This window comes from Hesperophylax consimilis, chromosome 1, assembly GCF_061612785.1.
Source record: "Hesperophylax consimilis isolate HC1 chromosome 1, BYU_Hcon_1.0, whole genome shotgun sequence".
Taxonomy (NCBI): domain Eukaryota; kingdom Metazoa; phylum Arthropoda; class Insecta; order Trichoptera; family Limnephilidae; genus Hesperophylax; species Hesperophylax consimilis.
The window spans coordinates 44,105,834-44,250,012 of NC_142836.1; the positions used below are offsets into that span (position 1 = coordinate 44,105,834).

Here is a 144,179-nt window from a genome sequence, read left to right on the forward strand (position 1 = left end):
TCGTAAACGAGACAAAATTCACAAACAAATTAAACAAACACCGTATGACATGGAACAACTTAATTACTATAAAAGATATAGAAACATATGCACGAAAATTATTAGAGTAGCTAAGGAGATGTACTACAAAGAAAAACTTAAAAAAGCAAACAATTACCCAAAGGAAATATGGAAAATATTAAAGGAAGTTACATACACACAAAAATACAAACAAAAAAATACTATCGAACATCTAAATATTAACTCGAAAAAAATAGATGCCAAAACAAATATAGGAATGATGGCAAACCACGCAAATAACTTTTTTGCAACTATAGGGAAAGTTTTAGCGAATCGTAAAAAACACAGCACAAACACACTAACACAAACAAACAGATCAAACATCGATACCCAACCAACACAACACAGATTTATATTAAAAACAAGTTCGGAAATGGAAATTAACAAAATAATAAATACATTAAAAAACCAGATTGCTCCTGGATTAGATGAGATAACAACGGATTGCATTAAAATAATAAAAAATGAAATATTAAAACCTATAACACACCTAATCAACCTTAGCATAACACACGCCTGCTTTCCTAATACTCTTAAAAAAGGACTGGTAATCCCTATGTATAAATCCGGAGATAAAATGGAAATAACTAACTATAGACCAATTACTTTGTTAAACTCTCTATCAAAGATTTTCGAAAGACTATTAAAAAACCAAATAATAAAATACCTGGAAGAAAACAAATTAATCTCGGACAAACAATATGGATTTAGAGAAAAAAGAAGCACAAAAGAAGCTTTAGCAAGTACAATAGATTATATACATAGCAACTTAGATCAAGGGTTTAAATGCATAGCGATATATTTAGATTTGGCTAAAGCCTTTGATTCAATATGCCACAAAACACTTTTTAAAAAATTAGAAAATATGGGTATCAAAGACAAAGAACTACAACTATTAAAAAGCTACATGAGCGACAGAACACAACAAGTCAAAATTAATAACTATACTAGCAAACCACTGCCGATTACACACGGAGTTCCACAAGGAAGCATACTAGGGCCCGTTCTTTTCATAATTTACATAAATGAACTTTGCAGCATGGAAATAGATGGAGAAATAATTAGTTACGCAGATGACACAGTTTTATTATTTAAATCTAAGGATTGGAATAAGGTTTATAACATAGCGAATCTAGGAATCACGCAAGTGAAAAAATGGTTGGACTCAAATACACTCACACTAAACATATCGAAAAAAAAATTCACAACGTACAGCATAACTAACACAGGACAGCCAAAAAACAATACAAACACCATAAAAATACACGAATGCATAAACACCAACATCTGCGATTGCCCCCCTCTAGAAAAAACAGAACAAATAAAGTATCTAGGAATCCTAATTGACCATAATCTTAGATGGACACATCACATCAAACAAATCACAAATAGACTCCTCAGAACAATACACATTTTCCTAAACATAAGAAACATATATAAAATAAAACAATTGAAAACAATATATTATGCACTATGCCAATCAATAATAGAATATGGAATAATTGCTTGGGGAGGAGCAACAAACGCAGCTATCGCTCAAATAGAAATCGCACAGAAAACGATATTAAAAGTAATACTCAAAAAACATAAACTAACCGACACAGACCAAATATTTAAAAGCTGTGACATACTTGATATACGCCAATTATATGTTAAAACACTACTAAACTACATTTTCGACCAAAAAAACAAACCCCAACAAACACAAAATATCACTAATAGACCGGTCAGACAAGCGTACAAAGAAAACATAAAAACTCCGACGGTAAACACTACCTTTGGACAAAGACACCATAAATACCACGCTATTAAAGCATTCAACAGTCTTCCACTTGAAACAAAAATTGAGGAAAACAAAAATAAATTCAAACACAAAATAAAAAAATGGATTAAAGAACAAAAAGACAATATTACCAAAATACTATAACATAAAAGAATAAAACATATACACGCAACACAAAAAAAAAATATATAAAACACGCAACACGCACATATATCATTATAAATGCCGATTTACATTCTCTTTTGATATTTTTCTTTTAGTGTTATAATTATATTTTAATTTTTAATCTTTATTTTTTATTTTAAATTTATCTTTATTTTAATGTTGTTTTTCTTTTATTTTTTTAAAATGTATAAATTCTTAAATTATAAAATGGGGGCCTCAGCACGGGTAAACAACCCAGTGAGGCCAACATTACTAAATTGAAATATGAAATATTGTAAAAAAAATGTATCAACAATAAAAAATAAAAAAAAAATAAAAATAAATATAGGTCATTTTAGTTGAAATATCGATGTATACAAAAGACCCCAAGATAAATACAAAAAAAAAAGACTTGCATTGCAATTTAATAATTATGTACATATAATTGGGACCTTTACAAAGAGATTGGTATATAATATTCATATAAAAACATCGGATAATTTCTTCTTTTCTGCCATTGAAATTAGGCGAGCGCAGAAGGTAAAAATACCCTTCCCGACGTTAAGCATCAATCGACCAAACGGGTAGAAATACCCTTCCCGATTAAAGTGTGTTAATTATAAAAAAAGCACTAGCTAAAAACCTACTTACCGGCATAAGAGGGCACCCAAACTTATTCCAGACATAGATTATAATACATAAACATTAAAATCATCACTAACTCAAAAAATGTAGTTACCAACTTTTGGTAGTAACCCCACGACTTCTGTTATTATCCAAGTATTGTAAAACAACTGGCCCATGATGAAATAATAATAGAAATTTAATTTTAACTGTGAAATTTGTTTTTTTTTCAAATTCCTTGAAACAACTTGTCCTTAGTGAGCCGACGCAAAATTTCCACCATCCGCCAGCTGCTTCTATTTTCGTAATAAGTTACTTGTTTTTTGCAAGTTTTTTTCAAAATTTGTGCACGTCTTTATCATTTTCATACTTTTCTCTTTTATTTAAGTTTCCATCAATACCTGATTATTAGAAGCCGGGATTTTATTTTTTCAGTGCAAAAATTCTGAGACTAACTACTTTAATACATACTCCTCATTGCCCAGAATACTAATAGAAGGTAATAATGTGGATTCTTCAGTGGACATCTTCAATTCAACACTTAATAAATACAAAAGATTGTTGCTGGAGCATATAAAAAAATAAAATAACAATGGTTTAATAGTACATAGTAACTATTCTTTTGTAAAAGCCCCTAAAAACGGTGTTAAAAAATAATAAATGTGGTCACGCAACTAAGGTATTCTTTACCAGGTGTGATTAAGTTGATTTGTTCAATTTGTGTAAAAATTCTATATTTTCAAAAAATATATTATGCATGCTACTTAATGCTGCGTATACATTTGTGAACCGAAACGCAAGCCGAACCACTAATTATAGAAAAGGAACAAAGTAATTGCAAGTGGAGTTTCGTGCCATTTGCGGTTGCTTAATTCCTTTCCCATAAGTCGTGGTTCATCTTGACAATTCAGCTCGAGTGGTATGCAACATACACCACAAAATTAATCTTATACAAATACCAAAAATTTAATACTAAATCAGACTTTATTTAATTGAATGTAGAAATGGGACATGATCAAAACACACTTCCTTTTAATCCAAATAATAAATTACAAATATAATATATGCATATTCGGCAGTTGTATTTAACTGACTAAATAAGGTAATAATATTCCAAGTTAAAAGAATATATTTATTTTTCGGAATAACTTTATTGAGTAAAACCTCAAATTGTAATATTTAAATATTGAAGACAATATTAGTGATTTCTAAACGAAAATCTGAAACAGAAAAATCAGAAAAGGAAACGGTCACATCTGGGACTCGAACCCAGGACCCTTGTCTTTCCGGGACAGTGCTCTACCAACTGAGCTAATGGGACCCTATTCCCCTCGGTCACTTTTTACTGTATCATACTTCAAATAAGAACTACTAACATTGTCTTCATTTTTTCACCGCACATTTTTATTGGCAACTATCTTTATGTATGATCGCAAGATTCAACCTGAACTAAGTGCAATCCAGACAGCGTCTTTTTAGATAAACATATCTTATTTTTTTATTTTTAATGTGCGACATCTGTTGACTTTTCTGCAAGTCTAGAATGAATATTTATTTTTCGGAATAACTTTATTGAGTAAAACCTCAAATTGTAATATTTAAATATTGAAGACAATACATATTAGTGATTTCTAGTTCGAGTCCCAGATGTGACCGTTTCCTTTTCTGATTTTTCTGTTTCAGATTTTCGTTTAGAAATCACTAATATTGTCTAAAATATTTAAAAGTATATAACTTTCCAATACGTAACTATGAAAAAATCAATGAAAATTGTGGGGCGTGACAAAAACACAATATACAAACTTTGGCAAAAATGCCATTTTGTAAATTGTACCGTCTTACCAGATAATGTGTTATAAAAATAGTACATAATCTACCAAATGTAGTTTCCCCAGAATAGCTGACAGAAATCATTTTTTGACTGTGCTTGCTTTTGGCAATGGTGGCACCCAAGAGGTAAAGCAGTAGCAATTCAGAAAAATCAAATACCTAAGAATGCTCCTCAGAAATCCAATTACAATGGAATTTGTGTAACCAACCGTTTGCGCTAATCCTTTTCATTTCGAATATTAACCAAACAAATATGGTTGGCACTGAATTATGAGCAAAAAGTTCATTATTTTAAGCAGCGTTGCCAGCGGTTATTTTCCTCGACTCACTGGAACGGCCGGTATAAGTTTATTTACCTTGACTCACTGGAACGGCCGGTATAAGTTTATTTACCTTGAATCACTGGAACGGCCGGTATAAGTTTTTGGTTCCTCACCCGAAGCATTGGAAAATATCCAGGGATTCAAATTATATAATAGTGGCTTGGAAATATTTACTAACAATAATGCTGTCGACTTAGGATTCCTTATGTTTGGAGTGCAATGCATATTTTGGAAAAAGTGTTAAAAGAGCAGACATATGTAAATATTACTTTATTTATTGGTGATTGTACAAAGTATTGAATACAGAGAAACTATTTAAAAAAAGAAAATAAAATTAATTCCTATCCTGCATAATACAAGTACCGCTATAACAAAATGAATTGCACTAAGTTGGAACTAAAAATAATAACATTGAAGACTGATTTATAAAATTGTTAGCATTATTTAGTTAAATAAATAATTTTTCATGCTTACTGCAAGCAGTTCTTTTGGAAGAAATAATATTTTCTTCCCCTCTTGTTGATTTCTTCAAATTGAATCATATATTCAAAATATATTACTCAAACCCTCAGTAAATTTTCACTTCTGTCTCTAAGTCCTCACCATCCGATTGTAACAATTGATAACATAAAAATACTGCTATTGATGTAAAAATATTTTAGGATCTATGTAAAACACATTCTAATAAACACATATAAATACAATACATATTATACAATAAATGAAATGGCAAGAATTTAATATAATAATATTTCAAATATGAAGTACATGTTCCCTCTAAGTCGGCGGTGTAAATGCGCACTCCACTTCCGAACTGTGACATGAAATGTCTCAGTGAGCTGATGTTGCTTATTTTAGGAACAACTTACACTATTTTCTCTCAAAAACAATCATACCGATTAGTATTTCTCGTTGGATGCCGGTAACAGTCTCCTGTGTGAGATTTTCATGGCCAACACGTCGAATACAAGAATTTTAAACATAATGTTTAATTTAATCTATGGTTTTCTCTTCACCCAACTGTACTCGTCTAAAAGTAATTCTTTCCTTGAATAATCTATTACCATTTGTTGTGTTTATTTACATACCGACAGACATTTGATAACAAATAGTTATTGTGAGGGAGACGGACGGAAGGACCCAAAGTGGCACCAGTCTAATTCTGATTAGGTAACATCAGGTACATTTCAATTGGCAATTTGAGCAGACTAAGCTTAGAGGGAATGATAAATACCAATTATTTGGCTGGTATCTTCCATTGAATTTAGAGACTATGCATTTAGACAAAATCTCCTCAGCACACTTTCATTCTTCATAGCATAGGCCAACAATTTACAATTTATCACGAGTTTAGCGCATTACACAAACATGCATATCAATAAATAAAAATTGTGCTTGAAATTCATTTTCATATGAATCCCTGCAATTTATTCATAATTTTAAACATGTTGATTGATATTTATTGCTTTTCCAATCACAATTTCCGGAAGAACTTAAATATGCAACTTCAACATCCAATACTGTTAGTACATAAATGATATGTGGAAAGAAATGAAGTGTTTGTTTGTCGGAGATGAAGTTTATTTGTTTAGGGAGTGGCTTGCGGCTTGGTGATGCGCTTGGCCCCGCGGTTGGGCGGACCTTTGGGTTTTGCAAAAGCAGGTCGATGCAGGTTTCTTTTAGGATGAATTTCTTCATGCAAAAACTCTTCAGTGAGTTCTTGAGCCTCGTCTATTTCAATCTGCGAATAGAAAATAAGAGAGAATTAGTTATCATGGAGCTGAATAAATAATAATGGATTTAACATAAATGTATCAAGATAATCATTAATTATGTTTAATTTGTCATTATTTTACCTTTTTAACAACATCTATTCCGAATCGTTGAATATTGTTCAAGAATGGACCTTTACAACTAGAATACAGCATCCTTTCTTTTATGGAGCATTTATATCCAGGCATGGAATATATAAAAACTGAAATCACACACATACATAAATTAATATTATGAATTAAGGATACCGGACCATTTAAATATGAATATATTACAATTATTAAATGTAAAACGAACCTATATTTTGTAGGTGATCACCTTCGTGTGTGTGCTTGAATAAGAATAGATGATAGCGGGCAGCGTCTGCTGGGACTTGCGAGGCCAAAGCCGAAACACCAATGTTATCAGTCTTAGATAGGTGAATTTTCTCTTCATCAATGTCTAAAATTAAATGGAAATAAAATAAAAGAAAGAACGAGTGTTTAAAAATAAATGTTACCCTTACTGAAAAAAAGATAATATTATAAAATTTAATTTAAAAAAAAACAAAAGAAAGAACGAGTGTTTAAAAATAAATGTTACCCTTACTGAAAAAAAGATAATATTATAAAATTTAATTAAAAAAAACAAAAAATTGAACAAAGGAAATAATGAATGCACCATTTGCATTATCATATGGATAATAAGCTTAATCGAGTAACTAATTACAGAATACTTATTATGACACCAGTAAGTTCTCAAAACAATCATTGTTTTCAATTTTAACCTCTTTGTTTTCTATCATTGTTGAATTTGTCATAAAATAATATTAGTGCAAAAGAAACAAAAATATTCAGATGTTACAAATTTATCAAAAATACTCATTTTGATTGTCTAAGGACGGGTTGTTTCGGAGTATTTGAATAATTCATCAAATTTCAACGTTCATTTCTGGGATCTGTGAAAGTCCAATTCAAGTTCTGTTATTATATCATTATAGGCTAGTTGCTTGACAAAACTGATATAAAAACAGAACTTTAAAAAATCTTTCACAGAACTTGAAAATGAACGTTGAAATTTGATGAATTGTTCAAATACTCCGAAACAACCCGTCCCAAGCGTCAGTCCTGAAATTTGTTTCAATGAAATGAAACTAACTATGTAATTAAGTATCATTTTCAAAATTGGAACTGATTGTGTGAAGTCAGACGAGCGATAAAATAGGTAACCTACATATTATATAATATTTTGAATAGAAAATTATATTTTTTTATTTTTTATTTTTATTAGGTACAATATTTTTTACAATTCAGGTTTTCCAGTAATGTAGGAAGAAATAACGAGTGTTTAAAAATAAATGTTAATTATCAATTGCCATTTTAAAATTGGAACTGATTTGTCGAGAATTAAGATATTCTGTGGTTTTTTACAGGTGCGTCAGTATATAAATAAATGTTGTATAAGTTGAAAGACAGAAAAAAACAAAAGATTAAAAAACAAAGATTACCGATTCTGAACTGTAGGTAGGTATGTTTTCCCCTAGCCATTTTTTCCAAGGCTTTGTGCGCTTCTTCTGTCATCGGGAAAGAGACTCCACTCATGGTTTGTTGCCTAGATTCCGTGCTGAAGTCAGAAGGGGTGTCCTGTATAGTCAGGGTTCGGAGAGCCTCTTCCCGGTCCGTCAGCGGAGCGGGCGCGCTCACAGCCTTCAGGTGGTTGTGGAAGCTGGCTAACGTCGCTTCTTTCTGTGGAACAAATATGTTTTTAATGAATGAGAATGCGGTTGTTCGCTGATGTTGACCAAAGAATTTAGACTTTAGAGAATGGAAAAATCTGTAGATCATATTATTTGCAACATCTACTTATGAGGTACACCAACAAACCTGTAGATCATATTATTTGCAACAGTTGCTTATGAGGCACACCAACAAAATCGCAAAAATGATTCATCAGGATAATTTTTTTTATCCTCTACACAGTGTCCAGAAACTCTTAGTACAAACAGGAAACTGGTGAAACTACGTCACATTTGAAGTCGATTTTGTGCAATAAATATTTTGATTTAAGCTTTCATTTTCGAGTAAATAATATAATAGTTCATTCATCTATTAGTATAAATTTGGTTCAAATAATTATTACAGCACAAAATCAAGGAATGTAATAATTACCATTACACTGCAATAGAACTCGTCTTTTAAATAGGAGGAGCCAAACTCCTGTTTCAGCGTTGCTTTAGTGGATGCAAACAACATCTTTTGGCGCACGGCAGCCGTGTCAGGGGACCAGCTTATAAAGAGCCATTCGTAGCCCAAGGAATTCTTTGTATCTAACCTGTGGGCATTCAAATGTAAGATTATTGAACAGCATTATCAAAAATACAAAGCAGGGTGTTAAGGGACGTACTTGACTTACTTTAACCAGTGATTCCTGACATTATTTCGAGTAAAAGATTTTTTTTTAAATTCCACATCGACCCTAGCTGTCCAATTCCTACTAATTTTCCTACTAATGTTTTAGCAGAAGAAGAAGAAAAAAAAAAAAAAAAACCATCAAGTCACCGGAGACCAAAATTTCATTTACATTTTTTACTCCAAATAATGTTAGGAATCACTGGTTAAAGTAAATCAAGTATGTGCCTTAACACCACGTATATAAGAATACATTTTAGCAAATCTTTCGTAGTGGTATTGTGTGTTTAATGCTGCTGTAACTTTTTAAATCGTTTATTTTAACTGCATGTCATACATGTTCTATTAAGGACTTTTTCACACAAATGGCCCCATATAAACTATACCATTATAGAATTTTATTATGATTTAAAGAGAGTAGATTATCAGATCAGATCAGGCGATATGAATAAAGTTCTTGGTAAGCATAGGAACAAGTAGTTTAAAATTCGAGTTTACCTGTACAGAATAAAACAAGGAAGGTCTTCCTCTATCAGTGAAGAAATCATCGGATCAAAATCCTTTTCCCACGTCGAATTGCATTTTAAATGTGTTTTTAAGGTTAGTTCTTCTGAAAATGGAAGCAATGGGTTATTTGGATTCAAATGCACTCTTCATGGGAACTTTCTTCAGTAATGGAGGTCTATGGAAGAATCTCCTAAAACCACTACTTTCTAAAAATATGAATGTGATTGGCACAAATACACGCTTGCAATGTTTCCTTCATATATCAGACGCTAGTCTGTAATATTTTAAGAATAAATTTTATATCGGACGCTAGTTTGTCGTATTTGAAGAATTAATTTTATATTGTTTTTGTGTATTATGTTAATCCGCGGATGTGACATTAATAAACTATTTGGGATTGTCCACATTCGCGGAACTATGCATTATGTACCTAGCTATAAGATTGACACATTCCTAAAAACAATCTGTAAACAATAAATAAATGGCCGGCAGGAGGTGGGTACAAAGTGGGACCGAGGCAAGGTCGTACGTTAGACGGTAAGGGAGATCCGACCAATGAGAATCCAGAAATGCCGCCGAACCTTGGCCGACCTTTTTTTATGTAGTGTGGTAGAGCGAAAATTTTAACAAAAAGGGGTTTCTTTTAATTTTAAACTCTCTCTTCCACTTGGTCTCCCGCACCTCACGCCCTCCAGCACCAGCTGGCGCCGCAGCCCCTTTTCGCTGAGTACTGAGAATTTTATTGGCTACCCTACCTGACCGACTGAACTGAATCGCCAGCGGGAACCACGAGGTTTGCAACGACCCTAACTAAACACATTTAACCGCCTTTTTAAAGGTGAGCTTTCATATTTTTGCATTTTGCACAAAAGTTGAAACTGTAACAAAAAAGTCAGGACGAAAGTCATTATTTTACATTTTACAAAGTCGTTTGTGGCGTGTAACTAACCCCTATTTTACAGTCTGTGTGCATGCAACATTTCCTAGGGTACACTTTAGTTTTGCAGAATTTTAAATCTTTCAGACATGGCTATGGACCATGACTAATCTGAAAGGTGCAAATGTGAGCTTAGTGCCTTAATCTAAATTCACATATTGGTTTATTTTTGGTGAGATTCAACTTCATTGAGCAAAGCCTGGTGTGTACCACGAGAAGACAGGGAAGGCATTAGCGTCAGCCATTGCTCCTCAAAACCAAGTAATTCAAGTTCATGACACACTTGGAGCGTTCAAATGTTATTACAAATATTTATACAATGTTTTCATATTTTAGTTTTGTTTAAATGTTTGTACAAATAATTGTTTAAATATTTGTACAATGTTTTCATAAAGATTTTGTTTGTTTATTTTTTTGTGACACCTCACAACAGCGCCTTTGTCTGTACAGTGTAAAGACAAGGGAACTACGTTGTCATTAGGTTGCACAGCATTGTGAGGCGGATTATATGAAGGAGGAAAAACAGATGCTGGTAGCTTGTTCCACATACGAGCCGTCTTGCACAAACTCATTCTCATGAAGCCAACATCAACTGTGTTCATGATGAAAGAGAAAGGGGCCTTTTTGGCCCGGAGCTCTGTAAGCCACTATATCAAAAAAACGGGTGTTCCACTCATGTCACCATGGTGTACCGGGGATCAATACTGCTAGTTCTTACATTTCAATCAAATATAATGGGGCTCCAGACCAGATTCAATTGTTGGGCGTACTTGAGATTTGTACAGGATTAGCAGCTGGTCACCGTTGAAGGATCTGCTGGCCCTGTACAAAACGCCCAGTTTCTTGGAAGCTAGATTTACTTAGGCTTCCATGGGGACCCGATACTTGATCCGGTCTGATATACTTACTCCAAGCATTTTATTGGGGAGGGTGCTTCCATCAAATTGCACCAGACACTCATTGATCTCCCTCTTTGCCTAAATCAGACATGCTTGGTTTTTTGAGATGTTGAAGCTGACCAGGTCGGCCTTGCCCCATACATTTACGCCATAAAAACATTATATATATAATAAGAAGTAACTTTTAGTTCAATTACCATAAAAATGGTTATCAATAAATCTCCCCCCAAGTTATCAATCAAGTACCTGGCGCTTATCAGATAACAAACTTACATTGATTGAGTTACAGATGTTATCTTCGTGGTGGGTTAACTTTTTTCTAATAACAATTACCAGGAAAAAAAATTACACTGTTAAAAGTTACTTATCTGTATAATTCAGCTTCCACAGATTTTTCAAATGAAAAGCAAAACAGAAATGGTTTATTTGGCTAGTTAGATATTACAAACACACCGTGTCAAAATAAAAACTATGTATAGAAATTAACTGTTCCTCGACTGAATGCATTTTATTCGCGAGTCTCTGGAGAGTCAAATAGCATTGTTTAATCAATATGTAAATATTATCCTATATTGAAATAAAACAGAAAAGTATGTCTTACCATTTTCAATTATAACTTTGATGGCTCTGGTTTTTCCATTGTGGCACTCTCCAAAGAATCGTTTTAAGGTGTCATTTCCTAAAAACATTCGAAAATATTTTTTATGTTATGGGCGGTGTAGAAAGTTATTGAATGAAATAGAAATATAAACATATTTATGTAAACCTCGGATTCCGGTTTGATGAGACATTTTAAAATTATTGATAGTTGCAAAATAACTAAATTAATAATATATAAATAACTTTCCAAAAATAAAATTTTAACATGCAACAGCGATCCTATCAGTCACCGTTAATTTTGACGTATCACCAAAACCATAAACAGTTTTCCTTTCACAGAGAGAAGATAACGAAACGCACCGAGTAACATTTACGTAGAGATTTGAGAAATGGCAAACCCGGGTTTCCAAGTGTCAATTCCTATTGTCTATTTCATATTTGACTGTCTTTCCGTGAGCGGCATATCTATGGTCTTCCTTCTTCTCTATGGAGAGCTGCTGTCAAAGTCAAATCGAAAGCGGCCAAACAACGTTGAGTTTGTTTGTGATTAGCAGTGATTAGTCTGTTATTGACTATTATTTGAATAGTAATTCAAAACTACATCCGAAATCATGGTGAGATACGCAATTTAGTTCAATTTTTATTTATTAAAAAATATAAAATGATTTTAAAACGATTATTGTGTTGTAACCTAAAAAAATGTTTTTCAGGCGAGAAATGCGGAAAAAGCTATGTAAGTTATACAATTTTGATTTATGGTGTTTGCATTAACATTTAGTTTTTTAAATGGTTTATTTATTTTACTTTTTAACTCTTCTTTGGCGATTTACCATGAAGTATGCTTAGCTTTACCGTGCCACTAATAAATTCATTCATGATTACAGGACCACGCTCGCGCGGTGGCGAGCAGCCCAGGTACAAGAAACTGGCGGAGCCATCAAACAAAGGAGACCATTCTTGGCATCAGAATGTAATGAATTACCTCAAGCCGAAAAATGGAGACTGCAAATTATCAGAGAAATAGCCAAAAAGGTTTCTCAAATACAGAATGGTCAGTTATTTTTAAACTACTCAACTTTAAATTATTGTTATGCAGTACGCTCTCAATAATTTGCCTCTCGATTATCCGACAACTACTGTTATTCGCCGTTATTTATATATAATCAAGTTCTATAATTCTCCAGTATTCATATATCAAATTCAGTAGTCTGCCGCATGTCTAGACTCGAGCACCATGTTTTGTACACCAACGGGTTGGGTTGTCTAACTCTTACATACTCAGTTATTATACCGCCATCTGGCTTCATCTCGCTGACCATTTTACCAGTCATTGTTGTTGTTTTAGGGCATTGCGGTTAGTCCTCTAATGTGTTCTGTCAACTGTTGCTTGTATTTCTGTTTGTTTCGTTTTGCCACGTTTTTTGGAATCTTCTCGCAATCCTAAAAATGACACCTTAATTAAAAAAATAGTAATTTTATGAAGGATCGATAGCGGTGTTTATTTGTTTCTATGAAATAACTTTATGTAGGCACTATAATTGGCCGCTTTCACTAATTAAATGCTTGCCAGTTTTTAGGGTGACAGATTAGTGAGACAATAGTGTATTATGTATGTAAATGTGCTGGTTAAAAGAGTAGACATAAATAAATCTTGTTTTGGCTTTGTTGTTGGTATTTTTACAAGCCTAGAAAAAATCAAGTATTAGTTCTGTAAAAATGGTGCAAAGTGTCGAATTTCCTGCGAAACATTTTCAGATCTGGTTTTATCATATAATATGGAAAATAAAGTTCTTTAGAGTATGAATAATTGTTTAGGAATATGTTGGAAATATTCTAAAATGGCATCCATAGAAGAGTTAACAATAATTAGAGTTTGCTTTCAGCCGGACTGGGGGAGTTCCGCATCAGAGACCTGAACGATGAGATCAACAAGCTGTTGCGAGAAAAACGCCACTGGGAAGACCAGATTCTCAGTCTCGGGGGGCCGGACTACGCACGTGTGGGCCCCCGCATGCTGGACCACGAAGGACGCGAGGTACCGGGCAACAGGGGGTACCGATACTTTGGAGCAGCCAAAGATCTACCCGGTACTTTTAAACATTTATCAATGATACAACTCATCCTGCCAGCTGCAATAGGATTAAATAGATTGAATTATGAAAATTTAATTTGTGTTAATAAAATTATTGATCTAGGCATTATGTTCGACAGTAAACTCACCTTTGTATGTCATATTAATAATATTATCAACAAGGCCCTAAAGACTCTTGGCTTTGTTTTGAGAGCTGCAAAAGATTTCAATAATTTAGGAACATTTATTATGTTATATAAAACCCTTGTCAGATGCCAACATGAGTATAACTCTACGTTATGGTCTCCATTTTTCAATATTCATTCAGATAACATTGAAAAGATTCAACGGAAGTTTCTAAGTTTTATAAATTATAAATTGCATATTCCTATACAAAACATAAATCACAATTACCTCTTGGATAAAATATCTCTATTGAAACTTTCAGAAAGAAGAATAAGCACAGATTTAATACTGTTACAAAGAATACTACATTTTAAAATTGATCATGCCGACATTTCTTATTATTATTTTTTTACTTCAATAACACCAGGACACTTACCAAAATTCTCCGATTCCGAGACTTCACAATCTCGGAAACGAATATTCTGATCTGGGTGATATATTTCATTTGAAAACTAATCAGTATAAATGTTGTATATTCTATCACTTTTATTCTTCTAGACACAAATAGACCTATGTACCCATATAACTTCTCCGCTTCTACTATTTTGTTTTGTTGAATCTTTTAAATTCAATTATATGCCTGAGGATTCATTTTTGCCATTATGTTTACATTCTTCTTTATTGTATTAATTTTTAAGTGTTTACTCTGATACAAAATGCTTGTATTTTTTTTAAAAGAAAAGCCCACTAGGGCGTGTAATAAATAAATAAATAAATAGAATACTAATTATATTGTTCTGGTGAGTAGGTGTACGAGAACTGTTTGATCAAGCCCCACCACCGCCCCCCCGGAAAACCAGATCAGAGCTGATGAGAGACATAGATGCAGACTACTACGGCTACAGAGATGATGATGATGGGTTGCTATTACCTCTGGAGCGGAAGGCCGAGAAAGAAGGTAGCTTTTGAAATACCAAAATGTGCCGATGATAAATTAGTGTACAAGCTCACCTGTAGATGGCACTAGATTAGGTTACCTATAGATGGCGTTAGCTATCAAGTATTGTAGAGACTGAGGGGATAAAAAATAAGGAGGGAACCTCAAGGTCGGGGTCCATATTACTCCAACCGCTAATAATCAAGATATCCTAGCCATGTAAATCCATCACATTCAAAGTCCAAGTGTTTTGTTGAAGCTGGAGTTTTATTTAATCATAGAATTCGTGAGAAACCCCGGAGACACAACAAGTAGTTTCCCTAGAGTGACTTAGAGAAATGATTTTTTTGATTGATCCATATGGATACGGCAGCACTATTTATTTACGTTAAGCAAACACTCATCTAGCCTTTATTTATGTTTAATGAAATGTTTTAATTTTAGCAAGAATAAAAGCTATAGCAGATTGGAAACAGAAGAAAGAGAATTCTCTGAGAGATGACGCAGTAGAAGAGGATCAAGAAGACATTTACGCTACGGTAACTTTCATTTATTGCTTCCTATTTCTCCAGCAAATTTGCAATACATACAAATGCTTGTAAATAATCAATCTACACTTTCAAAAATATGCATGAAGTATTGACTCAATTAATCACATTACTATAAGGAACCAAAAGCAAGCTAGAACTAAGCATGCAAAATGATACACATGTCATATTTAAATGTTGTCTTCATTAGAGCCAAAAATGTTCATGTGTGTGCTATGCTTTTTCAAATTTCAAGGGACGATTTGTTTGTGTTAGTGTCTAAAAAGGCCCTGCCTTTTGATAAAAATCACGAATGTAGCAATAATTCCCATCTGTTGGTACCTCTAATAATAATATCCCCCCATTACACACGTCAGTATTTTGCACCAGTATTTACTGATCAGTATACTGATAGCAGCCGTCAGTATTTATATGCCATTACACGTATCAATATACTGACATCAGTATTTTTGCGAGATTACTTCAAAATACGCTTTTAATTTTCAAAGAACTTAAAGTCAGAAAATTAAATACTCTTTTCCTGTATCACGCAACCTTACAAGTTTACAAAGATGATATCCTAAACAAAACCGTACCATTAAAAACACAGTAAATCTCAGGCAAAAATACATGTTACCAATTCCGATTTGTAAAAAAACTTTGTGTCAGCAAAACTACAAATACTTAGGAACAAATTTCTTCAATAAATTGCCAGAAAATATAAGATCACTAAATGATGGTTTCAAAGAATTCAAAACACAATTAAAAAAATATACTGAAAACCTTAACTAAATAAAAAAAAACTTAAATAAATAAAAAACAAAAAATTAAAAAAAAAAAAATCTAAGAAACTAAACAAATAATACCTCATCCCATACACACAAGCAATTGCTTATTATGGGAGAACATTGAAAAATAATAAATATTAATCATATCATAATATCTTTTATCTTATTACTAGTGAAATATATATAATATATATATCACACATTGTAGAAATAATTGTAATGGATCTGAAAAGAAAAGCCTGTGTTGCTATCATTTTGGCGCTCGGTACAAAGAAATAAGTGAAGCGTAAACAATGGGTGAGGGACTGGCTTCGCAAAAAAGAAAAATTCTCACATTTGAATTTAACGGATGAACGATGATCCATGCGAATATAAAAACTATTTTAGGATGAGCAACGAGTATTTCAACCAATTGCTGGATATGGTAACTCCATATATTTTTAAACAAAGTACAGTCATGAGAGCTTCGATCACGCCAAGAGAAAAATTAGCTGTAGCGTATAGCATTAGCATGATGGGAGTATTTTTATAATCCTTGTAGGTCATGTTTCACAGCATATCATGGGTTTCATAAGCCTCAATAAATGATGCTAGGACGTTTTCCTTGCGAGGCGGAGGGAGGTGCGACACCAGTGTCCGGTGTAACTGATGGCGTTGGGGCACTGCGCTGTGCTTACCCGGCGGCACCGTCTTCCTTGGCGCACTGATACTAAATACTGATGTTGCGGGGGCACACACAGCTGATAGGCTGATCCAAATATCTAGCGCTCAGCAATGTTGTCAGTATTGACCATTACACGTGTCAGTATTGGCATCAGTATTTTAATAGTGATCTGTGTAATTGGGGGTATAAGTACTACTTTACTAATGAAATAGAATGATTCGTGTAATGGGGGTATAAGTACTACTTTACTTATGAAATAATTATTATATTAGCTTTCTTTCATGAAATTTTTGCAATCAAAAAAATACACAAATTTTACATGCTTGAAATATGCATAAAATATAAAAGATATTTGGTGTGGTATAGATGATCCCAACCAACATCGATTAAAGCCAACAGCTTAGCAATTTTTAGCGAAAACTTACCAAGCCTATGGTAATTTTTTCAAATATCAGTTAATTCGGTGTTTTTCCTATTGCCGACTCTATTTTCGTAATGACTTAACCTGCACTGCACAAAAGATATTTTTTATGATATAAATTAATAATAAAATGTATTGCAATAATCATAGGAAGAGATCCCTGATGACGAGCAGACTGCGGAAGACGATGAAGATTCCGAAGCTCCTGCCGCCTCACAGCCCATCTATACATCGCACGTCCCAGTTCCCTCGCAGAAAGACGTTGAAGAGGCTTTGCTCAGAAAGAAGAAGCAAGAATTACTGGAGAAGTATGGATGCTTGGAAGTCAAGATGGAATCATGACCTCTATAATTCACTAGCGATGTTTCAACTATTTTAACAGCAAACTATATTGTATTTAAAAATTCACTTTTTTCTACCAAAATAACACTGATACATATTTGTTTAATCTCTTGTTTTCTTTGGTTGTCTCTGCATAAGCCATTCTAATGCATGATAAGGGGAAACGTATTGTGTTGGAGGGCACATCTGTTAATTAATCCAGGAGAAAATGAAAAAGAAAGACAGGAAACTTTGCATGTTATTATTGCCAGGCAATCATCTTTTATTCTAAGGCTCTAGTCACATACTAGATAATACATTGAGGACAAAGCCGTTAAATATTTATCACCAAACAGAGTATTCTCACATTTTTCCTGTTTCAAACAGTGTAATAACTTTAGGTTTATTTTGAATTTTCAAGGAATGTTACGTAAGGTTGCATGCAATGCCTTTAAGATTAATCAAAACAAAGTGTTCTCAGCATTACAATAGTTAAAATTTCAACAAGGTTTTATGTTTCTTAATACTACTTAAACAACTTGAATTATCTAAAAATGGGCTAAGATAAACATTTCTCAGCATGAACAAGGGATAAAAGCTGCAAATGTGCAAGTGGACAATTTATTTCATAATATATTTTATGTAATTCAACATACATAATATTATTACTAAATATATTGAAAGCATCATTTCCTCATCTGATATAATTGTCTTAAGAATATTTAACACTTTCCATAACTTTCATTTAGCTAAACTTCAAAGGCATACGCATACATACACACTTATAATAATGAAGCCGTTGATCCAAATTCGCCCTCTGGCAACAGAAGGGTTTTGAGGACCTCAATACTTAAGGTTTTATTTACATTTATTAAATATAATACATAATTATAATATATATGAACTTCGGGAGTTAAATGGGGGGCACCCAGATAATCTTATAACTAAAATATTTAAAAATGCATGCCTTTATAAACACCACGTCACTTTATTCAAGTATAATTCCAAATAACTTAGGACGAAATACAGGGCACCATAATAAATTACATTTGGATTGGGAAATAGAAAGTGTGTTTAAAAATTTATAACCATTTTGAATTTTTTTGTTATCCCATATTCTAATCAACATATCACTAGTTAAGTACCAACTATGTATACTTTTATATAGTTACAGTTTGACAACAAAATGTAGAAATTTGTAATTTTATTTTTTACTATGGCAACACCGATTTCGAAACAAATTATAGTACTTTCTGATGTGAAGCCAGGTTTGACAGGAAAAACAGCATAATTGGTTAGTGTGCGTTTCTTCCATACAGTTTTTATTTTATTTAATATCTAATAAATAATACCCGATTTGATGTACATTTCAAAAATACACAAAAAAACTTGTCTATCCAATTATCTCGCTTACAAAAACGCAAAAAAATACCAAGTTCAGATAATTTAATATTTGAACCATCTTGGTATTTTGTCGAGACTAGTATCAAGCACCAACTAATGAGATAATAAAACAATATGGCCGGTTGTGTCCAAATCTAGTTGGCCTTTAACAGAAATAAAGTGGTGCATACAAAGACATATTTTTACTTTATCATAAAGTCCCACCACAGTTACTAATTTTCAAAATCTTATAAGTGATTATTTAGTTCATTTTGTTTAACTGACCATAAATAATATATTTTAGCAAAAAAAGCTAGTCATACAATATAAAATAGTTATGTAACCATTTTTATACACTAATTCGGTATTTTAAATAATTTACAAGAACATTTCATAATTTTCTTTAAAGATTTGCAAATTATATTCCGTAATTTAAACAATGTAGACCAGACCAGCTTTCCTAAACTTCTCAAACTAAGTTAAAGTTCTTTTTCCTATTATATTTACAAACTTTAAACATGAATGACTTAGATTTCTTTTTATACTAATTATGCTCTTGTTATGAAATATCCTTATTTAAAGAATTGCAAAGACCCTTGCCATTTGTAGCATACTAGATGGCTAATCCAGAGAGTTATTGTGTTGTGTTCAATCTTAGGGAGCTTAAATTATTAACTCTAATCGAAACAGAATAGATTATACAACGGCCATTGCTGACACTTATAGTTTTTGTGTGATTTTTCTCATTGGAATTTATCAGTACTTTAATTGTATATTATTTTTATTTTCTTATTAAAAATTAAAATAATCTGAATAGACCATGCTAAATGTCTTTCGAAGGGTAGGTGCTTATAGAGATTCTTTCCATGGTTATCCTTATTTTTATCAATCTACTAGAATTATTTATGATTTTTGTTATCGATAAGAATTAATTCAAGATTAACGTAGCAAGAAAAATACAAGTGAACTATTACAAAGCAATATGAATATATTTATACTTTATTATGTACCTACTATGAGTATTTTCAAGTTAAAAAATAAAGTGTTATGGACTTGGGAGTTGTAAGGAAAACAGAGCCTGTATTATCCACTCTTCAAAATGATAGTAGTCTATTCAAATTAATATTACCATGTTTCTGTAGCAAGTACATAGATGAAGCTCACATGACTTAAAACTAGTTGAAATAATCACAGTACAAAGTGAAGAAACTTATTCTATAACATACTTTTAATCAGCAAAATATAAACATATAAAAAATGAGCAATAAAGTCGTTAGGTATGTTTTAAATAAAATATTAATTTACAAGTATTAAGGTAAAGCTACAGCTGTATGAAATGTGTAAATAGAAAGGTTATTTAGTAATACGCGAGAATGGAAGGACAGGTCAAAGACTAGGAATATTTAAAATAGGCTTCAGACTGGGGGACAATACTTTTAATGTCTTCAATTAGCAGATAAATCAATACCCTCTAGAATTATTTTTAAAATTTATTATGAACTAAAAACATGTTACCAAAATTTAGACATTATACCTGTCGCTGTAAATTAAATTTGGCTTTAAAATCTTTTACATTTTGTTTAAATTCATCTCCTTTTCTTTCAAAAGCTTATTGTCATAAATTTAAATGTAACATTTTGTAAAATTCCTACCGAATTGCGTGCAAATTCATTCAATTTCAATGGAATGACACTTTTAGTATTTCAGGCAAAGTAATGGTAACGTTTATCAGTGAATTCGTCTGAGAGAATGCAGTTTTTTTACATACAACATAATATTATACACAAATATTTGGACAGAGAGAAGTCTTGAACTTATGTATATGAACTACGTAAATAAAAACTTAAAAAGTAAAAAAAGTATAATAAACTAGGTATGTACAACTACACAGTCTGAGTTATTAACTAGATACATAATTATATGATTGAGGAAGTAGGTAGTCAGAAGTCGGGTACAAACATTCATCAATAAGATACATAATTATATGATTGAGTAAGTAAGTAGTCAGAAGTCGGGTACAAACATTCATCAATAAGATACATAATTATATGATTGATGAAGTAAGTAGTCAGAAGTCGAATACAAACATTCATCAATAAGATGTCAGATAAATTGTTACAATTTTAAAAGAAAAGATGAATTGGTACCTACTTACGACTGGAATAAATTTTGTTGTTTTTCGTCATTTTCAAACTCATTCCAAGCATTATTCAGCTCCATAAATATTAATTTTGCTATATTTTCGTTTTCAGTGCCCATTTGCTAAAAGAAATCAATAACAAATATTAAGTTAAATTCAGAAATAGATTACATATAAGTACTACACACTTCTTGCATTTGCATCTCGCAGAATTTTCTAGAATTAACTTATTCCTATTGAAGCTAAGATCCTAATATATTGAATGTTCATTCTAGACATTCTAAAAGAGAAGCAAACAATGTTCCATATAAATAAAATTTTATAGGTTTATCCAAGGCAAAATTATTAGAGTACAACTTTGCAATCACACCAAAAAGATGGCAGCCAAAAATATGGGAAATAATTTAAGAAAATGTTAGTAATTAAAAAATTATGAGATAGATAAAAATGACGGAATGTAATTAAATGGCAATAGCTCAATTGGTAGAGACCCCAGTCTTGGTAAGAATAGTGGATCTGGGTTTGAGGCCCCGTTGCGACCGCTACCTTTAAGTGGCAATAGCTCAAATGGTAGAGACCCCAGTCCCGGTAAGACTAGAGGTGCTGGGTTTGAGGCCCCGTTGCGACCGCTATCTTTAAGTGGCAATAGCTCAATTGGTAGAGACCCCAGTCCCGGTACGACTAGTGGATCTGGGTTTGAGGCCCCGTTGCGACCGCTACCTTTATTCTCTGTGTTTTTTTTCGTTCATATGTACATTCAGAGTTGTTGATTTTATCTTCTCACAATTGATGAGAGTAAGAAGGTTACCTTATCAGGATGTATAGCTAGACAAGCCTTCCTGTAGGCCTTCTTAACGTCCCCCGGGCCGATGAGGGCTCCCATATCACAGCGAGTCCAGCGACAGTTCTCCCAGACGATGGTGTGCAGGGAGCACAGCAGGGCGCGGATATTGCACTTCTTACCCTCCACCTGCAATTATCACAAAATGTATCCAACGTTCATCATGTTTTCTGGCAATAACTATAAATCATTCATTATTCATATGTATTATTTACCCATTCGAGAATGATGAGTTTTTCAGGATCCATTTCTTTGACATTGTCAGCCTTCCTCATTTGGTTGATGGTGCGAGATCCTTGATCCTTCCGGGCTGTGAACTCATACCCTTGACTGCCCAGCAAGTCCCCAAACACATCTCCCGGCATCTTTGGGGTTTTGTCGGAAGCTGCCTTTGGCGGATCAAAGTGGGATCGGCTGTTGTGAATATCGACAAATAAAAATTTCAATTGGTAACACATAATGTATGCATTATGAAATTATAATTTTTTTAAATTGTAGGCATGCATTGATTTTCAACCTTCAAATTTAGCATATGCTTGGTTATGGTATTTGCAAAGGATTACCTATAATCCGGTTGATGTGATGGGCTGGGAGTGGCGGCCGCCCGGTGCACGGGACTGGAGAGACGAGAAGCCGAAGCGGAGTTCTCTCCGCTGTTCCAGCCTGTCGTGGGCGGAGTGGGGATGCCCGGGGAGGTCTTAGAGCTGGTGGAGCTGGTGCCCCCCAGGTTGCCCAAGTCTGCAAAGGGGTCGCGCTTCCCCAAAGCCTCTGCTGGTAGTGGCTTACCTATAACATAGATATAGCAAATAACTCGCCAATTACTGATTTAGTTTGTCTTTTCTAAATAGCGAATGGCAGATTAGACACCATGTATTTAACGAACCTTATTACTTTGCGTGTACCCATGCGTAAGACAAGACAGACTGCTCTATATAATTTTTCAAAGTCTGCTAATAATTATTTCGTAAATTCGCTAATTCATAGGCTACACAGACTAGGTAATACGTATAGTTTAATCGATGTTTACCGCCAAAACACTCAGTACCTTAAGTACCTATCTTGTACTCTTATTATTATATATTATTTATTGAACAACTATTACTTGAATGTACAACAACTCTCAACGATAACTTGTATTGTACCTGCTTATATTGTCCGTACTCAACCTATTATGCTATGTAATATACACTCATTATTGTACTCTTGATCAGCTTACCTTAAACATTGTATACATGTAAAAGCCTTCATGACGTGAATAAATAAATAATTACATAATATACTAAAAATTACTATACTTAGACATTTCTCATGATCCTTTGCTAACATTCAATAATTATTCATTAAACTTATATCGATAGCATAGCATGAAATAATTCTTGATTTCAAAATTTCCCTCCCACACTTTTTCCTATTTTTTGTTATTTATTATGTCAACTATTATTATATCAGCTATGTCAACGGGCATCTTCAATTATCACTTAACAAATACAAAAGATTGTTACTGAGGCAGTTTAGTTATGTATAATTTTTACTATTCATGTGAAAAAGGCCCTAAAAAGGGCTATAATAAATAACCTCAAAAAATATTCACCATTTGTTCCAGCGAGATTCTTGGCACTGCCAGACATGACATTGGGCGTCAGTAGAGAACTATCTTCGGGTTTAGAAGGAGCCGCCAGGCCGAATGGGTCGAACCCAAAATCCGCTGTGGAGCTGCTTCCTCCGCCTCCACCAAATATATCGCTGAATCCTGCTGGCTTTGTCTGTTTCACCTGAGAGGTAGTAGATTCTCCAGAGCTGACTCCGCTGAGGAATTCTCCAAAAGTATCATCCTCGGGGAAGAGTAAATTGACATTAGATTCCTTGGCTTCCGCGGGCTGCGGTGTCGTCTTGCTTGGAGGGGGTGGGAAGTTGGCGAACAGATCAAAAGTGTCAGAAGTTACGTCAGAAGCTGGTTGATCAGCAACAACCACCGGTGCTACTTTGGGAATATTGAGGAGTTCCGATGTGACTTCCTCGTTATTGGTGTCAATGTTGGTGCTCTCCAATTTGGTAGCCAGTGTCTCAGGAGGGGGTGGGCGGCGTGGGGGGAGGGGTGACGGGGGTGCTGGGCGAACAGGACGAGGTCTGCTTCTCACCACAGATACTAAAACAATAAAATTACGTGGTGATTTCCAATACCAGAACAACAAAATACAGCATATTAATTTTGACAAAACTTTTCTTTATAATTATAGTAAGGTATGTTATCGTTGAGTTTGCCCTTGCCTTGCTTCTGTAAGACCTCTTGATTTCAAGTTCTCCAGTGATAAATGTTGAGTGATGACTCACCAAAGTTATCAACAGTCTCGTCTCTCTCCAGCGGGTTGGAGAATAGAACCAGGCTGTTGCGCGTGAGGAAGCTGTCGTCCTGGGTCCAGGGTTCGGGCTCCAGGGGTGCTCGGCCCGTGCCGCCCACCAGTACTCCCACACTGGCGCTCACCCCATTCGGGCTGGGGTAATGGTCATTGCCCTCAGCACACTCATCTAGCTCAGATCTGAGATACAACAAACAAAATGGTAGTAAGATCCCAAGTGATGCAGAACCTTTTTAACAGGTGGACCAATTAACCTACTTTCTAAACGTTAACATTCAAGGCCTATCCGCACACAACAGTGCCGGCACGTGACCGACAGTTCCGTACCGTGACGTGCTATTCGTACATGTCAGTACCGACACGGCACGACACGGCGACGCGCAGTGAATGGCGCAGTGATTAGTAGGTACTCTACGCAGCTTCAAGATCACAATTAGCAGTGATTGCTTTAATATTAGATGAAGACGAAGAAATTAATGTGAGAAGAAGGCATTGGGTTCACAATGCGTGGAGGAAAAGAGAAAAAGAAGGAGAGTTCGCCACCCTATATAAACATCTGATAGATGATGAATCAAAGTTTTTCGAGTATTTCAATATTGTTCCACATGTTTGATTTAAAATTAAGGTCCATGTATTTTCTATGTGAAAGCTCATAAATTGCAGAATGTACACGGACCAATTCAATCAACTGTTCGTCGTCCATCTTGAAATACTGCTCCCGTGTCAGTGAAAATATTGTCCGCTAGAAATTCACGTCCCGTCACGGCGAGCGTCGGCGCAGCACTGACATCACTGAACGTCACTGTCACTGACGAGTACGGATAGTGCCGTACCAAATGCATGCCACAATATCATTTTTCACTGACACTGATGGATACGTCACGTGTCGGCACGTGTCGGCACTGTGCCGGCACTGTTGTGTGCGGATAGGCCTTTAGATGCCATATTATAATCTTTTTTTGAAAAAAAACTCAGTGTTTCAAACAAAATTATCAAAATCGAAGCCACTGTCTTAAACCCTGAGGCCTCTGTCATATTGACCATTATATTTCTTAAAGATGTTGTGAGAAAGTCAGAGAATTTGTGTGTATTTCCGCTTTTCAATAAAATCCAAGTAAATGGGATATTTCTGAATGCATCTGACAACTAAAAACTGTTTTAGAAAGGTGATGAAATTAGCTTTTCATTTTTAATTGTTAGAAACTAACATAATTTTTGAAATATCAAAATCTTAAATACAAACATAAAAAGTTTACGTTTATTCCTCTAAACACTGAACTAAAATTACTGATAATGAAAAAAACCACACATTTTATTAGACAAATGTATTATAAACATTTTTGTCATCTGAGTTTTTCTTGGTTTCACACAAAAATAATTTATAAGAAATTCATAAATTTTTATCAAATTGCGGTCAGAACCTTCGGTTTAATAGAGGTGCAAATTTGAATTATTCTGTAGTTAATTTCTAGATTTTAATGTTTAGCATATTGTTTTCTCTTTCTAACACAGTTTAGACCATATTTTTCGCTGCAAAAGTAAAGGAAACAACGATTTCTATGAAACCATATGAGCTGTTCCCAAAAGCGAACAAATTGACTCTATGCGTAATACATATCTGTTTGTTAGCTAAACTGTACAAATTGACTCTATGCGTAATACATGTCTGTTTGTTAGCTAAACTGTACAAATTGACTCTATGCGTAATACATGTCTGTTTGTTAGCTAAACTGAACAAATTGAGTCTGAGGGGTCAAGGTAATTAATTAAAAATACTAATTTTTAATTGTGAGTGACTGTAATTCTGGTTCAATGAACTCGAATTTGTTTTTAATTCAAGTGTCATCTTTTTAAATTGTGTCAAGAAATCAGACAGAATAGATAACAGATCAAGTGTTAAAGTACCTATAATACAATATTTTTTAACCAGACAATTATTTTAATTCTACATTTGAAATGTGTTTTTCATTTGTTCACATTTCTTGGGGTTTACGAGTAAAATAAGATTTTGTGCTTTTTGAAGGGTCTGAGCTAACATGTAATAATTATTTTAGGATTTAGGCAATACTAAATTGCAAAAGGGGGGATGAGACGTACCTGTTGAACCTTAACACCAGTTGGTCCTGGGGTACGTATCCGGTGTGAAACTGAAGCTGGAACATCTTAATGCCCGTGGGGCGGCCCAGCTGGTGTCGTGCGTGGTACACCACCACCAGCACGTCTCCCGTCACAGTTGTGTTCAGTTGCAGTAGACACTACAACATACGAGCATATACATACATATAGACCACTTATTATTATTATTCAAATAAACCACGTATGTATATATAAGCATAGGCCTACAGCTGATGTGAAGCCTTTATGTAAACAAATAGCTTTTACCTTTCCTTCAGTTACATTGAAGACGTGGAGTTTATCATAGTCACCGAGCGTTGAGAGCACACAACGATCATTATTGTACACATCTACGTACGGTCTGCATCCGTCTCTGGAAACATTAAAATAATTGGCATTATTTCAAGTACTCTTTTCCTATACTGTTCTTCTATTCTAAGTTAAATGTTTAGTGCAGTAAATTACCTGACTTTGGTGAAGAGAGGTACGGGCGATATTGTAATGGACATTAACGTCACAGGCTTGTAGTGTGGAAGCATAGGTTCGGGTCTGAAAGCAATTAACAGTCAAATAACATGAGTAACTTGCCTTCTTAACTGCCAGAAATGGGCATTAATGAACATAATATGTTTTCTTCTTTGTCATATGGTTTGCGAGTTAACGGTGGCTATGTTAAAGGGACACTAAGATTGGTAAATATACAGAAAATAGACACATGCTTAGTACGCACATTTTATTTTAAAAACTCTTTGTATCAGTTAGATGTTAATGGGAAGTAAGTATTTCAGTTTACAGAAATGTAAAATAATGCATTTTAGTAACTATTTTGTTAAAAAAAAAAACAGATAATTTCATGTTTTTCATCGCTCTGTGTTTTGACGTAATAATATTAAAATAGTTTTTTTTTTTTATATATGTTTTAATTAAACAAAAACTAAGAAACTATTTTAGGATTATAGGTGCATAATATTTTGGATAAGAGAAGAAAAAAAACTAACCTTAAAACTTTTGCATCAATATGCAACAATGGCCGCCAAGTAGACAATCCATTTTAATTTTAATGAAATTATTAAAATGCATTATTTTCTACATCCGGAAACTGAAATACTTATTTCTCATTATTATCTAACTAATACATACAGAGGGGTTTTTTTAAGAGCGTATTAAGCATGTCCCTATTTTCTGTACCCTAAGATTCTTCAGTCATTTAAAACTTCCAGTGTCCTATTGTAGAGGATCGCCCCAGGGAATGATCTTCCTGTTTGAATCTCTTCATAATCACAAAATGTAGTACTCATTTTTGCATCACAAAAATGTAGCTACACCGTATGCGGTTTTATACAGAGCACACTTTCCGAGACAGAGAGAACCCTGACAACTTAATACTTAGTAGGATTCACAATTAGATACACATTTTCTATGCATTCATACCTCGTCACAAATTAAAATAGTCTAAGGAGAAGCAAAATAAGAGTAGGCTGTTTGTGTATGCGTCCAGTTTCACTTACTTAATAATGTTGGTGTAATAGTAAAGGTAGCGCAGTTGACTGGGCGGCATGTTGGGTGGACAGCGGCGGACAGCAAACATCTGCAGTGCATCTTCTGGTACCGTCACCAGACGGCAGTACAACATCACCGCACATGTCACCATACAACTAATGGACTTGCCATCCTGGAGGAAATTATTTTAATTAGAACTTTGAATTGGAGTTGTAAAAGATTGTGTATTTATTAGAAATCGCAATCAATTCTAATTATCTTAATATATAAAAATCACGTGTCACTGTGTTCGTAAACGCTAATCTCCCAAACCAGATTTCAATGAAATTTTGTTAATGTATATGCTTGGTTTCAGCTTGAAACATATAGTTGCGGACCCGATAGGTGGAGCTGTTGTCGAGATCTAAATTTTTTTAACAAATCTTGTTTTTTTTCAGCTTTATCATCAAAAAATACATGCAACCACAAATTTTTACTTTTCTACACATTTCATGATAAAGGAATTTAATTGTTTGCTAGGATTATATCGAAAAAAATAAAACAAATTAGTTAAAACAACCTAGGAGTTACCACATCACACGACTTGAACACCGGACTTGACGTTAAAAATATACAAAACACGTGTGCCCCCTTTCCTGGAATATACTTTCCAAATATGAAGTCCATAATTTGTATAAGATATAGATCTACTAGAGAGAGTACAGATGCGATTTACAAAAATACCAATAGCTTTGAATGACCGGCAATACAAAGATAGATTCAAGGAACTAAGATTACCAACATAAAAAGAAAGAATAGTAGAGCAGTGGATGCATGGAACAAACATCCAATCCACAACATGTCATAGATTCTACTAATGTAAACCAATTTAAAGCTCAAATGGATTCTTATTTGGAGAGACAAAAGGATTAACTGATTTTATGTTTAAAACAACTCAATTCAAACTTATTGTGAAATCAGATGTGAGCACATCAGAATGCTGCCTGCTCATTAAATAATAATATAGTTTGTCGTACTAACCGCACATGTGATCACGCATACATTCTTTTCATCTCTCTCAAGGTGGCGGTACACGTTCCTGAGCAGCGTGTAGAGCGGGCGCAGGGGCGGGGCACGGCACGGAGGAGGGGCAAACACGTCCAGCACTCGAGTGGGCGCGGGGAACATGCCGCTCGCCTGCTTGCCCGATGCATTCAACACCAGGCAACGCCCGGCCGGATGGCGGCTGTCTAAGAATGCCTGAGAATAGAATTAAATTTTAAGTTTTCCTACTCCACACTACCGACAATTTAGTCCCAGCGAGAGCTCATCCTCGTACGGATGTCATCGATGTTCGTCCTATTCCTTCTCACGCATCTTGTTTGAAAAAGAAAAAGACGAGATACTAAAACGATGCTGTCACATACAATCTCTCGCTGAGACTCTTAGGTCTTCTGAAACTCTTTTGATTAGATCAGAACTGATAGAACTAGCATTGTGGTTAGAAGTCAAATATACCCAGCACGACCAACAGAAAGTACTCTGTTTGAAAGACCACTGTCTGACTACAAAATCTTAAGTTATCAACCACCATGGATCGGTTGCCACATATTGCCACATTACATAATGTTTGCTAAATTCATATTCCGTCATTCTGATTTTTACCATGGACTGACTCAAGTATTTGATTCACTTGATCGTGCCATGTCTCTCGGGAACGCCCCTGATGTATTCTTCCAAAGTCAGAAACTATGATAATGATCTGTGAGTTTGTTGTTGTTTGTTAACTTTCATGGACAGTACAAAAATGGCTCTTCAGGTGTCTTAAAAATACACAGATAAATAAAATTAAAATGAAAGGATTGGAAGTGGGGTTTCACTGATGGGGAAGATAACAGTGAAAAGGTGCTCAAGTTGTGAAGGACCGTTGACTGAGGACCATCCTTACCTGGACATCATCAATGTGATTAGTCTTGTAAGCGCTCTCAATGCCTTCAGAAGGGAACGGCATCACAGCTATTCGGCTTGTTATGTAAACAATATCCAGATCACTGCGAGCAATGGTCCTGGAACAAACAATTTATTTCATGACACTGGGGAGATTCTACTCTCAATGTCAGTACTAAATTATTAGTTATTTTCGAATCATAAGTGTTGTCACTGAAAAAGATTAGGTCAAGTCTCCTTAACATTGATCATTTCCTGCTTATCATTCTATTCATATCACTTCCTTAATATAAGCACATATGGTTAAATATATAACTTGGTCAAAATGAACTTATGAGATGGAAAATTTCATCACCTCTCAATAAGAGTATGTAAGAGGAATGAGAGAAACAAAAGTATATAAGAGGTCTATTGAGAATAGGTAACTACGAAATTAGCTTCTTCGAGTTACACACAAAACCATATTTCGTAGGCTTACTCCCAGAAGTCATTAACCAGCAAAATATTGATTCAAAGAAAATAAAAATTCAAAGTTTCAGCTTCCTTTATCGGTTATATCCAAACAAATATTTATGAAGTCGATTTTATTTAAATGCACTTTCTATTACAACTGCTTTTATTTGGAACTTTTTGTTTTCTTCATTTTAATATGAAAAAATAAATAAAAACTGCACTTAGTGACTTAATGCAAACATTATGTAAAATGTTTTATTGATTTTTAGGTGTATTTTCACATATTACTCCACTTTCAAGTCAATAAAATATTTTAGTAATTTTGTATAAAAATTTTTAGCAGCAAGCTACTTACTACACTAATATGAGCGCAGTCTCGAACATTCGAGATTTCTGTAATGCAGTAACTCGGAAATTTAGGGTCTTTAGAAACATTGTTTACGAGAACGTCAAAGGAGATCTTTTCTCGGAGGAGAGTATTTTGTGCTGATTTGTGGAATTTGTAGGTGAGGGAAGTGATGATTGCACAGTTGATTGGTATAATATACTGGATTTGTGGGTGTGTCTAGTTTACTCTTAGCAAAGACATGATCTATACCAGGGCTTCCCAAACTTTTTTCAACAGTGACGCCCTTGCGAAGTTGCCATATTTTTGCGACGCCCCCCCCCCCCTCCGGTGACTAAAAATCTAAGCCCCCCGCCGCTCATTTGTACCAAGCGTAGTATTTTGAAGCCCCCCCCCCCTGAACGGGTCACGTAGTATGGGTACGTTACCTAATAACAATTTGTCAAAAAAACTCCAAATAGTATCTAAATTTTTTATTAGAAAATAAAGGACACAACATAAAAACAAAAATGGAAGCAAACAAAAAAAATAAAAAAGCAATTTTTTTCTTTGGTATTAATGAGAAGGATGTGCTTGCTTTTCTGAGCATAGTTTCTCAAAACGAGGTTGAAGTTTCGAAATCGCCACTATCGTCTCTGCCTCTAAATTTATTTTTGATCTGTACTTATTCTTAATTACTGCAACTGCAGAGAAACCTGTCTCACACAAGTATGATGTCGCAAACGGTAATAAAACCCTTAACGCTGCAGTGCTGATGGAACGATATTCTCGCTATAAAGATTGCCTCACGACGCCCCTGGGATGATCCCGCGGCGCCCCGGGGCGTCGCGACTCACAGTTAGGGAAGCCCTGATCTATACAACTACATACTAGTATTTGTTTCTGATTCTCTTGTAGGAGTGGTAAATATCCTAACAGAGTTAGTGAATTTAGATATTCGCTGGCATGAGGAAGCATTTTGACAATGATATTTATGTTAAGATCGCCAATTGTATGGTTGTTTTGACAATGGTCCATATGCTTGTTAGAATTTCATGTAGTGAATGTACAATATGGGGTGATATTGTGTATGTTCGGAGATCTATATATATAGTAAGGATTGTCATATGATTTTCAAGTTGAAGTTGCTTTTTTAGTTATGATGTGATTTATAATGCCATTTTTTTGAGTTTGGTTCTGTAGTGTGTTATAGAGATTGTAGTTTTTATCATTTTAGGGATAAAATTTTCTTGAATCCAGCATTCGCTCAAAACAATTACATTGAAATCTGAAGTAAGGTCAATGAGAAGAATTAAGAGATCATCAAATTTTTTGTTTATACTCCTGATATTCATAGAAAATTTCTTGAGGGTAGAATTAAGTAATAATAATTGACGTACTACATTGGAAGAATTAGTTGATGAACATGGGATTGGTGTTGTGTTGTATGTGCCAGAGGGTCAATTATATTATTATTGTGAAACATATTATGTTCTTCGTTAGCGGGTGGTTCAAAATCATAGTTTATTGCTGAAGCCATTTGTGTACATTAGAGTTACATAGACAAGAAAACAAAATTAAATTTAGCCTGTTAGATTATTATCTGTAAATCGCCGACATGTTTATGTGTATTATTTTAAAATAGTGGTCAGAATTTTTTTTTCGTAAGGATTTTATTATTTTTGAAACTTGATTTTGGTTTTCTTTAGCTTTTTGCTTAGTCTTCCATATCAGCTCCTTGTATTATGATAAATATATCCTTCTCTTTTTTAATCTTGTGGGATTTCAACTATCTGCTGCTTTGTACCTATAAGCGCCGCCCTCTTTTTTCTGAGTTCTATCTTGATAACGAATTACTCTTTTTATCTTCTGTGGTTCCACATTGACCAGCATCTCTTTCGTTACTCTATCGATGTTCTCTGTCTCTCAGTTATAACTAATGTTGGCCTGTTCTATTTCGGCCAGTCGAATTTCTAGATTATTAAGTCTGATTTCTTTATTTTTATTAGCTTCTTCTAAATATTGTACTTTTTTGTTAATTTGTAGTATATTATCTACTGTGTATGAAATATCATCATATTGACGGCTTATAAAATCTACACATTTTTTGATTTCATGTTCCAATTTTTTCTTCATATTTACTATCTCATATTCTATTTTTTTGTTGCTTAATTTCATTCCTCTTTTTATCTATGTTTTTCATAATGCTCTTCACCGGCAGTAGTTGGTGGTTGTGTCTCAGTCGGTTTGGATCTTGTTTGCACTTTACTTGTATTGTCCATTATGACTGGTTGAGGAAATAGCAAATGGAAAATAGTAAATAATTTTTTTTTTTGTTTCTGAGGATTGAACCTTCCTCCCAGGGACTGGCTAGAATAAGTGAAAACCGCTAACACTTAAGCCAAATCCTAATTGGATGGTGCCGAGATTTATTTAGTATATTAACTCCTGTGAACTTTTAAAATATCAAAGATTTTTTGTAATGTTATTGGTATTTTAGCTGTGTTTTAACACCGGTTTAGTTTGAAAAAATTCACATTTTATTTAGAATTCACTTTAAAAGTTAGGTTTCACTGTTAAAGTTTTATAAACTCAATGTAATTATTCGATCATATCTAATGATGAATAAGTATTGTCGTTTTTGCACTTTACAAAATATAAATGAAGGCACAACAGTCACTTTTTAAAGGATAAAATACGCTCAGATTACCCGTGATCGCTTAGTTTCTACACTTTTTACCGTTTAACTACAATAATAATGGCTTTAATTGTGTTTTATTTATATGATATGTGACAGATAAGATGTTATTTTTCTTCTTTCCTTCGCTATAAACAATGTGTTATTTGATTTAATTGACTTATTTACTGGATAAAGCACGACCAAATAGGTAATTTGTGACTTCCAACTCAGCTTTGACAAAAATGTTCTTTAGTGACTCCTGGCAGTAAACTGATGTTTTATGCGGTATTCACATAAAAAATAATACTTTAGTGATTTATTATTGGGGTATTAAAAATAATTGACTATAATACTTTTGGCTGTGAAAATCTCAAATCAAATAATAATACCTTTATTTCCTTGTGCGGTATTCACATGCATATGTATTTTTTTAAGTAGGTGAAGAAATAAAGGTATGGTTTCGTGTGTAACTTGTAAAAGTTGATTTCGGAGTTGTAGAAACTACTGAATGATGTGAAGGTCTACAAATTGGACTTTGGAATGCTACTCCGACTGTTATTTTGGTGGATCTTAGTAAAATGGCTTCACATCTGTCGTAAGAAATAGATGTTTAGACTCACTGTTGAACTGTCTGCATAACTTTTGAGGATGTGTCTTTGAGGTTCTTGAGGAAAGAGCCTGCACCCCCTCTGAGAGAAGAGAAGAGTCCCCCTCCAGCGGCAGCAGGGGGGGCCGAGTGTGGGGGGGGCACGGGGGCCCGCGGAGGCTCGGCTGGCGCGCTCTGCACTGGCGGGGGTCGCACAGGCTCCGCGGGGCGTGCAGGGGGCCCCCGGGAACTGTCACGTACTGGAACAGCTGTACGAAACAATTATAATGTCTCATTAAGTTTCACAAGATCAATGCAGTATATTTACGGCGTTTATGGTATTGCATTAGCTCGTGAAAGATTATTTCAGATTATCACATAATACAAGATGTTTCTTTAAATTCTATAATTTATTTAAAACTGACATCGTTAGATTCCCAAGCTGAGTTATAATAGAATGCCATCATCTATTATCAAATGGAATCCGTGAGAATATTATATAATGAATTATTATTCTAATAAATTTATAAGCTAGTGACATTTTTTTAAGAAACTCGATGCTTAATAATACTAGCCATAATATTGGTTCAATAATCTTATCATATAAAAATTCAGCCTGCATATGTTTGTGCTCGCAAAACTCGAAAAATAGTCGACCGATATCGCTGAAAATTTCAAAGTTTGTTCTTATTAGTGCCAGGAGTGATTAGAGAGTGGTTTGAATGGTAGAAGTCGGGGACGCCTGAGGAATACTTAACGCAATATCTCTACACTGGAATGAGATACAGAGTCGAATTAAAATCCATGTAATGTAGTTTTTTAACAGTAACATTGCGATATACAGTAGTGAATGGTGGAAGAAGTCGGAGACGCCTGAGAAAGACATTAGCAATAGCGAAGCATTGCGTGGTCCACTAGTACCTAATACAAATTATCTCAAAGAACAGAATTGGGTTCAAATACTAAAGTAAATGGTAGAGAAATAACAAGGACAAAGTTGTGATAAATAATGGAAAGTCTGAGTTCCATTACAAAAGAAAACTATCAATTGTAAGAAAAAAATTATAGAATGTGAAACACTTTTTCATTGGCAACATACCCATCAATTTAGTTAGCATTTTATGACTATGATAATATTATAAAAATTATATTTACATATGTTATTGATTGTGTTACATTTAAATAAGTATGTATTAAAAAAATATTCCAAATAGTTTAAGTTGTTTTGTAGGGACCAAATTCTGCTATCCAGTTGTACCTTATTTTCACAAAACTAAATTTACAGTTGCTTAGGTTAGCAGAATTAGTTAACTGTATATTAAATACATTATTAATCATATTTATGTGTATGTTAAGTGATACCTTACAAACTTATATTGTGCAACAAAATATTACTGGGGTACCAAATATGACAGCATTCTTAGACACTAAGTGGCCACGAGATGATCAATGGCAATTGTCAACACTTCGTACGGGCGCAACGAACAACCTAGACATGTATCAAGTAATAGTTGCACATCAATGAAAATGTCCGAAAATATTATTAATAGTCACAAATGATTTTGAACACTTTGTCCTTTTGGCTTAATTATTTATTTGCTAGCTGGGAATGTTTGCTTTGCATTGTTTGGACGGTCTGGATGAAATATTAATGACTAGCAGATAAAAACCCTAATATATGTATGTAGTATAACTTACGTTCATTTGAAATTCGGTGGACGAATGAAAACCAATTTCCACTAAGTAACTAACTTCTTTTAACTAAGAAATTTACTGCCAAACAGAACTCACGAAATTAAAGAACGCTGCCAAAATTGTGTATTTGATATAAAAGTAGATTTGATCGGAAAATTGGTCAGAAAATGGGTCGGGAAATTGTGTAAAAGTCTTCTTTTTGATAATATTCTTCGGGGATTTGTTGAATCGGCTGTTTGAAAATTTTAACGATTCGTTTTGAAAACAACAGAGGGCGCCACTTCCGTTTACAAGCATCCTAAACTGTACAGTCATTAAGATAATATTGATCGTCTCATGGGCACTTTACACAGATAAAATATTATATGTTTCCACTGCTGACTTACCGGTATTAATTTAATCTGCCAAATGTAGGATATTCATTCTTCACTTGTATTTTTAAAAGGGGGCCTAAATAATCACATTCCGCAGTTGCTTGTATTTGGAAATGATTAATTTACCGTACTTACGATAAATACAATTACATTTACTTAAATGCAATCTCACAGCAAACCAATTAGACTAAACTGTGGTTCTGTTTATCTGCACCAGGACTTGGTGGGATATTATAACTTGTCCCGTTTTGATAATATATTTGGAACATTCATTGCAGATGTAGGATAAATTGGGTATACCCGGTTTATCATGCACTCAAACCTCAAAATAACATTCTGCTATTTCACACTAAGCATAGTATGGTGTGACTTATATCTTTACTATAAGCAATAATTTTTTTTGTATAAAAATATCATTTCATTATAGAATGGCATGTTTAATGAAAAAAATGGTGGTTAACTTCAATCAAAAGATATTTATTTGAATATATTATATACAATTAAAATTAATTTACATTAAACACTATTCACAATAATTAATATTGTCAACAGTTGCAATGATTTGTTTTCATATATTATATTTGCAGAATATCAAATATTATATAGTATATTATCTTCCATACTTGAAAAGGAAAAAATAACTTATATTTCTACAAATGAACTAAGGACGGGTTGTTTCGGAGAATCTGAACAATTCATCAAATATCAACGTTCATTTTCAAGTTCTGTGAAAGATTTTTTCAAGTTCTGTTTTTATTTCAGTTTAGTCAAGCAACTAGCCTACAATGATATAATAACAGAACTTGAATAGGACTTTCACAGAACCCGAAAATTAACGTTGAAATTTGATGAATTGTTCAACTTCTCCGAAACAACCCGTCCTAACAAATTCACTATTTTCTTAAATAATTCAATGATACAATAATGACAATATAATTTTTTGTTAAAATACTTTAACTACGTTTACAAAATAAATACTGAATTGGAATACATAAAATAAGTTATACTGAAACACTGGTCCAAAAAAGTAGGTACTTACTTAAAGAGTATAAAAATACATGGAATAATCATTACAGGAATGCAATTTACATTTTATATCCTAATTAATAATGAGCACTCACAAAAATAAATAATACTCGTTTTCAAGGCATCGAATGTTATGTACGGATATTTGGCGTGTATTATATAAACCCCAATGTTTAACGATACATAAATATGTAGTATAAAAGATACCCAGAATTGTCTCTGGAAATGTGATGTATATTATATTATAAATACCAATATTAAACAATCCTTTATTTAAGTTTTCCGAAATGGTCTCCGAGAATGTGAAGTATGGATATTTGGCGTAGATTACATAATATAATCGCCAATAAACATACATAATCAATTATTAAAGTTATTCGGAATGGTTTTTGGGAATGAATCAATACATTTAATAATGAATTGGGTAATTTTAGTAATATAGTGTGAAGGTATCTTGTGAATAAGTTGTATTTTAGTAATATAATGTGAATGTATCTTGTGAATAAGTTGTATTTTAGTAATATAATGTGAAGGTATCTTGTGAATAAGTTGTATTTTAGTAATATAATGTGAAGGTATCTTGTGAATAAGTTGTATTTTTGGTAGTTGAGCTAAGTATTATATACGTAATAATAATATAATTTAATTAATATTTTAGGGAATACAAATAAATAAAGATAAACACGCGGAATAAAGATTTAAAATTGCATCAAGACTAGTGATAATTATAGAAGCACCCTGCTGTGAAGAGATTTAGCATTACATTCAATTTAACAAGACACAAATTCTGATATAGTATCATATAGCTTTAGCATTATTGTAATAAAAAACCTTAAATTAGGCACTAAGGGTGGCGGCGAGTACGTCGGCTCCTACGACGGCGAAAGAGTTATTTGTACGGAAAGAATACTGGACAGCCCAAAAAACTCATGAACCCACCTGCCAAATACAAACAAAAGATATGAAGAGGAAAGAAGCAGAATAGAATAAATATAAGTCTTGTTGCGTGATCAGCCCCCGAAGAGGCGAAACACTCTTCACTCCCAGTCCTATCTCAGTCTCAGTCTTGGGGAAGTGGCGAGGGGAGCGACACAGTGAGCTAGTAAGTTAGGTGATGCTAGGTAGGTGACGAGCCAACAGTCAACTAAGATACAGTATACATACAGAGTAGGTCAGATAAATATTATACTACCGTACATTAGAATGTGCAACTTCTCTTGCTTGCAAACAAACGGCCATCGGATGACTTTTACGATGATTTAACTTTACATTTAAATTACAATTAATTCAAGCGACATCAATGTGATTTACATTTGCATAAAAACAGAGATTTTATTGGAAATTTGAGTGTAAAAAGTTCAAAAATACCTTGACCATAATAAGCTCGGATACTAACAAAAGTTATGCATTAATAATGAATAGAGTTTGTGTAGAACTGTTTTGGTTGATTCTTCAAAGGTATATTCACAAAGGAATGTTGAGCACCGTCATTTTACGATATGGTAGTGTAATATTTACTTGACTTTTTATTACCTGGCGAGCTAGTGGCCACAGATTGTTCAACTTTTTTACGCTCAAATTTGAGTGGTTGTTTTAGGTTGACGTTAGTTGATTCGGCTATAGACGCCAGCCGCTCTAATACTCCGCTGATGTTCAACCGCTGCTCGGGGTTCACTACCAGACAACCACCTGAAACAATCAATACCAAGTGATTGTTATTGTCTTCTCCGCACAAACAAACAAACCAATAAACATGATATATATATTTCAGATGTGACAGACAAATAATACTCACGGATGATCTCGTGGAAGATCTTATAGTTCTGGTCATTTTGATTTAGATTATAATTTCCATTGAGAATGGCCAGTTTAGCAGAGTCCTCAAAAGGATGCTGCATGTAGCACAAGGTATAAAGGATGCAGCCCAGCGCCCAGATGTCCACTGAATGGTCAATAGGATGGTTACTCCATGTGTCCAACATCTCCGGTGCTCGGTACATCGGTGTTGTGAACATTGCCAGCTGAAATGAAACATTTGTGCTTAAATTATGTTATTTGATTCCTAACACTAATATTTCCCCTGCCTTGGGTAGGTTGGGCTAAAAGTGGCTCACCCAAAGTCAGGTGAGTCTGTACTGTCATTACTACTAACTACACCACAATTATTTAATAATGAATTACTTACATTTTCTTCCAACATAGTTCTTTGGTTGACATTCCAAGAAGTGTCAGGGGAATATACTTCTGTTGTCGCTGACCCAAAATCACACAACTTGATTACACCTGAAATAAATATTACAATAAATCAATAGTATGATTCACATAATAGCTTTCTTAATGACAAATTCTATGAATTTATTAGTGAATCAGAATTATATATTCTAGAAAAGATGTAAAAGGCAAAAATCACAATAAATGTCGAAAATATCCTGAGAAAAGTGTTTTTAGATGACCAAACTTGGGTAAACTTGTCGAATTCCGCTGCATATAAAGAGGCTCTCTAAAAAAGAACACTTGATTTCAACTTAAATATCTAATGGAGACAACTATTTAAGTTGGGGGTTTAAGTAAACATGCATAAAATAGGTTTTTGGGGTTTTAGTTTGGGTTTATTTTAATAAATTGAGCCTATTTCCTAACCTTCAAACATAACATTGTTTGAGAAAAGTGGAACTTTAACTCTTTGCACGCGGCCGTATCAACTGTTGTTACGGCAAAAAGTCTATACTCACACGCGGCTATATCAACAGTTGATACGGCAACTTTGACGGCCGATATTCCCGCTCTCTTTCGTCATAAATGTATTTCTTGCTCACTTGGACATTTGTAGAACTATCACGATGCTGACATCTACAAGAATTTCTCAAAAATAAAATTGTATTTCATAAAAAAAGATCGATAACCAAATGCGCCTCTTCGCGCCTTTTAGTCCTTTAGTTTACATTTTTGTCAACGGATGGCGTTAGTACTAGTTTGTCATTCACAACTTTTCATAACTAAGAATGATCATGGTGTCCCACTTGTGTCTATAAACACAGTGGCCTAAGTACACACACACCGAGAGTGGTTTATTTATGACGCCGAGTGAATGGCGGGACCACATTCAAAAGATACGGTGCGTCTTTGTATGAAATTTTATGTTTTTGTTTTTATAAACATCTAAGAGTGTTGACACACGAGGATTTGTTTTCATATTGTGGAGAATAATCTGTTCTGTCTATATAGTCCAATAAATCATGCCAGAATGCTATAATTTGACATTTAATTGCATGCATAGGTATTTGAAAATATGTACCGCGTACGGGTATAGATAAAACGGAGCAAATTAACGCGTTCAAAAGGTTAATTCATCTTTTACCATCTACTGTGACATAAATACGTAGTTATTTCTTGTAGTAATTAAGTCGAAACCAAGCGCTATTTATAATTCTTTTGCATATTTAGTCTGCAGCGGTATTCGACAAGTTTATTCAAACTTGTAGCAAAAATGCGAAAATCAAGAGTAGATCTATCCTATAAAAGATTAATAGTAATCGTTTCTGCAAAGTCAGTAAAAATACAAAACAAAATAATAAGCAAACCTTCATTGGTGATGAGGAAATTTTCTAATTTGAGATCTCTATGAGCAATGGGCGGAACTTGGGCGTGCATGTGCTGGACAGACCGGCAGGCCTGATAGAACACACGCAGGATAGTTGGCACTGGGAAGGCGGAGCCCCGGATCTGCAGGGCCTCCATTAGCGAGCCCCCGCTGCACAGGTCCGTCAGCAGCAAGTACTCGGCCATCCCATGCAAGGTTTTGGTCTTGTCGATGAAAGATGCAGCTATGTACTTAATGATGTTCGGGTGGCCAGATAGCTTCTTCAATAAGCTGATCTCCTGGATGATATTTTTGTTCGCCTCCTGGTCAGCGGCCATCAATCGCTTCAAGGCATACTCTGTACCAGACGAGGCATCTTGAGCCACAAAAACGAAGGCAAACCCTCCTATAAGTAACAATTACATTTCGTAAATAAAATACATAGAACAATATATATATAACAAAAAAAAGATTAGGTGCAAAATCAGTATCCTAATGAAATGCTAGTTAATTTGAGCAATCACTACTTCCGCTAATTGTTGATAAGATATCCGACTCAACATTTCCGATTATTTCTGACATATGGAATTCTGGTTTAGACACCAGCTTGTAAATCATGAAATGAAAGATGGCTAGTAGGATAAAGTTATAAATTAGTATACAGTATTGTAGAAAATATAATCAACTGCGAATATAAACACTAACATAATAATTTTATTAATGTTTAAAGTTGAAAAGTTAAACTTCATAATGAATATACAAATTATGACAAAGAAACACTGCCGACTGTCAAAAAGTACGTACCTTCTGCGATAACTTTTTTCACCCTTAATTTAATATTCCCTATTTCTACTACCTGACCAACAAAGTCATTGTCGGAACCCCCGTTGGTTCCGCTGGAGCTAAAATACCCCATTGCTGATTTAAAGACACTCATTTTCAAACAATAACGAAAATCGTAACTATAAGCCGATCAGCCCCTACTAGTGGCCTCCGCCATTTTATTTCCACACGTCTGCAGTCCTACCAACATACGATCAATTGACCTGCGCCTAGATCATAAATAAACCACTCAGCCTAGGTACTCAAACACTCACAGCTATAACATAATACAAATATTTTTTGCGGAAAAATATAAATTCATTCCAGTTCTTATAAAATAATATGATCCAAAGCGTTCCATACGTTTAAATAAATATAATGGTTTTACACATTTCAAATTCATCCTCAGTAGGTGATGCACCAAGTCGTGTAACGTCTGTTATCGGGCCGCTAACAATAACACTCCTTATGAAAATGGCCATAAGGTTTAAATTGTTACAATTCTAGGACAAAGCATTTCAAACTCTCACTTGTACCTAGATTATATGAAGTTAGTAACTGGTGCGCAGATGTAGCGAATCCGTTTAACTGCACAGAAGCTAGGTCCAAAAAGGCTATACTATCATATCTTCTAAATCATTATTAATTAAACCTAAGTCTACTCATACTTGTTTATAATATTTTTTTATGTATTTGTATCTCGTTCTAAAGCTTGTCTTAATTTTATACTTTCTGTCGTCATTTTATGATCAAATGCCACATTTAATTGTTATTTTTGTTTTAATTATTGCTAGTGTTTGGTTATGCCTGTTTTCTGTCTTCTTCTTCTTCTTTCGAATGACGGGGGGTCAGAGGGGGACATCTAGGTCTGCTAGCCAGTCTAGGGCCTCAGGCGTCGCCATGTGGACCTCATCAATCCCACTGGGTAATGAACGGAGCGGGCATTCGTTGACCACATGTTCGGTGGTCTGCACCGCACCACATTCACACATCTCCGACTCTTTAAGGCCCCATCTGTCCATCATGTGGGCACAGCGGCTATGGGAGCACCTTAACCTATTGATGGCCGACCAGGTTTTGCGAGGCAATGAGAACCCAGGCTGTCTCTCGGTGGGGTCCTGTATGAGATGGGCATTTCCCACGTTGGCCGTTTGCCATTCAAGTTTCCACCTATCTTCTGGGGTGAGAGGTAATCGGAGGAGCCTCTCTCCTTCCACCCAGAAGGGCTTTTGGGACTTCAAGCGGCATGCCGGGTGGGAGACGACATCTTCGTGCAAAGGTGTTGCGCTTTTTTGCAACGCCTTCTTGTATTCCCTCAGTGTTGAAATTTCTCGCCTGATGTTGCAAGTACGAGGAGCCAAGGGAGAGGACATGAGGACACAGAGGACCCTGTTTTCTGTGACATGTAATTATTGTGTATGGCATATTTATACTGTTAATATTACAAAAAAAATCCTTCATAAACCAACCTCCGATTTTGATTTATGCAAGAAAAAAATATCGCCAAATGATGTGTTTTATTTTGTTTATTTATTTATTTTATTTTGCAAAAACAGTATACAAATCACTACATTGCAAAAGCTATAAAGAAAATTACACAAAAATAATAATAAATATTTAAACACATAACGTATACAACCATGCATGTGGGAAAAATGTTACATGTAGGTACACACAGTTAAAGATTAACCTAGTGAGTCTTTCTAGGGGCATCACCATTGGTAAGTTAGTTCTGCGCCTGGGAAGAATCAAAAACCTGTGTTGGCGGTGTGATATTGGTAGTAAATCGTTCAGAAGCTTAAAAGGAGTAGGGCAACATTTTTCCTTGAACTAAGGCTGCAGATACGCAGCACTCCAAAGATAAATAAAATATGATTATCGATAATAATAATATGATAATCACTGATAATTTGAGAAGTAAAAGCCTTCATGGCGTTAATAAATAAATAAATATATATATTTTTAATTGAAAATGTTGTTTGAAAAAGTCATGGGTAAAAACCAAATTCTCTCGTGTAAGGGTATCGTAAAAACATATTTCGTATTTTTTAGAACATTAGTACATAAACGGGGTCTACAGGCCCCCTTTATACATGAGATCTACTCTCGAGAATGCTACGTACTAAGCTAAAGTAAAGCAGCCTTATAGCACCTGCAAGGTTGGTCATCTCCTTTGAATAGGGAATTCTCTTCACACCAAAAAATCACTTATTATTAATTATTCACATGTAGAAACACTTCAGACACAAGAATACATAGTTTTTATAATTTTCAAAAATCATTTATTAAAGTTATAATGACTTTAAAAACAGGCGCGAACGAAATATTTCAATGCAGCTAAAAACGCCCGGTGATTGATCAAGCGTTCAAGGGCGAACGATGACGTCACTGTTGACCGGCCCGAGTAGATCCTGCAAACCGATGGCGGCGGCAGCGGCAAAGGTGTGACGTAGCACTTGTGACGTAGCGGTCAAAATGGCGCATGACCGTTTTCAGAGCCGAAATAGCACGCAATTTTTAAAACAACTACAAAAAATTGAAAATGCATTTAAAAAAAAAGAAAAAAAAGAAGCACATAATAAAATAATTATCTTTATTGAAATAAATTATTTACAAAATGCACGAGAATTCCCTATGTGTATAACAAAATCCAACATATTTGTGGCAGATTTCCTGAGTTTGCAGGGTAAGCTATGGGGTAAGCCCTAGAGTTAAACTCACCATAGGACACGAATTGTTTCTTTTGGTTCAAATAGTTACCGAAGAGTTTCAATAAATTTTCATAAAAAAACAATTTTTTCGAGCATTCGAACAATCACTTAGGAGCACTAGGTGATAGACCTTATCGAAAGCCTTCGTAAAGTCATGGTATCACATGGTATGGATCATGGTATATAATATATCAACTTGCTCCTTGTGTTCCTTGTTATTGAGTGCTTTCGCCACATAATCTGTAAATACCACTAAATTTGTGGTGTTTGATCGGCCACGTTGTTGTACGATCAAGAATGGTTCAAATTTGGCATATTCATATTTATGCATAATTATTTCCATAACTTAGCAGGTGCGGAAAGAATCGCTATAGGATGGTAATTGGTTGCTTGATATTTGTCACCATCCCACCATCTTTCGACGTTTTCCATAGTTTAGGAAAAATTCCGTTTTCAATCACAAGATTAAATATACAAAGAAGTGGCTTAGATAAAGGTTCAGAACATTCCGAATTCCAAGTTCAGGCATGTTTTACGACGATCATTTTCCAAAGCACTTAATTTGCCTTATAATACAATAAAACCATAACTGGAAAGGGGTTGGAGATTGGAGTTGGAGATTTAGCACTTTAAAGCAGTTTAACAGGCCATATAATTTATTATTTTCTGGGCTTATAAAAAGACTTATCAAAAGGTTATCTCAAAACTAGGTTTTTGACTGAGCTGAATTTGTTGCATTTGCTTGCCTACGTTATGTTCGAGATAATTTTACTTGAGTGCGTGAGAGAAATATTCTGCCTTTGGTAAAAACTTTTTTTTACTACTTATTTATAAAAAAATATTACAATGGAATTCCTGTGTCAAGATGTGCAGCTATACAATTATGGTAAATAACATTAAAAATGATACATGTGTACTTAATATGATTGAATGTATTAACCCATAAAATTATTACAAAAATAAAAACAACTGTTATCCAAACTAAAATTACTGCTGGGCATTACGTGTTGGCAACAATAACATTATACTGAGTAAGTATTACAAAGTACCTGTGTTGGCTTATCAGCCACAGTCATATGATGACCAACCCATAATATACTTATTTTTATTGATAGATTAAGATTTTACACTTTTTTGGTTTGACTGAGGATTGAACATTCAACCTTTCGCTCCGTGGATGGGCTCTTAACTTCTGGGAACTTTTAAAATGTCTTTTAAAACTAAAAATAATGGTTAGATTGTGGATTTAACTTCCCTCTCAAGGATTGTGGGACTGACCAAACTAAAATGATTGAACTGCGTTATCACTTAAGTCAAATCCTAATTGGATGAATAATCCATTCATTCATTGGTTAATTTATGTATGCATTCATTCATTCATTCATTCATGAAAACAAAGTAGAAATTCAAAAAGATGCATTTAAAAAGGGATAATTTATTAAAAAATATTTTATTATTTATATTTTTTATAATTTTTTTTACTTTATTGGTACCAATGTTGAGTTTTGCATAGATAACACATTTTACGAAACGTCAAAATGATGCGGAGGTCACCTTGACACTTTCTTTCAAAATATTGGAGTGCGCGCGATTAATATAAAATAATAAACGGGTCAAGGCGTATTCGGCATTTGTTGATCGCTTATTATATTATCGTTAAGTGCCCTGCACCTCTCTGGGAAATAATGAACACATTTTTCAATAATTAACTTCTCAACTCAAGCCGGCTAATTCAAAAGGTATGTTTTTGTAGATATTTTTTTATCATTGGTGTTTGTACTTCCATCACTGTATTTCTAAAAACTTAATATAATACAGTTTTATAATTAGAATACTGCGTCTGTTTTTAAAAAAAGTAAATATATTTGTATTAAAAAATTAATTTTAATGAAATTAACACCATAATCAATCATATTTTTGTCAGTTAGTATCAAATGTCATACGTATGTCAATAATGATGATAAAAAAATAATAAATTATTGGGTTAATTGCCCCTAACACAGTTCAAAGTTTACGGGTGAGTCATTTATTTATCAGGTGTTATGCCGTGTTGCGCTAACTCCTTCTTTAGTCGACGTTTCGGACAGCGTTGCAGTGTCCATCATCAGGGCAGATCCGGTAGATCCGAAGATGTGTCATCTTCACATCTTCGGATCTACCGGATCTGCCCTGATGATGGACACTGCAACGCTGTTCGAAACGTCGGCTAAAGAAGGAGTTAGCGCAACACGGCATAACACCCCAAAAACAAACAACAAAAATGCTTTTGGCCGTGAGAATCTAAAAACTTACCATTTATTTATCAGTTTAAAGCTGTGTAAGCAAGAACTTTTACTTTATAAAATATCTTATTATAACATTTATTTATTTAAAATGAATTAATTTAAATTGTTGACAAGTTTTCAGCCATATATACTAGCTCTCATCTCGTTTGTTTTGAATCTATTGTGCTGTGCGTGATATCATCTTACGCCTCTTTTATTCTGTGTTCTCTTCCTTTGATGGTAAACTAGATATTTTATGTATGAAAGGCTGATCTTCACAAAGAAGATAGAGTTACACTGTGTACGCATTTTGTTTAAATCACAGAGATAAAAAAGATTTCTTTTAACAAATACACCATAAAAAGTTTTGAGTAATGTTGGCATCATAAACTAGTACAATTGTACAGATATTATTTTGAGAATAATAATGCTGAATTTTATTAAAAAAGGAATGATTGTTTTTGAGGAGATAATTGCACGATTTGTGATTTTTTTTAGCAATATGAGGAGTTGCAAAATAATCAATGTATTAATGGGTAGTTTTTTGGTGGTTTTATATTTCTTATTACACTTGTTGTAGAAATAGAAAACTGGTTTTATACTCCCGTGGCCTTATGTCTTCTCCACAATGGGGCATCGTTTGGTTGGCTGATTTCATTGTTGATAAAAGGCTTAGCTACACATTCTAATGGCCTCACTCTCGTCTCGGCATTTGGTACAAGTGCTGTCTCTTGAATAATGTGAATTTGTCTTTTTCTACTCAACTCAAATGGTGTTTAAGTAAAAAAGTTGTTTGTGTTAATTTCTCTTGTTTTGTACATATTATTTGACAAAATGAGATCCAATCTCTCATTTTCTAAAGTTTGTATTCTCTCAGAGCTTATCCTTTTCCATTTCTATTTATAAATTATGTAATAATTATAATTTAACATTTATGTTCTTTTATCTTCAAAGTCACATTGAATGAACTGGTTTAGTTAATATTACCATACACGTACATCACATGTAAAAGCTTAGAGTATTAGATAATCACCGACCGCATATTTATGTGGAACTTGCCCTATTCAAACATGCATTCAATCCTACAGCATTATTATTAAATAATATTCTATTAATAGTTAATTTTCCATGTAATGTTAGCCTTATGGATAAATGTTTGTGACCAGTTGCAGACAGACATGATGGAGCAGCGTGGCAGGACTAGCCCGGGGGGCAAGTCGGGGCGTCCTTCCAGCCCGGCCCTCTTGGTCTCCCGCAGCAACCATGGCACGCAGATCCGGGTTCTGACCCTCAACCACGGGGAGCATTTGGACTCTTCGATCTTCAGGTTCTGTCCTCATCTTGTCTCTTGCATAATGGAACTTGACGACAGATCTTTGAGAAATTTTCATTTAGCAGTGATGAAGAATACATAACATATATTATGGACTCATATTTCGTTATTTATCTGTATTATGTTGAATAGAAAGAAGGACTACATTTTAAATGCAACATTAATTTTCTATCTGCCTGAATTAATATTGCTAAAATGTTTTTCCATATTATTTAAAAATAGATCAATGCTCAATCAATCAATAAGTGATGAATTATGTGAATAATATTTGCTGTTAGTTAAATAATGTTATTGATATTATAATGTTTGTATTTGTTGGTTTTCTGGTTACAGATTAGATAAAGGATGTTTTCTGCATTTCCGACCTGGTCCCAGTCTAATGGGACATAAGGTTTTTGTTTACTGCAATTATGCCGATCAAACAAGCGGTAAGACAATTCATATTATTGCAAAAATTACTTCTTTCTTATCTTTACCACATTTCTCAAGTTCAAATTATGACCTGACTTTTATCAATTACCAAGATTAAATAGTTAATCTCATGCTTGCCAATATTAATAAAAAAAGATATCCATATACCTACCTAGTTTTTTCAACCTAAAATTATTGGTTTATTTTCTGTTTATTTAATATATTTTTTGTTTAACCTTTGGAACGCCGAGTTCCCGCGACCACCTCTGTAGTGTGCTGAGAGTAAAAATCCCACGAAACAGAATGTATTAATGTCAGATTACCATATGGATAAGCTGATGCTCAATGGATACAACATTTCCCAATTGGTACTTTTGGCGCTTAAGTTAATCTTTTCGTTATTGATTTAAAATAAAATATATGCTCCGTAATATTGTGAAACTCTAGGGTTTATTTGACAACTCTTCTCACAAAGCACCCTTTGCACTGCTTCAAATTCTTCAGTAACTAAATATTATTTAAATTTCATTTATTAAAAATGATGTATAGTGTTAGTAATATGAATCGAAATAGGAAACATATGAATATACATTACACATAGAACAATAATATCTAAGCAATATGATTATTTTTTTCTGGCAACTAAAGGGTTAAAATATTTTTAGAGCTGGGTCTATGCTTCAACGCATTTTAAAACACATTAAACAGCCGATGTTAACCCCATAGCAACTGATTTTTTTCAAATTTGACCTAAAAAATTCTAACTTTTGATTAACTCGAAAACAAAAGCTTAAATCAAAGAAAGTTGTACCACAAAATTGACTCCAAATGGGATGTGGATTCACTAGTTTCCCGTTTGTAATACGAGTTACCGGACACTGTATAGTAATTACTCTCCTTGCTTTTGGTACTTTATACCTTGCACTATTTTTTGTTCTTTTTAATTCTTCTTTTTTATTTTTTGGAACATAACTTAATATAAGCAAAGAAAACAATTAAATTGCTGAAACCAGCTTCAAAACGTACTTTGTTCACATAAAGTGTTTTTGAGTTATCGACTTGTTAAAATTAATAATTATTATGTTTGTATGATTAAAGAATAGTAAATTGGTGAAAATATTCAAGCAACTATGGGGGATGAAATGTTAAGGTTTAAGTATTTTGCTTTTCTTTTAGGTGCAGAGCCGACAGAGTTCATCCGCAACCAGTACTACTCGCTGGAGTGGAACCGCCCCAATCCGGACAACGTGTGGGCGCCCCCCACCGCGCTAGGCACCGGCACGCTCGTTCAGGACACCGACATATACTGCGAGGTGCTTGCTAACAAGCCCGGCAGCTACCACTTCTACTTTGTCTACGAGAACAAGTAACTACATTAGTCATTATTAACTAACTCACCATCATGCCTTCAGGACGGACAACATCTCGTACATACCCTTTTGTTATTCTGACTATTGACAATGGCCCGACTCAATTATTTGGTTCACTTGACAGTGCCATGTCATCCTCGGGTGACCCCAACTTAATCTATCTAAATAAATAAAAATGTAAATTTTAATTTGTTCAAGATTTTAAATCTCCAAAAGTTCTTCACCGATTGTTTTGAAATTTTGACACAACTTGTTAAAAGGTATCCCTCACCTGGTAGGTATTTAGGGATCAGTGTGTCCAGGAGTGACCAACGAGTGATCTATACCTCCCGCTGCGGCGCAAGGCGATGGGTCAAACCTCCCCAAACCAGCCTTTCCCGATCAAATGGTTCCCGGGGAAGCAGTACCCAAACCCGCCTCCCGAATTGAAATCACTCTACATGCCCAAACCATCTAAGCACCCCTTTCTTAATCTTACTCATTAGGCTTACATCAGCCCTGCTTTCTTTGTGAATCTCCGCACTCAGGGATCTCATTTCTACAGCATTCAGTCTACTTTCATACTCCGTCTGAAATTTATTATAATATCAATAATCTGACAATCAAGGCCGCCACTCTACCCGCACCAAAACTTCCCCAGTCAAATTCAAGTCGGTCTCCACAATTTACCTATTAGCCCTTAGATAGATGGATAGTCATTGAATACACTTGTTTGCAGTGGCTCAACTGTGGGACCCCAAGGCTCTGGCTTCTTCCAAGTGCTCCCAACACTGCGTTACGGCCGCAACAACCAAGACTGGCTCCCGCTGGACTGCATCCAGTGTCAGACGGTGCTCTCCAAGCACCTGGGCCCCCTGGACACTTGGGAGCGCAAGCTGCGAGTGTCCTTGGAGTCCGGGTACAACATGGTTCACTTCACCCCCATCCAGGAGCTGGGAGCTTCCAACTCTGGCTACAGTCTCTCTGACCAGCTCCGGGTTAATCCTATCTTCAGCCCTGATGCCAGCCGGGAAGTGACCTTCAATGATGTTGAAAACCTGATCTCCAAGATGCGCACCGACTGGAAGGTAAATTTAAATCAAACCTCTTGAAAAACACACTTTTCCGTATGCATTCCTACATTTATTTAAAAAATAATAATACATATTTCATACTTTAGGTACAATTATATTGAATCATTTATAAGAATATGGCTTATCAATACCGAGCTGTTTCTTCGATAAATAAAATTAAAAATAATAATACATATTTCATACTTACTTTAGGTACATTTATATTGAATCATTTATTAGAATAAGGCTTATCAATACTGAGCTGTTTCTTGGATAAATAATATTAAAATGCATTCATTCTGTTCTTTTATTTTTCAATATTAATTAAATTAAATTTATTAATTAGAATACCCCCATAGAAATCTACCACACTTCATGATATCAGTTGTTCAGGGTTAAGCCTAATACAACTTTTTTTTTTAATAATGTGTACAGGTCATTGATTTTAATAATGTGAACAGGTCATTCATTTTAAAAATATCCTTGCCTGTGGGTGAATAAAAACATAATGAAATTTAATAAAAATCTTGTTTTTAAGAATGAAAAAAAAACATTTTCAAATTGAATCGCAAGTCTAAATTTAAAGAGAATTGATAAAATTCACTATGTGCACAGAATTTGGTATCCCAGTATCTCTTTAAAATGAATTGCCTCTTTATAATATATAATTTATTTGGTTCTTATGTTGGCTTTTATAATATTTTTTTATAACTGTAACTTTCGTATTTAAGATAATTACTTTCTTTGTAGACAAATAGTTGTAACAAAATCACAAAAATCAGTTTTGCAGGTGCAGCGATTTAAATTTGCAATCTAAATTTGCAGGTGTTATCGATTTGCGATATAGTGCTGAACCACACGGCTAACGAGTCCCCCTGGTTGTTGGAGCACCCTGAGGCCACGTACAACGTGTACAACTGCCCGCACCTGCGCCCCGCACTGCTTCTGGACGCGCTACTCTGCAAGCTGACGGACGATGTGGGCCGCGGAGACTTTGACTCCTGGGGCATACCCAGCAAGGTCACGCAGCCGCAGCAGCTGGATGTAAGTCTTTAACCCTGTATCCTGGTTATGGCCCCATGACAAAACAGAACATTGAAGAAAGGAAAGAAAAAGAACAAACAAACAACAAGCCTAACCTAAATTACACCAACCCAACTATTTTTTTTTATCATTTTCTGTTTTGTGACTGTTCTGTTTTATCCGTTTACCGCTGTTAAAACATGTTATAATCATGCTCTTAGCGACAGAACCAAATTGACTTTAAAGATATTAAAATATGTACGGTGAGATCTCGATCGATCTTTCCTCAAATAATCATTTTCCCACATGTGTCGTTTATTTTTTCAGTCCCGAATTAATTTCATACAAACTCACATCCATCGTTCCTCTATGCATCGTTTTACTGCATTAATTGTTTAAAGCACTCACTTTTTGTACTATTTTGCTTGAGTTGGCTTTAGACATTCATTTGCTGGGCTTCGTCCTACGCACTGCGATGAATTTTAGAGACACCCGGGTTCTCCAAGTGCTATACATTGCGTTGGTTAGGAGTAGGCTTGAGAGTGGGTCGGTGGTTTGGAGCCCACATCAGGTGAAGTATTCCCTCATGTTGGAGAGAGTGCAGAAGAAATTTCTGAGATTCCTCTACCTGAGGGAGTATGGCTACTACCCGTGGCTCTATCCTACTGACTTTCTCTTGGGCATGCTCGGTATGAACCATCTACGGGTCAGAAGAGATGTGCATATTGTATCACACTTCTTCAAACTGATTCGTGGATGGTTAGTAAATCCGACTATCATGGAGAGTATTAGTCTCTATGTTCCTGATGGTTATCTCCGTCACCGACAGCATAGACTGTTTTATCTCCCGGCCTGCAGGACTAACTTGCCAATGGTCATGCCGGTGGGGAGAGCAGTCTTTCTGTTGAACAGAATTAATTCGGATATCGACATATTTAGCATCGGTGAAGCTGCCTTTAAAAGGCAAGCTCTATTGATGCTGGTATAGTTTATACACCACTTATTATGTAATACCATTTTACAAATGTACTTAAAAACGAAATAAAATGTAATTTTGTAATGTTTTTAAAGGAATAAACTAATTGAATTGAATTGAAAAAAAAGTACTGTGGATATATTTTAACTTTCTAGTTTTTGGTCGTTTCAACATTAAAAAAAAACCGTCCGTTGAAAAAAGTGCATACTTACATGAAATATTAAATAGATATTAGCCAAGTGTTTGGGAATCGCAATATTTTATTTAATCACATAATTTATTATATGAAATATGTAAGTTTTTTCTATATTCCTGCATCCATTGTTTTCCCGCATTCATAGTTTGTTTCAATGGGACCCTTCAAAAATACTAGATAGCTGTTGAATATTTGCACTTAATTTCCAAATGGAAGATTATCTCAGTGATAGGTAACTATTCAGAATTGAAAGTTTCAGGAGTTTCTTTAGATTATATTTAGTAACCAGATCTGAATCGTCAGATACAGTTTCTGATATTATATGTTCTAATTTTTTTTCAGGCTATCAAAAATTTGCTGCTTACAAAGTTATTGCCGGAGATAAAACTTCATGAGCTTTACCTCTGCAATGTGACTGATATTGTTTCGGAGTTCTTCACTCTGGCCAGGAATAAGTGAGTTGATATTATCACACGCATCATTTTTTAATCACGCCTTCGACTTCTATCATAAATTAATTGACAAATTATAATACCTTTTAACTGACCGGTTTCAATTCCTAGGGTTCCTCCAGTGACCTCTAATACGGAAGAAAAAGAAGAGCTGAAGATAGTCCAGGACCCACAGTACCGCCGCATGTCTTCCATGGTGGATATGGAACTAGCCCTTCGAATTTATAATATTTACAGGTAAATAAACATCCCCGTACTTCGTCGTTGAATTACCGTTTTGCATTAATTCTAAATGGGTTTCTTTATTTTTTTTTTGTTTTTAACATTGATAAATATTTGGTTTATTTTAATAAACTTTAAAAAAAATATTACAGGTCAGATTGTTACGACGAAGATTCTCGTCTGAAAAAATGCACGGAAGAGCTGAAGATAAAACTGGAGTCGCTAAACCACGATATGTTTGAAGAAATACAAGGCCATCTTAATTACGCAGTTGACAACTGTATTGCTGGCATGAGGTACATAATATCTGTAATAAATATTCTACAATATAACTGGTGTTGGCTTATAGCCATTATGTAACAGTGTTGTTTATTTACAGATATTTCCGGATCCAGTCAGATGGTCCTAAAATTGAAGAAGTTTCAATTAAAAATCCTCTGGTGCCGAGATACTTTACGTTCCACGGGTCTGTGACCAACATGAAAGATATCGAGAGTAAGATGTACTCGCTTGATGCCAGGTTTATGATGGCTCACAATGGTTGGGTTATGAATGCGGATCCGCTTAAAGATTTCGCAAACATCAAGGACGGAACCGCCAATGTTTACTTGAGGAGAGAACTCATTGCGTGGGGTGACAGCGTTAAATTAAGGTACGACTAATTTGTATTGAATTTATGAATAAGTGCAGAGATATTTTATAACTGACGATGCACCTCAATATGTAAGATTCGGAATCAGTTGAAATCGCACACTCCTCAGACAGATGGCAATAAGGTTGAAAATCCCGCATAACCAAAAAAACATTGTCAAAATGCATGCTTTTTTATTTTGTGAAGTTCAGGCACAAATATTAAAACGTTTTTCAATCATAATCTAAAGCACTTAATTTTCTACAAGGGGTTCGTAAGTAGGGGATTTTGAATTCAGGCACTTTTTATAGGCCTGATAAAGCTTATAAAATGACTTAAAAACTCGATTATAGCAGAAGCCAAAATTTGTTCTATTCGCAGTATTTAATTAAAGCATCTATAATTTTTCAAAGCAATCAAATTTTTTAATACCCAAAACACTAGATTTTACATTACTTTGCATTGCATCTCCTTAACAATAATGATTCTTTTGTATTTCAGGTATGGAAACAAACCTGAGGACGTACCTTTCCTGTGGAAACACATGAGGGAATATGTTGAGATTACAGCTCGTGTATTCGATGGAGTTCGTCTTGACAATTGCCATTCTACTCCTCTGCCAGTAAGTTAAATTTAAACATATTCACAAATCAGATATATTCTCTTCCGACTTGACAAGATAATAATTTTATTTAATCTTTATTATTGAAAGTTTTGCTTCTTTTCAGGTAGCGGAGTACTTGTTGGATTGTGCGAGGAAGGTGAAGCCTGACCTGTATGTTGTGGCGGAATTATTCACCAACTCTGATCAAACAGACAATATCTTTGTCAACCGACTTGGCATCACCTCATTGATTAGAGGTACATCATTAATGAATAATTTACAACTTTTTAGTTTGTCTTAATGTCTTTTGTTTTTCTCAAGGTTGACTTTTGTTACACGTAAAACACATAAAGTTAGAGAGTTCTTTTCTTCCGCTGGTTGTGACCATTAGTAATATTCCAGAGGCTCTCTCCGCCTGGGATTCCCACGAGCTGGGTCGCCTGGTGTACCGGTACGGGGGTCGGCCGGCGGGGGCCTTCCTGCAGCCCCCGCGCCGCTCTCTCACCCCCTCCATCGCACATGCACTCTTCCTGGACCTCACCCATGACAATCCTGCACCTGTCACCAAGAGGTCCGTGTACGATCTGCTGCCCTCGGCTGCCTTAGTGGCCATGGCTTGCTGCGCCTCGGGCAGCAACAGAGGATATGATGAGCTGGTCCCGCACCACATCCATGTTGTGGATGAAACTCGTCAATACAGCGAGTGGGGAGAATACGGAGGTATTGACACTCCGGTGGTGGTTAACCTTCAATCAGGCATCATCGCTGCTAAGAAAGCTCTCAATCAACTTCATTACGAGCTAGGCAGTCAAGGTTTTGATCAGGTATGTACATTCCCCCATATATATGCGCAGTATAATAAAATTTCATATTGCAGACATTAGCAATAACCTTCGGAAATATTGAACTGAGGAAATGCATACGATCATAAATGAATGTGTGAGCATAAAATGTATTGGGAGTATTTACTCTCCTTATCGTATATTCCTCTCCCTTTACCTACTTATTACTTTTTAGGTATATATTATGTATAAAACTCCAACTTAACTCTCTTACCAAACTTTTTTTGGCTTAATCCTTCAGGCCTCTGACATATTGACCATTATATTTCTTAAATAAGCTGTCTAAAAGTCAGAGAATTTGTATGTATTTTCACTTCTCAATAAACTCCAAATAAATGGTGTATTTCTGAACGTATCCAAAAATTAAAAACGTTTTAGAAAGGTGATAAAATACACTTTCAAATTTTATTATTAGAAATATAACTTTTTTAATAATAAATATTTGAATGCAAACTTAAAAAAGTTTTAAAAATAATTTGCCTTATGCTTTTCCCTCGAAACACTGAACTAAATATACTGATAACAAAAATAAACATATTTTAATAAACAAATATTTTGTAAACATTATTGCCACAACACTTTTTTGTCATTTCATATAAAAATCATTAATAAAAAAATCACAAAATTTCATAATTTTTTCTCAATTTGCGGTCGGAACCTTTGGTTTGATAAAGGTGTACATTTTAATTATTCTATGGTTAATTTCCATATTCAAATATAAAGATTTGTGTTTTTTCTTTTTAAAACCGTTTAATTCATATTTCTATCCATGACATCTATGAGACCACATAAGTTGTTGTCAAAATCAAACAAATTAGCCTGAGGAGTTTAACTGATGAGAGGAACTGTATTCATTAACTCATATAATATATATAAATATTTATATTGTATTATACAGGGTGTCCAGGGGTAAAGCGCAATATTAGTAATATCGCAGTAATCTTCGGGATTCTTCATGATGGTAGAAGTAAAAAAGTTTTCGAAATTCCATTGTTTTTTTCCCATACAAAATATTTTTCCATAGAAGAATCTTTATTTTTCCATTCAAACGATTCAACTTTTTTTTTAATCTAAAAACTTCCGTCAAACATAGGAATTTAGAAACAGTTATTTATCTTTTATACTTGTACTGTCATATAGAATCACCCCCCCGAAGTTAGTGCACATTACCCTTGGACACCCTGTATAAGTTTTTTTTCTTACTAAATAAATATATTATTGATTTATTTTTTTCTATTATACATACATTAATGAATTTATTAAGGGTATGTATTTATAATTTTTAGGTTTATGTAGATCAGATGGATTCCGATGTAGTTGCAGTCACCAGGCACAATCCAAGATCCCATCAGGTAATCCCATTAAGTACTAGTTATATTACCATTACAGATTGATAAAATTTATTCAATCTATTGAAAGATTTCTAAGCACAATTGTTTTTTCAGACTGTTATTCTGGTGGCTTATACGGCCTTCTCACAGCCTGATCCAAATCACCACAAATCTACCAAGCCATTGCGATTTGAAGGAAAACTTGATGAAATTATTTTTGAAGCTAGTCTACGACATGTTGACGCAAGGTAAGACGGCACTCCTTTCTACTCTAATTTACATAATCAAAAGATTAAAATGAAAGCCTTGATTTATTCTCATCCCCGTTTGCTCATATTCCAGGTCGGGTGGAGCGATTCTTCAGAACTACAAGAACTTCAACAAGCACTCAACCTATATAAATGGACTTACTGAATTTGAAACCCTCATTAAACAAAATATTCAATTAAATCAGTCTCAAATACTCAATAACTCAGAGAGACACGAAGGGAACTATACCATATTGGATTTCAAAGATTTTACTCCCGGATCTGTAGTAGCCATTCGCGTGTCTATGCCAGAAGACGTAAAAAATAACTTCCAAAAACTACACCAAGTGGCAGACGCCTTCCACATGCTGCCATATGATGGTATCCTCAATCAGCTGGGCCTTGCAGCCATCGTTCCTCGACTGAGCCTAGTAGACCTCAGTGCCTGTATATACATGTGTGATCAAGAGGAAAAAGATAATGGGGGATCGGGAGTGTACGACATTCCTGGCTCCGGGCCGCTGTTCTACTCCGGATTGCAAGGATTCATATCTCTTCTGAGTGAAATCAGACCCAACAATGACTTGGGACATCCGCTCTGTAATAATCTCAGAGAAGGCAATTGGATGATTGATTATATATGGCAAAGATTAGAGAAGTATCCTAATTTGTCTGAACTGTCTCATTGGTACCAATCCACATTTCAAGCATTAAAAGATATTCCTCGCTTCTTAATTCCCTGCTACTTCGATATGATGATCACTGGAATCCATCAAGTGCTCTTGAAAGCTTGCTTTTCTCAAATGTCAGATTTCATCAGGTGCGGATCCTCATTTGAAAAAGCATTGGCTTTGGGTAGTGTTCAGTGTGGGGGAGCTGTGGCCTCAGTGTCCCTGCCCCCCATGTCCCCCCAGCTGCCCCCCCCGCTGCCCCCCCAGCCGCACGCTACACTGTCAGCCGGCTTGCCTCACTTCACCAACGGCTACATGCGCTGCTGGGGACGCGATACCTTCATCGCCCTGAGGGGTATGTTCATACTCACCGGGCGCCATCAAGATGCTCGTCACCATATTTTGGCATTTGCATCTTGCCTCAGACACGGTCTGATCCCCAATCTACTGGACGGAGGTAAAAACTCGCGCTTCAACTGCAGAGATTCTGTTTGGTGGTGGCTCTACAGCATAAAGGATTACTGCATGGAAGCTCCCCAAGGTCTCGGTATAATGCAAGATCCCATATCTCGTATATTCCCTACAGATGAGTCTCAGCCCTGTGGTCCGGGACAAGTTGAACAGGTTTTGCAAGATGTAGTGCAGGAGGCTCTCAATGTTCATTTCCAAGGGTTAATATTCCGGGAGCGCAATGCCGGCCGTGCTATAGATGCACACATGTCTGACAAAGGATTTAACAATCAAATTGGTGTTCATCCTGAAACTGGATTTGTATTTGGCGGAAATGATGCCAACTGTGGAACTTGGATGGACAAAATGGGATCCTCCGATGCTGCTGGTAATAGAGGTAAGCCAGCTACCCCGAGAGATGGAAGTGCTGTGGAATTGGTAGGTTTATCTAAGGCTGTAGTCAGTTGGTTAGCTGTGCTGCACGCCACTGGAAAGTACCCCTATTCTGGAGTACAACGTAAGCATCGTGATGGATCAGTCACATCTTGGACGTTTGTGCAATGGGCAGATAAAATTCAACAGAATTTCGAGAGGTACTTTTGGATTAATACGACTCCTGCCGCAAATGATATAAGACCAGATCTAATCCATCGTAGAGGAATCTATAAAGACTCCCACGGAGCCACCCAAGCTTGGGCCGATCATCAGCTCAGATGTAACTTTACAATCGCCATGACGGTTGCTCCGGAACTCTTCGATCCTCAACACGCTTGGGTCGCTCTAAACAATATGAAAGAATTGTTGTTGGGTCCCCTAGGAATGAAAACCTTGGATCCAGAAGACTGGGCTTACTGCGGAGACTATGATAATTCCAATCAAGGCACAGATCCTAAAGTTGCTCATGGCTTCAACTACCACCAAGGTCCAGAATGGGTGTGGCCCATAGGATTCTATTTGCGAGCCCGTCTGCACTTTGCACAAGAGAATGGTTGCCTCAGGAAGACCGTGGCTGAAACACAGTCCGTGTTGTCTCGACACCTGGCCGAGCTGCAGAGCACGCACTGGCGAGGGTTGCCCGAACTCACCAACAGTAGCGGTGCCTTCTGCTCCGACTCCTGCCGCACGCAGGCCTGGAGCATGGCCTGTGTGCTGGAGGTTCTGCATGAAATACGCCAATGGGAGAGCAAGCAGCCCGTGGTGCTCAGTGTAGATGAAAACTGACGTAGACAACGCATCGTAGTCCATATTGTGCCATACGCTTGTGATGTGGCACTAAAAAATTATAGCAAAAATACAAAATGCAATGATTGCACATTGCAAACTTTCAAATCTACAAACGTCCTAGATCCCAGGCATTTTAACGATATTGAACATTTATATTCGGAACCTTTATATGTCGATTCAAAGAAAAACAAGAAGGGAAGATCGAAAAGAAAGAAGAAAAATGATAAACAGAATTCAGATTCCTTAGAAAAGGATAATTGGAAATTCTTTGGTAAAAAGAAGCAAAAGAAACCTGGTTTCAATTTCTTAAAGTTTCACAGTAAACAAAAGTGGGAAACGAAAGACAGTGGAGCAGCTTCTAGCCCATTCCTCGATGCACGAGACTGTAACTCTGGTAGTGAAGCAGAAATGGTATCTAGCTTTCAAAGCATGTGTCAAAAGCACTACAAAGCTGCTAAAAATGTTTCCAAAAATATTTACAACAAAATCATACATCACTATGATTACACTTATAGTTTTGCCACTGTTGTTTACAGCGATCGTTATTTTTTATATAATTTTACTTTAGAAACTAAAACAATGCCAACAAAATGCTTCATTTCTAACGACCTCAGTGGAGAACTGCTTCACAAACGATTCACACGAACTTGCAACAACTATACCAACGTGTTGAACTTCGAAAGCAAATGGTGTAGTGGCAATGCTACCTACACCAAACATTACATGCCGATCTTCACCTCGTGGGGAATCCAGCCATATTCTCCATACAGCAGTGTGCTCTTCGACTTTACCGATCGTTATCTTCTTCATTTTGCTGACCGCCGTCACTATTATTCCACTTTCTTCGATGACATTCAGCAGTTTTATGATTTGAATCGTCAATTATTCCCCAACTACAGGCCACTCGTGGACGTGTTTGCCTGCAGCCGGGAACTTTTGGACTACGATGACTTTATTTATTCACATTTTAAGTTGGGAGAAACGAACCAAAAACAAATGCAACCTCTTTTCTTTTATGAGAGAAGGCCATATGCTTATCGTAATTCTGCTAAAGGTTTTACCCCTTTGCTCAGATTTACTGATTATGAAATGAATAGCAAAAAGAAGACTTTTAAGAAAAACAACCCTTACGGACAGCCTAGTACATACGGGTACACCACTTTTGTTTCCAAATTTCCAGTACCTGACTTTGCTTTGTCAGAGGACGATCTTCTGACAAGGTGGAAAAACAATTTGTACGAGAAAACCAAAAATTATGAACCCATAAAAATCTATGAAAAGCTTTATAAACCTAGCCGACGACTCTCCAACTCTAATTTAGATTTGATTGAGCCAGATTTATTAGACAAAAGGAATAATAAAACTTATTCCTTAGACAAAAAGAAGATCAATTTCGACCAGTCACTTAAAGATTCGGACAATGACGTAAAGAACAACCTGGGAGTCAGCAGCCTCCTGGAGTCTAACAAGGAGTTAAATAAAGCCAGCCTGACGAGGATGGGTGGAATCGGGGATATCCTGACCGCCTCGGGTGGTGAGGGGGGGAATCTATTAGTAATGGAACCGCTCTTGATATTGCAAAATATAAACCAAGAGCGTATAAAACATAAGTTTTTGGCTGCTAAAAAAGCCCAACGGTTGATGGTGTATGTGATAATTGGCTACACCGTTTTCTTCATCAGCTTTTCTCTTGTTGCATTCTATGTCATGTACTTCATATAGAAGTAAGTTCTCGCCTGCTATGCTATGCTTGTGCAATATATTGTAGACTCTCTACGTGATACAAGCGATACCATGATAACATGTGGGCAATAAGCTATAAAGCTTAAGTCACATATTGTGTTTATGAATACTGCCATAATTATTATTAACCTTGATTTACTTTATTTTGATGTGCCATATTATTTTTTTATGCCAATTTAAACATGTTTAAATTACACGCTTTTTGTGAGTTGTTTGAATAATTTCACAATAAGCTTTTTGTTCTACAGCGATGTAGGTATGTGTTCCTTTATCATATTTTGAAGATTTAATTATTTTTTTAATATAAAAGCTATATTTTTTTAAACAGTTTTAAATAAAACAAAAATTATTTTACCATTCATAAATTGTTTTGCATTATGTGACACTATAATATAATATTATTTAAAAATCATAATTGCAGGAGCACAAATTATTACATATTATTATCTGCTTTTCTATAAAGCAATGTGTTAAGTTTTTAGATATTTATTAGGAGTTCAAAGATTGTTGTGGATGTTTTATTGAAAATAAAAATTATAACATTTTCATTGAATGTTAAAAAAAAATGCTATTTAGACAGGTATAATATACTACAAATAATTTGATATTTACCCTTTTTTAAGAACTAGATTTGCACTTTAGTCTTTAATTAATAAAAAAAACTTACATTGCAGATGATTCTAACGGATACAATAAATAACTATTTTGTTTCTAGCAACTTGCTTTTCCTCTTATTCTAGCCACGCCGCATTACTATGCTCATATTTATAATATAGTAGTTGCAGGTAGGAATATTGTGTTCTCAGCCTAGAAGCCTGAAGCCTGCAGCAGTCCATTCTGTGCTTTCTGCGTATTCTCTAGACTTTATAAATAATAATCGTAAAGCTATTTACCAATACCTTTTATAATTTTTTTTGTTGTTTTGCTTTTATTTAAGATTAAAAAATGTTATTATAATAATGAATTAATTCATCATAAACACATCTACAAATAATTCTCATGTTGATATGTTGCCACTATCTGACATTTTGGTTATTTCAAATATGATCACATATTTTTTATGATTGTTAAGTTTGCAAATATTTGTATTCCATTTGTGTCAATAAAATCAAAGGTTATAGAACAAAAGTGTAATTTTTAAATTAACTTTAATCATTTCCAGAAGAAGCTATTTTTTACGAGACCCTTTGTGATGATCAGTTGGGCAATATGGAAGAGCGCTTGTGCTTGCGACAGTCGTAGGTTGTCTATCAAATCCACATTCCCTGTTCCAATCACCTTCCACTCCTGTTGTCTTACTGGTCCCAACATTTAGTTTTATTAATGGGTGTTCCACTCATCAAATTTCTTCAAAAAGCAGAAAGCTGCTAGTTCCTTCGAGTAGACTATTGGAAAAGACTGAGCATGGATCTGACTCACTCAGCATTGCATCTGTGCGTCAGACATGTTAATTGGTCTGTTAATACTGACCATAATGCCTAGTCGGAATTCATTTTTTTGTTTGTTGTATGATTTTTGGGAAACTTATTTCACATTTACAAGTAACAAATAATATAACGGGTATGATATTACATATAAAGTTAAAAAAAAAAATTCTGGCAAGTTTCTCTTCAGAAACTTGGAAGATAGTGACTCTTTATGCAATTTTTGAGAACTCAATAATAGCTTATGGAAAATTGGAATAGTTTCTTTCCAGAGCTTACGACAATGAAATTCTTTTATAGATAATTTTTGAGAACATCAACGCCACACAATGAGCGATGGACGCAGATGATGCGGCGACCTTCCTGAAGGACGATCTATTTTATTTATAAAGGGTGGTCCATCGGGTACCCTGGATTTTAATTTCCCTCCATTTTTTTGTATTTAAGTTGGCAACTCTAATGTGGGACAGTTGTCATCTGCTGTTATTGAGGTTATTAAAAAACGAACGAAGTCTTGTTATTGTTAAAACACATAAAAAATTTAATTTCAAAATTAAATCCGGCGTACTCGATGGAAAACCTTAATTATTATATTTTTGTTATATTGTCATTACTTACTTATTATGTTTATCATTTCAACCTCTCGTGGAACTCCCATGTTGAGAATGTAAAATCCAAAATTTCCCTGATAACCGGTGTACTTTATCGACTCCAAGGTGTGTTCCCCACATCTTTACTGCATGCAACATATTATGCTATGATCCACTCCCACCTGAGTTATCTAGTTAGTATCTGGGGCACCATTACCAAAAAAAAAAGTTCCGAAATACAAGTAATTCAAAATAGAGCCGTACGTAATATATATAATCTGCCATGGGATACACATGTCAAAGATATATACTCACAGACACAAATACTTCCTTTTACAGTCCTGCCAAAGTATAACATCACAACTGCCATTCTACAAATAATTCAACACTCCTCACACACCAACACTTAACCAGTCTTTAATTCTGACATACACCAGCACAAAACACGATCACAAAATCAAATACATTTATCGTCATCTACTTACACGACCAAATTTGGAATTAACTCCTTAAAATACATTGCACATAAACAATATAACGCATTACCTAGTAATTTAAAACTTCCGGCAGCGAACAAAAAAACATTGGCAAAAGCTCTTAAAAGCTATTTCCTTAGCAGTTTCATTAATGACTAACACAATCTTTCTCTAGAACTCCATAATAACATCTGCGTTTATTTATTTTAATGTATTTTATTTATTTGTCTTGTCCTTTCTAATGTTGTCTTTCCCGAAATGAGTTTTATAAACTCAGTGGGAATAATACATTATTACTTTGTTATCATTTTGTAATGTATTATCTCGTAATATTTTTTTTTTTTTTTCTATATATTGTGGTTTGGTAAAAACCTTAAAGCCATAAAATGAAAACTTACAGGAGACGATAATTTTGTTTTTCTTCAAATTCTAATATTAAAAAAACCTTTTATTTAGTTTTTGTTGTATTTTAGTTTATGTGAATGGAGTTTTTTTTTCAAAATTTTGATGTAAAATATTGCAATTCTATTTATAACTAGCCTGCCACGCATTGCTGTGGATCAGTCTGTCTGTGAAGACTTTACGTCCAACAGATGGCACTGTTTTTTCAAAAAAGCACGTGTATCCAACAGATGGCACTGTTTAAAAAAAAAACATGGTTTTACCTGTCACAGGTGACATCTATATAATATAGGCCCTTGAGGTGATTTTGCTCAAAAACGGCGCTATATAAATTATCCAAATATTATTATAGGTATATAAAAACGCACATATATTCAAATGCAAAGTTGTGTCAAAATTTAGAAACAATCTATGAAGAACTTTTGGAGATTTTGAACAAACATTGTTTTTTATATAGATAGAAGATGAGATATTTGAGAGTTGAGTAATTTCATCTAGTTTTCTAAAAATAACTTAATAAAAATTGTATGCATAATTTTAGTTTTTAGTATTAAAAATGGCTTAATTAGCAAAAAATTACTTTACCATGTTGTACTTTGGAGACTATTCTATTTGAAACCACTGGAAGTAACATTCGCAAAAATGTGGCTTGAAGGGTTTTACCAAAACACAGTCAAAATGTAATAATTGTTTATATCTCTCATGTAATATGGCAGACTGGGATTGCACTGTTCTCCTCGTACTGCTGGATTAAAAACTTAAGTAAATAAAAAAGTATAATTGCATGTCGGAACATAGGAATGGTTCCTTTCCAGAGCTTGCACAAATGTGATTCTTTTAACATTGATTTTATATGAGAAAAATTGTTTCGATTAACAAGTGTTTGGCGTTACGAGTAAGATTATGCTCGTTAAGTGAGGTTCCAGTGTACCTAATAGTTTATCTAAAGTAAAGAAGCTTAGCTTCATATGTTTAGTTCCACGGCGATTTTCCTGTGTTGTCAGTTGTACCAGCCGATCATCGGTAAAATATAGATAGTTTGAAAAAATGTGCATTTCAAATTATGTAAATCGAAGTCTCTAGAATTGCCGGTATGTACCAACACATTCCACTAAAACGTTTCTTAAAATAGGGAAAAACATCCACATACTATTGAAATTAAATTTTCTTATTGAACAAAATCAAAGTCTAAATTTTATTGTTAGTCAAATTATTTAATTGATTTTCTTTTTTCCGATTTCACAGGCAAATCAAACAAACTTTTTTCAATAGACAATTCCGAGGTCCACTTACTAGCATTTTCTTTCTTGATCTTCTTGGGAGGTTCCACAGATTCTTCCTGTTCGGGGTTGAGGTCGAGGTATTCTGATTTTCGTTTTCTTTTAGTTTTATCTGGTATCTGAACGTCTTCGACTTCTTCTTCCTTGATTTTTTTTGTTTTTTTCAGTTTCTTATAGTTATTTACCGGATTTGTTAGTTTTTCCTTCACAGATGCAGGAATCTTAGACATCTTTTTGTATTTAACACCCAATAAAGGATGGCGTTTCTTCAAATTGGAAGGAAATGGTACCTTTTCTGCCGGTTGTTCACACACCTCAATGTCGTGAGTATTATGTACTCTCTCTCTTATAAAGAAAACACCGTTTAATTCAAAGGCATTCATCTTGTAATCCCCGCTGGGCTCCGTGGGCGGCAGCAAGAGGGAAAGTTTATCCCGGTTGTTGTTTGTGGAAGCGACACATTCATAGGAAGAGTTCCCAATTTTGAAATTACTTTTATCCTTTTGCAAAAAATTAAGACCTGCGAGGGAATTAATGTCAAGATTTTGAGGACACTGAACTAACCAGACATCATCTTCTTCACTTACTTTACACCTGCCGACTTCTCTCACTAATGTGAACTCTTTCTTATCCAAATACTGCTCTAAAACAAGTTGATTTTTTGAGCTATCTGGTACTGAAGTATTAAGAGACTGACTTAGATTAAAGCTGACATTTTTTACTGGTAAGGATCTTTTAGGAGCAGCATAAATACTCGTCTCAATTTGTTTTTTGGGAGACACCTTATCAACCTTTATTTTCTTAGTAACCGGCATGTAGTCTATTGAGGAATCTGAGCTCTCAGCCCGTTCATCATCTGCCATCTTTTCCAGTTTGACCATGGTGGAATTATTACCTAAAGTCGCCTTCAAATTGTTGTCTGATGGTTTAACGGAACTGAAAGAACAAAAATAAATAATATTTAGAAACAAGCTTTTTAAAATAAAGTTATACTAGAATTATATAATATAGTTATACTAGATTAATTCTAAATAATCAAGAAGTTGCTTCGTTATTTAAAATTATTCTGCGTGGTATAAGAAACCACCAGTGCCCTCAGTTATTGGCTTTTGCAATAATCTGTGTCGTGAATTTAGTTATAAATTTATCAATAATATTTCTCACTTATCCTCTTCGTCGTCGAATGATTCCCAGCCAAAACTGTTGTCGGAATGCATAACCTTTCAATTTACAACATATAGATAGTTTAATGGTTAGCTTACTTCTTTTCCAAGAGGTTAAAACATTGTGGTGACTGGTAAAGGATAACCTAACTTTTTTGAAGTTTGACGAACATAATAACAGAGCCTGTCTATGTATCTATGGACTGCATGGACCATAAATAAACCACTCTCGCATGGACTGTTTTGACCATAAATAAACCACTCATATAGACCAGTGAGTGGTTTATTTATGGTATAGACTTTGTACTAGCATGATACGATACCATACCGTAGAAAATGTAACGAAATTTGTGAAAATGAAACGAAATTTATAAAAATCTACTGAAGTTCTTTGAAATCTACCGAAATTTTGAAAATCCACCGAAAGTTTTGAAAATCTATCGAATTCAGTGAAAAGAATTTGAATTTATTCCGAAAATCACATATGTGGGAATTATTCCCTTTCGAAATTTTTTGGCCACCGGATTGACTAGGCAGTGGATTTGAAAGGCACAGGCATCTAGCCAGTGGATTTGAAAAAAAATGGGGAATTATTATCGTCTGAAATTTGCTAACCCCCCCCCCCCCCCCATCGATATCAAAATATTGTGTGGAATTATTTGTCCCTCCTGAAATCTTTAGCCACCCAATAAATATTTTGACGACCTACCAATATTTTTTACCCAAATCTATCGATTTTCATTTTCGCAGTATGGCATCACTGCTTTGTGCTGAAATTTGAATGTGAAGAGGATTTAGGCCCTCTGTCAGGGGCGTATAACTCTCGCATAACCTTGTAACCCTGATGGGAGGAGTTATCCTCAACCCAAATTCTTATAAACAAAGCTGTTGTGGCTGAAAACTCAGATCTCATTGGCTCAGAGCAAAAATTGTATCTTGATCTCTCGCTCTCTACCGTAGCGACTCGTGTAACAGAAAGAGAAGCTAAGCATGTGTTATGCTCCGATAAAAAAATAACGGTAATTTCCAAGACGTCATTTCGCAGATTGAAGTCAGTTGAAGGTTTTTGCGTAAATATTTTGAATTTTCTTTCACCAATCTAAAAATAATGTTGCGTGCTAGAATTCTTCAAGGTGATAAATTAATGCCGTGTTGTGTTAAAGGTTGCTCAAATGGATTCGATAATCCAGTGCTAGGAAGAAGCAGCAAGAAATACGTTTGTTTGTGTGTGCCATTTCGCGATTGAAATCAAATATACGGTACTTTTGGGATTAAAAAATAATGCGTTGCCAACGCTTAATCTTCCAATCATCATAAAATATCCGGTCTATCTCCACCAATTGAAAGAAGGACCCGATCACGTTGTTGAATACAGGTACTAACCTCTCGTTCTTTGATACAATGTTCATGATTCCTGAATGTACTTCATTGGCTAATAATTTGATTAATTTTCCTTTTCAGACCTATCCGTATTCCGACGCGATCTTATACCACGTATTAGGAGACTAAAATTGCTAAACAAAGCCACGATTACATCAAACAAGTTCATTTAGACCTCTCCAGAATTACATCATGTAAGTACCAGTATTTTCAATGATGTTTGCTGACGACAAAGCTGTGAAAATGATATGAAACCCTTGCAGGAGAACTTGAATAACTTCTAGTGCTATTTTGTGTATATATTCTTGTATTTTTGTGCAATGTCAAATTAAATCCCATTAAGTTGTTGCAGTAAGACAGAAATCCTGGGTTCGATTCCTAGTTGAGACTGTTACTTTTTATTTTTTTGTGTCTTGTTCTGTTTCATGTTTTGTTTAGATATATTAGTATTATCTTCTACTTCAATGATAAATCAATGCTCAATACATCGGTTGTACTGACCCTGTTTTGTATTACTGTCCATTGTCTTTTTGAAAATAAAAAATATTTTGATGTGTGCATAGCTGTGGGTTTTTTTTATTTTCCTTTTCCTGCATTCCAGTATTTTTTATTATGTAATTTTTTTGGGCTAGTGAATGAACGATGTCAGCTGGGTGCAGGTATATTGTCTATGTTTGCTCTTTTTTTGAATGACCTTGAGATTTCTTTATGGTCCACCATATATTTACCTGTCTGGACCAAACGACCGTTTTATCTGTGGTCGTCTGTGGTTAAGGGGGTGACAAAATGGCGCCATACAAAAAGCCCGAAGATATCGATCTAGAGAGTGGTTTATTTATGCCCTCTGTACACAGAGATAGTTACAAGCTACGTGATGGCGATGCAAAAGCAAGTCGCTTACTGATGTGCTACTCTAAAGCTGGGTTTCAATCACGGCGCTACCCGAATTATAATGAACTTAATTTTTTCATATGCAGCCGATGTCAAGTGATTCGAACAATGTAAACAATATTGTTCTTCACTATCTTTATTATAAGCATAAAAAACGATCTAAAAAATGCTTTTTGGTTCACGCACAGGGTGAAATAAATATTAATTGTAGGGAATTCATCACCGCCAAGGAGTGGCAATGATTTCAAATTGACTTTTCCAACCAGAATACACACCTACGCTGAATAATCCATTCGGATCAAATTTTTACATTCAAATCATGCTTGGATACCATTTCTGTCAGATGAGTAGTAGATGCGCATGCAACTAGCGTAGCGTACTACTAGCACTGTCGGTAGTTTTCAACTGATGTCAAACCCAAAGTCGTCAGGTCACATTGTACACAAACACTAGCAAAATAGTATGGCGAATATACTCACGAGCGATGCGTATGCTACTCGTACAAAACCCTGCTTGTAAGTATCTCCATGTACGAATGGCTTAATGCAGCTAAATATATTTTAGGACACTGTTGGAAATGAATAACGGCTCTCATTCCTTTCGCTGAATCCATGGTTCGGCTCGCAAATGTATACGTAGCATAATATCTAAATAAAGTCGCTATCGGCTTCTGTCTGTTTGTGCGCTTAGTTCTTCTAAACTTCGCAACGGATTTTGACACACTACATTTAGAGAATTTCTTCCGGAAGGTTAACATATATAATACATGCATATTATATTTATAGAAAGTCGAGCAACGCTGGGTACACGCCAGCTAGTATGTAAAAAATCTAAAAAAGTCTGATAATACTATTTCTGAAATCTGCTTTCAAAATAGTTTTTTACTATGAAATAACAGCCAATTAAAAACACATTCAAAAACAGCAAATTTATCTTTTGACAGTTCGCAGAAGTGAAATCTGCAAAATAGGTTCTGGGGGTTAAGAAAATATTTCTGTGAAACAAAATAGGGATAATAAAAAAATCAGATAATAGTAACATGTAGATAATAATATAGAATGCTTCTTTTATTTGTTTATTTATAGTAAAAATAAAATTAATTATGTATTTCTTATTAGTAATTCATAAAAAAGTATTTGAGTCAACACATTTAAAACATACCCTTATAAGGGTACACAATATTGGAAATGATTGCATTAACTGTCTGTAGACTGAAATTATACTAAAATCCAATGTCACTACTCATTTAGTGCAATTCAAGTACTGCGTAGAAAGAAAGGCATTCTACAAATCTTTCTGCAATATTTGAGTACTTAGTTTGAACAATAACTTTAGGCCTTTGATAATGGAGCAAGTATCACGAGTGCGATACTATCTATAGAAGTGCTGCTGCTGCGGAGATGGCTGCACGGGTTGCGGGGGCCAGGCGCCCGGGGCGGGGGGATGGGCGGGCGGGTAGCCTCCCTGGGGGAGTCCCATCTGGTTGCTTTGGCTCACATAGACCGAGGGTACGCTATACCCGCTGGGCGGGCCTGACGCAACGTTGTAGAAGGTAGGGGGCGGTACAGACATGCTGTGTGCCATCGTTGCCTGCACCGAATTCATTTGGAGGTGTGGAGAAGGACTGGGGAGAGGATTGATTTGCGGACTTAGTACTGGAGGAATAGCTGAGTTCTGGGGGGCGTAATACCCATGATGATAATAGTTCTGTGCCATATTCATGTCTGGCACATTGTGGGACGGTGGAGGTACATTGTGGTTGTCTTGAATAGGAACAGTGATGAGGTTAGTGCGATTGGGGGGTAGGGGCAGCTGTCTGGCGGGGATGTGGGGGGCAGTGGGGGGCAAGTGGTGGGGGGCGGGGGCCATGGACATGTGGGAGCCCACGTTGATGCCCGGTGTATGTGAAGGTAAGCTGTGCGGAGGCAGGAGAGGCCCCACAGCGTGACTTCCCGAATGCGCCCGAGGATCAGCAGCAGCTGGCATCTAAAAATATGAAAAAGAAACAATAAGTAAAGGTTCTACGAGTACAAATAAGTTTAAATTAATAAATTTTGTAATATGGCAATGAAATAACATTCAGTTGGTAACACTACATGAACAGGAAGTAGGTGTCAAAAGTATAAGTCTCTGTAATAGCTGTAATGTGTGTGCTCTGCTACAATAAACGTTATTTTGGTTAAAAGATCACCATCTATTATTTATCAAGACTACAATTTACATATCCAATACCAAGAGCTCTGAAAGACCAGCATATTATGAAGAAAGACTCAAGGAACTAAAATTACCAACATTAAAAGAAAGGGGTCCAGATTGAGAGTTGCTATATTTTATCTGGACATTATAGTTCCCTGTAACACAAATGTAAATCTCCATGGAATAAACTTCCACATGTCATTGATGCTACAAATATAAATCAATGAAAAGCTCGATTGGATGCTCATTTGGAGGGAAAAAAGGATTGACTTATTGTGATATTAGGTATTATGGGGCTGACAGATTATTATCGCTCACCATACATTTGCATTGATATGCTGAAATAGGACAAGCCACGAAAAGCGTGGTTTGTCACAGGCTCTGATTAATAATAATACAAATTTTTCATACATTTTCTAAATGCTATAGAATTTTATTAAAATTGGCACTAATTGGACACCTAGACATGCAAGAAAGAGAAAATTTCCAATTTGGGAGTTAGCGTCGTCTTCCTTGCAGCAGTCAACTTGACACTGATTATATTAATAGACAAAGACTGCAGAATGATATAGTTATGGTTGGTTTGAGAGTGAGTACTCACACTGAGTGGCTTGGTTTGAGGTAAGGGACTCAGCATGGGACTGACCCCCTGACAGGGGGCCCCGGGGATGGGGGGCTTCCCAGGCCCCTCCCCACTGCTGATGCAGTGCACCATGTCTGCCGTGGCGTTTCCGGGAGATATCTTATTGATGAACTCCTGCTGCAGGGCAGGGTTCACTATCCCACTGGTAGGCAGGTGTCGGTGGTTGATGTGGGCTTGCAAATCTCTCTGGAATTAACAATTGTTAGATTTATTCTCGATTATGTACATACACAACCCATTTGAAGCAATAGATAAATTAAGTATTAATGATCAACTTATACATAGTAATGTACCGACACACAATTGTTTTATTATTATGATTCCCAAATTATTGTCTACACGGTATGGACAGTGGTATTGTTAAAGTAATTGAAGATGTCGCACAGTTTTGTTAATGTAGTTTAATTCGAAGACGCAGTTATTCATATTGAGAACACAATTAAATAATAATTTATTATAAAAATAATCAAATTAATAAAAAAAACATTAGAAGAATAATGATGTCATGTGCATTATGACGTTATTCTGGTGAATAAAAACTTAATACGAGAACAGTTGTGCCTTATAGCGTTTTTATTTTGTAATAGCGAAACTAAGAATTTTAGTCTAAGAAAATACCTTATGTATTTGTGGCATTCTAAACGAAAATCTGAAACAGAAAAATCAGAAAAAGATACGGTCACATCTAGGACTCGAACCCAGGACCCTTGCCTTGCCGGGCACGGCTCTACCAACTGAGCTAATGGGACCCTATCTCCTTCGGTCATATTTAACTATATCATACTTCGAATAAGAACTACCAACATTTTCTTCATTTTTCTCACCGCACATTTTTATCACCAACTATCTTTATGTATGATCGCAAGATTCAACCTGAACTAAATGCAATCTAGACATTGTCTTAAAATAAGATAAACATATCTTATTTTAATTTTAATGTGCGACATCTATTGACTTTTCTGCAAGTCTAATTTTTTTTTTTTTTAATAATTTAATGAGTTAAACCTCAAATTGTAATGTGTATTTAATTATTGAAGACAATATTAGCGATTCCTAAACGAAAATCTGAAACAGAAAAATCAGAAAAAGATACAGTCACATCTAGGACTCGAACTCAGGATATATATGATTTCCTAGCAAGTGTTTTTCTTTTAACATCCTTCCAATTTATCTTGTGTTTTCTACTCCTATTTAAGTGATTTAAACCACCCGAGTCTGTCATTCATTATTATATTATTAGTATTCATTATTCGTGGGTAAATTTTGGATTTCATCGTTGTTAGTCGGTAGAGCAGTTTTTTCACCAGCTATATCTGCCGAATAGTGGTGCCAATTTGAAGTTTTAAAAACAAAAACACCTAGGTTATGATCCATAGATTGTATTTCTGTTCATAACTTACTAATGCCCTTACCAAAGTGTGTCATTCATCGTTTGTGCAACGTCGTCAATTATCGATCTGAATAATATGTCTTACCTGAGACAGATATGTTCTTCTGCATCCGGCATTGCCATACCTCGTGCCAGCATGGGTGCACATGAACACCGTGCCCAGCCCTGTCTGCTCTACCCTCGTTACCTAGGGAATAAATGTATGACAACATTAGATAAAATATAGGAACTTTGGCTAAAACATAGGAACATATAGTAACAAATAGCAGCTGATCAATGGATGAACAACTAAAACTAACCTTGTCCCTGCAGCGAGGGCAATGAGTGTTATCGGATCGGGCGCACTGGAGGCAGAAAACGTGCTTACATGGAATCTGAAAAGCAAACAAACAAACTTGGTTCTAATTAAATGTAGTATAGGACCAGTATTTGGTGTACAGGTCGTGCAATTAGAGTTGACTCAAACATAGGATTGTTTATATCTATACGGTTTTGGCAGTGATGTCCTTGTCTAACGTCACTGAGAAACAATATTTTTTCTTCCTTACGCCTACCTATTGGTTTTAGCAAGAAACAGACAAACAGTTTATAAGATAATCGAATTTGAACATTCAAAAAGTTTCAGTGTTTTTTTTTATTACAGACGAACTTAGTTATAACTGATCACGGCTATAGTGAGTTCACGGCTATAATGAGCAATTACAAAATGATATTTTAGTTCAGCCTTATCTTCATATAATTCTTGACTGTTATAACAAGGTCGATTCACTGATAAAGCGCACTTGAAGTGAAATGACACTAAACTGCGCTATATAAATGCCATGTTATTATTATTATACCGAGCAAATAATTTTGTCAACAAAATTTCTGAATACGTGAATTGGTAGTTGGGTCTGAAAAAATTGTTGGGAATTATTCAAGAATAACCTATCCCATTAGGGACAGATACATATTTTTATGGCACTACCTGTGTAAGATTTTCGGCTATGTGAACCAATGCTATCCATCGGGCACAATGTAAAATTGTCATAAAATTTGCAAAAACATGACGGCTTTTAAAAGAACCTAGTTTAGATATAACGATGAACGGCTATAAGGAGCAAATTTAATCGGTCCCCCTGTGGTTGTCATAACAAAGTTTGAATGTATTATAAAAATGAATTGTTTTTCTTATGTACTGTAATTTTCTTGTCTGAAGTTGAATATTATATTTGAAACAAGCTGTACGCAAGCAAAGCATTTGGGTGAATAGTGTGCTTGCCTCAACTCTGGTTATCATATATTATACCTAAACTTTAAGGAACTTTGTATTGAACAAACATATAGAAAACACAAATTATGAAGAAAAAAAAGGTAAATACGGAAATTTATTATAAGGCATATAAATCAGATTTCTTTAGCATGTAAAATTAAAAACAATCACATTATGTGAAATACAAATAATAAAACAGAGTTGGTGGGTAAGTTACCATTCTGCCGTAGATGAGTATGGGCTTGAGACAGGTGTCGCAGCAGTAGATCATGGGGTTGAGCACCTTCTCGCCGATGAGAGTGGCGCGGTGGCTCCAGGCGAGGCGCAGCACGGGCTCCGGCGGTCCGCGCTGCAGCGTCGTAAACACCGGCGCCTCCAGCTGAGAGATGTCTGTCACCACCTCAACTGGAATGCGAACACAATAACTTTAAGCACTAACTAAAATACGAATCTGATATTTCCTTACAGGAGTTAAATCTTTTTGAATATAGATAAAAACAGCAATTATTTACCTAACCGCCACACTTTTAGGCACAGGTTATGGAAATCACACTACATTTTAACAATTACTACAAGAAACAACTATTTACGTGCATAAAATAGGTTATTAGTTTAGGTTTATTAGAGTAATTTATGCATATTTAGAATGAAACGAAACTTTTGCAAACGTAACATCTATACTAAAAAAATCCAAAGTGGCAGCAAAGGAATCGTTTTATAAGGGAAATTTTGAACTTCGATTGAATAAAAATGGAATTTTAATGCATCTTTGACCATCTCTCCCGACGTAAATACAGTGGTACCTCGACATACGAGTGCCCCAACATACGAGTTTTTCGAGATACGAGACGGCGAGCGAGTGATTTTTTGCTTTGAGTTACGAGCGAAATTCGAGATACGAGTTATACGACGAACCTCCCTTCATGAAAATATGGAGAAACTGCTGATGTGTGGGTGACAGAGAAGCAGCTCCAAGGAGATACCTTGACGCAGACCGTCATTTGCGAGAAGGCAAGAGCGATCTACGGAGATTTGCTGAAGCAAACCCCGCAGACTTCCATCCCCGAAGATGACATCCTCGAGGAGTTCAAATTTATAAAGGTTCTCTACCTACCACCCAACACCACTCCTATCCTGCAGCCTATGGATCAGCAGGTGATTTCTAATTTTAAGAAGCTATACACCAAGCATCTGTTTTAGAACACAAACCTCACCCTTCGAGTTCTGGAAGGACCACTTTAATATCACGATTTGCCTAAAAATTATCGATCAAGCCTGGCTGGGTTATATGTGAAAAATGTAGCGAAAAAGGCAAAGACCAGTAAGGATAACTGGGGTGACATTTTGGGGGTTGGAACGGATTAATGGTAGTCTAATTGTTTTGTATGGGGAAATCTGCATCGATATATGAGTGATTCAAGATACGAGCAAGGTTGAGGAACGAATTAAACTCGTATCGAGGTACCACTGTAGTTGTTTTTTGTAGTAATTAAGTTGAAATGAAGCGTAATTTCTATATTCTGTGCGTATTAAAAGTGCGGTGGTTAGGTAAATATTGACTGGAAAAACTTATGCCAGAACAAAAAGAAGTGATAAGATTATTAGAGGCTTACTTTTTGGAGGTTCGTTTTCTTCATTTTCTTCTTTTGCATCAGGCCCGCTAGATTCTTCAGGTTCTGCGTTGGAATTCTCGTCAACGGAGCACTCATCTTCGGAAGAGACTACTTTCTGAGCTTTCTTCCCTCTGCCTCTTCCGCGCCCCCTTCCCCTACCTCTCCCGCGGGCTCTTCCTCGCCCACGACCCCTCTTTTCTCCATTCATTGTTCTAAATCAAAACACTTTTGGATATGATGATATAAACAATATTTTCAGTCGGGCGAAAAATAATTTCCGCTCCTACTCAATAATCTAATCTAATAATTTAATATCATCAAATAAGAGCTACTCCGCTATCATCTCAATAAATATAAACATTTCGGTTTGGGAAACTACTGGACAGAGATTTATTTACACTTTTATCTTTAGTTACCAAATTATTAAAAATCGATGATGCAGACAGGAAGAAAAATTATGACGGTGTGATATATTAGTTGTAATCTCTGAATACATGTTCAAATTCAGCAAAATGAGAAGTTTTAGTTAGAAGTCGGCTAAAATTTCAATCTTGCTTGACATTTCAACATATAAAAGCCATAGATAAATAACCTGTCTTGATTACCATAAATTTTTTAAAGCTCGAAAATTTAGCAAAAATTGTCTATGAAACTGAATCCTTGGAAAAAAATAGTAAAGTAGTCCACACATGTCAATACAACATAGACCCCATGTGTAAATATATGTAGATTTTTATTACTGTCAAGTTGGAGCCTTGGTAAGTGATACCATTACAAAAAATACTGATATACGGGGCCATAGATGGCTAATAAATTGAACAAATTGTTTTCATTGCTATGGCGGCAACGATTTTAAAAGAAAAATTAAATGTTTTGACGCTCCGACAGGTTTACTGGACGGCAAAAATGACAAATCATTTTTAAATGCTAAGGTGCGCGCTTCTTCCAACCTCCATGTAGTTTATTTTTTTATTTCTATCATCTGTAATAAATAGCTTATTTGGTGTGTGTTTTCTTGCCAAGTGTTAAAAATAAGAAGTTCAAATATTAAATTTTCTTTGAATAATTAATAATGTAGAATCATTTCCTTTCAGTAATTACAACTAATTTATGAATAGGTACTGTTTGATAATGGAACGATACGATTGTACCACCCCAGCCAGGCGCACTCCTGTCCCGGTGAGACTGTTAGGACTTAAAACACGTGATCCGATGATGGGAGGAAGGTTGAAGTTTAACCGACTGGTAAACAGGGCCACCTAAAAAGCCAATATTGGAACTTAGGATGGGTTAGTATAAAGGATTTTATTGGGAATTGTTTTTTTTCTTTCTTTATGTTTTCCTACTTGTTGCCTCTTCTTGTCTCTTGTTGGCTCTTCTTGCGGAGTTTAATCATGTAGTTTAATTCATGGCAAGCTAACAAGCCAATACTGGATCTTAGGATGGGCAGCAATAAAGGAATTGATTGAACGTTGCTATCTCGCTTCTTGTTTTCAGCTTCTAGCTTCTGTAGTTTATTTTCTTAATTTTCTTGCTCCCGGTTTACGTCTGTCCCTTATGAACCCACGAGGTAGAGGGGTTATTTTGTCGACCTGTACGTTGCAGTTTTCTTTAACGAGGTACCAATTTATTGTATTCAAAATTATGTTGGTGACAATAGTGATTATCCTATCACACTACTTCCAGATCCTCGTTAAAATTCTCCACGCCTTAATACTTTGGATTATAAATACTTACTTCGAATTGATTAAAAAGAATGGTATTCAACATCTTTTTTTCACTTAATCAAGTAAGTAATGCAACTTGAACCTCAACATATGCATTATTTTAGCTAACAATTCTTTGAAGCCTAATTACATCAGCAAGGAAAAGTAATCCGAGCCAACTAAAATAGTGGAGTTCCTAGTATTAATATTATGAATATCCAATTTACGAGAAATACAAATGAGCTGCCAAAGTATAAAAAAATGCCAACTCATTGTTAATTATGTACTACTTTACCGGAAAAATCTATGCCGATGTCTTCACATTATAATATTAAGACATGTGTGGATTTCCAGGGAAAACACCAGAAAATTGGCAACTTTCCTATTTTTCTCAGTTTCCCGGTTCTTTGACCAGCCTCACCGTTTTTAAAATTAAAACGTTCCTTATATTATAAACATTAAAATCAGACTTATAACCTCAATAATATTTATTATTTCATGTTAAGAGATCATAATAAAATATTTCAATTTCGACATATTATTATGACGAACAAAATGGGCTTGAAATAAAATGATTTTTTTTTTTAACTTTATTTATTTTCATTTCTTTACACATATTATACATATTAATAGATAGTATAAAATTAATTAATAATAATTATTATTATCGTGTGCTTACCCAAAACGGGTTATATGCGGGTCACTAACTAACAAAAATTTGATAGTGAAAATGGCAGTAATGTGTGAAATTGGTAAAACGAATGTCAAAAATAGAGCAGTACCTACGCAGTATAAAATCCCTGGGTATCTGGCGCGGTCGATCGATAAAGGATCTATCGATAATATCGATTGCTTGTTATCGTTTCCGAGCACGACTGAAGATCGCTAACGCGCACACAACAGTTCACATCAAATAAATTGAGAACGCTTAGGTCGAGTTGTCTCACAGAACTTGAATAATTCATCAAATTTTAAAGTTGATTTTCAAGTTCTGTGAAGGTTCTATTCAGGTTCTATTATTACTTCAGTTTTGTGAAACAACTGGCCAATAATGTTTCAAATTCAAAATTCTGTGAAACAACCCATCCTTAGCCGATGTGAACTGATATTTGTTCGTAGGCGAACTGTAGTCATGCTAAGGAACGATGACAAGTTACTGACTTTATCGGTTCGATCGACCGTGCTAGATACCCTGGTATCTATGGACGGTAAAGTTACTTACGAGCTTGTGACCATATTTATCTTCGTCTTCTCGTTTCTCGTATGGTGGAAAGGAAAACACAGGAAACAGCACAGGCAGGATTCTGTATCTTCATGGCCGCAGGAAGATTGTAAAAGTCTTCGACCCCTCATGTGGTAGCATTTTTTTTCTTAACAGACATTTAACTTATCGCTTTTCTCAAACGAATTTTATCTTAGGATAAAAATTAATTATCTAGGTTCATCGAAATCTTTTAGAAGCAAAATGTAAGATGTAGTTATAATGTACCTAGGTACCTCCCAAATGGGTTCAACGTAAATACATTCATTCCGTTCATTACACGTAATCGATACTAAATATATATTTAATTCAACTACTGACTTAGGTCCATTGGATGAAAAATATTCCTTTAGTATTATTATTTACCAAGTAAGAAGGTTCGCGGTTGTACTTTGTACCGCCACGCTGTCTGTCTGCCAATCTGTCTGCGAGATTTCACATTTTCTAAAAATAATATAAATATTTTTCTTCGTGGAATCTTCTGGACGTAGTTCCTAGTTAATAAAAAATGTCGATGTATACGCGGTGGACACACTCACACGTATATTAATTATATATTATGTTATATAATTGTTGACTGAACGTAGTGAAATCCTGTTTTAACCCGACCGTTTTGTACTTTGTAGGTAAATTTGTTTGGACGTTCCTTTTCAAAATGCTGGGCATTTTAACCTCTTGAATATCGGCAGCTTCAGCAAAGATTATTTTTTTAAGTATGAAATTTTTGTTCTTATGTGAACTTCCTTATTAACATTTCTTCAATATTATAGGTACCTACTTGCCTGAAGAAAGTTTAAAAAAAGAATTGTCATGGAGATAGTGACGTTTCCTTGAAAATATTATACAAATAGTTCTGTGAACAGTAAACTACCCATAGTGTAATACTTGATACTTCGCAACAGTCCCAACGCTCATACGCTCTGGCGGGATAAAAAGGTACTATCAAACACGGCTACCATCTTGAAATGATTGACAGGAGAAGGAACACATAAACAAATTTGCAGACAGATGAAGCGCAAATTGGTCAAGTCAAAATAGGGCTTCGCTACGTTCAGTGAACAATACCTCACTTGTAATTTTAAAAAATGTGTTGTATAATATGAATTGAAGAAAACTGTACATTTATTTTTTACATAAGAAAATCATAGGAATGGTGCCTACGGAAATAAAAGGAAAAATAATTTACAATCATGAGACACACGGACACGGGGCGAGAAATGCAAAGTAAATTAGATTGCCCACAAGGAAAGAATCAAGCACCCAGAAATCTCTTACGTACCAGGGCGTCCAACTTTACAACAAAATTCAGAATGAAATTACTGAGAAATTGAATTATGATTGAAAATATGATTCATTTTTAAAATGTTTCTGAAATTATTAGCACACACGAATATGTGAAAATAAAATATATGGTTTATGATTAAGTAGGTAGGTATTAAAGTACTTACCTGCTTACAAATCTTGTGAATTCAGAGAAAATTTGGGTCTCGATATATTAAATAAAAATTAGTACTACTATTAGTACTACTTCTGTTCATAGAACTACTAGTAATAACCCTCGATGAAACTGACGCTAGTTGCAGAAGAGTTACAGAAGGTTATGATAGGTAAATACATAATGTTTATATTTATTTATCTTTGCAACCTCTTCTAAGAGGGAAAAGAAGGTGAAAAGGTAGAAATATCGATAAAAAGTGATACAACGCATTATTTATCATGATATTACAATTTATGGTTTCGCACATCACTAGGAAAATTTGGCGGTAAATAGGCTAATGTTTTTGTGTTACAGCGGTTTCCGATTTCACTTTTTAAACTGTCAAAATATCTATCACATCTATCTATTTAAATAGTGTCTGTGGCGGCGTGAATTCGATTTTTATGCAAATCTACAGTTTTATTCCAAGACTGATGACATTTTGCACACTTGACTTGAAGGAAGGAGGTTACTGTTTACATTAGATTTCGAGAAACTCTGTGTAAAGCCCTGACAACGCCAAGGACTTGAGCTATATGAAAATATTTAAAAAAGAGTGAAATATTTGTACAATGGTTTTAGCCGTGTTCGATCACCAGATCTGAATAGTCAGGTGCTTCTCAACCTTCCACTTATCCTTTTCCACTTCCTTCAGCACCACAACATATCCCATTTGAGGACGTCATATTCCTACAGAATCGAAACGTTGCTTGAAATAGTTTTAGACGCATTTGGTGACCAGACCTGAATAGCCATGTATTTCTCAACCTAACTTTCCCCGTCTCCTTCCCTTCCCCTCTTCAGCCTTCAATCTCACAATATACCCAAATTTGGGGATGCCATATTCCCACTGGCAATTGACAGTCGGAACTTTTGTGCGCACGGAGAGAAAGAAACTATTGCTAATGTCTTAAAGCCCAGCTACACTACTCGCGAAGTTGATCGAAGTTGACCGAATACGATAGTGTGGGCACGAACTTCACTTCGCTTCGGGCAACTTCGCTTCGCTTCGCCCGACTTCCGATTGTTGTCGGTAAATGCGCCCGAGTCAAAGGACTGGACTGAGTTACTCGCGAAGTTGCACGAGTGTGTGGGCACGCACTTCGAACTTCGGCTAACTTCGTCGAGGACTTCGTCGAAGCGTCGAAGCGAGTAGTGTAGCTGACGCTTTAAAATCCTGTTAAAAACGGGATTGCACGTCGTATCCTAATAAACTTTTAGTACATTCATAATACATAGGAACACGTGTTCATGCAATTGCGTTTTTTCTGATAATATACAATTACGATGAAAAAATGGACGTAATGCGAAAATTTAAGAATTTTTATAAAGATCGACATCGCAATAACTTTTACAGAAAGTTTATTTGGAAACCTGTTAATTCATTCGTTAAAGGCCTACAATCCCGTTTTTAACCGGATTACGAATAATTTGAAGGGATTAAATTTGCAATATTTTATCTCATTAAGTTTTCTCCGTGCGTTATTCACATTATAAGAAATGCTTGCAGTGGGTATCCGCTACTATTTGTATAGCTATCTTTCTTCCTCCCTACGTGCTACGGAGGTATGTTATGTATATAGGTAGTAAGAAACATTCGGCAAGTCGACAACGGCGCAGAACCGCAAAACTGCGTAGTAGCGTAGTATCTTTTATTTATTGCTGCGAAATTCTTTCAAGCAAGTGGTCTTGCGAGGACGCCCGGTTTAGAATTGTGTGAACAGGCATTTATATACTCGTATTATTGAAGCGTGCTATCGCGCACATTTCTATTTACCTAGAATTCAAATAATTATAAGAGAAATAGTTCACTGTCCGGCGTTCGTTAGCAAAAATGTAAGCCTGGATTTTCAGGTCGTAGGTATTTAATTAACGCAGGATTATTAAAAACAGCGTTTCAATAATATTATATAGGTACTAGCTGAAGTCCCGGCGTTGTCCGTGCTTTAGGCAGAGTTTTTTCCAAATCAGATGAAGACTATAATTTTCCTCTTATTTTGGAAGGGGGATAAGGGTGATTTTGACCTTGGGCTTAATTCTTAAACTGGGCGTAATTTCATCAATCTCGGAATAAAACTGTTGATTTTTATAAACAACACAGCCACGGAATAGATAGATTATGATATTATATTATTATAATACGTAGTTTATTAAGGGTCAAATGAATGTAGACTGGCAGTCCACAGCGGAGTTTCGATACCAACCCTGATGTATGTCAGTGAGGGAGAAGTAGGACGAAAGCTGACTGATGACAGTGTAAATGAGATTCCTGAGGCGAACAATATATGCAAAACAATGTATGACCGAATTACTAACGAGGAGATTCGAAAACAACCCAAGGCTGAGTTTAATGAATAAGATTAAGAAAGGAACGTTCAGATACTTTAAAAAGTATTTACGGATGAAGAAAATTCATTTGTTGCCAAATTATACACGGATCTACATCAAATAGAGTACCCGAAAAACTGTTTTCGTTCTGATAATTTGTTTTGTTCTGTTCTTTTTTAAAAACTTTTTCCTTTTTTTCTGCAACTGAGTCGGGTCTACACTTCAACGCATTTTAAAAGAGATATTAACCCTCATAGGACACATAACAAAAAAAAAACAAATCAAAAAGCTGTAATACAAAATCGAAATACAATGTGATGTAGATTCATCAGTTTCCCGCTTGCAGTACGAAAATTTGAACTGATATGTGAAAATTATCAAATTGTACAAAAATTATATTTTACAATCCAGACAAGCGATAGAGTAGGTACCTAATTATTATTATACACGGTGTCCGGAACATAGGGGTACAAGCGGGAAACAGGTGAATCTGCATGATAATGAGCATTTCGATAAATATATATTTATATATAAATTAAACAGCCTATAGTAATCTAGCAGGGACCAAATACATATTTATAATTTGACTATGGTTAATGGAGGATATGTGAAGGGAAAGCAAACAATCTTCTTGACTTTAAAGATCAGTTCTCTTATTGGGAAGGTTTTATCATTTTTGATGATTCGCCAAAAAATCAGATTCGATATTTAGATGTAGTTTTTTTTATACCAAACATATTATGTGAATTTCTGCAATATCGTGCCAAAATGTGACGGCATTCAGTTTGATGATTTTGATGTGCGGACATTGCTTGATATAATATGCCGGCTCATTATTTATTAGTTAGAGTTATAAATAATTTAACGAGAAGCAACTTTTCCCAGCATACATATTAGCTACACTTATGGCGTGAATACATTTGCGTACCGAAAATCGTGCCGAGCCGGGAATTATGGGAAAGGTACGAATATTCAGCAAATTTGAGGCATGGCTCGCGTTTCCTCTCCCAAATGTATACGCAGGAGATAAGGGACCAAATATAATACTAAAGCCAATCTTTACAGCTGAACATAGCTAACCTTTATTAACTTATAATCCTTTTACTTATAATAGAGCCTAGAGCCCTGTCCGTCCAAAGATTTTATCAGATCTTTCACATTTCAAAGGAAATAGACAATAATTATGAGGGATATATATAAATGATTTGAGATTTCCACGGCCAAAAGTATTTTGAAACCTGTCTGAAAAGGGGGGCTAACGAAGGGGGTAGAGCAACACGGCATAATACCCCAAAAATAAATCACTGCTATCATTTTGACGGTGTACACAATAATTTTTTCATACTGATCACGATATGAAAAATCTCCGCTTTACACGATTATTATTCTCATACTTAAATTTCATACAGAGTAGTTGCCATTAGAAAAGAAATAATATTTTGGGAAGGTACTAGGTATATCATCAAAAAATGGCAACACCTTCAACATAACCGTAGGAATAGCAATAAAAAAACTGGATGGAAAAAAGAATCATGTAAATCAATAAAAAATAGTACCTATTATATTGTGTGTATTTGTTCATATATTATGCATTCGCTTCCTTTTTTCTTCTTAGGTACCTACATCTAATTAGTTCTTATTGTTTTTTTAATAATACAATAAGTGTACCTATACCTCTCTCTCTCTGGTTTCAATCCTGGGATTGGTTTGCAGCAATTTCATCTAATCTCCTCTTCCATTCTTCCCTGTCTTGTGCGGCTCTTTTGACTTCTGCATATGATGAGCAGCGCACATCCACCAGCAGGTCCTCCAGGTACTCTCGGCGTGGGCGTCCCCTAGAGTTGGTCCCCTCGGTCATACCCTCCATTATGACATGCAAGAGGCCTTCTTGTCGTATAACATGGCCGATCCATCTTGCACGCCTTTCGGACAAGGTCCTGAGCAGGTGTCCTCCTCCTTCGATTCTTTGGAGGACCTCCTCATTTGTAACATGGTCTCTCCAGGAAATTCCTAACAGTCTTCTATAGCAGTGCTCCGCAACCGGTGTGCCGTGGCACATTGGTGTGCCGTGAGACGGTCACAGGTGTGCCGCGGTCAAATTCAATGTATTTGACATTTTACAATATTTCATTATGTATTTAATACACAATCACAAAAAATTTTCATAATATTTTCTATTTTTCATTGTATGCAGATACTGTTAAAAGACGTATTCACAATATATTAGAAACACTGATTAGAAAACTGCTATTGGCTGAAAAATTTGCGCTTCAGATCAACGACACAACCGATATTAAATATAAGCACAGTTGATAGCTATTGTACTTTTCGTTGACGAGGACTTTATTAAAGAACATTATTTATTTTGTAAGGAGGTTCCAGAGCGAACTACCGGTGAAGAATTTTTTCAAGTAACCGATGATTTCTTCAAAATGTACAATATTAAATGGAGCATTTGCATTGCTGTTTGCACGGATGGCGCTGCGGCAATGACGGGTAGTAAAAAGGGTTTTGTCTTTTATGTAAATCAAAAAAATCCAACGTTACAATTTACACACTGCTGCATACATCGAGAAGCATTGATGGTCAAAAATTTACCGGAGGAACTTTTGAACACGATGAATGAATGCATTAAAATCGTAAACATAATTAAATCAAGAGCCCTAAACTCGTGAATCTTTGGAATACTCTGTGCAGAAATGGGAGCCGAATATGAATCTTTATTGTTTTATACTGAAATTCGTTGGCTATTCCGAGGCAAAGTTTTTGCTAGATTGTTTGAGCTTCGTTACGAGGTGTGTGAGTTTCGATTAAATCAAAATATGCCCAAAATACATCAGTACCTCGATGGTAATTACTGGATAGCCAAACTTGCATACATGGCTGATATATTCGAGCATTTGAATAAACTTAATAACGAACTTCGGCAGAAAGTGTTGCAAAAAGGATGTTTGGAAATGTACCAAAGGATCAACCATAGTACAATTAAAGACAAACAATTAACTGTGGATCTGGCCCAACAACATTTAAGTATGCTTCAGCAGAAATTTGTTCGATATTTTTATTCCGTTAATACGGAACAATACGATTGAATTCGAAATCCTTTTGCAACCAATGCAATAAATTCTACGGAAGCAATGCTTCTGCAAATTCTAGTGGAATTTACAGATTTAAATAATGACATGACATTAAAACTTCACTTCTCCGAAGATCAATTAGATGTTTTCTGGATTTACGTTAAAAAATAATATTCCTCACATTTCCATCAAAGCATTCTTAACACGACTTCCATTTTCAACGATATATTTATGTGAGCAATGTTTTTCAACGCTTGTATTAATTAAAAATGATAAGCGGTAATGCTTAAAAGGTCTTGACCAAGAATTTCGGGTTGCGCTGTCAAAAATCGAGCCGAATATAAAACTTTTGTGTTCATTGAAACAAGTGCAGGTTAATTTAACAATTAATCGCTCATTAATTTATTATTATTTTATAATAATTATTAAGATTGCGTAAAAATAAATATGTTATATTTATATGTATGTATGCATGTATGTATACATTGAAAAAAAAAAAAAACAATAAATTATTGTAAAATTTGCGTATCGATTTAATATCTATATATTTTAGCTTTTGGTGTGCCGCGAAATTCTAGGAACAAATTTGGTGTGTCGTAGGTGAGAAAAGGTTGCGGAGCACTGTTCTATAGGACCACATCTCAAAAGCCTCTAGTCTCCGTTTATCTCTTTCGGATAGGCACCATGTTTCGCAGCCGTACATCAAGATACTCCATACATACGTTGCTAGAATTTGAATATTATAAATGTTTTAACATTTATTCGAAACGTTTTCCATTGTTCTATTTTTATTGTATTCTAGCTGTACCCCCTCACGCGTTGCTGTGGTTCAGTCTGTCTGTGCAGATAGAGAAACAATGCGCTTGTTGCTTTTATGTCCAACAGATTTTATCTGTCACAGGTGACATATATATAATATATGTTTATAAAAACACACGCGTATTCGAATGCAACGTTGTGTCAAAGTTTCAAAGCAATCGGGGATTTAAAATTTTGAACAAACGAACATTAACATTTTTTATTTATACATAACAGCTATACCTCGCCACGCTCAGTCTTTCTGCGCAGGGAAACAATAGAGCCTATACTTTTACGTCAAACAGATGGCGCTGTTTAAAAAAACACGATTTTACCTATGACAGGTAATTTTTTTTTTAATTATTACAACTGATATATCCATATAATATAGGTATATAAAAACGCACGCATATTTGGATGTAAAGTTTTGAAGAAACTAACATTAACATTTTTATTTATATAGATAGAAGATAGATAAATTAGCGCAGACCCGTGAAATTATAATTATAGGATTTGCGCTAATTTATCTATCTTCTATCTATATAAATAAACATGTTAATGTTCGTTTCTTCATAACGAACATTAACATTTTATTTATTTGGATACTAATACTCTTCCACAAGCTAACACTTCCATGGAAGAGTATTAGTATCTATATAAATTAGCGCAGACCCGTAAAATTATAATCATAAGATTTGTGAAGCTGAAAGCATTTATAAAAAAATGCCTCGGGATCATTGCCTTTCAAAATAAGATTTTACCTTTCGAATGTTAGTAAACATGAAAGATGATGACACCTAACAAACATTTAAACAAAAGAAATGTACATTTCCAAAAAATATTTTTAATGAAGAAATAAGGTAAGTAAGTACATATAAAATAATATGTACATTGTGCTTGTACGTGTAATGAGAGTTGAATACTAATACTCTTCCATGGAAGTGTTTTCTTGTGGTTGATAGAGGAATATACAGAACTTTATTGTAGTTATTTTTAAGTAATTAATAATATTTTTAGGTACATTCATAGCAGAAGTCGGGGACGCCCGAAGAAGACATGGCACGACCAAGTGAATCAGATACTTGAGTCCGGCCATGTCAAGAGTCAGAACAATAGAAGAGTATGTATGAGACGATGTATGAATGTGAATGAGGCAAGGAGTGTGTGCCAAGACCGAGTTGTTTGGCGGTCCGTCCTCTCTGCATACTCCTGCGGGGAAACGGCGTGATGGTTAGTTAGTTAGTTACATTTAAATTAAATTTTCATTTTACTACGCCGCTGTTTCGTCAATTTGGGAGGTGCTGGGAGTAGGGTGGAAAATGTAATTGAAGGTAAACAACCTCCCGCTCAACAGTGGAGCATTGCGTGCGGTATTAAAAATGTACTCAAAATAACATTGTGTGAACGTGTACTCTATTTAGAATGAAATCGATTTATGTAAGTATTTTTTTTTTTTTTTGAAAAATCTATTTAAAAATGAATACCTATCTGCTAATAATTTAATTTTTCATTAAAAATCATTTGTGTACAGGAAGTGCGTTAATTTCCACTTCAAAGATGTGCAAGCTTATTCACAAAAGCCAATGCGAAATTCAAATAGATCCATTTAAAATATTCGTATTTTCCTATTCCAACGTTTTGAATCTACCTATATTGATTTGGACAATAAACTAACAGACAGACGGACTTGACTCGAAATAGAATTCAATCGATACCCTGTCTTCATGTTTTTTCCTGAATTTCTGTCACTACAGAACATTCTGCATGTGACCAGAATATGTGTGCTTCTACATTGTGGTTCCTAAGAAATAAAACATGGTTCAGCTCCTGACAACTAGTGGAAAGTGATAATTCATTTGCACCTTAAAAAGGGTCAGATCATGCGGCTTCTCTTTGAAACTTTTCGAAAGAATGATTTAAGATCTGCCAATAAAGTGTCTCTAGCTGGACTGTTTAGTGGGTGGTTGTAGATTTTACATCCATCGAATGTTGAGAATACACGTCCCAGGGAGTGCCGGAAGAGGCCGACTGCGTTCATCGCCCCCTCTCCCCCCCACCCGCCTCTCTGCACACGCGGCGATAACTATTTCGGACTGCCCAGTTACGTAGGTGTTGTCTTGCTTCAAAGCAGCAACGTTCTTCAGTTGGACTGGGACACTAGCACTATGAGAAGCAGGCACTCCATCTGCCTTGGCTAGGTGGCACTCTATGCTAACCAGAAATAATATGTTTAGGAAAATATTTACTAATTCGGAGAAAAAAGCTGTAGGTAATCAAAATAATAAAAAAATATATGCGATGAGACGTGACATGACGTGACACAACTTTATAAACATGTAAAAGAAAATTTACAAAAAGTTCTTCGATGTTTGTTCGTTTTTATGAAATAGTCGAACGTAAACGTAGGTAGGTAGATTGTAGGTATTTAATTATTTGCTTGAAAATCATCGATATATTTACTATCATTGGGGATTTTTAGATACTACATCGAGGTCAAAGATTCGAGTGGCATCGCTTCGCGAATTTTCAGTTTATAAGCACTGCACTGCTCTGAACGAAATGGCAACACTGTGTCTAGAAGACCACCGCACACCGCAGGCTGGTTAGTGTTAGTAGTCGAACCCAACACCCAGCAACTAGCCCACAGCACCCAGCACCGGTAACCAAACTCAGGACGTTGCCAATTCAATGTACTTTGGTACAGAAAGTTTTTCACCGATTACTTTGACATTTTGACACAATGTTGAATTCGAATACGCGTGTGTTTTTATATACCTACCTATATTATATATGCACACCGGGAGGCTACGGTCCTGCCAGACGCACATCGATATAATAATTTATGTACATATATTATTTGGTCGACGCAGACGCATTATTACTGCCGGCACCACAGACATAGGAATTAATAGACGAGAAGATAATGGCGAGGGGTAAAATCAACTGTTGAAGAAAGAAGGGGGTTAAGCTGACTGTGATTCGTCAATAAATCAATCTGACAGTAAATAGGCATCTCGCATTATAATATCACCATTTAGTCCTTAAAAGTAAAATCTGCTTTTGAATGAATAGACATTTTTACATGGGAGCGCAAATTACTCGCCACGTTATGAACTAATTTGCGAAGTCCAAATTCGGCAAAGTAAATTTCTTCTGTTTGCAGAGTCGTAGTTAGTTTCAGAGTATTTAGTTAAGACACTTTTACAAATGTTTCATAATTTACTTACCCCAGTAAACAACGATGAGCACACTTGAGAATCGCTACATTGTGATGTGATAGTATATGTTTCTAAAACTGATCCATATAATACGGTGTGAATAAGCTTAAAATAAAGTAAAATAATGCTTACTTATGGAATGTAATACGACAATTGGGTTTATTCTCTTTTTCACATCTATTTTTACAAGTTTTCATATCACAAGTCAACATTTTGCCGTGTTATTTCGTAAAATGAACCGATGATGCCTCGACCATAGTTCGCACAAGAATGATGACGTCACGTTTTCAAATTTCACTTGAGGCCATACGCGAGCCCAGCCGGCTCCAATGGAACCGGTATGGGGAGTGGGGATAATACGCTTTTAATCACTTAGGGCAGGTCTACTAATATTCATATGTCTATGGCCGGCACTATAAAAGTACCCTTTTGGCTTTTGGCAACCGTGGATACAGAGCATTGGAGTAAATAGATTCAGCGAATGGCCTTTCTCTTCAGTAACGCAGCCGTTGAGAAATGATCCCTTGTTGCTCGGGCTCCCGTAACTCTTGCTTTCATGGTCAGTCGATAAATCGCCGTTATGTTTATCCTTCTTAGATTATACTCCACGCCGCGGATTGTCATTGCGAAATTTATTTTTAAAGAACATTGGATGAAATCGTTAATCAATCGGCGTAAATTCCTCCCACCCGGCGATCATCCTCAATTTGAACCAGCACTTCCGCAACCTTGGTTATTTTTATAATGATTTTTAAAATCCACTAATTAGAAATAAATCGTTGTTGTGCTTTCATTTAAAATTACCACTATTTTTATTGTTTTCCGGAGTTGATGATCGACGTCTTTTGGACTCTTGATCATGTTTGAAATAAGAAGATCAACAAAAGTATGATCACTTGACGACTGTCATTTCTTGTATGACGGTTACGGGTGTTTTCGAAAAATTGAATGATTGTATTGCTGAAAATTGCAGCTCTGTGAAAGAGTGATAAGACGATATGTTCGTGGTGGGTCATCCGAACCACTTCCTTCTGCCCGATTCCGAGAATGTATTGACCACTCCTCGTATTGTGGACAAGGAAATATTGTTTAGTGGTTTAGCTGTTTAGTATAATAATATGCATATAGCAAAATCAATTTGGGAAGCGTTTTTGTGTACCGCCGCCCCGGGAACCATTTATTGGATAACCAATATATCTGCCATAGGTCACCCCAAGTGATTTGAAAAAAGAATTGCAATTGAGATAGTGACTTTTCTTTAGACAAATTGCATATTTCCTCATTTGAAATAAAAAAGTTTATAATTAAGTGGGTAGGTATTTAAGTACCTACTTACAAATCTTATGATTTCAGAGGAAATTTTGGTTTTGATATTTAAAAAATTAAAAACCCCTTTTTGATCGCGAGGTCTAAGTACTGTCCACAGAACTACTAGTTATAGCTGTAGCATTGGAATATACTGTATTAATATATTGACAGTAGCCAGCAGCTTTCTCCACTTTTCCTAAAATATCATGGCACATTTGACTTTCCAAAGGCCAACACGGAGAAAAATGAGTATTTGCTAATTTATTCAGAAACTCTTCAAATCTTAATCCGGTTCAAACGGGATTGCAGGTCGTTTCCGGGGAAACTTTTAGAAACATCCTTATACATCGGAACATTATGTTCATGCACCTGCAATTACCTTGATAATATACAATGACGAAATGCGGAAATATTAGGATCTTTATGAACACGTGTTCGGACATCGTTATAATACATTCATATTTTACTAAAAAGTTTATTAGGAAACCTATCAAATCATTCGATGTCAAATCATCAAACCTATCAAATCATTCGAAATCGCCTAAAATCCTATCCGAATTACAAATAATTTGAAGAGATTATTGATAAATGAACATTGTTAAATATTGGTAACTAGTATTGGTAATTTCTCCGTGTCTGAAGAAAGTTTGAAAAAAGAATTAGGTATGTCGTGACATTTTTTTGGATAAATTGTATAATTCCACATTTGAAATTTAAAAAAAATGTAACTGTAGGTTTGGTTAAAAATTAAGAAGGTAGGTATTTAAGTACCTACTTTTAAAACTCATGATTTCAGGGGAAAATTTTTGTTATGATATTTAAATAAGAGAAAATTAGAAATATTCTTCTTTGTTCTTAGAACTGCCAGTTATATATCTAGCATTGAAAGACACTATATTACTATATTGACAGTAGCCAGCAGTTTCCCCACATTTCCTCAAATATCACATTTGACCTTTCAATAACCACTATTATTCTGTATCTATAGACCTCTTACTAGGATGATAAATGACCAAACATATTATTTATATAAATTATATACCTACCAACTTGCTGCTAACGAATAAGGAATCAACCTACCTACCTATTAGCTATTTTTTAATCACCGTTCTAATGGTTGAGAATTTCAAAAACACATTATGCCACACGCTCATGTAAATAATGGAATTATGCGTGTAGCGTAGATCAAATTTTTTTAAAGAAAAAATACTATCTTTTCAGACGACCTTCAAATTATTTTTATCGTAATTATTCTGTTATTGAGGAAGAAAGATTATGTCCAAAAATATCTGTAATCAGCTATAGGCCAACAACTGCTTACGTAAAGTATCTACATAACATAATATTGTTCTAATAACAAACTGTTAATCAAAAATAATCATACCGCGTATGTGGGAGAAAATCATTACGTTTTGTTTAGTGTTAGTTGCAATTTGTTGCCAATAATATTTGTAGTATTATGATTAGGTGACATTGAATAAGGTTTCTGTTTTTGACCTCTGACCCCTTGTAAAGGATTTATCGATTAACCCTGGCCTCTGACTACCACAAAATGAAAATATAACAAAAAACGTGTAGGTTTATTCAATTTAATCATTACCACCTGGAACCTGTCCAACTTTGTTAAAGGCATTACACACTACAATCTATATTCATATTGCCATAGCAAATCATATTGGACATTGTTGTTTCACATAATTAATCAAATTTCGACGTTAATGTTCAAGTTCTGTGAAAATACTACTCAAGTTCTGTTATTATCCAAGTAGGTAGGTACTGTGAAACAACTAAGCCACGAAGAAATTAATAATAACAGTACTTGAATGGATCTTTCATTTTTACTTTGAAATTTGATGACTTGTTTAAATTTTGTGAAACAACCCGTCCTTATACACGGAGATAAATGAGTATTGGTAATTTATTAAAAATTCTTCAAATTATAAATGGGATTACAGGCCTTTTCCTGGTAAACTTTTAGTAAATTCCTAAAATATTCCAACACGTGTTTATGCACCTGCACTTGACTTGCTAATAAATGCAGCAATAAAACGATTTTTATGAACACGTGTTTCGACATCGTGATAATAAATTCGTAAAACATGTAAAAGTGACATAAAATAATATAGAAACTAGAACAATACTACATATAAGACAAATCACTAATACTATTTTCATGAACACATGTTCCGTCATCATCATAATATATTCGTAATTTACTAAAAGTTTATCAGGAAACCTGTTAATTCATTCGCAACGCCTGCAATCCCGTTTTTAATCAGAATTACCAATAATTTGAAGAGATTCTTAATAAATTTGAAACAGTCAGTTTTCTCCGTGCATATTTAGCTCCTGTGTGGGGTTTATAATATAGTTATTTAAAAAACTGTTTTGTAAGAATACATCAATTCATATGCCACGATCTATTACGAAACAAAGAATATTGAATTTAGTGTAATATACAAATGTGAATAATTTAAAAACATGGAAAATTAAGCTAGAAGCTATGAAAAGTAGATGAATTAACCAAACTAAAATAACTAATTAACTAACCATCACGCCGTTTCCCCGCAGGAGTAGGCAGAGAGGACGGACCGCCAAAAAACTCGGTCTTGGCACACACTTCTTGCCTCATTCACATTCATACATCGTCTCATACATACTCTTCTATCATTCTGACTATTGACATGACCCGACTCGAGTATCTGATTCACTTGATCGTGCCATGTCTTCCTCGGCCGTCCCCGACTTCTGCTACCATTCGCATTTGCATCATATATCCTCCTTACACTCCTATCTTCAGGGAATATATTTTATTATAAGTCTATATTATAGGTATGGTAAATTTTTTTGCAAAATGATTCAACACAGGCTAACCTAGTGAGGCAAGTGAGGCAAGTGAGGCAGGTTAAGGGAAAACTCAACTTATCGCTTATGCATTTCTATTATTTACATATTAACTACTATTATATTAATCCCTAAACAGTCTAAAATAAAGTCGATATCCGTGTCTGTCTGTCTGTGCGCTTAGTTCTTCTAAACTACGCAACGGATTTTGATATAGTTTTTACTATCATTTAGAAAATTTCTTCCGGAAGGTTTACATAATATAATACATACATAATGTATCTATAGAAAGTAGAGAAAAGTCGATGTTTTATAATCAAGTCGTAAAAATATATTTTCGGGCACTACATTGTTAACGCGCATTGTTAACATTTAACTTTTGTTAAAAACCTTATGAGATACATCAAAATAATGTACTACGGGATTGTATATCTTAAAAAGGCCTACAGAAAAGTCCACTATGGTATATGTCTATCTCTTAAGGATAACCCACAGCAACTCCGGGTACTCGTCATCTAGTATTATTATATATAGTTCATTTTACTTATCTAATTTGTAAACAACTGAACACTGTATTTAACATGCATTTTCAGTATTAGTTGCTAATTTATTAAAACAAATATTATTGTTATTAGATAGTATAATCTATTTATACTCATCTAAATATTCCCGTACACATAAATATGAAATGAATGTGTGCCAGGTCGGTGCATGTAAGTAGGTTTATTGGCCAGATCTGATGTTGACTGAGATAATTTAATTTGACATTATTTCTGGATGTAGATCAACTTCACTGGATCATCAAATTTTTTGGAAGAGAATTATCTACGTCATTGCCATTAACTATTAATGTGAAACCAGGAAATCCTCTCAGATGCTCATATAATATTCATTCCAGGTACGTTTATTACTCGGACAGTAGACTAAAATTATTCCTAGTATTTATAATGAAAATTGGTGAGTGATATTCTGAACGGGCTGAGAATTCACCGGGAACAGATTTTTTTGTTCCCGGTAAAGTTGCTAGATTCTATATTTAGAAAAGTTCGTGTTTGTATGAGCAGATAGGACTAGGAAACATCAAGTGAAATCATCGGAAGCTATTACAGAAGATAAGCACCGAGAAATAGGTACATGAGATCTGAACGCTGACAGTTGACAGGTGTGACATAGTTTGCAGCTTTCGACGCAAAGTAAAAAAAATAAACTAGGGCATATTACGACGAAATTATAAAAATAGCAAACCTTTCTTCTTCTTCTTGTATTCTTTTATATTAACTTACGAGAGCTGCATTTGTACCAGTGTCACAAGTTTGGAAGTCACGACTTCCTCTACGACATCTTCCATCAATCTTCCGTGGATTATTAATTTATTTACGGGACACGTACTTTTAAATAATGTTTTTTTTTACTAAAATATAATAAATCTCTAAATTGTTTGAAACAATGTCGCAATTTGCGTTTGTCTGTTTGTGCGCTTAGTTCTTCTAAATTTTAATAGGATTTTCACTAGTATTTAGAGAATTTCTTTCGGAAGGTTTATTTATATAATAAATGCGCAATAAAGTGGTAAAAAAAAAAATTTCCGGCACTTACATTGGTATCGCTGTCTAAACCTTATGAGATACATCAATCAAGTACATTAGTACTATAGAATTGTATATGTATGTTAAATAGGCCTACAGAAAAGTTCGGGATGGCAGCATAACCCCTAGTAACGTCGGGTACATGTCAGCTAAGTGTTAAGGCGATGCCATACGTAGTAATGCAAAATCATGTGTTTTTGGTTTGAAAATTTGGTCGCCTAGAAATGTTTCAGATGCTTTAATTAAATACTGCGAGTAGAATACATCTTGACCTTTGAAATAATCGAGTATTTTTTAGATAAGTCTTTTTATAAGCCCAGAAAAAAAAATTGTATAAGGCCTATGAAAATTTCTTTAAAGTTCAAAATCTCCTACTTACGAACCCATTTTCAGTTATGATTTTATTGTATAATGTGGCAAATTAAGTTATTTATAAAATGATCGAAAAAAAATTAAAATTTATGCCTGAACATCCACAAAACAAAATAAAAGGCACTTTTTGGCCATGTTTTTTTCTTGCATAAATCAAAACAGGCGGATGGTGTTAAGCGGGAATTTAAACCTTATCGCCATCTACGTAAGGGTTGTTATTGATAGCGGCTCAATTTAAAATATTACACGACGTAGTGCATCGCCTTAACCATAAAATAATATTTTTTTTAAATATGCACGTTCGGTGCCAAATAATATCTGCTACTTCTGTATATGATTACCTAAGCTGTGTTTGCGTTGCATAAGGGAGTTTACAAACGAATTGGTATTGAAATTATGGTTCCAGAGAAAGATATTTTTTGTCTCTAAGCTATTTAAATTTCATTGTGTTTGGTATAAAAATTTATTTCGTTCAAATGTTCTGCATTCGATGTAGAATCTTTACAATAGATGATAAATCCTAACAAATTCCATTACATATAATATTAGGTATTATCGTGGGTATTGTAATTTCAAAATAACATACTTTAATTTAAATTAAAAACAACTGCATAGTGTTATTTTATTTTGAATTATCAACATATTATGTATGATGGTTGATTAAATACATGTATAATACCGGGGAAAACTAGAAAAATTGATTATTTATAAAATATATTTTTAAAAGAATAATATGATGTGAGACGAACAGAAATAAACTAAAAACTCACATGATCATTCTGCTGTAATCTCATGTGACCATCGCAAATGTTGGAATCATTCGAGATTAAATTAATGTGATAAATTAAAGTCTGTCATTCACAACTGGTTTTAAGACAAATATTTTTATACGTGGTGGAAATTTTTCGTTTGCTTGTCTCTGTGTCTGTGGCATAATAATGTAATTACGAAGTAGTACCTACATCGTGTATACCTATGCCCCCATAGAGTTTATATAACTATACCATCGGTAGTTATATATTTAAATTATTAAATAAATTTATTTATACATTTTGAAAAATGTCTAGGTAGGTTTACAATATTTTTTTCTCAATAAATGTATCAATTTATCAACCAATGTAATTTTGAAAATGTTGAACATCGGTTTTATAACTACCTACTAATTACCGCTGTAAATACATTGTAATATTTTTATTTACGTATTCAATAATATCTATATCTACAACGTCAGATCAGCATCGCATTAAAATACGCATTGCCTATATGTATTTTACATTCGAGTTCGTTAGCACTTACACGTAAACATGCGTGAGTGTAGTATGTGCAAAGTGAGTGAGTGTGTGTGGTGTTACGTGAGTTAGAATATGCGCCAACAAAATGCACGAAGAGACGACAAGCGTGAATGGAAAATAAAATCGTGCAAATGTAATATATTTATATTATTTTATGGCGTCTTAGGCGAGCCCACATAGTTGCCAGCTGCCACTAGTCAGTTGCCACACAAGACACTTAAACAGTGGTCATTGGTCACTGGTCACTGGTCTCTGTGGTCACTGGTCATTAGCCAGGGTTGGAGAAATTTCGGCAAGAAAGGAACTCATTAACGGGAAGGCCGCTGTCCACCTAGGGGTGACTCTTATCGACGCCTTCCAGCATTATAGAGAAAGATTCTAATGAAGGAATGGCAGAGTAGATGGGACAGGTCGATAAGGGGGAGATTGAATCACTCCTTCTTTCCCTCAGTTAAAGCAAGGATGGAAGGGGCCTATCTCAAGCTGAATCACTACGTGGAAGACTGTTCTGTTCACCCTCAGTCTCTCTCGGCATGCAGGATGCGCCCGTGGTGAAGAAAAGCAAACAGCCATGCACATTTTGTGGCACTGTCAGATCATGATGGATGCTCGAGAGGAATGCTTGAGGGTTTGCAAGGTATTGCTCTAGGCCGGTTTGTAATTCCGACCTGGTATCGAACAAGGTGTATTTTGAGTGCTTTAAAAAAATTGTTAACGTGTGTCGTTGAACTAGAATAAAATCATTTCTTCATTTCAGGTGCCAGGTTTGCTGCTCCATGGGAATTAGATATGAAGTTAAATTATTATTAATATTAATATTATTTTATTTTCTTGTTTTACTCATGTTGAAGGAAGAATGAAGAAGAAATGAAAAAAAAAGAAGAATGCAAGGCTATTAGAGGAACAGAAAAGTGTAATAATTGTATTAATACTAAAAACAAGTTGAAGATAAACCTAGACTCAAATCATCCAGCGTGGAGCTTCGAATGTCCAGTATACAAAAGGAAATTGGAATTGGAGAAGAAAAAGGTAATTTTTTTATAAAAAGCAACCAACTGCAAGGAATCATTTATTTAAATATTCAGAGTCTGATAGCGAATAATGAAGAAATCCAGATACTGATTGAACGAAATGATCCTGCACTTGTAATGTTAAGCGAGACTCACATAACATGCGATATTGAAGACAGCGAAGTTACTTTTCAAGGATATTCAACAATACGCTGTGATTCCTACAGTAGACACACAGGGGGAGCAATAATAATTATCAAAAAAGACATAATATTTGAAGTTATTTCTAACACAAAATACGAAAAGAACTGCTGGATACTAGCGATCAGGATAACTTCTGGATATAAGAAAGGAGTATACGGAGTAATTTACCATTCTCCAAATGCAAGTACAAAAGACTTGTTATCATTTATAGAGAACTGGTGCACCCAAAACCTAGAAAAGGAAGAAGATAATATTCTAACTGGTGACTTTAATATAAATTTCAAAAATTTTAATGATACATATACAAAAAGACTTAAAAAAATTATCCAAGCATCGGGAATGAAACAACTTGTTAAAAGTGAGACACGAATAACGGATAAATCCAGGACGTTAATTGACCTTGTCATATCCAACAGATTAGATTTGAATGTAAAAGTTCTAGATGAGCCAAAAATAACCGACCATAACCTTATCCACATTACAGATAACACAAAAAGAACTAATACGAAAACCAGCAAAGTAATAAAATACAGAAATTATAAAAAATATAACAGTGAAAGGTTAATTGAACTTCTGGGTGATATGAATGAACTTCATCAAATGGGATTTAATGAAAAGGCTAAATCATTAATAAATAACCTTCAAGAAGTAATCGACCAGTTAATACCAATCCAAGCTACTAAAATAAGAGGAACAAATAAATGGTATAACATAGAACTACAATCAATACAATATGAAAGAGATAGACTGTACAAAATTGCAAAAATCTCAAGAAACTCACAAGACTGGAAAGCATTCAAAAATGCAAGAAATAAATATTCAAAACAACTGAAAGTTTGTAAGAACGATTACTTCAAAAATAAAATTATCTGTGAAAAAGGAGACACTAAAAAAATGTGGAAAACCATAAAAGGATTAATGCAAACTGAAGATAAAGGGATGAAACATGACATTGAATTTCCACATCAGATACAGGGTAGCATACAGAACTGCTTCAACAAATATTTTGTAAACAGCATAACGGAATTACATCAGAGTATACCAATACTGAAGGAAGACAACCGCGTGAGAAATGTTCCCCTAAACCGAGAAAAACTTGTGTTTAAAGAGATGAAACATATCTTTTACAGATTCTAAACAGCACCAAATCAAAAGAGAGTCCAGATGGAATAAGTTTTACAGTTTTAAAGGATGCAATGCCAGTGATAGGACCTCATCTACTGAACATAATAAATGAATCGTTAAGAAGTGGAAAATTTCCAAACACATGGAAAACATCTATTGTGATCCCGATTCCGAAAGTTGTTAATACCAGAAAATGTGAAGAATTTAGACCTATGTTACCAAAATACGAACAGGTACTAGAAATTGTAATAAAGAAACAACTCGTTGAGTATTTGGAAAAACATCATATATTATGTGACGAACAATCAGGATTCCGTAATAATAACTCTTGTGAAGCTGCAATAAACATTGTGATTAATACATGGAAGAAAGAAACAGATAATAAAAAAATCACCATTGCAACATTCTTAGATTTTAAAAGAGCATTTGAAACGATAGAAAGGAAAAAACTTTTAGAAAAATTAGAAGATATAGGTCTTTCTGAAGTAGCTCTAAATCTTTTCAAAGAATATCTCCATGAAAGAAAACAGGTAACAAAAGTGGAAAGCTCAGAATCAGAACCGATAGAAAACAACCTCGGTGTTCCACAAGGGTCGGTATTAGGTCCAATTCTATTCATTATTTACATTAATGATATAATTAAAACCATAAAACATTGCAAAATTAGATTATTTGCAGACGATACATTAATCTATATTTCATGTGAAGAGTACATAGATGCAATCAATAAATTAAATGAAGACCTACAAAATATAGCGAAATGGCTGAAATTAAACAAATTAAAACTGAATGTCAACAAAACAAAATATATGGAAATAGGCAACAAAACGCATAACACAGAGTTAAAATTGACAATTAATGGCGAAAAAATTGAAAAAGTAAATGAAATTAAGTACCTGGGTGTGATACTAGATTCAAAACTAACTTTCGCAGCAAATTTTGAATATGTGCTAAAGAAGGTATCTAAAAAAGTCAATTTTCTTAGAAGATTAAGAAATAAACTAAATGGAAACACTACAGAGCTGATTTATAAAACTATAGTTGCTCCACATTTAGATTATTGCTCTACTATGTTGTATTTGGCCAATGAAGGAAACTTGAACAAGCTAGATGTTATACAGAATAGAGCTATGAGATGTATACTAGGAAAAGGAAAATACGCAAGCATAGATCAAATGAGAGAACAGCTAAATTGGATTTCTATAAAAAAGAGACTATTATTTAATGTGTTAATTTTTGTACATAAAATCATGAACAACCAAATGCCAAAATATTTTAAGGATGAAATTGTTTTTAATAGAGATGTTCATAATTACGAAACCAGAAATGTAAATAGGATTAGATTACCACATATGAAAAAAACAAAATCACAGAACTGCCTAATGTACATAGGACTAAAAATGTATGATGAAATGCCTGAAAGTCCGAAGAATGAAGGAAGAATGAATGTATTTAAAAAGAAATGTTATATTTATTGTAAAAATATGTAAAATTACAAAATGAAATATGATCTTGTTTATATTAGTTTATATTCAAATGTATAAACTAACTCAATAAATAAAAAAAAAAAAAAAAATTTTTTTTCAATGAATTACGGGCTGCTTCTATTATCCTAATAATGTTATAATATTATGAACCATTTTGATTTCATTCGTCTTTCTTGATAATGGAATCCTTTTTGTAATATTTTACTTTATCTTTTAGATTTATCTTACTGGCTAGAATTGCACTGCTTCTTCGGCTGTACCGTTACACCTTCCCCACAAGGGGGTGGAATAGCCCCTTGCCCCTGCCTGGCACAGGTGGCGCCTTGTCGTAGCGGGAGCAATGAAATACTTCCCTTCGACCCTGATCTCCAGTTCTCTCGTCCTGTCGGCTGGAGTGAGTTACTTAGTCCCCAGGGTTCTTCAGACGTCTCTTCTCCACTATACCAGCATCTTCATAGGACGTTGTGAAGGGTTCGTATGATCACCTTCCCATCCCACTGCTCACTGTCTCTCTGTGGTGCGGACTGTTTTTGTTATGTTATCTGCCATTGGAATATGTATAAATCTGCTGTTTTCTTTCTTTTTTCATTTGTATCTTCTTCTTTATAAATGTTGTCTCTCCCCTAGCTTCAAGAACTAGAACAAACTGCCTTGGGTGAAAAAACTGATGATTTATGCGTACCAAAAACGTTTAAGTTTTCTCTTTCAACGGCACAATTTACATTTAATCTTAGAGTAGTATTATTACTCTAAGCATTTAATGTATGCTGTGCCACGTAGGGACAGTCAGGGGCTTTTAGAATCATTAAAATAGTACCTTCGTTCCTCTCACGGGAAAGCGATAATGAATGGTGAATACCTCAGGTCCTCAAGCATAAGAACATCTTTTAAGTTATTTACACTTAACTGAATAAACTTTGATCGATATACTTGTGTCGAGAGACCCTAAACCCAATAAGCCCTAAATACAATAGAGCTCCTAGATACGCCGCTGCATATAAATATTTCCAGATTGTTGGTTTCAATGAGTAAATAAATATCAACAAATATAATGTTATTTACCTACGCATGTAGTGGCTCTGAGGTCAGGGTTTATCAATTAATTTACGTAAGCTCGAATCAACCAGCCTAACTAGAGATTGTGGTAAATATTTGGATGAATATATATTGCAGATCATCGACCTTGCAGAACAAATGTTAATATTGAATAAATAAAATTATTTACTATAGAATTTAAGATAGGGTATATGGGTCAGATGAAACTTATTACAATATATTTGATTTATTAGTAGCCAAGTAGTAGCGTCGGGCTCTATCATTGCACTTGTAACATTTTTCGCATATTGATCGAATCTCGAGGAATTCATAAAAAGATCATTGTCAGGTTAATCGAAACCAGGGAATGTTTCTTTATTTTTATTGACTGACTAGCTGACGTGTACCTGGGTTCTTCTAATATCTTTGCCGGCGTTGCTCGGCTTTTCTCAACTTTCTATAAATAGATATATAAATGTAAACCTTCCGAAAGAAATTCTCTAAATCATAGTGAAAACCCCATCAAAATTCATCGCTTAGTTTAGAAGCACTAAGCGCACAAACAGACAGACCCGGATAGCGACTATGTTTTATACTATTTAGAGATTAACTAACTCGACCGTTTTGCATTTCTTCTCTCTGTAAATTTGTTTGTACGTTTCGTTTCCGGTTTAAGATGGTGGCCGTTTTAATGATTCAGTAAAGATTATTATTTGAAATGTGATATCCTACTTACCCTCTTGAAGAAAGTTTCTTTGGACAAACTGAATAATTCCTTATTAGAAATAATTTTAAAAATGTTACATAAAATACCTGGTTTACAATTAAGTAGGTATTTAAGTACCTACTTACCAATCTTAATTTAGGTTTAGGTTGGTTAAACAAACAAAAAAATAGTAGCACTAATTTGATTAAACTGCAGTTTACGGAACTTTTTAAAACATTTTAATAGCTAGGTAAACAGAAAAAAATGATTTTATTGCAAACTAAAATTTATTTTGGGCTTCTGAATAATGTTTCTTGGAAGATTTACAATAAATTTCTTGTGGAAATAATTAAATATTTTCTTATCCTATGTTTTGAAACCAGATACAAAAGAGTGAATTCCCGGATAGGTACTTAAACTAATTCTCTTCCATTTCTCCACCTCCATACCACCCCAGATCTACTTCCTCCCGAAATTCCCGAATTATTTGTTAATATTAAGATGATTTTCCTACCACGACGCAGAATGGTGGGCAGTGATGATAGAACGGCAAGTTATGGATGGACACGGCTTGACTTAGACAGATGACTCAAGATGGTATGATAAATTGTTGCTAAATAAAAGTTTTCTATTTTAGGAAGAAGAAGTAGGCAAGCTGTGCGTGTGTAAGTTGTGTGAAGTATAAATTACTAATTTAATTACTGGGACAACAAGATAAGTTTTTTCGATGTCACGTGCAGCTCGGTTCGGAACATAATATTTACCAGATTATTTATCGCGATAGGTAATCTACAAAAAATATTTCTGCAAAATTTTCCACTGCGAATTGCGGATACGTATAGGCCACACGTAGATGATAATGTTGGTATATATAGGTTGCACGATCATTCCCATAGCAAATTGACCAAAATTGGAATATTATGGACTTCACCAATTATAAGAAAGTTTACAAGGTTTTCTACTCATAATCATAACGTATTCGATTTCCTAATTATAATAAGGAAACACATATTGATTGACTCTAGCAGTGACGTGCACTGCTCTAACATTTACTATCATCAGTGGAAAATTTATAATCGGCAGTTTATAATTTATAGCGCACAAACTTCGGGATAGTACCTAGAAGTAAATTCAATGCCTTAATGTAGTTTTCAGGTAAAACAGTAGAATTTTTTGTATGGAAGAAAAAAAAAAATTTTATGGAAAAAAAACCAGTGGAAATTAGATTTTTTTTTATGTTCAGTTTAATTTTTTGAATGGAAGAAAAAAAATCTTTGGAAAAATATTTTTGTATGGAAAAAAACCAGTAAATTTTTTTTTTCCTTTTTTTCTACCATCATGTAGAATAACCTTCCGAAGTTTCAAAGGACATTTTTTTTAAATTACCTATGTGATGTTTGTACGTAAGAAATATGGAATTATTTATCTTATCTGATGGTTTCGATTTGACTTAATGGGTATCTTTCCTATCTACACGTGTTTTAAACTGTGTGAATGAATTATGTTTTATAAAAATTTAGATATTATATATATATAGGATATATACAAGGTATCCGGGGGTAAAGTGCGCTAACTTGGGGAGGTGAATCTACATGACGGTAGAAAGTTAAAAAAAATTAGTAACTTTTTCGAAAATCCAATGTTTTAAGGTAGTTTTTGTGTGAAAGAGTTGATTTTTTTGTATGGAAAAATAAATATTCTTCTTTGAATTAAAATTATATGGGAAAAATACAGTTATTTAAAAAAAAAGTCATTTGTCTTTTTTACTTTTATCATAATTTACTTACTGAAGTTAGCGCACTTGACACACTGTATACAGGGTGTATCGGCACTAACCCGACAAACTTTAACCAGCTATTCCTTAGCACATTTGGAGTGAAAAATGTTATGGGCACTTTGCTGTCCGGTAGCATTTTTTTTTTCAATTAAAAACAAAAAAAATAAAATTTCCACACTACATCACTGTCATTGGCATTGCGTTTCGTGTTCAACAGCTGTTATAAGCAAGTATGTCAAAAAGCGTCTTCGCTCTTTCGCACACACTAAATAATAATAGTTAAAAATGAGACGAATGGTGCCGTGCCATTTCGTTGTGATTGTAAAAGTGTGCCAATATAGGTACACACGTGCATTATTCAACGGAATTCGAATAAAATATTTACCAGATGGGTTTTCAAACTTTGACAAAGGATAAAACAGTGGTGACATGTGGTGAAAATATGAATAGTAAATTTTTTATTAAAAAAAAAACGTTTCCGGACAGCAAAGTGCACATAAGATTTTTTACTCCAAATATGCTAAGGAATAGCTGGTTAAAGTTTGTCGGGTACGTGCCGATACACCCTGTATAAATGATGTACTGACGTGATAATAATTTTTAAGTGTCCAGTTTGAAGATTGAAAACGCTCTCTGGTGTTAGAGAAGCATGTTAGCGAAATTCCTTTGTTTTTTTTATCATAAAAATATATTATTCCATTAAAGAATATTATTTTTTCCATACAAACAATTCAACATTTATACATGAAAACTACCTTAAAACGTTGAAATTTCGAAAAAAGTTATTAATCCTTTTTACTTGTACTACCATGTAGAATCACCTCGCGAAATTTGTGCACTTTACCCCCGGAACGCTGTATAAAAGAAAAAACTTTTAAAGGAGTTCTACAAATTAAACTTGAATACAATAAATAAAAGATGTTCTTTTCACCTAAGAATTGCTAAGGATAGGTTGTTTCATAAAATTTCAACGTTAATTTGCGAGTTCTGTGAATGTCCTATTCGAGTTCTGTTATTATATATATAGGCCAGTTACTTGACAGAACTTAAAACATAACAGAACTGTCACAAAATTTGAAAATGAACTGTACAATTTTAAGAATGGTTCAAATTCTCTGAAACAACCCGTCCTTAGAGATGGAAATGGAAGAATGTCTGTTTACACCTACAGAATTTTATAATATTAGAAAAAGGCGGTATTTGAATAGGTACATGTTTATATTGTATGTTATGATAATCTGTACCTATTCATTTTTTTATAGGAAACTTTATCTGTGGAAGTGGGATTATGTTGTGTAACCTAACAGTAAATCAAATGGTGTATCGTCTTTTTTAGTGTATTTATCAATTTGAGCACATCGCACATCCAATAAAATTAATATCAAAACCATCAATATTAATAGTTACTCCGTGGTAAGTATGGCTCTCGATTAGGAATCTGAAAGTCGCGGGTTTAATTTTTTTTGTTTAATTTGTCTTATTTCTCATTAGATTTATTTAAAATAATATACAGCATATTTGCGGCACTTTCCAGAGTGGAAGATACTCTCAGTATTGCCCTAGTGTAAGACAACTATTAAGAAAAGAAACTGTAATTGAAATGGCTTTAGCCGTGTATGTTGACCATAAGACCACCATTCAGAAATAAAACAAAGCTGTAGACGTCTTTGGTTACCAGATCTGAATAGCCAGGTACTTCTTCAACTTCCTCTTTTCATCTCCTTCCCTTTCCCACTACCTTTAGCCTTACAATATACGCCAATTGATCTCACTGGATCCATACAGTTGGGATCAGTTATTCTTGTTCGACATTCAAATAAAAAAATTACTTGTATTATTATTTTTAGGTATATTTATTTTAGTTTGATCATTTTGTACCTATATTGTTGGTGTAGGTGCATGATATTTATCATGTTGGGAACGGCTTTGTTAGTATTTAGAATTGACGACATTAGCGACCTGATATCGTCGTCTTCTTATTTCTGTGACGCCATTTCAGTATCTAATTTCAAACACAAACATTATAGCCACGTTGAAATGCTCGAACCTTTAACCCAATGGCTGATTTACACGCTTCGATTTATCTTACATTTTATAAGTCATACAAAACGGAAAACAAAACGTACGTTTTGTGAAGTATTGATACTGTAACGTTTTTTCCTCCGTTTTTCAACTCCGTTCTCAGTTCCAACCTCTGCGTTGTAGGGAGCTAACCTATATTCATTCGTGTTCGTGTAGGGAAAAGTATTCCACTTTTTAACTAAATATATTTGAATTTCACTTTGAATTAATGAAAATTTTAGTAGCGGAAATTAACACACTTCCCGGCATTCGATCGAGCTGAAACTTTGCAGGTAGACTCGTTGTCGACAACAATGCTTCTATCAAATTTTGATGGAAATCATGTAGGTACACACACGCGGACACATACGCATTTCTCTGAAATCGAATGACATTACAGATGTTAGTATATAAAATAAATGTCGATCGGTATTTGGCGAGGTTGATAGAGTTGTCGACTACTTGTCGTATCAGTTCTCTTAATATCTCTCCTGCCATTTTTCAGATCTATTCGATCTATAATAATGCTATTGCTATCAAAACAGTCCTCAACAATAATCAATGTTAACATATATTGCAAAATCACTCTGTCGTATCATTTTAATTTATATAAAACTAGTGGACCCGGGCAGACGTCTTCCACAGACCGGCTTCTATGAAGGGTAGTTAAAATTTGTGGTTGTGTGTATTTTTGATGAGAAATTAGAAAAAAAAATCGATGAAATTTTTTTTTAATCTTCACAACAGCGCCACCACAAAACAAAACTATCCTATATTTCAAGCTGGAACCAACCATTCGCGTTCACAAAATTTCATTGAAATCGGTTGGGCGGTTTCGGAGATTAACATGTACGAACACAATGACACGTGATTTTTTTTTATATATTTAGATAAATAACTTTGTATATTAAACGATTATACGTTTACCCTGACTACGAAACCACTGGTTTTGAAACATGTCGATCCTGTTTGATTAAATGGTGGTGTTTACAAAGTTATGTATTTCTTTAATTTAAAATAATGCTATTCTTCTGCACGGGTTCTATATAATTTCAATAGCAATTTTAACTTCATGATTACTAGTTCTACTAAATTATTATTTTTATCGCGTGTTTGTAAAATCCCGTATGGGCGTATAATATACATCAAACGCACGTTTGGCTGTATGAATGCTCCGTTTTACCCGATAAAGCGTACGATACGTCGTAGCGTGTAAATCAGCCTTTACCATTACCTACCACTACAGGCGTAATTTTCTCCTTCACACTTATAGACGTAGCAGAGTGGTATATATATGCGCGTGAACCTCGAAAGATGTGTCAAAACTCCAAACAGTAAAATATAGGTACATGTTTTTGCGATAATGTCGTTATCAGATCAGCATGCAAATGTTGCTATCGCCTGTCAGAGCGCATTAATTCCACATCAACACGAACATGTACGAAAACTCCGACTGAAAACATCATCAAAACATTTTGACCTTTTTAGTCATTGAATCTAAGAGCCAGTTGTTTCACAGAACTTGAACAATTCATTAAATTTCACAGTTAATATTCAAATTCTGTGAAAATTATGAACAAGTTTTGTTATTATTCCATTATTGGCCAGTTGTTTAAAGAATGAACATTCATAGAACTTTGAAAATTAACTATGAAATTTGATAAACTGTTCAAGTTATGTGAAACCTTGAGAATTTCACTTTTGTTTTCGGGAATGAATTAATACAAATCTTGAAATTAACCTGCTTCCCGATCGAGCTGGAACTCGGCAGAAAGACTCGCTGTCGATGGCAATGTATTCTATCAACTGTTGGTGGTTAATATCACGTAATTATTAATTATCACGTAATTATTAATTATTATATTAATTATCACGTACACACACGCGGACATATACGCATTTCGCTGAAATCAATGACAGCAGTTAATATATCCAATCGGGATTTGGCTCGGTTGTTAGAGTTCATTCCTCAGTCAAACATTATTTTATTTTATTTTTTAAAGTCTTAAAATATATTTGAAATAGATGTACGAGTATTGTAGAAACACGTACATTTTTTTCGAATTGATTTTGAAGCCAATTAAAATACCGTTTGAAAATCTTTTCGCAGTTTGTGTGATGTGAAGATTATCTTGGATTTGTTAGTAGCTTGGAATTCCACGAAAGGGTGGGAGTGTCTTGTCCTATTTATGATTTTCTTCACAATGAAGTCATTGATCTGAATGTGACTAGATTGGATTTTATGACTCACTGAACCGTAGGGACATCTACCGTTAATAATAAAAATAATATCTAGGTCACCTGTATATGTTTTTCTTAGTCAATTTATCTGATTAATGTGCATTAAGGCGAGACAATGCCCTAAAATAAAGGCCACAAAACTACGCGCACACACATGGCGGTTGAATTTTGCCTATCAAATCTTTAAAATAAAGTGAGAATCTTAACGACTATCTATGTGAGGATATTGTGTCAGCGCTTTATTAGCAGCAGACACATACCTGGACGGATGGCGAACCTCGTGCTGGCACTGTTGATGGACGCGGTGGACTCTCTCGCTGCAGCAGCTGATCCAGTTTCTTCACCACCTAGGATTCTTGCTGCAGAGTATCCATCTTCTATCTTCGTGTCACCTGTTACTGTTCTTCATTTTACTTAACTTTACTTTATTTTTGTAATATTTATATTTTTAGTAATACGTGCATCAACTCCAAAGCACCCCTGAGGTGATATCTCACAAAAGCGGCGCTATACAAATTGTCCAGTAAATTAATAAGTGATGAAGTCGTGTTAAAAGAATATTCAGCACGCGGCTTGGGGTAACTGCTGGTTCCAGCAGGTCTAGAAATCTTTCTTCGAATCGTGTGGGAATCTTGGTTGAATCCGTGGGGTTTATTTTAATTATTTCTATGAACGTATTACTAAAATCTCAAATGTTTCTAGATGGATCCATCGGGAAGTTATTAATTAATCGTCTAGAAAAATAAAATCTAGTGCTTACCGCTAATTTTATAGTTGTAAGACGTTTTATAAAAACAGTTTTACAACAAAATATTTGAATGGTAATGTTCTGTTTTTATTAATCTTCAATATAAATAACTTACATCCATAGTGATCCCTCTAGAAACATTTGAGATTTTAGTAATACGTCATTAAAAATAATTAAAATGTGAGCTTCGAGCAAATCCTCGTTTATTATAGTCTTATGTCGCCTTAAACAGGGAGTAGGAACACCCCTGTATAATAATATTTATGTATAAATTGTGGACCAAGGACGATGAGTTTTCCTTCACGATATCCTCGGGTGGTTCATATTAAGTTTGTTACACGTGGGGAGGGGGATATGGGGGGGAGGTATCGTTCACAATGTTTTAATTTACGCTGTATCGTCGATAGTATCAATATTTGGAGAATTTTTTTGTGAAGAAAGACAAAAGTATGTGTTATTTAACTCTTGACAGGCCAAGATACCAAACAAAACGTCTGTAACCAAGTGGATCTTCCGACGACCCCATGATTTTTCTGTATTATGGGCTTTTAAACTATAAAAATCCCAATTATTCAGTCAATTATTAATAGTAACTTATGTATTTTCGCAGGAATACGTAAAATACTAAAATGATATGACAAGTGTTTAAGCTAATATAAGGAGGACAGTAATTTTAGGTAGGTACTACCCACTTCCTTTCTTGGCTGCGGAATAGTTAAGGGCGGATCAGAACTTCTACGTTTCTGATTAATATAAGTTTTAAAAAATAATGTTGAGTTAATTTTGAGTTTTAAGATTGATAGTAAAATATTGTGTGTATATTAATTGAAATAAAATGTCACCGGACTGACCGAACAAAAGAAAAATGACAATTTACTTTTACTCCAAAAAAGCCCTGGAATCGCTGGTTAAAGAAAATCTTTCCGGTACCTGGTGAAACACCTTTATAGTACTCACACCACCATCTATTTATCCGTTATGTATAATGAATGACACGGTGCGGAGTTTTGAAGCCCTTACTTCCAACGAAAATAGCTGATCATTTTTGTTATGGGTAAAAGCCGAGTAAAGTATACCTACCACGCTCAAAATAATGATTAATTCAAGCATCTTTAAGAATAAAAATCAACAAGAGCAGTTATTTTTAAATTTCAGCCATACTTGCATAAAAGGGCCTACATAAGGTAGGAGGGGAGAGGGTGTAGGGAATTCAAAACTTCCACTACAGCCTCAGTATTTCGTTGGAAAAATTACAATAGTACTCTTAGATTAGATTCCTGGAAAATAAAATAATGTCATTTGAACCTATCTCTTTTAGCAAGGTTTTTTTGTTTATCCATTAACTCAACACAGGAGTTAATACTTTCTTATTTACCGATGCTGTGTGGAGAAAAATAAAGTACCCACATGTATGAGCTACAAGAACACGGGAAGAGAAATGATGAAACTATTTAATTACGAATTAAATTGCCAACAAGAAAAAAACCAAGCACATAAACATCTCTTGTAACAGGCCGTCCTCTTAGACTCTACAATGAAAGTAAAGGGCCTTTGCACGTCCATAAAGTGATACAACATTTGAAGGGTGCTCTGCTCAAGGCCAGCCAAGTAATGCCCTTCCTGAACGATTATTACTAATTAAGAATATTGTTCCGTATTAGAATGGAGAAGGTTAAAACATAATCAATAGAAAACGTGATACCCGGAAACGTCGAAACTTCTTCGTTTTTGTTTATGATAATGTATCAAATATGGTAGAATTATTATTATGTAGTTAATATTATAGAAGAAAATATCTTCACATTTGTTTTAACAATTCGCACAATACCTATACATTATGTTTTAGAAATAATAACTCTCAATAGAAAATAATTAGCTATTATATATTTGAATGAAGTACGATTTTGTGCGAGACTAAAGCTTGTTACCCACGAGAGATAACATCGCTCATGTAATGCAAAAGAACCATATGTGCGAAAATCGAGATTTTGAAATTTTCGAATTCATCAACTTTGTTGTACAAAAATTACTAAGTCTATTGTATAATGTAAATTTACCGCTATTTTTTTTTAATATTTTTTTTTGCAATTGTAGCAAGTTTTACATATTTTTTGATATAAAACGCATTTTTTTTATAAAAAAATAACAAACTCTTTTATGCTGACAACAGAAAAACATCGGTATATTGGAGTTATTCGATTTTTACGAAGATTTCAACGTTCCTCAAATTATTTTCAGACGCCGTTCTTTCAAAACATGTGAAATGCAGATATAATAAATATATGTGTATAATTTGTAAAGGTACTATTATTTCTGTAAACAGAGTAGACTTCGCGTAATGTTGATTCCTTCTACTTGATAGCCCGTTCGTACTGGCGGATTAAATGGGTACCATCAAACAATGCTAACATCTTGAGAGAACAACAATCTCAAATTTACAGACAGACGAAATGCAAAGTGGTTGAGTCAAAACAGGTCATCGCAGAGCTCAGTCAATTAATAATACGTTTTGTTTGATAGGCTGTGTAGTGCCGGAGAAAACCTACCGATATAAAATATTGCTAATTTATTAAGAATCTCTTCAAATTATTCGTAATCCGTTTAAAAAAGGTGTTGCAGGCTCTTAATCAATAAATTGATAGGTTTCCCAGTAAATAAAATGATACAAATCATAATATTTCCGCAATTCGTCATTGTACATTATCAAGGCAAGTGCAGGTGCATGAACACGTGTTTTAACCGGATTACCAATAATTTTAAGAGATTTTAATCAATTAGCACTACTCATTTTCTCCGGGCATAAAAAAAAATCTCAGCCAAAATATTTACATATATTTTGTCGATTCAATGATAACTCAACACAGTGATAATTCAACACACTTAAAAAGTGATATAAAGTCATTAGAAACGATGAATTTTTTTTTTAACTTAACCTAACCTACTTAACCCAGTTAATGAAGTTTTTGTTTCATCACTTTCCATGACTTTATATAACTTTTTAAAGATGTGATGAATTATCATTGTGATGATTTACCTGGTCACCATTTTGTCATAGGTATATCAATGCATTTTGTTTATATTTTTTTTATTTAACACTGCCCATATGGGTCCACTGGCCGAGGGTTGTGCATCACTGCATTAATGTGATGGATGGCCTTGTTTTTCTTCAGAAAGCTTCTGAAGGTCCAGTAATGAGTTGGTAAATTTTAATTTTAGACAGGAGACCTACCTATAATTATGAATCTGACCTCTGAATGTGTTCTTTGTGCATATTATAAATCGCGAGGAACATTATATTGAGCCGAAGGAAGTAACAAGAGCACAGAAAGTGCACAAGAAGATTAACAAAAAAACTTTTTTGGCACTGGTTTGTAGGGTCGCCAAATGGAAATGGCATCTAAAAGGAGGACATGTCCTCCTTTTCCACTTAATTTTCACAAACAGTCTTTCTCTGTCTGTCAGTCCTCCATTTGCAATTTGCAGTGGATGAGTTTATCAGGATTACTACAGATAGCAACTTGACGAACATAAAAATATATCTCAAGCCGAGCTTAAAAAGCAAATGAAATAATGTCCCCAATACTCACGCAGTATAATTTTAAGGAAATTATTATTTTTATTGCCATTATTCAATGACCAAGCAGCATTCTGCTGATGCGCCCATACCTGATGTCACAATAATTGTAACTTAAATTTTAAATTACAACTAAGTTATCTCAGAAACTAAGAACATTTTTAAACACTTTGATAATGACTTCAGATAGGGAAACAGCTGTCACACCTAATAATAATTACAGAGCAGAACTTTTTTATAAATATTTATTTTTCATTTAAATAATAACGTTTTATTTGGTTTTACTCCAAGCTGGGTTATTAGTGTCATTACATAGATTATAAGAACAGAAAACTAATTATCTATCGACAATTATACAACATGTTTTTAAAGCATGAAATAATGTTAAACTGACAAACTAAATAATATGAAGCAATATTCGTAAAATATGTAAGTAACTAAAACAATACTACGTATAAGCCAAATCACTAAAACTACATTGCCAACGCTAATATAAATTTGTATGATCAGCAAAGAGATAGTACCTACCCCCAAACTTGTTGCTCAGATCATACATCCTATTGGTTAGTGAGTGTGTCTGAGAGTTGGTTGTGTATGTATTGCAGAATAATGTTACATATCGTTTTGTGTTCCTAGTCGGTAAGTTCCAGGGCCGTCAGTTAAGTTGTTAATGACTCTGTGTAATACAACTAGGTCTGACATATAATGTTATTGAAGATATGTAAACGAAAAAAATAAATCATAGTGGAAAACTTAAACTTTATAACAATCTTTAAATAGTATAAAACAAAGTAGCTTATCGCGTCTGTCTGTTTGTTTCTGTTTCTTCTAAACTACGCAACGGATTTTGATAGGGTTTTCACTATCATTTAGATTATTTCTTCCTGAAAGTTCGTAAATATAATACTTGCAAATTATATTTATAGGAAGTAGAAAAAAGTCGATGTTTTATAATCAGGTCGTAGAAAAAATATTTTCGGCGCTTACATTATTAACGCTGGCATAATGTAGGTACTACGGAATTGTATATCTCAAAAAGGCCTCACAACCTCAAAACTTTACTCCAAACCATTTATAATTCCCCGAGCAACACCGGGTACACGTCAGCTAGTAAATCATAATTGGCAGCGTTGAATTTGAAATGTAGGTATGAGTAATGTAGTTGGTTTTAACGCCTCGCTGTCGGAATGCTGTTCCATGTTTACTATAGTAATAAAAAAAACAATAATGAAACATAATAATAATAAGAGTGACAAATAGAAAGAAATGCTGAAAATGATATTGATATAAAGTTTATCATTATTAGTAGATGATTTGATTGCAACACTATTCGCTTAAACCTGATATGGATGTGGTTGTAACGATTTTGTTATTGTTTCTATGTTGACGTTATTTTTAATAGTTAGGTCTCGCATTGAGGAGTTGAGGTAAACACAGTAACTATTGTAGTAAATAATTTCGCGGTCATGATTCTTCAATTGAAATTGTTGCCTTTGCATGCTTCAACACGCTTTACTAATGTACCTAAACGATATTCTTACGTTAATAAAATACAGGGTTTCCAATAAGAGGTGTTATTTTGAATAGCCCGCTATTTCGTTAGATGTTACTTTTGAAGCTGTCATTTTTTAACATTTGACAAGTAGAACCTACGCCATTTATAAAAATGGAACGATACACGCTTCAACAACGCATTGAAATTAATAAATTGACTTGAGTGAATCAAATGCAAATCATCTTGAGTAATGAGGCCCATTTCCACCTCGGTGGCTTCGTCAACAAGCAGAATTGTCGCATCTGGGGCTCGGAAAACCCAAGAGTTATTATTGAAAAGCCTCTCTATCCTCAACGTGTGACTGTTTGGTGCGGTTTATGGTCCGGCGGAGTCATTGGACCTTACTTTTTCGAAAATGAGGCTGGAGCAACAGTTACGGTGAATGGATTGCGCTATCGAGAGATGATGAATGATTTTTTATGGCCGGAATTGGATGGTATTGATCTGGACAACGTTTAATTTCAACAAAACGGCGCTACATGCCACACAAGCAACGAAACCATTGATCTTTTACGATTGAATATCAAAATAACACCTCTTATTTGAAAACCCTGTATATAAGTAGGTTTATTATGTTTACTTACAAGTAGATTAATTTTAGTACCTACCCACTAAACTTAATAAATAATCTATATAAATAAAAACGTAAATGTTCGCTCGTTAAAAATCTAAAATCTCAGAAAGTTTTTCACCCGTTACCTTGAAATTTTGACAAAACGTTGAATTCGAATACGCGTGTGTTTTTACATACCTATATTTTATATTTATGATACTTAAAAACATGCTTTTTGTCACCTGTGATGGGTAAAAAAATGTTTAAAAAAACAGCGCCATCTGTTTGACAAACATGCAATTATTTTATTTTTAAACAGAGCCATCTGTTGGACGTAAAAACAACACGCGCTATTATTTCTCTATCTGCACAAATATAATGAGCCACAGCAACGCATGGCGTTGGTACAGCTAGTATTATAATAAAATTAAAGAAATATATGTACACATTTGATATATCCTACAATATTCTATTTATCGGTTATAAAAAAATATTTTATAAATACGTAAATATATTATATTTATAAATATTTTATAAATTTAATAATCATGATTTCAATATAACAATAATTAGATTTCTTAACAAATATTTTATTCACAAAATTATGGATGTAGGTATCATAATATATATTATTGATAATGTACACTCCTCTTCCATCCACAAGCAAATGCTTCTAATGGAACTGCAGTACAAATCAAAAGGTAAAAAATAACCCATTGTAAAATCTGAATTATTATGCACAAAAGTTTGATTCATAATAAAAAATTGTTTTTTTTTATTTATAACGGTAAAATAACGAAAAAGAAAAGTAAATAGGTACATCGTCTTATAATATGTAATTTTAAAAATAGGTTAAAATAATAAGAGCATAATAATGTTATTAATCAATAGCTATCAAACTTAGTTATAAGTTATAAGCCACTAGTACTAAGTTATAAGTCTAAGCGATAGGAATAGATTAAATGCATAAATTAAGTTTGCCCTTTTGCGCCCTTGAGGTGATGTTATCACGAAAACGGCGAAACACAAATAGTCCAATAACAATAATAATCATTATTATAAAATTAATTTCGATTGCGACTGATTATTTCGATTTTATTGATCTTGGTAACTAGCACGGTCAATCGTTAACCCTATAAAAATACAATGTTGACTAAATCCGTCATCTTTGGTCAGTTAGCGATATTTGCGAGCACGGTCAGCATAATATGATTCCTTCAGTCGGTAGGCAAAAGCAGCCAACTTTTTGAATAATGTCGTTCTTTATGCAAACTAGCCTGCCTATTAATGAACGGAGGTAAACTGACGAAGCTTTTAGAATTGAAAGAATCGTATACGCAATCAATTGATTCAGTTACAGCTTGGAGAAACAATATCACTAGTTATGGCTAAACACCTCATTAACTAATTAACTCCCTTTTTAGTGTCAAAAAGTACATTCGAACTGCCAATGTACATTAAATATAATATTTCAATTAAAAAATTGTCAATTTATTAGTATTTTTACATAGCCGTTTGACGTTTGAGGATGTCAATATCCGCTAGTGTTGCCATCGTATAAAGATTTATTTTTTATGTGTCAATATCGGTTTGGCTAGCGACAGCGCCAAAGTGCTAAGAATATCGATATACAATCATCGGAAGTTGAGCCTATCGATCCGATAATGTCACGTTATCAATTTGATCGTGCTAGACCCACTGGTGTCAAATTAGTAAATTTTATTTAATGGAGTTCACTTTTGTTATCCGTGCGCACAATGCCGTCGATTGGCTGAATAATCTCTTCACCTCCACTAACTCTACCACCCCACACGAAGAAGAAGAAGAGAATAGGAGAAACCATCCACCTTACGTAAGGGTAGTGCATAATAAACGCCAGCTGTTCTCGGCTCACTATGCTGGTTTATTACAAGTGATAAAATGAAAGCGAAACGGAACGTTATTTTCGGTCTATTCTTAACGGGAACAATGTAACACGAAGGGTTTCGGTGAAAAATCAATTTCGATTCTTTGACGACGAAATAATAAAAAAATTAGACCATTAAAAATCTAACGAAAGTTTACTTAATTTTACTTTTTGCGAGAATGATAAACATCACCAGGTTACGAATAATCTGACTATATTTGTATCTCTTCTAATATCATAAGTATAAGCTCAAAATCTTATTTTTTTGTTTGAATACCGCACGAACACTCTGTAGCCATTGCGATTATGCCATCCCCAATTCGAATATGTTGTGAGGTGGAAATATTGGGGGACGGTATGTAATAGGACAGATGTAAGCTGTGTAGTACCTGGCCATTCAGATCTGGTTACCAAAAACAGTTATGGTAATTACAAGCAACATCTCGATTTTAACATCAGTGAAGTAAACTTTTGTTTATCAGAACCTTATTTTTTTCAATTGACATCACATGATTCTTCCATTGAATTCCTATTGCTAATGTTTATGCTCTCATATTTGATTATTACTGATGCCGAAAAAATATTAAAAAAACACACTTTTTTATTAGACAAATGTTTTACAAACGTTACAGTCCCATCACTTTTTGTTGTTTCATGTAAACAAGTCTCAAAAGTTATTTTTCATATTGAGGTCGGTAACTTTAGTTTTGTAGAAAGGTTTATTGTCATCAGAGAGGTTGGAATATAACCTCGCGATTTACAGAACTTCCTAATCTATAAATCGGTGTTCAGTTATTGCTGTGGAGATGTTGATTAGAACACTACAATTTACTAACGATAAATTTATTGCGAGAATAATTTTTAACAGAGGATTCACACGGAACTCGCGGAGTAACGACGGTGGGGAGTAGTCAATCGCGGGGTTAGGACGCTAGATACAGAATTATGCCAGTCACGGTTAGCAGCTACTGCTCTAGCAGTGATACCGTGAAGATGCACATTTTTATTCTTCTGTGGTTTATTTCTGATTTAAATAATACGCATGGTCTTTTCTCTTTCTAACACTCTTTAGATCATATTTCTCAGGACAACGCTTACAACGATTTGAGACCACGTGCTTTGTCCACAAAAGCGAACAAATTGGCCTAAAGGGTTAATGTGAACTAGTAGACCAACAAAGACAAACACGAAGCGAAGCGCTTTACACCTGCGTGGGGCGCCCAATCCACATGAGCCGGTTATCACTATATTGGCACTCGTCATCACTGCAGCTCATGTATAAGTTACTTCATGTAACATGGACGGGAATTCCTAGATTGCGCAATATGTTGAATATTATGGGTCTAAGTCAGTCCTACGATAGTTAAAACTGCGGAGTGACTATTTGTCTCATGATGAAAAAGCGAAGAATATTTTCAAATGTCTCATTAGACATGACGAACAGTTATTACTCATTATAATTCTGTTTATATATACTGGAGTGAGTCAATGTATGGTCTTTATATTTAGCGTTCTTCAAAAAATTACCTTTACTATTTTATGTCGGGAAAACAAGTCGTAATTTGGATATTAGAATCAAAGATCATCTGGTATCATAATAAAAACATTAATTTTACGATTTCGCTAATCATATAATTTTTATTTATTTGTGGTATTTTAAATAGGTACATAGTTATCTATGTCATAATACAATCCTACATTTGTAATATTAAAATAATCACATTTTTTAATACAAATCAATCACATATTTTCGTAATTTAAGGTAATTTTTTTAATGTTTTCTTCTAATTTTATTTCTTCTGGTAATTCGCCAAATATCTTCATTGCTCCGTACATCAACGACTTTTGACTCTGGGTTTTTTCTGAAGGGGAATTCAATATAATTTATTTTCATCATTTCATGTGATGTGTTTGTGCTGCAGGTTTTCAATATTCTTAGAAATTCAATTGATATATTGCCATTAATCATTTTTTAGATTAAAAATAAAGTATTGAAGTAAATAATTTGTTTAAACGACCAGTTATTTAACTCCTACAAAATTTCCTTGATTTTCGTATATCTATTTTTCTTTAGTATTATGCACCTACTGATTGCAAGTAATCATAGTTTTGAAAAAAAATATAGGGATAAATATTCTCCAACAATGTAAAAATTAACTGTAAAAGGTAGTAAGTAACAAATAAATACGCTTAGATAAAGCCATAGAAATTATGAAATCCCTTAATAATAATGAGTATAACAAAAAAATACTATCTTACATTCCAGTCTTAGATAATATTATGTTCCCACTCTCTGTACTTTTATCTCCTTCCTCTACTCTAAGATAATATTATGGTCCCACTCACTGTACGTTCTATCTCATTCCTCTACTCTTAGATAATATTATGTCCCTCTACTGTACGTTCTATCTCCTCCCTCTACTCTTAGATAATATTATGTTCCCTCTACTGTACGTTCTATCTCCTCCCTCTACTCTTAGATAATATTATGTTCCCTCTACTGTACGTTCTATCTCCTCCCTCTACTCTTAGATAATATTATGTTCCCTCTACTGTACGTTCTATCTCCTCCCTCTACTCTTCACTAATTCTTAGTCACGCCTCCATCACCTAATTATGTTCACCATCGACCAAATGTTATTGTTATTATAGACGAGGTTCACTCATCATTTTCTAATATTTTTCATTAGAATCATTAGTATATATTTGTCCCTGAGGAAGGAACGCTTGTTCCGAAATTCTGGTAAATATTGTTTCATTTAATTAAATAAAATTTATATTATTATAGCTGGTGATAAGTATTATAATTGATCAAAATAATACCGTGCCAATTCTGTGTACGATTTCAATTGATTTGAAATATTTTGACGAATAAATGAATCGCACTAGAATTCGACTGTATAAAGGATTCCAAAAGCTATCAAAGACAATTCGACGATATAAAAAAATTTGACGATAAATCCTGGAGTTATTTTTTTTTAATTTTTTTTTTTTTTATATTTACTCCACACAGGAGGCCCTGAAGAAAATAATTTCCCTCAGGGCCTATGTCATCTTTGGGGATGCTGTGTGGAGGGTCTTTTTGTGGAGAGGAAGGAGTGAACATGGGTCTTGAAGAGTCCCATGTTGTAGGAGGGAGGAAACACAGAGGCCGGCAGTTCGTTCCACAGCCGAGCTGTTGAACTTAAGAACGAATCGTAGAAGCGACCCGTTCTCATGTGACAAGTGTCAACTGTGTACAAATGTTGGGCGCGCGTTTGGCGTGTATCCCGACTACGCACCGGTGCCGAAGGGATCAATGACGCTAGTTCTTCAGAGCATCTTCCATTGTAATACCGATAGAACAAGGACAGCATACCTACCTGACGCCTGTGCTCTAAAGATTGCAGTCCGTTTGTTAAGATTGGGGAATCTATCAAACGGACCGCCCGTTTCTGCACAGAGTCAAGGGTTTTTTTCAGGTATTTTGGGGCTCCAGACCAGAGATGGCTGCCAAATTCGACAGTAGGGCGCACTTGCGATTTGTACAGGGTGAGCAGTTGTGTACTATTAAAGTATCTGCGGGCCCTGTACAGTACGCCCAGCTTCTGAGAGGCCAACTTTACTCTAGCTTCGATGGAGCCCCCGTACCTGAGCTGGTCACTTATAGTTACACCAAGCATATCAATGGAAGGCCTGTTCGGAAGATTGCTTCCGTTGAAGGAGACTAGATTATCATTTGGATCCCTTTTAGACGTAATCAGACAGGATTGGGTCTTTGAAACATTAAATTCGACGAGATTATTTTTACCCCAGGAGGAAATACTCTCGAGATAACCGTCCATTCTCTGCTTCAAAGCCCTCCGAGCCGTTGGAGTTTGTGTGCCCTTTGGGGGCTTGTCAAACAAAAAGCTATCATGAACTGTACTGTCATCCGCGTAACAATGAATCGGTGCACATGTCAAAAGGTCATTGATGTGCAACAAAAACAAAGTTGGAGACAGAACCGATCCCTGTGGGACGCCAGCATTTATGGAGTGCGAGGAAGAGGTGAAACCGTCAGCAACCGCCTGAATCGACCTATCCCTTAAAAAGTCAGCAATCCACGTACACAGGGATGCGGGAAGTCCGTAAGAATGCAATTTGTTGACAAGTCCTCGGTGCCAGACCCGGTCAAAGGCCTTGGATATGTCTAGTGCGACCGTTTGGGTCTCACCGTGACGTTCCAGGCACCGCCCCCAAACATGCGTCACATACGCGAGAAGATCACCGCACGAGCGGTTCCGCCGGAATCCGTATTGACGGTCGTTGATAATTTTGTTCTTCTCGAGGTATGTGAGCAGTTTGTCGTTGATCACACGTTCCATCACTTTGGACAGAACTGATGTGATCGCTATGGGGCGGTAGTTGGCCGGGTTGGAGCGGTCACCTTTCTTGGGAATAGGGTGAATTACCGCTTTTTTCCAACCAGAGGGCACAGTGCCACACTTCAGGGACATTTTGAAGAGCTTTGTCAAAACTGGAACTATTTCCGCAGCACACCTCTGCAATACCAGGGCAGGTATTCCATCAGGTCCACTAGCTTTGTTAACATCGAGCCCCCGTATGACGTGGAGTACATCCCGATGCCGGATCCTCAGCTTTTTCATATAGAAGCCTCAGCTTTTTCATATTCTCTTGCATTCCTTTGCCGATTTGTTGTATGCTGATCTGCTTTCGGGCGTTCGAGATGTGTTGTAGGCTCGGTAAGCCGCGTTTTTTCGTCGAACTGCTTCGGAGCATTGTCGACTGAACCACGGCTTTGAGCCCACACCAGTTTCTTTAGTAGTCGATTGTATGAAGCCATCCATCGCCGAATTGATGACTTCACCAATCTCCTGGGCACATCTTGAAGGGTCCGAAGTCCGAAAACAAACAGCTGACCACGGAAAAGCATTGAAATGGGCCCGCATACCGAACCAATCTGCTGACCTATAGTGCCACACTTTTCTCCTCAGCCTCTCATTGGTTGGTCTGAGGCTAACGGGGATTGATGTCGTCACTAGGCAGTGGTCAGATGATCCCAGAGGCGCTGTGACGTCAATCTTATAACCGTGTGGCACAGTAGTTAAGAATAGGTCTAACAGATTGGAGCGGTGAGTCTGGACATCAGGAACCCTTGTAGGCTCCTGAACCAATTGCTCTAATCCGTAGCAAATGGCAAAGGATTCCGCCTGTCGGCCAGCCGAGTCCGTTGGGCCTGAGAACTTCAACCATGGTTCGTTATGAACGTTGAAGTCCCCCAGAACAACAAACTCGGCCGAAGGGTAGCGGGGCAAGAGATCATCAATAGTATCGCTCAAATGTTTGAAGAGCTCGGAAGTGTCTGATTCGCTATGGTTCGGTGAGCGGTATAGACATGCGTAGAATCTTGCCGTACTGACAAGATTGACGCGCACCCACATTACGTCGAATCTGGAGTTTTCCAGACTCAATAGTCGCACACAGTTGACGTCAGCTCGACTATAGAGGCAGACTCCTCCTTTCAGTCGGAATTTGCTTGCGAGGGTAAAGCCCGGGCAGTCCAGATAAGAGGAGTCTGGCGGCTCGGCTATCTGAGTTTCGGATAGGAAAAGAAGGTTGGGACGTTGGGACAAAAGATGGTGATGGACGGAATTTAAATTTGTGTGCAGGCCGCGAATGTTGGCAAAATTTACCAACAGTTTTGGCCCGCACCGGGGACGCCTGCTACTCGCCGCTGTAAAGATGTTAAGTTTGTTTTTATGTATATTCATGATTTTAATTTTTTTTTTTTTTTTTTTTTAAGGGTATGAAGTGAAAGGAAGGTCTGGAATGGAAAGGTATGAGGGGTGGGTAGGAATATGGGGTTCAGGCTGTCCAGGAGTGATGAGCGTTTGGTTCCAGCCCACCCACTGCGGTGCTAGGCGATAGGCTGGGAGAGTCCGGCTGGAGAGGGCATCCAATGCGCCCCAAACGCTGCTGCTGGGTCCCTTCCGGTCACGAACCGGCACAACAGCAGTGGCGGGGTTTTTTCACTCGCTGATGGGGCAGCCCACCCTTAGTCGTGAGCCTGAGGGTCGGGCCCCTGTACTATCGAGCGGCCCGGACAGCGGTAACCGGTTGTAAAGGGTCTCCCTCAACCAGCATCTCCCAACCGGCCCGCCACGCAGAAGGTGGGCCGACGCACCCGCCACCAAGACCTGGGCAAACCTTAACCCATGATATATCTTTTTTTTGGAAAATTGCTACCCGAGCTTTTCACAAACTGGGTATGTCGGTGGATTTTACAAACTGGTAAAGTAAGACAATTTTACAAACTAATCAGTGAGACCCACAGACATCCAAATTAAGAGGAAGCCAAAAATGTGTAAATTCTTAGTACCTATGCCTTATATCGTTACGAATATATAGGCATTAAAATCGCTTGGCAAACGGAGTATAGAAACGCTCGATTTCAAGCGCAAAAGCGGTTTTTATTTATTTTGTAAACTATTTCATAAGAAATCAAAAAGTTGATCAATTGAGACTGTCACAGATAATCTTAGGCATAATATTGTATTTTTTTTAAGTTATTTCATTTATGCGTTCATACGTTTCTATTGAAAAAATACATTATTAGTAGTTTGCATTTATGTTTTAAATTGTGTAACTAATTTTTTTATTTGAATTCTACTCAAGGGAAACGATGGGAAAAACTTCAATTTATTTAAAGCATATTTTTTTTGGCATTCATAATGTAAACCAATTCGCTATAAAAATTAATCTAAAATAGTGATATTGCATTAAGCTTCGCCTTAAAGTGATACTGATTGATATCACAAACTTGGAGGTAGATGATAATGGATACTGATTTCCTTCAATACATTCATCACTACTTATTCTCCACCGTTCTATTAATATTAGATAAAAAAATATTAACAGTTCCCTCAATAAGCGTATCAATGCTAGGTTCTTGGTTTGATGACGGGTGCGTGGGCCAGAGGCTACAGGATTATGGCATGTGCGTGTATGCGGTGGCTGTGTGGGTACACAATGCACAATGCCGTCTCGACCGCTGTTGGAATTGTGCAATTTTGAAACAATAGCTAGAGAAATCATAAGTCATTTATAATTCATGAGCTGAATTTTTGCTCGACGCGTGGGCTCTGCTCTATCAAAAATATGGGTAATACATAAAACAAAAATTGATCGTTCGTGATATCTGAACTCGTGACATCGTTTTCTCTTTTACTATATTATTTTTATATTTTTAAAAACCATCTTATTTACATACTGGCAGCGCTCGTATTACGCTGCTATTGGAAACGAACCCGAAAATTCACGATTCGATTTTTGGGGAATAAGAATAGTAAAAAATATACAATACTTATTATAGGTACCTACATAACTGAACTGCCACAGTAACAAGATTTTGTATTTGTTTAATGATAAATGGAAGATGTCCATTGAGTATAATTATTTTTCTTCGTTAGTATCCCGGGCAAAGAATACATATGGTAGTTAGTCCCAGAATTTCTGCACGGAAGTAAATCCCGGCTTCTAGTATTACGTAGTGCAATCTGAAAGCTTATAAATGCAATTAATCCTGGACTATCAAAGGAAATCATTTGGAATTTAATATAGAAATACCAAGTCAGTGAAAATCCTTCTGTCTGACAATTCAAGCATATCCAATATCCATATCATTTAAAACAGCGTTGTAGTTTCTGCCACATGGTTTTATAGACACATATCTTGCCAATCCACAGCATGCATAATACGTGTGATTGTTGATTGATTGTCAATTAGGAAAATACGAGTATTGAAACATTGTATTATAGTCCGCTGTCTGACCTCTATATCTAACCCTCGACCTACCTACTGACTATGGACTTGCGTATCATGTTTTGTAAGTTATATTCCGGCATATTAATTCAACCTACAATTGCATCATGTCACAATGCGCGATTGCGGGAATTTGTGCGGTGTCATCAATCTCTGAAGACGACACATCGGTTATTATTTATTACTACATTAAAACAAATCACCTATCTTCGTTTGCGTTAATTACAAAATATGCCAACTAAAAACATTTCAGTCAGCAGTTTGTATTGCGCATAATGCTTCGCAGGTTATAAACCCGTCACGCAGTCTGCATATGAATGTATGATTGTCGTATTATCAATTTTTCTTTGTGTCTTCGTCAGCATTTCTCTGTACAATTTCCATGTACGATCTCGACGCGGAGGTGTACAGTTCAACTCCTATAGGTCACTCTTAACTCGGTGACCTTGGTGTTATTGAGATTGCTTAGAGAGCGATGGAAGACGGAGGCTGCCGGCTATCTGTTTTGGTCCAGTTACTCGCATATCTCTCGAGAATGGGTCGGGCAGCGGGCAGCAGGTCCTGGACATGGAAATAATAAAACTATGCGCTGAATGATAAGAGCGTCGACTATTGACGCCATACAGTGTTATTTGTTATTATTTACTAGCTTTATCCCGCCAAGAGTTGCTGTGGCTCAGTCTATCTGTATAGATAGAGAAACAATAGCGCGTTTTGCTTTTACAGATGGCGCTATTTTTCAAAAAGCATGTTTTTATCAGTTCATAGGTGACATTTGAGATATGTGCAATATTCTTAATATATAAAAATCGGTGACCGGATAAATCATCAAAATGATAATTCATCACATCTTTAAAAAGTTATATAAAGTCATGGAAAGTGATGAAACAAAAAATTATTAACTGGGTTATGTATGTTACGTTAGGTTAGGTTAGGTTTAATTTTTTTTTCATCTTTCTAATGACTTTTTATCACTTTTTAAAGGTGTGTTGAATTGTCACTGTGTTGAGTTATCATGGAACCATAAAAATCACGTGTCACTGTGTTCGTACACGCTACAGGTTAGTTCCAGCTTAAAATATAGGTTAGTTTTGGAAAGCCTGTTTTTTAGATGTCACAGTTGACAGCAAACCTTTTTATTAAGATTGATAGATAGATTATTATGGTCCGCGAGGGTCACCTTTGTGTGCGATTCCACAAACTTCTAGGCGTTTGAATCTCATTAAATTATCCATTATAGTCATTACTCATTACTAATAACGATAAAGATTAAGAATCAACACAGGCGCGTCAACAATATTTACACTTTGGAACTTTGCTAGGAAAATTTCACAACATTATCCAGGCCACTTTTTTTTACTAGCGCACTTATCTGCCTAAAACACAAATTTACTATTACCGTAAATCCTTTTAAGTGGTATCTAGGGAATGCAATCCCGCAAGAAAATGTCAATCCAGGTATTTGCGGGACTGAACAATCTTAGTCCCGCTGGATCCAGGTATATTTGCGGGATCCAGCAGAGTGGACTTAGATATCTAATCAATCGTATAATAAAGACCTCGATCTACCAACCTTGTTTTTAGAGTTTTAAATTTATACCTATAATAAAACAAGTTCTTTGGGACTTTTTAAATGATTTATTAATAGGTATACCTTTAGTTAGACATAGGTAAAGTTTAAGTCATAAATTGGCAAAGAATAAGATAAGACATTAATTTACATAACATACCCGCCTCGGGACAGACTTTGTCTAGTGAGGTGGGTAAAAGAAATCTATGTACACAAATGAAAATAAAATACTATATAGACTCGAAGTAATTCAGAGTAAGTGAGGGTAAATCTGTAGTTGCTCTCTTTCAGCTTTAAAAGATCTTGAATAACCATCATTTTTAGTGTCTTGCCGTAATTCATAACCATTAATTTAATTGAATTAGACGATGTTGGTAAGTTAAAAACCCCGGCTTTAAAAAGATCTCGCAAATCCGACGAGGTACAGAAAACTCGGAATGGTAAACCATCTTTAGACATCATTCGTGATACCCTCTTTTCAACGGTATTGTTTTCGCTTGAAAAATGGTCAGTGATTTTATGCTTTTTTGCCAAAGTTGATGATTGAGGTTCACAATGAGCCGATATGGAAGAACTGGACGTTGATGCAGTTGTAAAAGCTTCTCTGTAATCCCGCCAGTCCAGCGGGATCCCGCAAAATTTTCGACCGAGATTAGTCCCGCAAAATGTCTGCGGTATCTCGGTATTTCGGGATCCCGGTATACCGGGATTGCATTCCCTAGTGGTATCTTAATATTCAGAGATATCGTAAGATGAGAAAATTGCTTTTGGTATATTGTGTGACTTTTAACGGCCATTTGCCGCCCTTTGCCTCTAGCTGTCTAAACCACGAGAATCTCAGATGCACGCATGCATATAATATTATAACAAGTACCTTTACTAATAAATATTCAGTATGCAATGTATGCACCCTCCTTTTTACTTTCTTCCCTTACCTTAAAATGTTTTTTAATAACCTATCCACTATACAGGATGTTAAGGGACGTACTTAATTTAACCAGTGATTCCTGACATTATTTGAAGTAAAAAAATGTTTCATGATATTTTGGTCTCCGGTGAAAATTTTAATGTTTTTTTTTTTCAAATTTAAATAAAAAATCTTCCACTTGTAGTCAATGATCACTCAACCGAGTATCCGTCCAAACCCTCCCATCGATGCTAGTTGTACAATACCTACTAATTTTCTATGTTTCCAGTTGAAAAAAAAGAAGATAATGAAATTATTGATTAATAACCTACATAAAAACACGATTTAACAAGTACGTCATGTCATGACGAAATAAATTCATTGTATTTTTTTTTCTGGGTAAATTTATTCACGTACCCTACCTACCACAGCGTTGTCAGACGTACCTGTTTAGTAAATTGATTATCTTCCGCGGGACAGTTAAATTCACGATTTTTCTCGAAGTCAAAGAGGCAGAGTGCGCAGCATATCGGTAGGTACTTTGCGATGACGGTTCGCGAAGATTGTTGTATTTTGTATTGTGTCATTTTATGATTGGAATTTTTTTTAAATCTTTTTCTTCCATTTTGGTAGCAGCGCTGCTCCCACTACAAGCTATGTAGGTAAACGACAAAGCCAACGGAGACAAATATGTTCCTTGTAGACCAACCAAATGTAAAAGGCAATGCTTCTTGCGATCTTTTGTGTACTGTAATATGCACAATCTTTTTAAAAAAGGTTTTCGTTACCCAATTTTCGGAACCAATAATTTCGGTTTCTGTGTCATTTTTAACATCCATCTGTCCTGTCTAGAGTTTATTGGTATATCCATAACAAGCCATTTCTATCATAGAACGATGCTCTCGTCTCTCGTGTGTACAGTTCACACTGCCCATAGTGCCCAATGTTCCACGGTCCATAACAAGCCATTCCTGTCATAGAACGATGCTCTCGTCTCTCGTGTGCATAGTTCACACTGCCCAGAGTCCCCAATGTCCCACGGTCCATAACAAGCCATTATCGTAGAATGATGTACACGTCTCTCGTGTTCACAGTTCACACTGCCCATAGTGCCCAATGTTCCACGGTCCATAACAAGCCATTCCTGTCATAGAACGATGCTCTCGTCTCTCGTGTGCACAGTTCACACTGCCCAGAGTGCCCAATGTCCCGCACGGTCCATTACAAGCCACTACCGTAGAATGATGCACACGTCTCTCGTGTTCACAGTTCACACTGCCGAGAATGCCCAATGTCCCACGGTCCAAGATTCATATTGAAAACCGCGTACTGTCCTCCTTACTTTGTCGCCATTTCTTGGAATGCGAAGGATTCATTGGTTCAGGCTGTTAATGCGTAGGTATTTTCGATTTGCATTCTTATCGCTAAGAAAACAGCCGCACACATTTGTTCAAACAATAATCATTTTATAATTAGACGTGCCGAGGTCTTCGTGTCTATTAGAGAGGTTTATTCACTCCGTTTGTAGTTCAGCCCATCTGTTACCTACATACCTTTATTGATATGTTAATATGAGCATTGAAACATGCATCATGCAAAAGTGAAGATGCACCGAATACGTGTACCTAGTAACTACCTACATGAATTAAACAAGTAAACAAGCACCACATACAGACTACTTAACTGTTCTAGTTTTCTCTATCTTAGTAATTTAGGTAGTTTAAAATACTCAAAATAATCCAGAATAGGGCAATGAGAAATTTTGAAAAGCAAATAGTTTTCTATAACATTTTATTTTTTACCTACAAAGTTTTTAACAATTCACTGCAATCTATATTACAGTACAGACTTCCACACACACCATACAAGACACAAAGAAAACATCAGACCAAAAAGATTTAACAAATCAAAATTATAGAATTGTTTACTGAATAAAGGCATCAAAATATATAGCTTAAATCCGAATGAAATAAATTGAGTTAGAGTTATGTAAGTTTACGGAGAAAAATTACTATTGTTAATTTATTGAGAATTTCTTAACCCTTCAGGCCTCGGAAGGACATTATTAGCCACAAACATCATATTCCATTATAGCTTCCGAAAGACAGATCTGATCAGGAATCGAGACGTCAATATATTATAAAAGTATTTTTATCTTTTTTCCTATAATGCGTAGATGTTCGTCATTCGAAAGATAAATAGTTATTCTTCATAGTTTGTATTATATATTTAAACATTATTACATGGATAAAATTTAAAAAAATTGTCACTGTGCTTGGTTACGAATTTCGGCATTTTTTCCTTAGGAGTTGAAAGTTAAAAAAATATTTGTATAAAAAGTGAAGTGACAATTTTATTACTTATTACCTACACAAAAGGAATAAGTTTTATAAATATCGAATTTTTCAAAATTATGGACGTTCCGAGTCAAAATGTCCTGGTAAGTTTTTTTGTTAACATTTTCATGTTTGATATTAAAAATTTATTTTTTAAAGAGTTCAATGTTTTTTTCAAATACTTATATAAAGATAATTTTATCTAGTTTCTAAAAAAAATTCTTTTAACGACAACTTTTAAAATAAGAAATATCTAGCACATTTCAGATACCAAGGGAGTATTCTAAAATTCACCATGTCGTTGGACTTGTTGGTAAAAATATTTAAAAACCTGAAGGGTTAAAATTATTTGTAATTCCGGTGAAAAACGTAATTGCAGGCCTTACGAATGACTTAACAAATTTCCTGATAAACTTTTAGTAAATTACGAATATGATATCGGGTGATTTGTTCATGAAAATTCGAGTATTTTTGCATTACAACGAAAATTATTTGTGTCGCCCTGATATATTGTAAAGGAAAATCGATAAAACATTCTTAAATCGGTGTTTTATTAATACGGTTTGTTAATTTATCGCGAGGGAAAAAAACGATCTCTCTCCGTGTATTAGAAATAAGCAAAAAATGCACCCATGTTTTTATTAGACCACATGAATTGGATCTATTTTATGTTTGAAAAATAAATAAAAAAATAAACATCCGATTATTTACATGTGTGTTGATGCAGTGCGGGTTTAAGCCTTTTTCCGGTTAGCTGGAGGTCGTGGGAACGCTCGATATTATTTTTCTGTACGCAAACCCCTCCCCATGCCAAACAAAAAATCTCTAGATCTGCTTAAACTCCCCACATATCAGTTGTTTCCCCCGCCAAGTAATTCAAAAATTCGAAAAATTATGAATGTAACTTTCTATTTTTGTTTTACTATGGCCTTCCAGAAGTGCGTACAATCCGATGTCTAGTTATTTAGTGATAATATATTACGAAATAATAACAATACTATTTATAAGACATTATTCCCAGTGAGTAAAAAAAACTAATTTCGGGAAAGACAACAATAAAACAAAATAAACTTATTTTTACAAAATTACTTTTAAAGGGGAGTTCAATAAACAATGAACATAGATTTTAAAACAGACTTAACACAGTTGTATGGAAAAAATTTGTTGCATTAAAAGAAATTAACAATAATATTATAATTTTTATATTTAATTAGGTTTTATATGCCTTTGTGTTTTTTTTATTCAAATTATACAAATTAATTATATATTTTACAACATTCTTAAATGACTAATTTAATTACACAGTTAATAGATGAATATTCTCGGGTCTTACTAAGGAACTAGTCTATTTGCCAATACTTAAAAAAATTATAAAGATACAATATAATTGCTTAAAAATAGTATATATAGCTACAAAAATATTCAGTCAGGATTTAATATATTATACATATTGAACAAGCAATAAGTTAAAACGCAGAGAACATTGCAGCAGAACAGCAAAAGAATGTATCTTAAAATAATCGGTTAAATATCAATCAGTCTCTTAGTTATGGATAAAAATTTAATATTAATTTGTTTTTTTTTTTAAATTTGGAATAGCCTTTCTCACTTTTTATTACATCAGGTAAATCGTTAAATAGCTTTGGGCCTAGGTATGCGTAATGGTGTAGCGCAGCTGTCGTGTTCCATCTATGTAAGACATATTAAATTACCATTTGTTGTTCTAGGTCACTTTTAAAATACCCTTATTTTCAAAAAGTTTTACAACCGGCAATAAGACCTTAAATTTATCAAAAAGTTAATTGGGTGGGTACATGAAATGAATAAATTATTTTTTTAAGAAGAAATAAATCTTATAAGCTGGAGCCAACCGTACACATTCACAAAATTTCATTGAAATCGGTTGGGCGGTTTCGGAGATCAGCTTGTATGAATACGGTATATACAGGGTTTTCCAATAAGAGGTGTTATTTTGATATTCAATAGTAAAACATCAATGGTTTCGTTGCTTATGTGGCACGTAGCGCTGTCTTGTTGAAAGTAAACGTTGTCCAGATCAATACCATCCAATTCCGGCCATAAAAAATTATTAACAATCTCTCGATAGCGCAATCCATCCACCGTAACTGTTGCTCCAGCCTCGTTTTCGAAAAAGTAAGGTCCAATGACTCCGTCGGACCATAAACCGCACCAAACAGTCGCACGTTGAGGATAGAGAGGCTTTTCAACAAAAACTCTTGGGTTTTCCGAGCCCCAGATGCGACAATTTTGCTTGTTGACGAAGCCACCGAGGTGGGAATGGGCCTCATCACTCATGATGAGGCCCATTGATTTGCATTTGATTCACTCAAGTGAATTTTAATAATTTCAATGCGTTGTTGAAGCGTGTATCGTTCCATTTTTATTAATGGCGTAGTTTCTACTTGTCAAATGTCAAAAAATGACAGCTTCAAAAGTAACTTCTACCGAAATAGCGGGCTATTCAAAATAACACCTCTTATTTAAAAATCCTGTATAATGAAGCGTAGAATTAATTAATCTTATTTTTAAAATGAATTAATCGCAAACACCCTGCTTGGTTGGTATCACAGCCTCGGCTGTTTCTAGTGTTGAGCGCCGCCAGTCTTTGCGGGTTTTAAATTCTGGCAAAGTACCTGTTTTGTTATCAGCAATTTGTGAATCTAATAGATACACTGTTCTTAATACAACGCTCGTTGTATTCTACGTGTTCACAGATGGCGTTAATTAATTAATTTTGTTTAAATACGCTTTTGCAAGGTATTGCTTTACAATATTAAGACAAATCATTTGTTTGCGCCCGTATATACGCAATATGAATATGAATCAATAGTTTTGTTCGTTTAGAGACTTAATTCTTTCGAGAAAGGCACACAAATACAATATTTTACCGATGATTCAATCCAATATCGTATTTGTATGCCTTTCTCGATAGAATTGAGTTTTTATATGGACAAAACTATTTATTCATATTCATATTGCGTATATGAGGGCGCAAACAAATAATTTGTCTTAATACTGTAAAGCAATACCTTGCAAAAGCAAACATTTAAACAAAATTAATTAATTAACGCCATCTGTGAACACGTAGAATACAACGAGCGTTGCGTTTAACCTTAATGTATACCAGAATGAATGACTGCCGACTGGGTTTGAAAGCAGATGAAAGACTGTCTGATTTTAATACTATAAGCCGACGAACGTAATTAAAAATATAAACATTCTGATTAAAAGTTGCGGTATTTTTTTACGATTGTTTTGTCGCTTACGAATTATTTTTTTCTTGTAAACTATATAAATACCACTTTATATGAAACTAAAAAAACATACTTACCTATTTCCACGGACGTATTTAATGGTTATTGTCACTTCATTTGTTTTTCGTTTCATGTAAAAATAATTACATGAAACATTCACAAACTCTGACGAATCTTTCGCAAACGTGTAGAATTGGGTAACCGGATAAATCATCACAATGATAATTCATCACATCTTTAAAAAGTTATATAAAGTCATAGAAAGTGATGAAACTAAAACTTTTTTAACTGGGTTATGTAGGTTAGGTTAGGTTAGGTTAAAAAAATATTTTTTTCATAGTTTCTAATGACTTTATATCAATTTTTAAAAGTGTGTAGAATTGTCAGTGTTGAGTTATCATGAAACCGTAGAATTGATAAGTTACAATTATTTGAAAGTAAACTGTAGGCTTTTAGATACAAATTTATTGGGTGGTGTTATCTCTTTCTAAGGGTACGTATACATTTGCGAACCGAAATGCGAACCTAGACACGAATTACGGGAAAGGAACGAATCAACTGCAAGCGGCGTTTCGCGCTATTTGCGGTTACTTCGTTTCTTTCCCATAAGTTGAGGTTCAGTTCGGCAGTTCGGCTCGCGGATTTATACGTAGCATAACACTGCTTAAATCATGTAATATCTCACCGTAATACAAAAGGAAACAGAACGGCAATTGGCTGAGTTAACCTGTTGATCGAAAAACAATAAGGCACAAAGAACCTTGTGACGTCACGAAAATGATTTTAAGAAATTAAACCTAACTTTAAAAACAAAATAAATATGCTGGTATTTATGTTATAATGTGATTATTAATAACAAAAAAATGGACTGGCGTTCCTTTTTTATTAGTATAATTAGATATAACGTGGCAATCATGGCACGAGAGACATTTGACAGTGACACAGGCAGACAGCTGATGGTCCGATGATAACAGGTTGTGTGATAAGCGACTGATGACTCCACGATTCCAGGAAACGTATCTCATGCTGACCTACATCTGAAAAGACCTCGACATTGGAGTCAGTCATTTCATATGATTATCAGGATTCATGCCGTTTCATCGCAGGGGTAAGCAGATATTACGGAATGTCACACACTACTTACCGAAAAACGGGGAGAATAGAAATACATCGGTAGCTCTGTGAGTTCTAATGTCAGTTTTACACGGCGTTACTAGTTCAGAAAATATGAATATTTTGTGTAAAGATTAACAGTTTAAAGTTCAATAGAAATATTAACAATTCTAGTACTATATGTGGAGAAACGGTTTTTTTACCATTTTTGTTTTTGTTTTTTTTTTATTATAATAATAACAAATAATATAACATATTGATAGAATTAAGTAAGATCATCAGTAAATGTACGGCAGACAGAGGGTTAACAATAAGAAAATTATGGTTCCATGATAAATCAACACACCTTTAAAAAGTGATATAAAGTCTTTAAAAACGATGATTTTTTTTTAAACCTAACCTAACCTAACCTACTTAACCCAGTTAATAAAGTTTTTGTTTCATCACTTTATATAAATTTTTTAAAGATGTGATGAATTATCATTTTGATGATTTATCCGGTCACCATCCAATTCAAGTATTTGAATTGAAACTTTTTCCAGAGATTTGTTTCTATTCACCCATCAGTGTCATTAAAGCCATTTTACGGTACTGTATTTTTTATGTTATGCCAAGTATTTAATTCTTTTAGTTCACTTTTGATAAATGATCACAATATGCCCGCGCGTTTCCACAAATTAAATCAACTTCTTACGTTCTTTCAAAGGTTACCTACGCCGTGATTTAGTTTCAAACTAAAATACTGATAAACACGTTGTGGCACTTTAATTAGCTTAGCCAATAAGATTATGCTATTGCGTAATGCAATTCTGCGTTCGCTTAGTGAATAATATTATGTTGTGTTTGATAATGGTGTGTTTTTTCAAGAATTTCATGAAAAAGTTCATTTAGTTATTCAACAGTTGTTGTCGTGATATCAAATACTAAGTATAGGTAGGTACACTATATTTTATATTGTAATAATATAAACTCTACGATAGTAATAAATATAATGAAATTTTAAATCTGAAATAAATAAGAATTATGTCGTCTTGTCTTTTTTGACGGAAATGGATATTTTGAAGCTACATGTTTCATGATAAAGTGACCCTGAAATATTAGTTGTGTTGGCCTAGAAATTCCAGAAAGAAAAGTTCTGAAGATTTCATCATTTTAGTCGTTCTAGTTTTTTTGACAAATCTACGAAAGCGGTTTTAACGCTTCATCTTATCAACTATAAAATAAAGTCGCTATCCGTGTCTGTATGTGCGCTTAGTTCTTCTAAACTACTCAACGGATTTTGAAGAAGTTTTCAATATACACATCTTCGGATCTACCGGATCTGCCCTGATGATGGACACTGCAACGCTGTCCGAAACGTCGGCTAAAGAAGGAGTTAGCGCAACACGGCATAACACCCCAAAAACAAACAACAAAAAAGTTTTCAATATCATTTAGAGTATTTTTTCCGGAAGGTTTATATATATATATAACATCTAAATTATATTTGTAGAAAGTAGAGAAAATTGATGTTTTGCAAGTCGTAAAAAAATATTTTCGGGGGTTTACATTGCCGAAGCTGGCTAAACCTTATGAGATACATCAAAATAATGAAGAAAGTCATCAAATGGCCATTCAGCGTAGTTTTGTTTTTTTGACAGTTAAAAGTTTCCGTTAAATGCCGATTCTGAGTCTGTTCCGGCATTTGAACAAATTAGGATCAGCAGAAGAGGACAGACCATCATGTCATTAACCTTGTCAGCTTATTATAATTTGATATAGAGCTGAAACGCACCTAGAACTTAAAAAAATCATAATCTGCTCTTTCGTAAATGGCGCAATTTTTTAAATTTTAATTAGAATGCACTTTTTGCAATTTTTGCTTTAAAATATTTAGACGAATTATGAAAATTAGTAAATTGTTTTGTCCGTAAAAAATCATAACTTCTTTCAAGAAAGGCATACAAATACAATATTGGGTTGAATTACCGGTACAATATTGTATTTGTATGCCTTTCTTGGAAAAAAAAATATTTATAGCGACATAAATATACATTCATATTACGTATGTACGGGAAGAAATAAATAATTCGTTTTAATATTTTACATCATAACTTGGAAAGGGGTATATTAATAAAAATATGAATTATCGCCATCTATGAACGTGTAAATTATAATTTTCGTTGCGTTAACCACTAACGGGGACCTTTCTAATGTCAATATTACATTTGAATTTCTGCGAAACAACTGGGGCGAAGCAAAAAAATCTTACTAAGAAATTGTTTACTGGAAATTACGCTGCGAGTCAGTAATACGTAATTAGATTTTTAAGGTCGTTTTAAAAATAATTCTATTTTATCGATTGTGAACATAGATTAGGTAGGAACCGTTACCTACCCGATATTTCAACGTGTTCACTTGTTTCCTTCAAATTGGACAGACAAAATAAATTAATATGGTATCTGTGAACATTCGAGAATTTTTATAATAATATTTACATTAAAATATACATTTCAAACATGTAGGTATATACAGTACAGCGTCAAGTGTACTAAATAAATGTATTTCTAGTAAAAAATGTTGACCCAGTTATGTGACATAAAAATTAAAAGTCAACACGGGTGATGATATTATGATTCAGATGGTGAGAAATCAAGTCAATGAGTGTTATACTTTAAAATGTATTTAGACAATGCTATTTTTAGTTTTCAGTAATGAGGGGGTGAAATGCCGCCTAATTGTATGTACTTCCTTTCGTATTTACACTGAAATTAGAACCTTGTCAAATTAGCAACTTGTCAAGTAGCAACATAATATAATTTTAATAATAATTCTATTTTTATAAAAAAGAGTGGCTGTGACCTGGGACGGGCGGGCAAGCCGCCGCGTGGCGGACAACGGGCGGTGGCGTGGATTTGATTTGAATACAAATCTACAGTTTTATTTCGAGATTGATAAAATTCTGCACATTTGACCTTCAGAACAAGAGGAAGGTCACTGTCTTAGTCTGATTTCGAATAACTCAGGCAACGCCAGGGATTTTAGCTAGTATTAAACAAGGTGAGTTATTGTAAAGATATAGTGATTTTCTTTTCTAAGGGGGGATTACTTCGTGGGTGCCATTCATTTCGCATTTTCATAAAGATCTTGTTATTATTTTCTGTGGATTGTGAAGAGTCCTTGAGGTCTTGCTCCAGTAACAGAATTGAGAGTGGAGATAAGTTAGGGGCTACAAACAGAATTTAATTAAAGAAATATTGAATATGAAATATGAACATAATACGACAACCAGAACGCGGAGAAAACGCTTTTGTCAGTTTTGCGTGGGTATCTACGTAAGTATTATATGTATAGGAAAAAATATATTAAAAAAAATATCCTGATTCATCAATTTAAAAATACCCATATGTATGAAGAACGAACTAGCACTAGAGCCTTGAGATTTTCACATGTAAAATATTTTAACATCCCAGTTTGTCAAACTTCTTATGGACAAAAAGCTTTAAATACAATGCTATTAAGCTATTCAATTCTTTACCTATTGACATTATAAACACACAAATCAAAACTTTATTTAAAAATAAAATCATTAATTACCTCCAATAAAAATATTCATTGAACTATTTCATAACATACTAAAAATTGTGCCTACTGTGTATATATCGCACCTCCGGTGCTAAACTGTCACTTATGCAAAAAATGTAATTTTTCAGGAGAAGCGTTTGAAAATTCGACATCCTATTATGATGTATAGTTCTTCTTGTCTAAAAAATGAACTGGTAATTATTTAAACTACAACTTTAAACTTCATATCAAAGTAAAAGCAAACGTCTCACAACTTTGTAATAAAAAAATATAAACATTTTAAATTTACAACCCTCCCAGAAGTGACGTTATGGCACTAGAAAACAATTTACCATGCAGTTATGTCATAACAATCAAAACACAATATCATACTTTTCTAAAGTTTTATTAATTAAAAAATCAAAGCAGTATAACAAACTTTCTTAATTCTACATATAGAACTTTACTATTAATTAGACTTTTTAATCTTAGTCTTCTTACCATTTTACGAACGGTTTTCAGCGACGTTTCATATTAAATCAGTCATTGGTCACGTATTGTACCTATTTAAATACTATAATTACGGAATTTTAGCATTAATTTTGTACTAATTGGGTACTCTTAAAAAAATAAAAACCTTTAATTTATTGTCACATTCCCAGGAAAATCAGGGAGTCTTTAACACTGCGGTTTCAATAAACTTGTTTTCCTTGCAAGTGGAAATGTGACTCTATAGAATGTTAGAAGTACAAAAAATGAAATGAGATCATTGTAGAAACTTTCATTGTATCTTGGTATGATATTTGCCTCCACTAATTGCAATAAATCACGCTTTTTGCGTTCTGTAATTGGTATTTTTGAAGTATATGCTTGCTTGAAGGGAATTTCATGTATTCTTTGGGCGTTGCCTCTACTTCCGCGTAATTTTTTTCCTCTTGGTTGAATTATAGCTTTTGCTTCCTCCCAGTTTTCAGTTTTGTAAGTTGTTCGATATTGGTAATTTTCACAATTCTTTGTGAATTTAATGCATTTAATATCACCAGTTTTGATTACATCTCCGTTTAAATTTTTTGCTATATTGAACTTCATGTTTTCCTCAAGTGACTTCAAATCAAAGAAATCATCGTAATTCATTTCTTTTACCACAAATGGTTTACCAGTCTTCTTCGCCCCACGAATCAGTGACATGTATTGGTCGGGTACATAAATAGATCCAGCATTTTTTGCTCTTGTTACAGCTTTTTCAATAACCGAATGCGCTACGTCGCCTTCGTTTTGCGTATGACCTCGAATCAAAAAGTTATGTTGAATGGAATTAATGTCAAACTTACTGACTGCATAATAGTACATCGCAAACACAAACCTGTTCTTTTGTTGGCCACAGCAATTGTCCGAGTAAATAATTATATCGCAGCCATGACTTTCAAGTGCAATCTGCTCCAGGTATTTATACACACATGATCCTATTTCTATGGCTCCTCTATTGCCCAAGCCTTCGTGCTAAAAATAACAGGTTGTTTCTTTCTTTTTTGCATTAGACATTGTTAAATTATAACAATTTAGTCTCAATTTGTAGTAAAAAGAGCTTGATATGCCAACAGGACAGGGTAACACTGCTTGTAAGTCATAGATGAAAACAATTGTGTTGGTGTCAGGTTCATGACACTTTTTCATATCCCTGTCTTTTTCAAGTCTACTTAAATTTTTTTCTTCCTGATTTAACTTGAACCTGTCATGTAACATTGTCACAATTGTTAATCGAACGAAAACTTTATACCATAAAACATAAGGATTGGGGAAACAATGTCACTACGTACACAAGTATCTTTATTATTTCAAGAAAAAAATGTCACAACAAACTTAAGTGTTGTTATTGCTCCAAAATCATAAAAATGAATTGTCACAATCACCTTAGTGGCGTTGTAGCTCCAGGAGACTGCTACTCGTGCGGGGTGCCGCGCGCAACTAACCAATCAAACGTTGTTTCTCCCAGTGGAGGTCAGATTTGCACCAAAACCATAACGACATAACTGCCCTCACGCGGAAATTATACGCACTACACAAGCGACGATGACACACCAAGTAAAGAGGTACATTAGTTATTTTTTCTCATACTCAGATCAATTTTGACAAAACTTGCATAAGTGACAGTTTAGCACCGGAGGTGCGATATATGTATAATACGCCTTTTGGTCAAACTGAAACTTTATTAATTGATTACTTAAAATTATTATTGCTTGGCCTCCACCTTCTACATTCATTCGTGAATTGTATAATTTAAAAAAAAAAAAAAAACAAAAAAATACTGATTTTATTTTATTTTATCTGGCATTTTCACAATATTGTATTAGCTAAAACCTAGTTAACAACCACTATGTAAATTGCCATCTCAACACAGGCGTTCCACACCTAGTGAGATGGGCAATACGTCACTATTGTAACTAAATGTAATATCAAAATAAAATAAATAAATAAATAGTTAGGCCCAAATGGGTTTATGCATATTGATATACAGGTGATTTCAATAACAATTTCACAACAATATTCATTGAAGAGATAGCCTTCTTGTTTATAAATATACCATCTCAGTGTAATAATTATAATATTTGGATGATTTGTCACGCGCCGTTTTATAAAAAATCACCTGTGTAAATGTACATTTTTTTAAATGCTTTATCTTATTAATTACTAAATATAGACTGGACAAGCTATCTGTTATAACAGCTTACGGCTAACAGATTGCATCAACCGGTTCTTCGATCAACAATACAAAACTCTATGCATAATGCATTTAACCAATGAACGTGATGCTGCGTTAAAATGTACCTCCATATACGTATGTATTTATATATTTTATATTTTGTACTCCGAGAAGAATGAGTAAGGGCCTGCAATCCCGTTTATCGGCCTTTTTGACAAACTTTTAGTAAATTACGAATATATTATCACCATGTCGGAACACGTGTTCAAAAAAATCCTAATATTATCGCATTGAGTCATTACATATTATCAAGACAAATACAGGTGCATGAACACGATAGTTCCGATATTTTAGGAATTTACTAAAAGTTTATCAAGAAACGGCCTGTAATCCCGTTTTTAACTGGAATTCCAAAACTTTAAGTGATTTTTAATAAATTAGCAATACTATTTGTCTTCGTGTACGATCAAGTTTAGTATCTAAATATTTATAATAATGATACAAATAAGACAGTAGTATGGCGCTCTATATTCTCTGCGTACCCCTGCGGTGAAACGGCGTGATGGTTAGTTATTTATTTAGTAAATAATACTGCGTACAGTTAGATGGGTAGAGGCAGAATTATTCTCCTGGGAGGTATTTAAAAATACGCACCGTGCAATTTTCCCAGCGGACAATTTCCCCGTGTGTCAGCGTTCTTGGTGCTTGTTGCTTGTTGCGTGGAGCAGGAGCGGGTGCAGTATCCTAGACAAGCGATGTTGCAGATATTATATTTAACCTGATGATTGGTTGGAGATTACGGGTATGACGAAACCGAGCGCCGGCCGGCTTCTAGTCGCTCAGCCCTACCTCAGCCGCCCAGTGCTCAGCGCTCCTCGGCGTTCTCCCAACCGCGCGGCGTGGCCCTGAGAGAGAACCGACTAGATTCCTAATGCTGAGATAACAAATTACACTACCTATAACGAACTATAGGTAAACAATCTAAAGGATGTTCAACGTTCTTTCACTAGGTCACCATTGTATTATTTCATTAATTATTTACAAACCAATTGGTTGAATCTTCAATAAAATATATAAAAATAATACTGTTAATTCTGTTGTCCCGGTAAAACAAAGATCGTGGGTTCGATTCCCAGTATCGACCATTACCTTTTTATTTTTGTGTCTTTTTCTGTTTCATGTTTCGTTTAGATTTATTAATATTATCTTCTTCTTAAATGATTATTTATTTTTAAATCTTTGACGCAACATCAATTCCAAGGGTTGTGGTATGTACAGAGTCGTAGATACCAGGCAGGGGGGTTGGAAGCAAATTCACCATTAATTATTCACCTTGCTGAGAACTTCGAATAGAGCTGATATATAATTATTCACCTTGCTGAGAACTTCGAATAGATTTGGATATAATTATTCATCTTGCTGAGAACTTCGAATAGATTTGGATATAATTATTCATCTTACTGAGAACTTCGAGTAGAGCTGAGATATAATTATTCATCTTGCTGAGAACTTCGAATAGAGCTGAGATATAATTATTCATCTTGCTGAGAACTTCGAATAGAGCTGTGATATTTTTGTTATTTGTTTTTGGGGTATTATGCCGTGTTGCGCTAACTCCTTCTTTAGCCAACGTTTCGGACAGCATTGCAGTGTCCATCATCAGGGCAGATGTCTTATCTCCCTGATGATGGACACTGCAATCTCCCTGATGATGGACACTGCAATGCTGTCCGAAACGTTGGCTAAAGAAGGAGTTAGCGCAACACGGCATAATACCCCAAAAACAAATAACAAAAATACTTTTGGCCGTGAAAATCTTAAATCATATTAGAGCTGTGATATAATTATTCATCTTGCTGAGAACTTCGAGTAGAGCTGAGATATAATTATTCATCTTGCTGAGAACTTCGAATAGAGCTGTGATATAATCATTCTTCTTGCTGAGAACTTCGAATAGAGCTGAGATATAATTATTCATCTTCCTGAGAACTTCGAATAAACTGAGATATAATTCCAAGCTTTTAACGGCTACGTATGTTAAAATAACCGATTTTTAGAGTTGTCTATTTTCAGATGCGTTTAATGATTAATTTCCATCGATGCTTTCGTCGTTTCTTATTTCTGACCTTCGCTTATTTTCCAGAATTAAAATATTAGCATTAAAAGTATTCGTGAAATTGTGTAAGTACCATATTTGATTTTGAAAATTGCATACCAAGAGAAAAACTCTTCTGCGATATGACAAATTCATTATTATTTTTTAGGAATTTGTATACCACATCAGCTGTTGATTAAAAGATGTCCTTGCAAATTATAGCGAAACCTTTTGAAATCATGAACGTTTACGACCGCGACGCTTACAAATAATATCTGCACACGACAAAGTGTTTCACATGTTATAAGTTATAAGGTGTCTACGTGACTAGTTCAAAGAAAGGGTATTTCTGTCGTTTTCTTTGTTGGGTCCTTATTGAATGAAGTATGCAACAGAGTGAAATTATTTATTTGCGAGAATCACGGGACGAAAGGAAATGTAGACTTGGCTCAAGACTGCCTCGCTTATCGTTGGATTCGTCAAATAATTATTAGCATCTACTTTACTATTTTCAGTACAATTCAAATCTATCAATGTAATAAATATATCATTGAATAAGGAGATAATACTAACAAATCTAAACGAGACATGAAACAGAACAAGACAAAGAAAAATAAAAATATAAAGATAACGGTCTCTACTGGGAATCGAACCCATGACTGGGAGAACCCAGTCACGTTTTTTTATATACTTCATTGATGGGTATAACCTTTAGAAGTTATTAAAGAAAATTTGTTCCAATAAAAAATTAAATGTTCATTAGACTTTTAGAAAAAGTAGTTATTCTATATAAATAAAAATCGGATATGTTTATCCAATGAACTATCTAGGTTACAAAAAATTCTTTAGAACTTTGTAATCATTCAAAAAGATAGCAGCCAAAAACAGGAGAAAAATTAGTGGAGAATAATCTTTTTCATTCTGAATTTGAAATGTGAAATCGACAAAAATGACGTAAAATAATTAGGTCCCAGTGGCCGAGTGGTTAGAGGCGCTGTCCCGGTAAGACAGAGATACAGTGACATTTATTCAATTTTTTTTTTTCTTTAACGCATCGCCATTGGGGTACTATGTGCATCGTGTGATACGCACTGCGTTTAGTCGATATCGGTCGACTACTTTTCGGGTTTTGGGGGCATAGACATGCACAGACTGAGTATTTTTTTTTAATATATTAAGATTAGAAACCAGTTAGAATTTAATTCAACCATTTGGAATGCATTTTAAAATATAAGTATATATTTTTTTAATTTTTTTTTTTTTTTTAAGAAAGACAAACATTCCCTGGTTACGGATAACCTGACAATATTTGAAAATCTCCTACTACCACCACAGGAAGCGGAAAATGTTGCTTGTGTTGTGATGGAGGACTTAGCCGGCCGAGGAATTGAACAGACTACGCCTGAGTGAGACCCAAGCGCTATGTCAACTCGGCCACCGACCGGTCGAAAATAAAACGTTGTCCTGCCAGAGACCGCCTTCTATGAAGGGATGTTAAAATGTTTTTGTTGTATGTAGTTTTGAATGAGAATTTCAACAATAGCGCCACTTATCGCAACAACTATACTATATTTCAAGCAGGAACCAACCATACACATTCACAAACTT

The 144,179-nt window shown here is 34.8% G+C and overlaps 6 protein-coding genes across 9 annotated transcripts; 2 read left to right on the forward strand and 4 right to left on the reverse strand.

The window, feature by feature from the left end:
• Window positions 1–5,038: 5,038 nt before the first annotated feature.
• twf (twinfilin actin binding protein) lies at window positions 5,039–12,178 on the reverse strand. Its single transcript, XM_089639340.1, has 8 exons — window positions 12,034–12,178; window positions 11,869–11,946; window positions 9,423–9,534; window positions 8,685–8,847; window positions 8,024–8,261; window positions 6,835–6,978; window positions 6,621–6,739; window positions 5,039–6,505 (listed from the first exon to the last, which is right to left on the reverse strand). Exons 1-8 carry the CDS (start codon window positions 12,056–12,058, stop codon window positions 6,353–6,355), a joined length of 1,032 nt encoding a protein of 343 aa, XP_089495466.1. The 5' UTR covers window positions 12,059–12,178; the 3' UTR covers window positions 5,039–6,352.
• A 175-nt stretch (window positions 12,179–12,353) lies between these two features.
• Window positions 12,354–17,849, forward strand: LOC149426976 (pre-mRNA-splicing factor ISY1 homolog). Its single transcript, XM_089634519.1, has 7 exons — window positions 12,354–12,481; window positions 12,578–12,600; window positions 12,752–12,918; window positions 13,751–13,954; window positions 14,873–15,022; window positions 15,446–15,540; window positions 17,552–17,849. The coding sequence occupies exons 1-7, from the start codon at window positions 12,479–12,481 to the stop codon at window positions 17,741–17,743; spliced, it is 834 nt and encodes a 277-aa protein (XP_089490645.1). The 5' UTR covers window positions 12,354–12,478; the 3' UTR covers window positions 17,744–17,849.
• A 45-nt stretch (window positions 17,850–17,894) lies between these two features.
• aux (cyclin-G-associated kinase) lies at window positions 17,895–41,703 on the reverse strand. 2 transcript variants are annotated; one of them, XM_089634507.1, is made up of 18 exons: window positions 41,508–41,703; window positions 40,705–41,109; window positions 39,309–39,406; window positions 38,919–39,144; window positions 38,657–38,812; window positions 34,063–34,288; window positions 29,986–30,103; window positions 29,079–29,297; window positions 28,067–28,230; window positions 27,024–27,107; window positions 26,826–26,931; window positions 26,541–26,698; window positions 24,418–24,623; window positions 23,678–24,232; window positions 22,650–22,872; window positions 22,302–22,500; window positions 22,054–22,215; window positions 17,895–21,367 (listed from the first exon to the last, which is right to left on the reverse strand). In XM_089634507.1, exons 1-18 carry the CDS (start codon window positions 41,638–41,640, stop codon window positions 21,257–21,259), a joined length of 3,549 nt encoding a protein of 1,182 aa, XP_089490633.1. In that variant the 5' UTR covers window positions 41,641–41,703; the 3' UTR covers window positions 17,895–21,256. The 2 variants fall into 2 exon arrangements, with proteins under 2 accessions (XP_089490633.1, XP_089490625.1); XM_089634499.1 differs by having other exon boundaries at window positions 17,899–21,367; window positions 34,063–34,297.
• A 4,078-nt stretch (window positions 41,704–45,781) lies between these two features.
• LOC149426978 (glycogen debranching enzyme) lies at window positions 45,782–62,424 on the forward strand. 2 transcript variants are annotated; one of them, XM_089634530.1, is made up of 16 exons: window positions 45,782–45,975; window positions 47,667–47,827; window positions 48,167–48,261; window positions 49,421–49,610; window positions 50,333–50,681; window positions 51,492–51,710; window positions 53,204–53,316; window positions 53,425–53,550; window positions 53,688–53,831; window positions 53,915–54,187; window positions 54,668–54,788; window positions 54,895–55,027; window positions 55,173–55,594; window positions 56,899–56,964; window positions 57,058–57,191; window positions 57,286–62,424. In XM_089634530.1, the coding sequence occupies exons 2-16, from the start codon at window positions 47,679–47,681 to the stop codon at window positions 59,531–59,533; spliced, it is 4,782 nt and encodes a 1,593-aa protein (XP_089490656.1). In that variant the 5' UTR covers window positions 45,782–45,975; window positions 47,667–47,678; the 3' UTR covers window positions 59,534–62,424. The 2 variants fall into 2 exon arrangements, with proteins under 2 accessions (XP_089490656.1, XP_089490664.1); XM_089634538.1 differs by having other exon boundaries at window positions 47,673–47,827.
• Window positions 62,425–65,349: 2,925 nt separating this feature from the next.
• Window positions 65,350–66,853, reverse strand: LOC149426979 (uncharacterized). 2 transcript variants are annotated; one of them, XM_089639359.1, is made up of 2 exons: window positions 66,714–66,853; window positions 65,350–66,387 (listed from the first exon to the last, which is right to left on the reverse strand). In XM_089639359.1, exon 2 carries the CDS (start codon window positions 66,330–66,332, stop codon window positions 65,382–65,384), a length of 951 nt encoding a protein of 316 aa, XP_089495485.1. In that variant the 5' UTR covers window positions 66,333–66,387; window positions 66,714–66,853; the 3' UTR covers window positions 65,350–65,381. The 2 variants fall into 2 exon arrangements, with proteins under 2 accessions (XP_089495485.1, XP_089495477.1); XM_089639351.1 differs by having other exon boundaries at window positions 65,351–66,387; window positions 66,616–66,822.
• A 3,080-nt stretch (window positions 66,854–69,933) lies between these two features.
• Window positions 69,934–76,541, reverse strand: LOC149426980 (uncharacterized). Its single transcript, XM_089639368.1, has 6 exons — window positions 75,980–76,541; window positions 74,584–74,771; window positions 73,414–73,488; window positions 73,200–73,301; window positions 71,683–71,910; window positions 69,934–70,871 (listed from the first exon to the last, which is right to left on the reverse strand). Exons 1-6 carry the CDS (start codon window positions 76,185–76,187, stop codon window positions 70,257–70,259), a joined length of 1,416 nt encoding a protein of 471 aa, XP_089495494.1. The 5' UTR covers window positions 76,188–76,541; the 3' UTR covers window positions 69,934–70,256.
• Between the last annotated feature and the right edge of the window lie 67,638 nt (window positions 76,542–144,179).

Excerpts from the sequence above, each read along its gene's own strand:
- LOC149426976 (XM_089634519.1), top strand. Across the intron at positions 13,955-14,872 it reads AGCAGCCAAAGATCTACCCG|GTGTACGAGAACTGTTTGAT; the intron begins GTACTTTTAAAC and ends TCTGGTGAGTAG. Across the intron at positions 15,023-15,445 it reads GCGGAAGGCCGAGAAAGAAG|CAAGAATAAAAGCTATAGCA; the intron begins GTAGCTTTTGAA and ends TTTTAATTTTAG.
- LOC149426978 (XM_089634530.1), top strand. The coding sequence starts at position 47,679 with ATGATGGAGCAGCGTGGCAGGACTAGCCCGGGGGGCAAGTCGGGGCGT. Across the intron at positions 48,262-49,420 it reads TTATGCCGATCAAACAAGCG|GTGCAGAGCCGACAGAGTTC; the intron begins GTAAGACAATTC and ends CTTTTCTTTTAG. Across the intron at positions 50,682-51,491 it reads AGATGCGCACCGACTGGAAG|GTGTTATCGATTTGCGATAT; the intron begins GTAAATTTAAAT and ends CTAAATTTGCAG.
- LOC149426980 (XM_089639368.1), bottom strand. The coding sequence starts at position 76,187 with ATGAATGGAGAAAAGAGGGGTCGTGGGCGAGGAAGAGCCCGCGGGAGA. Across the intron at positions 74,772-75,979 it reads AGAAAACGAACCTCCAAAAA|TTGAGGTGGTGACAGACATC; the intron begins GTAAGCCTCTAA and ends TTCGCATTCCAG. Across the intron at positions 73,489-74,583 it reads TACTCATCTACGGCAGAATG|ATTCCATGTAAGCACGTTTT; the intron begins GTAACTTACCCA and ends TTTGCTTTTCAG.
- LOC149426979 (XM_089639351.1), bottom strand. The coding sequence starts at position 66,668 with ATGCATTCCGACAACAGTTTTGGCTGGGAATCATTCGACGACGAAGAG. Across the intron at positions 66,388-66,615 it reads TTCGACGACGAAGAGGATAA|TTCCGTTAAACCATCAGACA; the intron begins GTGAGAAATATT and ends TTGTTCTTTCAG.
- aux (XM_089634499.1), bottom strand. The coding sequence starts at position 41,640 with ATGAGTGTCTTTAAATCAGCAATGGGGTATTTTAGCTCCAGCGGAACC. Across the intron at positions 28,231-29,078 it reads TATGCGTGATCACATGTGCG|GATGGCAAGTCCATTAGTTG; the intron begins GTTAGTACGACA and ends AATTTCCTCCAG. Across the intron at positions 22,216-22,301 it reads AACTCATCATTCTCGAATGG|GTGGAGGGTAAGAAGTGCAA; the intron begins GTAAATAATACA and ends TGATAATTGCAG.
- twf (XM_089639340.1), bottom strand. The coding sequence starts at position 12,058 with ATGTCTCATCAAACCGGAATCCGAG. Across the intron at positions 11,947-12,033 it reads TCATCAAACCGGAATCCGAG|GAAATGACACCTTAAAACGA; the intron begins GTTTACATAAAT and ends GAATGTTTTTAG. Across the intron at positions 8,848-9,422 it reads CCTTGTTTTATTCTGTACAG|GTTAGATACAAAGAATTCCT; the intron begins GTAAACTCGAAT and ends GAATGCCCACAG.